The 136714-nt window shown below is 37.9% G+C and overlaps 1 protein-coding gene across 1 annotated transcript; it reads right to left on the reverse strand.

The window, feature by feature from the left end:
• Nucleotides 1-7116: 7116 nt before the first annotated feature.
• On the reverse strand, nt 7117-90280 carry cdh11 (cadherin 11, type 2, OB-cadherin (osteoblast)). Its single transcript, XM_042010796.1, has 16 exons — nt 89731-90280; nt 55773-55838; nt 31864-32280; nt 30912-31051; nt 30108-30402; nt 27521-27640; nt 25178-25345; nt 20275-20462; nt 15414-15527; nt 15188-15327; nt 14803-14936; nt 12941-13062; nt 12699-12816; nt 10583-10834; nt 9942-10093; nt 7117-9646 (listed from the first exon to the last, which is right to left on the reverse strand). Exons 3-16 carry the CDS (start codon nt 32012-32014, stop codon nt 9281-9283), a joined length of 2460 nt encoding a protein of 819 aa, XP_041866730.1. The 5' UTR covers nt 32015-32280; nt 55773-55838; nt 89731-90280; the 3' UTR covers nt 7117-9280.
• Between the last annotated feature and the right edge of the window lie 46434 nt (nt 90281-136714).

Below are 136714 nucleotides of genomic sequence, written 5' to 3' on the forward strand. Positions count from 1 at the left end.
ATAACCTATAAATAATGAAAAATCCACATTTCTTTTTGTTTGAGTGCAAAGAAATACAAGTATAGATGTTTACATTTAATGAACTATCCCATCTTATTATAAACAAGCTGAAATTTCTTGAAAAAAATTAAATGAGTTTTAACAATATTTTGCCTCAGTTAAACATTTACATAATTTTGTTTGTTTACATATTTTTTTATTTATTTTATTTTTTATTATATATATATATGGTATTTACCATATATATATATATATATATATATATATATATATATATATATATATATATATATATATATATATACATATTTGATAAATGTTAGATATTTACACATTCTTGACAACTTTCAGATCTCCATGGATTTATAAAACCAGCAAACATTTAATCCTAGGTCTCTGAAAGTGAAAAATCCAGTATTTTACATCATGATCAGAGTAACTTTTCTAGATCTAGATGTTATTTTATTCATTCATTCATTCTCTGTACCTCTTGGTCCATGTACGGGTCGCGGGTAAGCTGGAGCCTGTCCCAGCATTAACAGGTGAGGGGCAGGGTACACCCTGGACAGGTCACCAGTCCATCGCAGGGCCAACACATAGGGGACAAAAAACCATTCACACTCGCACACACTCCTAGGGAGAATTTAGGGTAATGAATTAACCTAACATGCATGTCTTTGGACGGTGGGAGGAAGCCAGAGTACCCGGAGAGAACCCACGCATACACAGGGAGAACATGCAAACTCCACACAGAAAGGCCACCACCCTCAAGGTTCGAACCTCCCCCCAGCTGAGATTCAATCCAGCGACCTTCTTGCTGTGAGGCTGCAGAGCAAACCACCACACCACCATGCAGCCTAGATATTATTTTAGATGTGCACATTTCCACATGTGTGTAGTAATCCTGACCACCTGAACTGACTCTCCTCATGATAGAAACTAAACTCACTTCTATTTAGTCCGAAAGATAGAAAAAATAGAACAAGTTATCCCCGTTTGTTTACTTTCTCACTTACCACCTGGAGTTTCTCCAAGCACCCCAGGGGTTCATGTACCCCCTTTTGAGAAACAATTTCAGTTTTTTTCCTTCTGCCAATTTTGGCTTTACATCATTAAGTGGTTGTTCTTTGTCATTTATGTTGTTTATGTTTTAGCAACCACCTACCTGCACAGGTTGGATGTTCTTTGATTGTTTAAATGTGTTTAAAATTCTGATTAGGAGCAAGGTTTGCAGACAAGCTACATGTAATTACATTACATTGCATCTTAGTGTTTGCCCTTCTCACCTCCAGCATTACAAATAGCCCTACTTCAGTTTTGTCAATATATCCTGACATCTTCAAGATCCTTACTAGGAATCTTTTGGTGTTGGTGCCCAGACACACCTACTTTGATAACATTAGATGCTGAGAGCAAACACAATCAATATGGAGGGTTTACTGATGAACAAGTAATTAAGTCCTCATAAAGCAGCTGGAGAAGAGGGGAATACAAAGCTACAGGGTTTTGATGACTGACACTTGATTTTAAAACATGTTTTTATACATTTTACAATTTTATGTTCACTAACTTGGGGACTGTACTTAAAACTAGGTTAACATATCGGATGTAACTTTTGGTAATCCTTCTTTACCAGCATGAAGAGTTGAGGATCTTAAACAGTACTGCAGCAGCTGTTACGAACATGGCAGATCATCTCAGTTTTGTCAACTCTGATTACGTGTTTATGTAAAACTAATAAAGCTGGCTTTAGATGACCAATCACAATCTAGCAGGCTGAAAGCCAAACAGCTGCTGCAGACAAAGAAGGAAGGAAGACTGTGTGAATGATGACAACTTGATCAATATCACTGTCATTTTTAGCCTAATCTTTTTTCAAATGCAGCAAATGCTGTTTAAATGTTGCACCAAATAAAGAAGAAATAAAAGCTATTTATACCACTGGGCTTATGGTAAATGTCTTTACTTATTTTTTTGTCACCCAGACTCTAAAATGCTAATTTAGAAGGTTTTTATTTCTTCCACTGGTTTTAATTTATTTAAATTAAACAGCGATTCTGATGCTGCAACATAAAAATCATTAATGTAAGTTTTAATAAGCAAAGTGTAGGATTTAATGAATTGCTTTACTGTACAGACACCAGCCACCTCCCCCACAAAATCTCCAGTTTATTTGATTTCTGCAAAATGACAAAATCATTGGGAAATGCTGGTTTAAATTTCAGGGCTCAGTTACCCCATTTTGGCATGTGTGGAGCCATATGTGACCATATTTGGACAAGAAAGAAGGCTGAACACCGATTCTTGGAAGCTGACAGAAGTAGCTCCCCAAACGAATATCAATAAAATGAAGGCACACTGCTCAAAGGACTGAATCTACCTTATGATACCACAGCGATACATAATGAAATTGTTTTATTTGAATTTGTCTGTTTTCCAAATGGAAAATGCTAATTTTGTATAATAGTAACATTGGTTTTTAAACATGCTTTTTTCATATATTAAACACTAACATTTCATGTAATACCAGAGCATGTATTAGATTATTCTGTTTCCCAGTCAATAGGAAACTCCTCTTTTTTTTTTTTTTTTTTTTCTTTTATTATTATTTTTTTATGCAGAATTGTTTAGGTCATTTTAAAGTAAAATATAAATCCCTTTATGGGTTAGTTTCCTTAAATAAGATGTTTTTTAATACTCTTTTGAAACTTTATTTTTTATTATTTTTTTTTTATTTGGGCTTTTGTTTACACATGACAAGCAACTTTTATATATAATTTAAAGCTTTTAGGTTCTTTGTATTTTTGAACACGTGTTTTCCTAGATTTATCAAGATGAGTAAATAATAATACATCTTCATTCTACAAAAAAATGCTAATCTATCGATTGATCGATCGATCTAGAAATATTATTGCAGTTTTCCTCTACAAAATTATACTAAAATGTAATAGCAGCTCTTAGGGCAGCCTTGCCCAAATAGTGTCCGGATGATATTGGAAAACACTGGGGCATACTTTCTTCTAACATCATGAAGTCCTGCGAAAGCTTCCTCGGCAACAATGATGTCACAGTGATGTCAATGACGCTGAGATTCAACAGCTCATTGACATAAAGCGGCAGACGTTCATCACCTGGCAAAATAACATCTACTGTAAGGTTAAAAGAGCAGCCCATGCCAAAGCAAAGGCAGCCGTCCAAACGCAAGTTAGGAAACAGAAGAATCAGTGGTGGATAAAGAAGGCTCTGAAGATCCAGCAGCTTGCTGATTCTGGAGATATGAGAGGCTTCTTTGATGCCACAAGTCCGGTATATGGCCCTAGCCATAACCCCCCTTCACTCTAAAGATGGGCTCACACGGCTAAAGGACAAGGTGGCAATTGCCAACAGGTGGAAGGAGCACTATGAGAATTTTTTGAACAGGGACACTACTCCTGAGATGGATGCGCTTGTACAACTCCCACAATAGCCCATAATCGAAAGCATGGGAGAGCCACCCAGCTTGAATGAGGTGCAGGATGCCATTGGGAAGATGAGAAACAAGAAGGCTGCTGGACCTGATGGTATCCCAGCAGAAGTCCTGAAGAAAGGCGGTCCTGATCTTCACAAGCACATTCATACCCTGCTTCTCAAAATATGAGAAGAAGAGAAAAATCCCTACACAGCTTAGGGATGCCTTATTTGTCCCCATCTTTAAGAAGAGAGATAAAGCAGATTGTGGGAATTACCGTGGCATTTCTCTCCTGCCCACCATAGGGAAAGCCCTAGCTTGGGTTCTAGCTAACAAACTCACCCCCCCCCTAGCAGAAAGCATTCTTCCCGAGTCTCAGAGTGGATTTCACCCACATAGGGGCACCACAAATATGGTTTCCATTGCTTGTCAACTGCAAGAAAAATGCAGGGAACAAAACCAACCGCTTTACATGGCTTTCATAGACCTCACCAAAGCCTTTGACTTGGAGCAGCGGCATGCCCTCTGGCTGATTTTGGCATGCATCATGCATGATCATATGTCAGCCACAGTACTCAGTAGCAGTGGAGATGAGACTGAACCCTTCAGGATTGACACAGGAGTCAAACAGGAATGTGTCATTGCCCCAACACTACTCTCCATCTTTGCTGCAGTCATCCTACATCTCGTAAGCAAGGACTTACTGCAGGGAGTCAAAATTATGTACAGAACCGATGATCATCTCTTCAATATTAACTGTTTCAAACCACCACCGTGTCCATCATGGAGCTGCAGTGGACAACAATGCCCTTGTAGCCCTCTCAGAAGAGGACCTACAGGGAACTTTGTCTGCTTTTGCAAAAGCATAGACCAGAAAGCTTGGTCAAGCTGTTAACATAAGAAAGACCCAAATCCTTCATCAACCACCACAAAATGGCAGTTCACCTGTTCTACCCCCAAACATATCCATTAACAACACCATGTTGGAAAATGTGGATCACTTCCTATATCTTGGTAGCCTTATGTCATCAAAAGCTGTCATTGTTGATGAAATTGGCCTCAGCTGTGCAAGCAGGGCCTTTTCAAGGCTAAGGAAAAGAATCTTTGAAAACCGAGACCTCCAAGCAAAGACCAAAATCTTGGTCTATAAAGCAGTGGTGCTCCCAAATCTTCTGTATGGGTCAGAAGTCTGGATCACATACAGTAGGCATCTACAGGCACTAGAGACATATCATCAAAGATGCCTTTGTAAAATACTGAGGATTGGCTGAGAGGACCGACGCACTAACACTAGTGTCCTGGAGGAGGCGGATGATTCCACCATCACTGCCACCATTGTTCAACACCAACTCAGATGGACAGGTCATGCTGTTCGTATGCCTGACTCTCGCCTCCCAAAAGCGAAAGTAAAAGACTTGTTTTGGGAGGCCAAAAGAAGCGATACAAAGATAACATAAAAAAAAATAAAAATTAAAAACGTGCCATGTAGACCTGCAAACTTGGTGTTGCACAGTATAACAATGACCTCTGCCAGACTGCACAAGACAAGCACAGACTCAGAAAGCATAGAGAAATGTCCAAACAGGCCAACTTCAAATCCACCACCACTACATTCCCTTGTCCACACTGCACAAAAATAATCGGATCCAGGATCGGCCTCTACGCCCATCTGAAGACCCACAAGGACCAAGAAGGAGGACAGTGATACTTGACCATGAGTGACCACTGATGATGATATATATAACCTTAGCATGGCAGAAATATTATTGCAGTTTTCCTCTACAAAATGATAATAAAATGTAATAGCATTGCAACATAGCCTAAGTATAATTTTGTTGCTCTAGCTCTCTTATTCCCAGCACCCTCTCACTCCCCGAACGCTCTGATCCATTTCCCAGCTTTTCTTCTCATCTGCCTTTGTGTTCTTGCTGTCCTCAGTACATCATCTCTTTTGTTGTTCATCCAAAGTGCAGCCTGACCTTTCCCAGTGTTACTTCCTTCAGAGTTGCTAAATGACACCTGCATGTGGTTCTGTCTGTATGCTTTGTATGCATGATTCAGCACATGTGGTTCACATTTATTTTAAATGTAGGTGCATGAATGCTGCATATTTCTTCCAAATGAATGCTTGGTAAGGCTTCCAGTAACTTGATGGATAAAGTTAAAATGAACATTATCACTTTCATCCATCTGTGCAGAAAATAATAATAAATTAGCTTTGATCACTGTAAAAACAATTTTTTTTTAAAAAATTATGCTTCCATGGTACATTGCTTATGTAGTTATTAGACTATGCCTCAGTCCCAAGCTGGAATATTGGAATGGCAGCCAAATTAAAGGAACATTTTTAGGTTGTTTTTCTGTGGGGATGTTGCATGAACTGAGCCCATAGTTCTGGTCTCATGATGTCATCTTTTGCTTATTTACTCTGGACTTCATGCACAGCTCGCAGGTTAGCGACCATAGTCATTACAAACATAGCTATACTAATAATATAACAAGAGATACAGTAGTTACTGTAATTCTTCTTGTAGTATTTTTATATATGTATATATATATATATATATATATATATATATATATATATATATATATACATATAATATAGTTATTTCCCTTCTTCTGCTGAGAATATGCTCAATTTATCACCTTGCTTTTGCATATTCAATTAGCTTAATTTGAGCACAATTGTTGATGTACTTGCACATGTACCACCCTTGTTACCACTGGATTCCACCAGGAAACTCAGACCAGATATAGGTGCCAATTTGAAAGATGTAAACATGGTGACAATGGAGTAGATTGGTATTTGGTTGAGATGATGGCAGGAAAAATTACTGTATCAGTGTCCTAGACAGTATGTAAGGACCCTAAATCAAGCACACTGTGTTGTTGTAATAGCTTGTCATTTTTACAACATTACTTCTGGTCACATTGGTCCCAACACTGCTCCTAGCAGTTACTTGCTTACTCCAACTTGAGAACACTGCAAGCACGTAATGTTTGCGCTTATACAGGTTACTAAAAACAAGTATATTTATGGTATAAAGATCCAGACTTTCTTGTAATCTGTTTAAGTAGTTCTGAGAAGTAGTTCTTCAGTCTTTCTAAAGATCTTTCAAAGTTTTTTTTAGACTTTTAGATCTTTAGACATCGTTCTCTTATTTACATACAACTCTGGATTTCATTGTGGATTTTATTTTAACACTGGAGTAAATTTATGAATTGCTATGGTGGGAGTCAATGTGTAACACAGTTTTGTTTATTTACAGTTTATTTATGATGTGTAGATCTTTGGAAACCTTTGGAAAGCTCCATTGCTTCCTCTGTTAGCTAATTGTTGTTGTTTATGGTATGTATGTCTGTACTTGTATAGTGCTTTTACCCAAAGCGCTTTACATGCTATACATGTACATTCACCTATTCACACACACATTCACACACTGATGGCGGGAGCTGCCATGCAAGGCGCTCAACCATGACCCATCAGGAGCAATTAGGGGTTCGGTGTCTTGCTCAGGGACACCTCGCCATGAGCTAACCGGGCTGGGATCGAACCGGCAACCCTTGGGCTATAGGACGACCACTCTACCCACTAAGCCATGCTGCCCCATTATGGCAAACTAAGAACGATGCCAAGCTCAAAGTCAACACAAGTCTACTTCCACACACAGTTTAATATCATTTTATAAAAAGAGCATTTATTTCAAAGTTTTTTTTTCTTTTTTTTCTGCTTCGGAGATTGAAGCACATAGTAAAGCAACAGTACAATGTTCAGAAAATATAAGTGTGATGCTGTAACTTTTTTTTCTTTTAAATCTTCTTAACATGTTTTTGTTGTAATACTGGAATATTCTGCATGTATACTAAAATAAGAACTTTTAAAATTGTACAAATTGGTACCATAAAACTTGACAGAGAATAAAAATGAGGCGTTCTCTCACTGCAACAAACACAGATTGCTAGTTTTCCTCTTAATCAGGGAGAAAGAACGAAGAAACGCCAAATAATGATAGAAATAAACCAAAACAAAAGAGAGGAGAAATGTTTTGTGCACACAGAAGGCAAAACCTGATATTTAACTATTAGTAATAAATTTCTTACACCTGCAAACTGTCTGTTTAGATGACTCTAAGTACATCCAGCCTCAGCTGCAGAGTTAAATATCAGTTTTCCTGTGTAGCTGCAGCCAAAAAAAACAAACCAACAAAAAATGAAAAAACAGTTATTGTCATAATAATGATAACAATAATAATAAAAACAACACTAATCATAATAATATAATAACATTAAAAAGAGACTGAACAAAAACTTACACACTTAAAAAGGATGTTCTGGTTTCAGCCTTTCTAAATCATGTTGTATTTTCCTATGTGCACATTTTATTTAAATGGCAACACATGTTGATACAACAGATGTTGCTGCCAACATAACATGGTATTAGGGAAAAAATCACAATGCACATTTTTACCAGTCTACATTTACCATGCTTGCAGAAACAGCACATCCTCTTTTAAGAGTGCATGAGGCGCAGGTTGGATCCTCAGAGTGATATACCACACATCTGCACGTTGCTCTGTACACACCTTACATGGAGAATAGTTTGCTTTCTGAATACATGTTTCAAGTTACAAAAAAGAAATAAAAGGAGAAACAAAAAAGGAGAATGCACTGCGTTGCAAGAGTGTCCGTTAAGTTTAAGGCGATTTTTAGAGCTCACAGGTTTATACTCATTGTCATCATTGGTGGAGGTGATCATTCATGGGTGGACTTGAGATGGGAAATGATTGCTGATGAAAAGATTTTGGACACCAGGGTTGTGGAGAAGGGTGGCTTTTCTTTTTCACGTCTTCTCTGCAGTCAAGAGTAAAAACAAATAATCATCCACAGTTTAAAATTGAATCCATGTTGGGTCTGTCTCTGTTTGGGAGTAGAAAAAAATGTATTTGTGTAGCATTTTCACAGATGCTCCTATAGTCCATGTGTGTTCATTTGTCTGTGTTGCTACTGACACTAGCGGTCTCTATCTTCAGTGTTGTTGTGTTTACCCCTGGAGTTGTTGTTTAATTATTATAAGGCCACCATACTGTGAAGATGCTGTGAGCATCTTCAAAGTATCAACAACCCAGAGTCTGTCACGCCATCTAAACAACAGCACCTGCTGAATTCAGCAGATAAAACAACAAATTTAACTCTACTGACACATCTTTAGATTTCATATCTCTTAGCGGGCAGTTGCTGGATCCAAACAAACTTTGATTTTTGTTTTAAAGTTAACTTTCATCTTGCTTTTCCTCTTCCATTAAGTGATTAAGAAAGGGAAACATACCCTACTCAGGAACCTTTTAAGGGACTAAAATCTCTCAGAAACCATTGAGGATGCATATGAATCCAGTCCATCAATGTTTGTAGAACTTCTAATTCACTCATCGATTTGCTTAAAGTAAATCATTCCGATGATACAGCAACAATGTTTCCATCAAACTGCTCCCAAACAAAGAAAGTGGTGACATAAACCTCCCAGCCCTGCAATGCTCGAGTCTGTAGAAATTAACAGAGGGAAAGAGCCGTAGATCTGGCTTGAGAGATTTGGGAATTTTGGGAGCAATTCAAGTCCAAGCATTCATTATGTGTCCACTTACAAATGGTCTTGAAGGACCAGGGAGGTGCCGCAGGAAGGGAGAGCTGTTAATGTTCATTGACAAATTGGCATGAACTGATCAGTTGGAAGATGGTAACAACTGGAAACTGGGGAATCTTAACCCTCAGTTAACAAATCCTCATGGAATCAGTAAATCAGAAATCTGTGGGATCCACTGAGGAAGACCACCGTTAAGAGTCCTCTCCTTCATCAGCATCATTAATGGAGCAGTCTTTGGTCCCGTACAAATCTGCCAGCTTCTTAAACCTCGGCCCCCAACTCTGCAGATAGTCATAATCCAAGTCAGACTCTGTTGTGACAGACTCGAGTGAACTCAGTGACCCAGCCAGTGATCCTCTGCCTTCGTAGCCATAGATCTGAATAGAGTCGTAGGGAGGTGCAGTCGGGTCACTGTCGGCCTCCGCAATTCGAGTCTTGATGAAGTCATCGACGTCAACGCTGTTGGCTGCAGGACGCCCGATGCCAGGCCTGAGGGGATATTGAAGTTCTGGTTTGATATCCTTCCTTGGCAGGAAACCATTGGCACCATCTGGATTCTGAGCAGAAAGAGAAAGCAAACAAAGCTGTAAGGACTTGTAAAGCTGTAAAAAAAAAAAAAAAAAAAAGCTCAAGTTTTAGTTTTATTTTCTGATAGATAAAATGCATTATATTCAAATATTGACAAAAAACAGGATTGAGATATCCATACTTTAATTACAATTCATTAAATACTATATTCTAAAGTTGCCCAATAGAAACAGTATTATGCTCTTCTCTGTGAAGATAAATTAATTATCCTTTAATCTTTAATAGCAGGACGAGTAAACACGAATCACTGCACTCCTTTCTTACCTGCAGTGTAGCGATGTCAAAAGCCTCAGTGTCCTCCTCGCCACCACCCTCATCATCATAAGTGATAATGTTTTCCCTGATGTCCTCCTCCTCAAACACTATCAAGGGCTCCTTCTTCTGACGCCTCAGTGCAACAAACAGCACCACTATTGCTACAAAAATAAAAAATATAAATATATATTAATGGTCATTTAGTGAATACATCACAATCCCCTCACATCCTTATGAGAAAGCAGTAAAGTGAGTATCTGGTGATAAGCATGCACTTTAGAAAATTTAGGAGAGCGATTGCACCTTGTATACTTTATTTTATGTCATTATTGTATTGTGCTGTAAACATTTGCTAATTTATTGGCGGTTTTCAGCCTACATGGCTTTTTAAAGTTCTCAGAAGCAGGGCTATGTGTATATTGCAAAGTAAACAAAGACTCCACAGCCAGATGTTCTATGTTTATAAAGCAAATTGTATTTATTTTCAATATGGAGTTTCAATCAGATGAAGAGCCTTGAGGTGTTTCCAATATTTGACTAAAAGAATCATCAGGCATATAAACGACTCTTTCTATAAACACACTTTTAAATAATCCTAATCAGGCAGATCAATCAGTAACCCATCATAAGCATGTTTTCTTGCTGCTCACCAAGCAAAATGACAATGCAGGCCAGTATAGCTATCAGAGCTCCAGTGCTGAGACCAGCTGGTAGGACGTATGGCTCCACATTACAGGAGAGGATGGTGTCTTTGCTGTCACAGGAACAAACTCGGATGGTCAGGGTGTTGGTGCTGCTCATAGAGGGGAAGCCATTGTCATTTATCTCGATGGGAAGATAGTAAACATCCTGGGTGAGACGGCTAAATCCTTTGCGGAGAACATAGATACTGGCTGTGCCATCTGTGGAGAGAGCAAGAAAGAGAAATATGATGGTAGGTGGGTAAAATAAATTGTTCCATTATTTTCTAACTGCCATAGGTCGAGGAGCTTGTGGGCATTGCATAAAAGCGTTAGACAAATATGTACAAGGAAAAAAACACTAATTCTGGGTTTGCTTAGCAATTCACACACTTATTTTTATATAAATTTTGTCCATGCTTACCCAGGGTCACATGCACTCATACAGTAATTGTCAATGAAGTATGACTATGGTGACATTAAATTTCTACATCATAGTGGGTCCATTCATCAGTTGAATAGGAAATACAATACGGAAAATGTGGGCTGGCATTGCCTTTGTAGAGCCACTACACTTCCTTCTTCTTATTATATTTGTTCCTCTTAATCTAAAGAGTTAATTTCTAATGTAATATTAGCTATATTGCCAAGAATATTATGAGGTATTTGGCATTTGAGAAGCATCTAAAGCAACATTTACATGTTAAAAGTGAAAAATGCTGAAGCCACTTTACAAAGGATCACATTACAGCTACAGATTATACCTTCACATTTACATGGGATCCTTTGTTTTGTTATGGTATTTTAATATTTGATGAAATATATTAGCACAGATAATAACTATTAAATTACCTACAAATACAGTTAAGGGCCTTGCACAAAGACCCACAGTGGTCTACTATTGTTGACAGTCTGGGGACTTGAACCTTGGTCTTACAGTCTCAAGTATACCTCTTTAACCTTTAGACCAGCACTATACATTTATATGTATATTATATAAAGCATAAATAAATACACAGTTAAATAATAGAGTATTGACAGTATCAAACTTGAATGTGTATTTCTTTTTCTAAAAATGACATTTTAGTGAACTTATGATCAATTTAAAATTTATTATAAGTTTTTTTAATGCAAAATTAAAAATCTCCTTTCAATTGTAATGATTGTATGAATTTTCAGTTAAAGGTTTTTAATGACATTTTATATTAGAAGTGTACATTTGCAGCCTATTTCCATAATATTGATATTTTCTAATATTTAAAAAATACAAGATAAACAGTAAAATATTGCAAAAGAAAACATGTAATGTTCCAGCTTTTTCTTTTACATTGTATTTTGAACAATTGTATGATTAACTATTTAATCTTAATATTTCTAAAATTTGGGGCATGATTTTCCAGAAAGTGTATACCTGTCTAGATTGAGGCAACCTCCAACTGCAGCTGCTCATGTCTCTGTCCTGTTGCTATAAGCCTCTTGACAGTATGTGTGTGGTTGAGTTATAAGCCAAAAGAACAAGCTATTTCCATCCATCTGGATGTCTGTATATTGCATTTCAGTTACATCTTGAGCTGCTCAGCTTGGTTATTCCATCAGTGACTGTGGTGTTTTATAGGGATGCATATTATTGACCCTTGATTCTGTTATGTGTTCAATAAGGGACTTTCTTCCCTGTTGATGAAATGAAACTCACTTTAAAACAATTCCTTTTGTGCCCGCAATATGTATTCTACTTTTCTAGTTCATTTTACCGTCGTTCCTCCCAGCACTCACAAAACTTAATTCAATCACTCGCCCCCCCCCCCTAAGATATATGTACAGACGGACGGAGACCCCACTGCAATTAATACAGCCTGCAGGACGTGTGCATTTGTGAGTGTGTGAGAAAGACTCAGAGCACCTGCTGATTTCTACGAGGTACTGTAAGCCTCCATCTGGCTATGCTTTGATCTAATCTGAGCGAATGGGGGAGGCGAGTAAGAGGCTGCAAAATGAAGAAACAGAGATACTGGCTGCAGAAAAGGATGAATAGAAAAAGAAACAAAAGAAACAGAGGGATAAAGAATACGTTTTAAAGGTCCTCTACCTCTATTGCTTTTAAGGGAGAAGTTGTGGTTGTGGGTAACTTCTGGAGGAAGGCTGTACGTGAAGTATTGTCTGTCAGTCATCTCGTCTTTGTCCACTGCACTGACTGTTTCAATAACCTGAATCACACACATGAAAACACAAGTTAGCAGACCACACGATGATGTAAAGTTCTGGTTCTGGGTGTTTCTGGATTTTAGATGCTGACATGTTGTCAGCGCCGTCTGACGCAGACAGACTTACCTTTCCTGGTGCTACAGTTTCACACATGAGGACTTCGTTGTTGGTAGCAAACTCTGGGGGGTTGTCATTTACGTCTTTTACTTTGATGTTAACGCGGACTTTGGTGTCCTGGTGGTGGCCTCCTGCATGTAAACACAGCATAGGATAAAATTACGAGTTTTCTTGCTGCTGACAGACATTTAAAGAAGTGTCAGTCATTAAAGTCACACTGGCATTTGTTTTTTCAATAGATTTGTAATGGCCTCTGTGTCTGCATTCAAATGTGTATTTGTCTTTGAGTGAACAAAAAGCTACCTATATTTTCAAGCAGAATTGCCTGTCAGTCAGTCTCTAACCCAACTATTTGTTGTTTTCATTGGCAAAAATTACTGACATGTTTCTGAAACATCAAATAATCGAGTCAAGTGGCCTGCCACTCAGTAGATGCCAGCAATTTCTGTACCAACACAATTCTGATATGCAGAAGTAACAAATGTTATGCTGCTGGAGACTGAGATAAGGCCAATATTGTGTGACACAATAATCTAAACAACTAAAAAAAAATAACATTCTTATTTATCTACCCATCGTTTTAAGTTTAAAAAAGGCTACATTTCAATGCTGTAGTGCCTTGCATATTTGCTGCTGTAGTCAGTGTAATTTTTCCACCGCCCTGTCATTAGCAGGCATTTATTTAGCTTCCCAGGGTCTGTAACTGGTTAGCATAGCTTGCAATGGTTCTAGCTTTGTGGGCGGCAATCCCGTTTCCATCTGCCTGTCTGGCGTCTAGCACGCCACAGTGAAACCACGCGGCGCTCTACTAGCTTGAGCCACAACCACAGAATACCAGGGTGGAGCCGCTGTGGATTGTGAGGGGTTTCTAGAGTTAAAACCATGAAGAAAAAGTCCTGGATGGCCTGTGGGTTGACTGCTTTTCCCCCTTTCTGTGCCCACTCTTTTTGTGTAGTTAGCAAAAGTGTTTGTACTTGTATTTTTCCACTTCTATTTTACTGCATTACAGTTGAAACTTATATACAAAACAGAACTAATCTCTATGAAGAGACTTTTACTCAGTACAGCTGAACACAACATAACCAGATTTTGTTTTTGTTTCTGGCCAAAGTTTCACATAAAACCAGTACAGGAAGCTATGTGGAATTGTGTGCATCTACATGGACTAAATATAGACACCATATTGCCAAACAGTAGGTATAGCTGGAATATCACTTGTACAAGTGATGTCTGTTTGACATAATTCCCTTCTTGGCTGATCCTAAAAATTATTTATATATATATATATATATATATATTACCCTTAGTTCTACACTGATATTCATATCAAGAGTGTTGACTTCTTTCCACCCGGAAGGATTACATTACAGCCAGCTGCTTGAATTCACTTAAGGTCTATACAAAAGATGTCATGGAATGTATCCAGCACTGCAGAATGACATTTTAGGCTTTGGATGCCAGCAAACGTTTAGCCTGGTGGCTTTCTGGGATTTGTTTATGTTAGTTTATGTTTGAGTTTATCTTTTTTTTTAACTACATGCTGGAGAATAAATGAGAATTAATGTTTCAGTGAATACAAATCACACAACAGGTAAGACCAAAACGGGGTTGAATTATGCTCATTAACTGACTGCTCACTTGGGAAAGAAGTAAATTCACACTGACAGCCTCATCGTCGCTGCACTGCTTAACTTTCACATGAAATAAGCCTGAGTGTTAATATAAAAGAGTAAAGGTATTCTTTTATGCTTGATAAGCCATCACAATGACATGCTTGTAACTTTTATTTTTAACACATTAGAGAGAAAGCCAAATGCTGGCATATATCAGGGTCGGAGTGTGTACGATTTGTGTAAGACATGCATACATACCAATCTCTATGGCTGACACAGATATGTTATGCCAGGCCTGTGTTTCTCTGTCCAGAGGTCTTGTTGTGGTTATCAAACCATCCTCTGAAATGCTGAAGAACTGTTCTACATCCGTGTACCGAGGGATCATGTACCTTCACAGAGAATTAATACATATACATTATTATTAGATATTAGAATAAACAGGGTTGCATATAGTCTTGTACATGTTGTACCTACTGTAGCTACTGACAGCTTTTTGTATAGCAAGTGTATGTATCATTGTATAAAAGGAAAAGGAAATTACAGACATATTCTAGACTCTTGACTTAAGCTGTGTTGAAAGTCCCTGAAATTATTTAATCTATTTACTGTTTTGTTAATAAACTACACACATCTGCATTACCTCACAGGATTGTTGGCAACATCAGTGTCCTTGGCGTGAACTCGTCCCACCAGAGTGCCTTGAGGTGCGTTCTCCTCCACCTCAAAAGTGTAATATGGAGCTACAAAAACAGGAGGCTCGTCTGCATCCTCCACCGATATCTACGTACAAACATAAACAAGTAATCAAATGCTTACATGAATATTCTTTTTTTCTGCTCATGGTAACAGAAACCCTTTATATGTACCTTAATTGTGGCTTCATCTTTGTACGGTCCCCAAGCAATGAATTGGGAGTCAACATGTGGATTGGATCCCTCTACCTTCAAAGTGTACGATCGCTTTGTCTCAAAGTCCACTTGCTGAAAGACAGAAAGCACAAACAAGCAATGTTTAAGACAAATTGAGTCAATGTTTGCTTTCTGTGTACATACAAATACTATGTTATGTATGTTAATCCTGAAGACAATTCACCATCCACCCACTGCAGAGCCTGTACTGGTTTGATGAAACGCATGAGTGACCTGTGTTGTGTTGTTTTCCTCTGGTAGGGGGAGCTGTTGCAGCATGAATGAATAAAAGCAACTCACCAGTCATGTTACCACCACTACTGTTGCAAACCAGCTGAACCATTAGTAACCCAAATACAGACTTTAATTTTAAGATCTTTTGTATTGCATGATATGGCATGATATGATATGATTATTTTTGGACGTGAAAGAATCATTTGGCTGTTTCTGTTCTTCCTGCTTTCATCATCAGATGAAAACAACTCTTGTCTATTTCTAATGAGCCAGGATGAGGTTTGGGAGTCTGGGACTCCACATAATAATAGGGAATAGAAAGTGTTTTCAGTCACAAGATGAAGACGAAGAGAAGAAGTGAGGCCACAAGCTGTGTGCCAATATAGTTGTACAATATTTCATCTGTTACACCTTGATAATGGGAGCAGGTAGATTAATAATACATTTTTATTTAATATCCAAGGCACGGAACTTCAATATGTCAGTGTAGAATCGATTAAATTCACTCACATTTAACTAAGCATCAGTTCATTTACTTTGTATTAGGAGAAAACATACTCTCTTGTAATAGCCTTGATACTGAATTGATTCAATTGTGTGCTTAAGGGTTTCCAATTCAGTGCCAAATGTACACATTTTCCTCCCACCTCACATTTCCATTTAGTCTAATAAAAAAGTAACAAAGCAATTATAAAGCAATGACCCTCAGCTGAATATTCTACTTGGTGGTGTGCATCTAATGAATCTTCCTCCTTCCATTGACTTCTCCTCTTAGGTGCTGAATCTATACCACTGTAGGGAAAACTTTTAAGTCAACAAATGTTCTGGCAGTTATTGTATGATGCAATACCCAAGAGTTTCTTTCTATGATTACAATGAATCATGTCTTGCCAGGAGCACTTGGCTGCAACTTCATCTGCAGCCCAGTTGTGGCCATAATCATAGTAAATGACTCTCTTTTAGGTATTATTGTTTTGTCATAAACCCAGATAAAAACCATTTTCCTCTGCAGCTATTTTTCCTCGTGGGATGGTGACATTAAAGTGGCAGAGTACCAGAAGCAAGGTTGATCTTTTCATTTCAAGGCTTCCCTCTCAGTCGGAGAGAAGTGGGAGAATCTGAGTGCGGGTTATTGGAGATTTGTGACTTTGGCAACCTGGATAGCCTCCCAAGTCTACCAATATCACACTACTTTGTATTAGAGGCAGGCTATCCTGTTTATCATTGATAAAAGACTGGATCCAATCAAGATAATATCTCTGAACGGGTAGAACTCACAGTGCTGTCTGTGATCCAACATGAAGGCCAGAAGACAACACGTCTCTCCGGTGGATTGTTCCACACTCATTCAGCTGCAGGTAAACATCTTTAATGGGATGATGACGGATAGTTACAGCCGTTGTAGACTATATGTGACCCAGTTCTTTTTTCATTTTCTCTTTTTTGTCACTCTCTTCATCCTACCCGCCCTCTCCATCATCCCCTTACACTTCATTCTCTCACTCTCTGTATAATCAGCATGTGATAATGATAATAAAATTCACAATAATGCCCCTCCTTCTCCCTCTGTTACACACACAAACACAGATGCACACATACAGCTCCTTAATATTCTGTGGACTGCTTTCGTCAGGACACAGTTGAAAGAGAATAGCTGATTAAAGCTCATCCCCGTGTGTGTGTTTGTGAGGAGGAGAGTGAGAGAATAGAGATTAGTGAAGGCTACTCTTGATGCTGATTTGAAAGTGTGTATAAGTGTGAGTTTGTGCGTGAGCTCTTGTGTGTGTGAATGTATGCACTTGGCTTTTAATTTCGCGTGGCACTGCCTTCAGGGTGCAAAAGGTTTTGATTTCCCTCGAGAGGCATCAAGACCCAATAATCTCTCGCACATACACACACTCTTTCACTTGTGCAAACACATACATACAAACACATCCAAGTCAAGATGCTGTCATCAGATCGAGGGGAGCAGAAGTGGGTGTTGCGAAGTGCGAGTATCTCAGTCTGCTCTCTTGCATGTTTAATCAGCAGCAGGTTATTGAGCTGTTATTCCAAAGAACTGATGTGTGACAGCTCTTCATGTCAGTCAGCAGGCCTGTACACATACTTAAGCAGATTATTGTCTTTAAATTGGCATCAGAGAGGTCTCATTGATTAAATTATGATAAAATAACTCCCTAAAGAAGTCTGACTTTGATTCAGTTCTGGTTTAAAGGAAGATCAAATTATTTTCTGTAAAATGATTGAAAGTTTCTAAATTGCTTCAAGTGCTTTTAAATAAATCTACAGAATATGTATTAGTATTCATGTCTTCAGCTGTTTTTGCAAACAAATTTCTTTTTATTAACACAGATTTGTCAAGCTGTTTTGTGAGGTCACTTGTCAAGTGCATGTTTAGATTCAAGATTAATCATTATTAAACTAGGGGCAATGCAGCAGAAACAGCCTTTATGCTTCTTAAAACAAAGATGTATGAAAATTTAGATGTTGTGTCGTGATAACCAGTGTTGAACACTGCAGAGAAATTCAGATGAACATAACATTTCAACACATATTTTGCATTTCTCAAACAAAAACACATAGAACATAGCCTCATTCGAGTGGATTAAGTCACTGCTGTTACTTTGGTTGGACAACCTTTTTTTTGGTGATCAGTACATGCAGACAACATGTTCCAACCACTTCGAGGAGTCCTCCAGAGGTTTACATATTTCAGCTGATGAGATTAGCACTTGTGGCTTCTAGATCTCTGCAGCAGCCACGCTCTTCTACAGCTGGCATATGTGTAATTTCCTAGTTTCTTGTGTTGATTTAAAGCAGAAATAAAAAATAGTAATGGTCTCAATGCCTTTTTCAGTTTTGAGTGCCAAAGAATTGTTCACAAAGAGAATCAAGAGTTGATTTGATTATTTCAGCCAGTGATTATCCCACGGCACTAGGGGGAGCAAACTGTAGGTTAAGGCTGGCTGCTCTTTGGATAAGCTTCATTGATGTCTGGACAGGAAATGTAGCTAAACACAAATTCCATTAAAGATGAAAATTGTCACTGTGAAGTGTTTTGTAGAATGGATTAGGTTCAAGAAGCAAGTCTGTGATTAACTTAAGTTTTCCTTTTAATTTCTAGAATGGCCATTACAAGAAAGATAATTTGATGTAATTTAATTCTAATTTCCTTTACATTGATTGTGTGTCTCTAAATGCTATTACATTTTAACTGGGAGCCCCAGAGGTCAGAAACCCTGGGAGGAAAAAGGCATGGCTATCATTGCTCACTGGAGGATTCAGCTCATAATCCCGACCTGCAGCCACACTTACAACAATGTGTCTGTGTGTGTGTGTGCTTATAAGGCAGAAATAAAAAGCAGTGTGTGCGTTTTAGGCTGTGTGTGAGTGAATGAGTTGATCACTGGTTGTATCTGCATATTAGAATAGTGTGAACTGGTTTGCGTACAGCCACGCTATGTGATTTACAGTCGCCGTGCAGACTTGTGGTTTAGTTACACATACATATACACACACAACCATGAAAGGTGTTTATATAGAATGCTATGAGAAGCTGTAAGGATTGTCACACAGCAAAAATGTAAAAAGAATTTTACATTTTATATCCTTACAGCATGACTTCTTTCTTTTTCTTTTGTGCCCCTTCTTTTTCTTCCATAGCACAATACATGACCACAAACATATGGTTGCAAGTCAGGGTCGATTAAGATCCATACAGCGTTTTCTTTCGGAAAATGCAGTCTCGTCTACATTTCTGAGCTGGCAATATGAGAAAGTGGCTGATGACGTACACATAGTTTCCATAAGAGCTAGTTGTGAAAGCGCAGAGCTTCAGCCCATGTCAGAAACTCCTACAACTCAGTGTTTATAGACTCGACTTGGTCTGACCTAGGTAAAAAAAACTTCTCCAGTTACTTTCCCTCACTGTTGAACTTTCTGTTATTGTTAGAGGTCAACATATGACAATGGAAAATACCTCACCAGCAGCTTAGTTTAAAGCAATCATTTTCTGACAGCAGAAAGCAGTATGAAGTGGGGAAATGAGAAGAACATAATGAAGTAGAAGTGAACAATTAGATAAAGAAAACCCAAGTATGTAATGAAATTGAAATGTTTACTAAAGTTAGCATTTTAACCAACTAGCCCAGATAGAGACTCTGATCTTATTCAGGTTTCTATTATACAAATATGTTGGCACTTAGATGATAATTTATTTATCTTTAAACAGCTTCTGATTATGACCTCTTCAATGGCATCGTTTGAAAGGTTGTCAGTTAAAGAGTGTAAAACGCCTGTCTAAAGGTGTTGATCAATGACTGATGGACACCAGAATGGTCAGTAGATGAACCAAATGTCTTTGGTTTTTACTGTAGCTTGGTATAGCAAATGCAGCATCCTATACTCTTTGTGCTGTTAATTGTTTTAGCGACAGCATGCATTTGTGTGTAGTGAGAAATGGTCTAAAAGCCATCATACTGTGCCTGCTTCAAGTTTCAAAGCCCCAAAGTGGATCATAGTTTTCCATGCATACAGGAATATTTACCCTCCTCCCCGAAACATAACACCTTCCATAATTTCTTACCTTCTTCAGTTTAATAACAGCCTCTCTTGTCTCCGAGTTGGTTGTCAGTTCAAAAACACCCATTCCATCTCCATCTATTAAGCGATAGTTCACCAGTCCGTTGTCTCCTAGATCAGGGTCTTTAGCCTTAAGACGGCCCACCTCCTCTCCTGGCACTTTATCCTCTGACACAGACATGGAATACACACCTGGAGAAAAACAAGAACAATATTTACTTGGATTTGCTTGGCTGGTTGGTGACAGCAGTGTCAACTTCTGGTCTAAGCTTGCTTTAGTATTCAACACTCTTAAAGTCTTTGGAGAATTTCTGGCCGGCTGCCGCTGTGTTTACTCTCTGAGGCAGGGTCAGTTTGGAGGGCAGCAAGGGATTAACATGAACTATACCATCTGTCTCATATGGCCCAAAGGATATTAATATCTCCTATAGTGTCAGGTGTGTGTAAGTGTGTGTGTGAGTGGGTGAAGGTGTAGACACCTGGTTTTGAAAATATGAGCAGTGGGACCATATGTCTACTCATTCTCTCCTCTTTTATCCCTTCTTTTCCATTTCTCATCTATTCTTTTCACCTCTTTCCTTAAACCTCCCCAAGCTATTCCTCCTCATTTATTCCAATTTTTCATCTGCTCCTCCTCCTTTTGTCATAATAAAATTTCCAACTCCTCCAACTCTGTGCATCTTCCCAATTTTGTTGTTTTTTTGTTCATCCTTCTCTGCTATTCCTTGCCTCTTCTCGTTGCAGGATTTCTGCATTGAGCAGAGTGCTAAGTCATAATTTTATGAGCTGCAGACCATTAGCATGCTTATCCAGCTCATCCAGGTGTAGCAATCCCCTGAATCATGAAATTCATTTAGTCACGTGGTGTCTGAGCAAATGCAAGTTGAACTGGAGAGGGATTCACAAGACTGGACCCATCCAGCTGAAACACCCCCCAGCTCTTTACTTTTTCTTCACCGCATCTCCATCGATCCTCACCAAATCCCTCTTATCTTCTTCCATCTCCATCTCTGTACCTGCCTTTAAAAGTCTTCCTCATGCTGTGCGACTCTCTTTCTCCAACCCCTCTCCCGCCCTCTTTGTTTCTCATTTGCTTCTCCCGTCTCCATCCCTGCAAATTTCTTCAGTCATCCTCAACTCTCCGCCCCCTATTGCCCTAGTTCTCTCATGCCTGTCCCCCCTCTTCTCTGTCCCATTCTGGGTGAAAGCTCATTTTATGCCCCCCCTCCCATCCTTTGCCCTTTTCCTCCTGCTCTGCTCCTGTCATATTCTTGCTTTTCCTAAGTAGCTTAACTTCAGTGGCTTCTGGCAGTTGAGTTAAACATTGTATGACAGAACACACGGGCAGCTTGCCGTACCTGGCTGCGGGCAAAAAACAAGAACACCCCATACAGGAAATGTACATTTACATTAAAAAACCACAGAGGAAGATGCTGTTTGTTTCGCCGAGGGGTCATCACAGAAAAAAGTTTATATGAGAAAGTTAACAATATAGAGCCGGAAACTCATTAGGTTCTTTCATAAATGTACCATTTGTAGTATGTAAAGAAAGGGAGCAGGTGGAGGAGAACTAATAAAACTGATTAATATGTGTGTGTGTCGTATATGTGATAAATCTACCTTATGCATCTCCTTTTAAGCCTGGCTTAGTGTCAATGAGTCCTACATTACACTATAGTACATTTATCTGGCTGATACTTTATCCAATGTGAGTGAAAATGTACAAGAGAGGAACACATTTTGGGGCACAGTGGGCTCCAGTATGACTTTGGTCAAGTGAAGTGGGAATGTTGGAGATCGATCGAGCAACCTCTCAGCTGTAGAACAATCACTCCATCTTCCTGAGCAAAACAAAAAACTATTAATGACACAAACCTACTGACTGGTGTGACTTGAACTACCAGTTTTCTGATGCACTGCTACATTTGCATTAAAGTGGTTTTTAAAAGAACATGGCCGAACACCCTGCAGAGTTTATTTTTTGTTGGTTTTGTTGTTGTTAACACAATTTTTATCAGTCCATATTAGTGACATTAACATGGTCCACATTTTTTTTAACATGTTGCTCTCAGATTTTACCCATTTATCAATGTTTTAAATAATACAATGATTGCAATAGCTGTGCTGCACATAAATAATGTTCCTTTTCTTATTGTTTGATTTGTCTTTTGGAAGCTAAACTACTTGGGTTTAGCAGTTTGTGTATTTCTTACAAGCATCCTTGGTAGGGTTGACATGAACTAAGCGAGTTGCAAACTGAGCCAATAAATTATAAACGGTTTTGTTTCTACCGTAATAAAGTTTTATCAAGTGTAAGCCGATACCTCTACACCAAAATGTTCATCACATGATGAAGTTGCTTTTATATAACTTTAAATTAAGATATATTTGCTGCCTTTTTTTCCCTTTTCTGTTCTTTACGCCAAATGACTTATTACTTAAACTTGGGAGAAAATCTAATGAAAAGAAGCAGATGAAGTCATGTCAGGTATTTTTAACTGATTGATTCTGGTGTGTCTTATGAAGACAGATAAATCTGTAATAGCAATCCTCTAAGCCACTGAAGGTAGAAACAAAACGGTTTACGTACATCAACCAGAAGATGATAACCATCTTAAAATGAATTTTATGATCTACTTTGTTCATCACTGTTTGTGTTTAATCAGGAATGAGGAGTTAGCTTTGAAGCACTGTTGCTAACATATATTAACAGTATTTAATGCAAACATCTGTCATGTCAGCCTAATAGAGACTGAAGTCAGAGAGCTATCTTGCTTTCCTTTTATTCTTTCCCACTCTCATTCAGTTCCTAACTCTGGTCTAGACTGTGATGGATTTTCAGGACGGCAAATGAAAGCTGCTTGATAATGAGGTGAAAGGGAGAGAATTTCAGGGACAGAAAGCCAATGAAAGACAAAGCGATGACGCCTCAGAGTGAATGAAAACTGAAAATTTTCTGGAACGCATAATTGAGTCTAGGTGTGGCAGCATATAAATTATTTTTGTGTCTGTTTTGTTTTTTTCTCTTTGTTGGTTTCTTCTTTATTATGCCTTAGTGACAGCAGCAACCATAACTGGAGGCATGAAATGTTTTCAGGTTGTCTGTGAATAAAGTTCCTTGTATCTCTCATTCTGAACGTGACATCGGAGCAACACTTTGGCTATGATATTAGCACCATAACTCCATAGAACCTTGGAGAAAACATGTAAACAAAAATGTGACATGATGATGGATAACCGTAAGTCTAAGTTGTTTGTCTGTTTTTATTTCTTCTCTTGATTATCATTTTCCATCTTTTCCTGTCTCTGCTCTCATATTCTGCCCAGCTACTAAATAAGTAATCACTGTCCTCATTCACACCATCTGGGAGACTTTTCTCGCAGGTGGCTGTGCTGCTTCTACTTATTTTTTTAACAAGGGTGTCCACTTCTACAGCATATTGCTGTGGTGTACTTGCTTGCATCACAGATGTAAAACGCCAGCGATGCACAGCCATTTTTTAGATGTTATGCAGGGAAGAACTTTGTAAACACATTTGCCTGATTATGTTTGGTTTTAAAACTTACTTTTTGGTATCTTATCTTATTTTCAACATGATTTACATCGAATATCATAAAAGTGATAGAGGGTTAAGCTGGTGTTAGAGACCCAACCCCACAAAAACATGTCTGCTTTTAAAAAACTGCATTTCATGTCCGTTTTTAACCAAAGCAACATTTCACACAACAGCGATTTCACCCTTCTTTTTGAGCCTGTGCCTGGTTCTCATCATTTCCACTTGCTGCTAAAGAAGAACTAGGCTCTGATAAGGTCTGATAAGCACAACGTTTCATGGTTGATAAAACACTGTGTTTGCTGCTGGGGAGGTCATAAGAAGCTTAAATGGTCAGAAGGTTATCCAAAGTAATGAAGTAGCATGAAAAACTGCAGACAGCTACCTTTGTTTGGAATTTTGCCACTAAATTCTTCGAAGCCGGCTTTCATCCATCACCCACTCAAAGATCAAGTCTCAAGCTTACTTGGTTTTAGCACATGTTTCAAGTTTGTGCTTTCTGTCATTGTGTTGGAAAACATGGCACCATAAAAAAATGCAGATATGTCAAAATGGAAACTTCAAAGAACTTGCATTCTGAATACAGAAAAAAAAGTAGTCCATTTGTTGTGGCCCACAGGATCAGATTTTAGCTTTGCGATGCAACACAATGAAATACTGTCATCTGGAGTGATGGTTTTGACAGACTCTTTCTCTGCATCTCCCTGTCTTTTGCATTTGCTCCCTCAGTGCTTCTGCTCATGTTTCTTTCTGTTCTCGCCTATTCAGCTTCTCCACAGGCTAAATCCTGATCCCTCATCTCTTCTTTTCTCCCTCTATCGTCTCTCCATCCATTCCTGCAGCTACTCGGCTGAATCTCTGCCAGGAGTCCCTCTGCTCAGACATACAGGAGGGGAGGGAGTACACGGAAAAGGAGAAAAAAAGAGCCAAAGCAGAGCACTCTAGGAGGCAAAGAATGGAAATGGAAAAAGACAGAAAAGTGAAATCAATATTAAATGTACCTTGAAAATTAAAAAAAATATTTATTTTCTAAGTTTTTTTTTTTTAATTTACAGGAATTGGACTACTGTCTACTTCATACTGCAAATTAGTTGCATGTTTTCTGCTTCATTCACACACCTAATATAATCATGAACATGATACGTATTGACATATATCCACAAGACATATGATGCAGAAAAAGGACGGGAAGCTGCAGGCTGGAAGTCCAGACAATCTGTAAAATGGCTGATGTGCTGTTTAGTTAAAGGTCTGACAATTTCACACCTCTGATGAAAATGTCACACCAGAGCCATATGACAGACATACACTAGATGTTATAGAGAGATAAAAACAGTATAGATGTTGACTCACTCTGTGGGAACTTTGGAGGGTTGTCGTTGACGTCTGTGAGGGTGATTTTAACCTCTGTGGTCCCTGACAGTCCACCCATGTGACCACCCATGTCTTTGGCCTGGATGACGACATCATACTCCTGGCGTGCCTCACGGTCCATGTTTGGCAACGCAGTGCGAATTATACCTGAGAAGACACATTACTGTTTTCGCTTGGAATGACTTGGCAGCTTTGCACATTTATAAATACAGTTTGTTGCACTTAAATAATGGTTGATTATTATTATTTGAGATAATCTAAATAATTTCTGCAAAATCATGGTGTTTATTCACCTTTATGAACCCTCTATCCAGCCTTTATTAAAAAAAAACAATTTAAAAAAACCATTTTTGGATTGAGCTGACTGACTTACTGATAGTTGATAACATTTGATGGTGTTTTTCCAGTACAGTAAAGCTCAAAGCAGTTAACAGGCATTTTGCTTTTAACAGCAGGTGGGACATTTTACTGACTGCCAGCAGTTTACATTTTTTGAGATTAGCTGAGATTTACAGCAATCAACTGATTATGTTAAATTGCTGCTTCTTTTTTTTTTTTTTTTTTAATTTTATTTTATTGATCCAGTGTTGTTGAGATTAACATCACAGTTATAAAACCCAAACACCACAGCTCTGCATGGGCCACATTTCAGCTTCTGGCTTTGGCTAAGGAGGAAGCAGCATAACCATAACTCAGACCATCCAGGGATCAATGGCCTCAGCTAATTTGGTGAACTTGAACTAACAGGTGCAGATTCATTGTGATTTCAAACAACCCAATATAGACAAATATGAGTTTAAGCACTTCAACAGACAGATATTTATAACCTTTATTCATTTTGTTGTATTTATTACCAATTAATTGCACACAAGCATAATACTACACACACATGCTGGGCTCTGACTGACAAGTCAGTTCACCATTATTGCTGGCTGATACTTCTCAGTCATAGATGTCTTGCATTCAACATAAATCTACTATATGACAGCACTGAACATGTGCTGTCCAATTCACACTGTTTGCAATGTTTTCTGCAAAATAAAGTGTGCATCAGAACTGAGCAGATATCATATTATATTGTGTGTTTCTTGTAAGTTGTTAAATTTCTTTCTGAAATACATTACTGGAAATTTAATAAACAATATCCTGATCATTTCCTTTTGGTCATATTACTATTACACTTTGCAATGCAGGATTTAATGTACTGTTTACTAAGTCATGATTAGATCTTTTTATTTAAATAATTTCTCCTCATTTATACACTATTTATTTAGTGATATTTCATTTGGAAGAAAAACATAATTTTTAATCTTTCACATAAATACGAACTGTAGTTCAACATTTCTGAAGTCATATTTTCATCTATTTCAAGCCCCAGTAATCTTTTCTGTCTGTTTTAATCATCACCCGCCACTCTTTCCATCTCTCTCTTTCTCTTTTTCTACATGTCTGGCTGCAGTGTCGCGGAGGCTTTCTGCTGTCATATTATTCCAAGTGTGTGTGCATATATGTGTGTGACAGCATGAAAAGCTGATAATCTCCAAACCAATTAGAAATGTGAGCTATGGATTTGAGCCAGTCAAATACCCAACACTGGTTTGATTAGCCAGATTTACTCTGCTCAAATCTCTCTAGCTCTCTGTGCCCTAACCACACTCTTTCCATGAGCTCATTCCTTCTAAACCAATTTTTCTCCCCTAACTTCTTGCTGGAAGTTCTTTCTTGCTCCCTCTGACCTAACATAGCCCCGTGTCTGCCCTAACCTCTCTTCTTGAATCAAATTTATTTTAATGCAAACCCAAATATTAGGCCTTTGCTCTGCAGGGACCCAGCTCAATGTCCTCTAGGGACCTTTTTTACACCCATGGCTTCTTTTCTATCGCAGTTTCATTGAAAAGTATGTGCTATTCATGATCCCTGCAGCAGGGGGTTTGCAGCTTTTTACATTAAAAACTGGTATTAGATGGAAATATTACATCAAGGCACAAGTTTTTAGTTTGTGGTTTGTAAGAAACATTTTAGGTTATTGATGCTGTATACAGTATTATGATACTAAATCATGTTTAAAATGTATTATTTTTTCATTTGGGACTTTGCCATGCGCCTGTCTGTCTATGCTATGTAATCTAAATACATTCACGGCTGCTTAATCTGTTAACATGAATTAGCTAGAGGTGTGAGTTTAATTGTTCACACTTGTCTCATGGTGTTTACCTTTGGTGCAGATGGATGGAGTAGATGTCAGTCTTGAAGAACTATAGGTTTTGTGGTCTGTTGTGTTATAGATGATTTTGTGTTATAGGATTTTGTATTGAGCCTCACCTGTTTGAGGCTCCACTGAGAAGTATGGCTGTCCTTGCAGTATGCTGTACACCAGTCTGGCACTGTTGCCGTAGGTGGGGTCATCTGCATCTGTAGCTGTCACCTGGATCACTGACGTACCTACAGGACAGACAAGACAGGCAAGTCAGGAGGAGACTACCTCAGTGATTCGGTTCAAGAACAGTTTGACAAACAAGATGGTTTCAAAAAGTGTGTCGACTCACCTGCCTGCACTGGCTGGACAGGAATAAGAAACATCCTGTCTTCTCCTAACCAATCCTAGAATACTGAGCTACACTCTTATTTCTCCACATTTCATCATAGTCTGGTGAAAATATCCAGTCTGAAATTTCCCTGGCTTTAATATTTTATTAAAAAACATATTTCATCCATGTTCTGACACTGTTAAACAAGTCAATAAAAACCTTTCAAAACGTAACGAATGAATCTGTTTTAGCTCAAGACCCATGCACTTCACAGAACTTTAGGGTTGGGGTTGTTATTGTCCAAAATATCTGCCATTTTGAGGATTGTTTTCACCTTACAGTATCTTTCTGTTAACTGAGCTTCACCCAGTTAGTTGAATTACACCTACAATAGTGGGAAATAACTGTGTGGAAACAACTGTGTGTATGTATATATATATATATATATATATATATAGTTTCCTAACAAATTGCAGTTTTATATCTGCAAATCTTTAATAAAGAAAGGCAGCGCTGGCAATAAACTAGACATGTATAATCTCTCTCTAAACAAAAGAAAGTAACAGGATTGTTTACTCACAACTAATGGATAAATAGATATTGTTGCTGGAATAAAGTTAAAAGTTAACACATAAATATCAAAGCAAGAAATATAAAATTTGATTTGACTCTGCTCACGTCGGATACCATGATGACCTGGATGAATGAGAACCTTCACATACACCAAATCAACTTTAACTAAAGCTGGCTTGCTGCTAGTTGTAGTATCATTGTAAAGTAATAGAGGGAATTTATTTCTGGTTGGAAAATATGTTACATGAGTATGTATTTGGATTTTAACCAGAATAAGACTGAAGTCACGTTGTTCAGACTCGACAGCACCAGCAGGACCCACTGCATCAACTTTTCATCTTTGGACCATTATGAGAAATCTAGGATTACAAATCTAGGGTTAAAATTGGACCCATGCCTAAAACTTGATACCCATGTCAGTGCAGTTGTGACATCCAGTTTTTGTTTTTTTTTGTTGAGGCAGTTATCTGAGATTAAGCTGGTTTTCTCCAGACATAACAGTGATTCATGCTTCCATAACCTCTCATCATGACCTTGCAACACTCTTCTTTCTGGAATCAGCCAGGCCTCCATTGCTCACTTGCAGCTGGTACAAAATGCTGTGCCTGATTACTCACTAGTACAAGTATACAAAATCACATTACTCCAATTTTAGCTATCCTGCACATATCCCGCACACCCTGGTTTCATTCAGACAAGGTCTTTAGGTTGAAACTGCCTAAAGTATCCGAAGTAAATTAATGAGTAATCCAATTTTAAAATCAGTTGCCATTTCTGTCTCTTCTAGCTCTTAGCTCAATGAGAGAACTTAGTCAATTTAAAGCTTTTCTTTCTGTTTCATGTTAGCGGTTGTGTCTGATGGCAAATCACAGCCCCTTCATTACCAACAAATGTAAACAGAACTCTTTCAAAAAGTCTTCTTTTCCTAAATTCTTTGTTTTTTGAAGTTGTGTTCTTTGAGACAGGGAATGTCTTAGGGTTTTGTGGTTTCAACAAACACCACTGCTAGTGCAGTTCATTTCAGGTGATACCTTCAGGGGTTGAAAACTCTCCAAGGCCACATGATATTCAGAGAGAAAATCTTCTGGATCAGAAGCTGGAAGTAAAGAGACCAAAAGGAGACAGCAGGAGCCCTCGGCCATGACAACCTATTGCTATATTGTTCCTTACATTCCTTTTCTTTAGCAGCATTTTTGTTCCAACTGCAAGTGAACACAGTATTACTGTCCTTATACAATTTATAAAAAGGAAAATAAAACAGTTCTTCAAGAGCTGTATGTGTCAGCTAAGTGCTGTTTCTGATATTATTTGTCACACCTCCTGTTAGGAAATCTCAGTGATTATTAATAATGCATGAAAGGATATTTAACAGACAAACAACACTACAGATGAACTCAGTCAGCGACTTCAGCTACAAATGTCTGTCAGTAGAGAGTGGAGATTTTTTCTCTGTTAAAAAGAGGAACTTTTTTGACTAATATTTTTACTAATTTCTGTGAGAAGAAATTAAATCTGCTGGGTACTTTAATAAAGAGCTAAAACAGAACACATATACAATGCTTGATTCTATTCTTAACTGGGCTCATGCTAATATAGACAGTTTTCTCACTTTAGAATAAACACACAATGCATGTTTATGAATAACATCAGTGTATATAGATAGGAGTAGCATTTCCTTGCTGGCTTAAGATCTAAGTCTCACCTGACTTTAACATCTTAAGCTTTTAACCAATCTCTGACCTAACTTTGCTCTTTCCTTATCACCGAACTCAACCTCCCTCTGGTTCTCTGATCCTTTCCTTACTCACCAACATTGGACATCTCAGGCACTCTGGCGTAGTACGGCCCATGTAGAAACTCTGGCGGATTATCATTGATGTCCTGAACTTTCACTATGAACTCTGATGGAGGCTCCAGAGGCTTATTAGTGTCTCTGGCCACAGCCTGGGCTGTTAATGTGTACTGGGCTTGTTCCTCACGGTCCAGGGTTTTTGTGGCATGGATGTTGCCTGTCTTGTCATCAATAACAAAGATAGTTCCTGCACCTTCACCGGATAGGATGTATTTGATGTTACCATCGCCTGAGTCTACATCAGAGTGGAGCTAAAGAGATGAGAAAACAATTAGACAACACATTGTATGCAGGCAGATGTCTAAGAAAGAAATCCACAAACTAAAGAGCTGAACGAGTTAACCATGGAAGGAATGTTCTATATTACACAGACAAAAACCAATAAAAAGAGATTTAGAATATCATCATGAAAAGGGAAGACAGTAAAACATTCAGTTAAATGCTTCCTTTCCCTTGACTAGGAAATAAGATGCATTGCAAATATCATTTGTTGTTTGCTATGAAAGCCACTGCTCAGTATGAGTAATGATATTGTTACAGAGAAGAACCACCAATCATCTCCACCAGAATGTCACCGTAACCTCTCGCATCTTCTCCTCACTTCTTGATAAATGTGAAAAGCACATTTAAATCTTGTTGACAGTTAGTTGTGCCCACACCATGACTGTAACTGGAGGGTGCTGTGGCCTTTATTTAAACCTCTAACCACAGACTAATTCTTTTTTAAGAAAAAAATAGAGGGGGGGGGGGGGGGACTTACTCTGCCCACTAGAACCGGGTCTGGCCCAGTGTACTCCTCAATGACAAAGAACTGATTCCACACCCATCCACGTTTGGACCTGTGGAGAACCTGCCCTTCCTTCCCTGTCCTCTGCTTGTGTCTGTGCAGCGATAAATGACCTAAAATTTAAAAAAAAAAAGAGAGAGAAAAAAAATGCAGGCCATTAACAGCAACTTCTATATCTAAATACAGATTCTGGAGTTATAAGCACAGTTTTGAGGGCTGTGATCCGAAAACCTGAATAATCAGAGGACCAATGAAAAGCTTGATTTGGTTAACACTTTGTGGAATGAATTAATTAAAACAGCACTTTATTCTCTGACATTATTATTATTATTATTATTACTTCTCAGCAAACCTAAAAAGTAGGTGGGAAGCTTAACTTCATGACACGAGACCTGTTGCAGATGAATGGTTCAAATCCCAGCTGGTAAAATGTGGGTGGTTTTTTATGATCAACACACACTTAAAATTATGTTTCAGGTGGCTTTTAGCAAGGCACTTAACCTCTGTTTGCTGCAGTGCAAATGCTCAGTGGCAGGTGCAGTCTGCGTTTTCACCGAGCAGTCAACATGTTTAAACATCTGTAACTGAAGAGGGCTCAGCAGGAAAATAAACAGCTAAATAAAAAAAAAACAAACAAAAAAAAACACCTGGTTAGCAAACAACTGGAAGATGTTGAGAGCGAGTAATGTACTTTAGGAGAAAATGAGTATGTTGCTTTTTCGAATTTGGAAATGAAAAGGAAAAAACTATTTTTGTTAATATATGGTTTGTATTAATGAACAGCCGGGATTTTTGTCATTCTTAAAATATATAAATATCATAAAAATGGACAGGATGTGCTGGACAAGCACCTCACTCAAAGTTAAGGGTTTTGATTCTGACCTAGAAAGATGTTTGGTGTGTGAAACATGGTGTTTTGTCCTACCTGGATGCCTGTGTCTGTGGCGCCTGTGATCCAAGGAAGTGTTTCCTTTCCTGGTTCCTAATGCAACGCTACAGAGCAGAGAAACTCCCAACATCACCAGGAGGCCCCTCAGTAGCCCAAAGCCCTGCCGCTTCATTGTTAGCATCGCCATCTTGCCCAGCCTGAGTAACCGTGTACTTCTCTCCGCCTTTGACTTTCTTGTTCCTCTCAGTGGAGCTCTGCTCCCACTGAGGCGGTATCCTGTGTTTCCTTAACGAAATGTTGATTGAGACCCTCCTAGTACATTTGTTCAGATGAGGCCTGTAGATGCTCTGCAGATACTCATCAGACTTGCTATGTTACTGCCTTCGTTCTCAACTTTTCTGCCTTCTTGCCTCTTAAATTGTGTTTCCTCCTTCTGTCTTTCAGTCAAGGAGCCTGAAACAGAGCAGACGAAAAAGTAACTTGGTCAGTGACAAGAAAAAAACAAAACGCTTATAGTTAAATAACCTGGTATATTGCACCAACGTTCGTGAAAACATCACAAAATGAGTTAAGAACTGGCTTATCAGCAACACGTCAGGTTAATTAGGACAATGCACTAATCACACAGACGACGTTGTCTGTAAACCCATTAGCTTTAATTCAATTAGATATGGACAAATTCACTGCAGAGGAGGCAGTTCGTGACAGCAGGTCACGGTGTTAGTCTATTTACAGCTCTATCAAATGCATTCAAATAAAATACATAAATATTCTATGCTCCTCAGTCTCCTCGTCAGTTTCTAACTGTGCAGAATTTATTTGAGTTGATTCTACAGCAATTAGAGAAAATTTGATTTGTGCATGCTCAAATTAGAAACTCAATTTGAGTGCAATACATCGAGTTCAGTTTTTATGAAAAGCATTGGCAATTATTGATCCTGTAAAAGTATTTAATCAGAGCGATGAATGAATTAATCAAATATTGCCAAGATGAAGTGGAACGGAGCCTCTGTGGACAGGTAATAGGATTTACTGTTTAGTATAAAAGCTGAAGCGTGTGTGTATGTGTGTGTGTGTGTGTTTGTTTAGTTTTTTTAGGTTTTTGAAAAGTTTCCTCTTTTAGACAGTAACATTATTTGGTTTAAGTTGGTCTAAGTCAAGTCACCACCTCTGGACCGCTTGGGACAATGTCTTGCAGGCCTTAATTGTTTCCTAGCTCCTGATTCAAATTAAATGGTCATCCAACAGCTTGTTGTTAACTTTTGCAGCAGCCTCTTGATGACCCATTAATCTGAGTCAGGCTTGTTACAACAGGGAAACATCTAAAACCTGCAGGACAATAACCAATAGCCAATAGGACAATAGAAGTCTGGAGTTGGTAATGTCTGGTCTATGTGTACTGGTAAACTACAACACCTGTACTTGTGTGTAACAACAGAAAATATGTGTTGCTTGCATTTGAGGCTGATTTCCAGGGAATTTCAAACAAAGGCCATTAAATAGAACCCGACCGATATGGATTTTTTGATGGCGATTCTGATATTTGGCTGAAAAAATTCCAATAACTGATTAATCGGCCAATTACTTTAAAAAAATATGTATGAATAAAATAAGTTCTATTTTCTTTATTGAATTTTACATTTGCATCCATCTAGTGGACAAATGGCACAACATCATTCTGCATGACTCCGACACTTGGCTCCACCATTTAATGCATGCTGACTTTATGACGAGTACATTTGTATTTCTATTAGCCTTACTTTGCTATTACTGGCCGTGCAGCATAATTGGAGTTATGGAAAGAGAATATAGTGGGGAATGTGTGTCAAAAAAGACACCAATACTTTCCTATCTGAGTGGAGGACATACAATTAGTATGTCCTCCAAAATAAATTTCACCATATACTGCATTGCTTTCAGCTCGGCTTTTGTTTCCAGGGCCTTGTCAGTGGATGCAAGCAGATAGACCACAACAAATCAGAGCACTGAAATGTGTAAAGCAGCTCTGAGCTGCGTTTGTTATTGCCTGTTTGGTCTTATGGAATCAGACCCACTCAGTATTAGTTAAATGGTTTTGATTGGTGCAGCCCGCCCAAGAAAGGCTGAGAATCTATTTATAAGTGGGGGAGGCCAAACACATTCTGACAGAGTAAATGAAACATGAGCTCCTAAATTTATTTGGTTCCCAGGCTGGCACTGCATCCTTACTTTGCTACTTGAGCCCAGTTAGACTTTGAAATGATTGCATTAGAATTGTTTATTTTTTGTTACTTCGTTCTTTTGAGTTCATCCTCTACATTGGTTGTTCTTTCTTTGCCAAAACCAAATGAGCAAATGTTGTGTAGACAAATGGGCTTTAATCTTAAGTAGATAAGAATGCTCCCTTGAGGCTCATCGGTTTCTGTTGATCGCAAGACCAGCCAACCCGGGAGTGTTGACAGTTACTCCCTTACCAGCTCATCATCTGTCCAATTATACCCGGGTCCTCTGATTGATGCATATATCCATTTGCAGATGTGTATGTGTGTGTGATTGTGCTGTCATTGATTTATCTTAGCCTTCAAGCTACTTTTTTGGCACTGCTACAGCAAAGTGTCTGCTTGATGCAACTTATTGGGCATAAGACTGGAATTACCTCAAGGAAAAGACTTGGAGGATTTTTTTGGCAAATTAAAGCAGAGAAGCAAATGCATACTGAAAGCTAAAAAGATGTAGATTTAATTTATTGTTCAGGTTGAGAAATTAAGAATTGTTGTAACAACAAAAAAAATAGTAAAACTAAAAAGCTAAATTCAGTATGACCTGTTTTTTGAAAGTTGTCTGACTGTATTTTAATAATTGGACAGAAGATGAGCAAAACCTTCAAAGTAGTTTTAAAAATAACAGCAAAACAGGAAGACAATTACAAACTCTGGTGTGCACTTGTTCACAGAGCTGACACCTGCTATAGACAATCTATTAACAGGCCTTCAAACTGTCATTGGTGTGTCAAATTAAGAGTCAGCTTTACTTAACAAGTAAAAATAAAGTGTCCAAAATAAATAGCTTTCCCCAGCAGACCGATTCTCTGCTACAGGTCATCCGTTATTCCCTTCAGAATCTGTCAAATCTGTCAAGTCCAACAAATAAAAAAACAATAACGGTAAAGTAAAAGATTGATGAGAGTGACAGCTCAGATGAACTCAGCATGACTGTAAGTTTGATAGTGGGCGACTTGCTTGATGACACATAAATGACCCCACTGTAGCATTCAGCCAAAACAGCTTGGAAATGATTTTCTTTACCTCTAGTTCAGAAAATAAAAATAAGATAAATTTTTAATTAATAACTAATTTTTTCTAACTTTTCCTTTTCCCTTAATTTTTTTTAAGATTGTGTAAGATTTTAATGATTTATTAAACCATTTATTATTGATACATTATGACCCTGAATCAACCTTGTTTTTTGTTAGGATTCTCATGCTTGTATATTCATGCATTCTCCTGTTTAACTAACAAATGACATCTTTAACTAATGAAGGTGAAAGACAGGACAGAGAGCATCTGCTGCACTAAAGCAGCGGAAAAATAAAATCTCTGTTGGTTGTGAGGGCATTGCATTAAAGAGAAACTTGCTGCTGCTCTAAAAGGAAATAACCTTTAAAAAAAAAAAAAACATGTTAAACACGCCCACGTTTCAGAATAAAGCTAAGTCCAAGAACAAAAATGTGCCATAGCCTGTATGCAGGGATCCACTCCACAGCCTTTTTAACGCTACTTCATATGCTTAAACGCTTTAACAAGGCAAGGCTCAGTATGTGTTTGTGTTTTCTTGCATTTATAAAGGTTGACAAAGGAACACAGAGCGAGGCAGAGGCAGAAACTGTGGCACTGAAACAGACAGTGATAATGACTCCCCAGGGTGAGAATGCCTTTTGGCCAGACAAATTCCTCCTTCTGCATACATGACTTAAGAGTCACATTTGAATAGTGAACAGTGTGCCCGTGCATGTGTGTGCGCACCCACACTATTTCCTTGGGTTCAAAGCAATGCTGGGAATCCTTGAGTCAAGTGTTCGAGTAGACTGCTGTGATTCACTGGCTAACATTAGATGGTAGCTGAATGCATACTGTGTGAGTGTGTGTATGTGTGTTTTTGAGAGGGTGTTGCAAAGAGATCAGAGCAGTGGGGTTTAAAAAAGTGTGGGATATGCTCCACTGGCTGACATGTCCTCAAGTCAACAGTAAGACAGCCTGTGTGTTTAATTATCAATAATCACAACTCCCCACATGAGTGTGAATATGTGTCCTTAAAAATGTTTGTGATGTTTGCATGTGACTTGTGCAGGGAGAGCATTATAAATTTAGAATTTGACAAGTTGTAATTAACTCTTTAATATTCTTCTTTTTGTTTGGTATTTCTTTACTTTGCACTAAAAATCCATCACATTGTAGAACGTATGATTTCTAACAAGCAATCTGTGTGTGGAGTTGATAAATGTTTAATGGGAAGTATTGCCCTCTTTCTTCTTCTTTTTTTGTCTGACTGTCATGTTCAGAAAGCCAAAACTTTACTCGTCAAATAAATCCACAAAAAGACAATAAAAGCATTAAAAAGCTGATGAGATATTCTTTTTTTTGGTGCATAGAAAGCACCAAATCGAACAAAGCTTATTTCAAGAAATACCTTTAATGTCTTTATTGATTGAATCACAAAGACCCAGAGACAAAATAACAGTGTTAAAAAAAAAGGTAATTTGAACAATTTTGCTTCCTTTAAGCACAGTTTGCCTCCATTTCTTAAATGCTGCAGACTTGCTTGCTTGTTCCGATTAGACAACGAGAAACAAACTACCCTGCTATGTCTTCTTACACCATCTATCCATCCCCTTTCTTTCTTTTTGTGTTCTCTCTGTTGGTATCTTTTTCTCTTTGGACTGGGCTATCATTACTTTTCTTCTCGCTGAGCCAAACCTCCAACAGCAGCCATTAAAATAACTTTGGTAAATGCTTGAAGTATATAGAGAAAGAAAACAGACTTGACCCTCATTTCTTTCTTTCTCTGCTCAAACTTGTTTCTCTGGAGGTCAGTAGTAATGAAGGAGATGGAGTACAGTGTATGAAAGTGATGCATGAAATCTGCCTGTGCGCACTGATTTTGTGCATTCTGCATGTCCACATGTAGACTCAGTGGGGGAGGTGTGACATAATGATAATCTCACTGTATGTTTTGACAACAGGGTTACCAAAAGGAATACACATCATATAGTTTTTATCAGGTTGTCATTTTTGCCTGGTTTTCAGTGCAGTATATTGGATGTTTTATATGACAAAATTTGGGGAAAACACAATTTTCCCAGTGATAATTTATAATTGAACACATCATGGCTGTTTTGCTTGTCATTCCTTCATCTTTACACAACTTGGAGTCCATCAGATTTCACAATTAATCACAGATTTAAAGGCCACAATAAATTAATTATAAAGATCCCCCAATATCATCGTGTTTCATTTAGGATTACATCTGAAACAAACCAGCATATCAGATTTGCATGAAATGAAAACAAATTTATCCAACATCTACGTTACTGACTGTGTTGCTTTGTTTTCCTTCCATGTAAGCAGAGGAGGCATGCACAAGTGGGAAAGTATGACAGAGGAAGAGTTAAGTCAAGACAGGTTAAGTCATCTTTGTCGGATTTCTTATGTCATTATGTGGGATGGCTCACCGCCCTGTAAAGCATGTCATAAAAAAGTTGCAGTGAAAGGAGAAGATGCACCTAACAAGTTTAACCACCTGCAGGAAAGCCAACCAGCTTTGGATCCCAAAGTCAAGGTAAATGCAGAGGAAGTGGATTACATGTTTAGCTGATGTAACATTGATGTTAAATGTTGTCTATGCTATGTTGGGCTTACAGCGCAACGGGACGAGTTAAGTTGTGTTTGTTGAACTTTACAATATACAAATGCAATAAATAAATAAATGAATAAACTTTTTTTTACAGTTTTGCTGTTCAAACATGACTGAGGCATTTTTTTTTTACATCAGTATGTGTATGTTACAGTAATATCTATGTTTATGGAGCTGGAAGTTAAAATCTAGCAGGATGTTTTTTTTCTTATGTTTCAAAGCACTTAGGTTTAAAAAAAATGTTCAAAACCATTTTTATAATGTGGCTTACAGAAAGAATCTCCCTAAATCTAGGGTAGAGGTCCTGTAGCCTTTTCCTCCCAGAGTTAATATGTAGTATTTATTTGTTGATTTCAGAGCAGAGAGGATTGTTTACTTTACTTTGTTGCTATATTATTTAGTTATCTTAGCATAAAAAGATAGAATTAATTAAACTTAGACCCAAAATTAAGTGTCCATGTGGCTTTGCATATTTATAGTGCTGTGAAATTAATTAACATGTGATAATTGTGCCGTTTTTCTTCTCTGACAGTAATTGTTCCAAGACAAACCTATAATCTATAACTCTCTAATCATGCTGCTAAAGGACTAGTAATGAATAAGTTGAAGGTGAGCAACATGAAACTGAAGTAAACTGTAAAATGTGGCTTTTATGTTATATTTTGTTTTCATGTTTATATAGATTTGGAGTTCAGGACTAACTAAAAGTGTTATTATCCAGACTGCTTTACAGTGCGTCTCTTCCTAATTGAGGAGATGGACTCAAGGACACCACAAACAGACAAAAATTAAATGTTAAGACCAAACTGTAACCTCTGGACTCCTTTGTTACTCTATGCACTATTTGAAACAGATGTGCCATATTTTTTTCTAAGTTTATGTAAGGATGGGAAAGAGGGTCATGGGAGGTTTAAAATGAGATTTTCTGTTACTGTAAAAATCCACCCCTACTCTCCGAAACAAATCCCTGAGCTACTCTGCAGCAGACACAAAGCTTTGGACCGTCTCTTTCTTTCTCTCACTCTCTTCTCATGTGTGTTTTATGAAGAGAAGGTTGAGATATGGATGCGATGAAACAAGTGAAGCTATTAGAGACATTAACACCGCTCACATTTTAATCCAACTGTCAAGTTAATTTTATCTGAACCTCTGAGACAGGATTCCCCCCCAAAATATGTAAATATCTCATGCTGGAAGATGAAGTGTTAGGTTGACATGGCAGAAAAACATGACGAAAAATAAGTTTTTATTGAAAGAAGGAGACCACAGAGTGAGAGTGATGGATAAGACTGGGGAGGACACAAAAATCTAAAAGGCATAGAAACAGAGTTGGTGTATTAAAGTTCACTCTGGGTGTCTCATTTCGGTGGCGGGCTCTTTGTGGTCTGTTAAAAGCTGAAAAACACAGCAGTGCTGAAAACAGACACCCAGCGTTTAGCTCACACCACGAAACCTGAGGCTTAATTGCCTTTCAATTAAAGGAACTAATAGAAGCATGTGTGTGAGCGTGCGTGTGTGTGTGGGGTGGGGGTGGGATGTGAAGCAATTACCAGAAAACAACTGCAAAGCTTTCTCAGCATTCATGAAAATAGGTATTAATGAGAGACTAGCAACTCTGATACACTCGGGCAAAGACTGGGATTTCGTGAAAAGTAGGTCTTTTCTCTGTGTGTGTGAATGAGTGAGTGTTTGCATATGTTTATAATGATTGCTGAATCTTAAACCATTAGTAAAATTCAAGTACTACTATCCAATATATATATATATATATATATATATATATTCACACATAGATAGATAGATAGATAGATAGATAGATAGATAGATAAAATCAACATTCGAGACTATGCATGAAATTAGCCCGTTTTTACTGCAAACCAGTGCATACAGTGTTAACTAACCTTCCCTTAGGTAAACATTAGATGTCCAAGGGTCCGTAATTGCAGCATGTAATGTACTTCTAAATGTTATTCTGTATCATCTCTACTATGTTCTAGATCATAATGGAGAATTCATACAGCATCATCTCACCAACCGTCTAAACCTGATCATATTTGTCATAACGCCAACAGATGTTGACAACTGAAGTTAAACCGGTGATATTGATGAAGAAACTCCAATAAAACTGATGATCTGGCTAAAAACACAAAGGCCTCATTTATGTCCCCCTTGTCTTGGCCAATGCCCCTTCCTGCCCCCCCCTTCAAAATTATTTTAGACCCTTCCCTGCACTGCAAATCTAAGTCGTTTCTACCACCTGTCAGCTAGTGTGCTTCAGAAGGGTCCTGACAAAAACAACACTTTGGGGCAAATATGTGCTGGTATGCATCATGAACCGCTAGATTCCTCCTTCTCACCTGAACGATAAACCCCACAAGAGAGACGTACTAGGCCGATCAGCTGATCACCGTCAGCCGACATGATTCATGGAGCAAAAGGAGACGGAGAGGAGGAGCAGACACAGAGAAGACTAAAGGGCCACTAGACCAGTCACATTTGTGCACAACTCAGGAAAAGAAAAAAAAAGTGCCTCTAATAAGCCTCTTAATGTGAAAAGCATGGGTGTTATAACACCATCTTACTCCATGAGGGTGATGCCCATGTGTTGTACCATCAATGTTCTTTTGCTTCTTAAATCCATCCATAGAGCCAGCAGGCTCATCTTGCCTCTAAATGCCTCCATGTCCCACCGTCATAACGGAGAAATGACGGATGTATTGGGGTTGTTATGCCGTGCTAATATGCATTGCAGTAATCATGCAGTTTATAATTTACTTTAAAAACATTTCTAATTCATAAAATATTTATCGTATAAATCAAATAATTAAAAAAAACAGGGAACAAACAAATACCAACATTACAGTAAAACTCCATAATAAAAATATAGTCTTACTTTACTGGGGTCTATTGTTGTACTTTGACTTTTTATTGTTATTGAAAGACATTGGCACATATAATAACAATTTCAGGACCCATGTGGTAGTTTACTTCCACTGGCAGTCTGGGGAAATATGTAATATTTAGATTAGATATGACATAAATAAACATTGTTGATAAATAAATTTGCAGTATTTTCACAATTACAGCTTTATCCTGTTATTTCACATTAAACATGTAAATTTGCAGTGTGTACTGTAATCTTACTGATATTTCCCTGTATTAAAAATATAATAAAGAAATAATAAATAATGTAGAAAAAACTGTTTTCTTTCTTTCTTTCTTTCTTTTTTTTTTAACAGTACAGCCAAAATAGACTGTGATACACGTTTGCACAGATAATTTCATGATATAGGTGCATGGTGAGGTGAAAACCAAGTAGAAGTGCTCTGGAAATAGATTTGGTAAGGCTGAACCAACCAACCAAATCCTGTCACCTGTTATCCATCAACAGAAAGACGAGATGTTAGTGTCCCGGAGCTTCGGTGGGTTTTGATGGAGAGAACAGTTAAAAGAAGGTTCCGTTTGCACAGTGAGGCCAATTTGTTTCCTCCTGGGAAACAGAAGCTTCTTCTGCAAGAAAATTAATGCCATTGTGTAAAAGATGCAGAATCAATGTGAATGGATATGGGGCTGATTAGCTTCAGAGGAGTTATGTGCAGCTCACTCGACACAAATGATCTGGGGAGGTGTTCATACATGTAGTAAAAGAGCTGAGTACATGCTGCCAAGGTAGAGATAACTCTGCAGTCTTGGTCATCTCTTTGATTGTTTGTTATGCGGTAATACTTTTTGGATGCTTAAAATTGCAGACCAGAAAGAAATGGTCTGAATACAAATATAAATGTTACACAATAGCAATGGGATTAAAAGACTAATTTTTTTTAATGGAAACAGTCTGACTGACTAAAAACATGAAATTAAACTAGGAAAAAATGTAATTTTTTGTCAGAGGCAGCAAATGAAGAGAAGATATGTGAATGCTTTTATATTTTTATATTTTTTAATAAAGTAATCCAGTTAGATTTTTTTTATGTTTTTGTAAGATATCTGTTTACAGACCAGATGATGTCTGGTCTGATTTTTATTTGGTTTAAAACTAGATCTGACCATATCAAGTCATCAGAATCACATTACCACAGTAGGTTTACACTTTGACTTAGTTTATTACTCTGCAGGTTTATTTAGTGGAAACCTTTAAAGGAACCAAAAATAAAATTTCATTAATGCATGCACAGAAAAAAAAAAACATCTCTCACATATTCAGCTTTGTTTCTGTCACAACAAATTAGCTGGAGCATGCTCTTCTAATTTGTAGACTGCTAAATGAACAAAACTGCTAATGGAGGTGACAAATAATGCTGAGAAATACACATTTCTGACTGTTGCATGTAACTAGCAACTAATTATGTTGCCCATTGTGTTTCACACAAAGGGCTGCATTATTCTGCCAAAGAACTTTGCTTAATAAAAATAAGGTTTACTTTTGTATTTTGATTACATTTTTGTTTTCATTTTGATTTCATCCCCGACTACTGAAAGTCACACATTTTGTGGTAAATTATGTGCAATCAGAACAATTCTCGTGCTAATGAGACAGAGGTTTCTTTTTGACATTATTGGGGAAACGTGTGCAGTTTAACAGACTGTATTCTTTTCTGCTTTGACTCACTGTGACCGTGGTTCATCTCTATTGTGACAGCTGCATAATTTTATGCATCATGCATTCAACAAAGAACAGATCGGTTCCAACACACAACCAGTATTTTCCTCACAGAACCGTGATTATGGTCTTTGCATGGTTACTTAAGTACCATTCTTATTCATCATCTGTTCAGTGAAACACATTAAATGAAGTGAAAAACTAAAATTGGGAACTTTAGGCCATTTTGCTAGCATCCTCCTTGAATATAAACAGAGTGAATTTTAATACAGCAAAACATATTAAATGCCTTTATATATATATATATATATATATATATATATATACATTAAATGGAAAAACAATCCCAACAGTGGCGTGAATGTTTCAGCCGGGTGCATCGTTGTGCTGTTTCTCATTTAGCCTTTAAGTTCACAAGGAAATCCTCTGAACTGAAAACAAGTTAACGACCAAACCAATCAGCCTTCTGTGCTGTCCTAAATGAGCAGCAGGAATAGACAGTAAAACAACAGGCGAGCTGATGGGACTCTGTTGAGCTTGAGGCAAGACAATGCAGTTCCAATTAGCCTGCTGACCATCGGTTTGCATGGGAATGCCCTCTTTATGGGATTTAGTTTTGTAAATGCTCACATTTGCAAGGATGAGGTGCACATTTGAAAGTTCAGAGTTAATTACAAGGACTTACTAAACATTACAATATGACAATAAGGGTTTAAAAATGGGGCAATGTTGTGTAAAGGCCTTTTTCTAAAACTGCAATCAAATGGGTCTGTTGACCTAAATAGCAACATTATGAATGAGGTTTTGAGCAGCATCCTTAATTCTTTATTTAATTATTTGTCTCGATCTTAGCTTGTCCTTCCATTTTTTTAAAAATCAGTTATCCCCTCTTTTGCCTCTCTGTATTAGTTCCCTCTCTCTCTCCTTTCTGTCACAGTCTAGTAGGATTCATCATTGCAAATTATGGCATTGGAATATGAGGTTAAACCAAAGCTGTAATCACTGCAGAAGACTTTAACAATATACTTAGGAATAGAAAATGAACATGGATAATTATGTGCTGCTTCAGACCATCACATGTTTTATCTCATTATGGCAAAAATGTTTTTGGCTGCGTATGTTTGTCTGTTAGCAACATAACTCAAAAGTAATGGACAGATTTTGATGAGGTTTTCAAGAAATCTCTGAAATGGAATTAGAAGTAGACAAAGCTTCAAAAAATAAATAATAAATTGTTTTGCATGTGGGATTACTGTGTGCTTGTATTTCAAATAGAAAACGTCACATACTTACTAGCTTAGAGCCATAATTTATCACCTAACACAACATTTAACAATTTTTAACATGTATAAATATAGTTTTTATCAATTATAAGAAGGGGAAACAATTAGAGGAAAAAAAGCATCATAAAATGCTAGTGTAACGAAACAGAGCACTGGATGTCAGCTGATATTGATTTATTGGATCGCATGTCGACAGCTCAATGATAAATACATGTTGAGTCATTCTGGGATCCATGCAGCTCCGGTAGACGATCCATGCATTCAGTGCAGCCATATCCAAAACGTTATAAAACACAACAACAGGCTGTCTCTCAGTTGCAGCTAGAGATAAAAACAGCCTCAGCGTCTTGTCAAGGACGTCTACTCCTTACTTGGTACGATTGTAGTATCATCTGAGTCTTGCTTATTCATTTGTTGGAGCAAAGCCAAAGCTTATTCTGCATTCATTGTTCTGCTTCTGTTCATTTCTTTTCTTTTTTTTTAAATTTTTTTTATTTATTTATTTCTTATTATGTTTTGCTATGCAGCGTTGGTTTGTCTGTCTCTATCTGTCTGTCTGTTAGCACCATAACTCAAAATGCTGAGTTGTGGTGGGCTGGGTGGGCTGTTGAGTCTTTTGAAGTTTTTCTCTGTGCCCCGTATGGCTTGGCGGAGGTCTGCACTCTCTGAGTGCTTTTAGTTTTACTTTTTATCGCAAACTTGGAGAAAGTGGCTCATCAAATGCAATCATCTGTAACTTCCACATGTGACTAATGAGAAGTGAAAATGCCTTTATTGAGACATGGCATGGCATGGACACTGTGTCCATGGCTTAAAGCAGGGCTATTCAATTCGGTCCTACGAGGGCCGCAATCCAGCAGGTTTTCCATATATCCCTGTTTCAACACACCTGCATCAAATTTATGGATCTAACAGCCAATCAAGTTCTGCACAATGACTAATTAATTTGAGTCAGGTGTGTTGAAACAGGGATACATGGAAAACTTGCTGGATTGCGGCCCTCGTAGGACCGAATTGAATAGCCCTGGCTTAAAGTATTCCGGCATCTCCTGCATAAGTTTCATGGTAGGAAAAAAAAAAAAAAAATGTAGACAATTCAATAACTTGTTCATGTGTACGTTAATGCGGGCTATCGTCACGTTAGAATCCCTTGAGTACATTTACCAATGGTATGAAAGGAACACAGGTTTTGCTCTTAGCGTAGCACATTACTAACCAATCATAAGTTGGGTGTAACTTTAAAAATGTCTGGTTGAGAGATCCAGCTGGAGTTTAGCTTAGATGTGGACTGCACATACGATAGAGCATGGGCATTGGTGAATAGCTTGTAAACATATGCTCTGGCATGTCGGTTTCTTTGGCAGGATGGAAGGTAAATTCGTAAAGTTTGGACAAGCCTACTAATTGATAAATGACTGAAAAATAAATGCTGCTGGTTTGGGGACCGAGTATTTTTGTATTCACCACGTCGGGAGCATTTAAAAAACACAGCTACTGATGATAACACTATAGGTACTAATATAATGTATATATAAAATGATACTAAATAATGTACCATAGCCACCTACAGGCTTTTCTTTATATTACTGTTTTATAGCTTTGCTAAATCTGTATTTTGTGGCCAATATGGCAAATAAGTTTGTAGGAAAGAGAGTGGCCTGTAATTTTCAGTTTCCAATATGATTTATGTGGAAGTAGTTCTTTTTAGGCTTCCTCTCCAGAAAAAAGTTCAGACCCAGGATAATTTTTTTAACCCGCTGTATAGTGTTTAATCTGAGAGACACAAAGATAAAAAAGACAGATGAGTACAGCAGGAGGTCAGCCAAAAACGATTATATTCGATAATAAATGATCAGAAACATTTATGATTCTTACATTAGAGCTGGAAATGGGAGGAAATCTATGCTATGGAAAAAATAAGTAAAAAAAAAGCAATTCTGGGACTCGATGCCTCTTTCTATGTACATGTGTGGTTTTGGTCTTTAGACCCTGGGAGGGTGGGGGGAGAGACAAGGCAGGAAACGATGGCGTCTGGAATTGATTTGAGGCTGAAGGAAAAATAGAATACTTTGGATTCTTCAAGGCTTGAGGAGCAGGGACAAATGACCACAAAAAGATGAAGAGAAGTAGGAGAGAGAAAGAAAGTGGCCACATAATCACAAGGGGTGAAAACAGAAAAATAGGGTAGTAAAGAAGAGCTATAAAGACGGATCTTTCCCTCTGCGCAAATGTCTGTGAGCTGGTTTCAAGTACACAGGAGGGTATGCCAATTCTTGGTTTTTCAAAATGCAGCAACACAAAGGGAACAGACTTTGAGGACATGCTCTTAACTGTGATTCTTATTTTTCTGATTTTTTTTTGTGCTCATTCCCTCCTGAGGCAACAGTCTGGCAGCAGAGCCAGTCAATAAATGAAGCCAAGTGCAAGAATCTAACTGTAAAGGGGAAAAAAGTGTACTGTCATCATTTTTACAAACAGATTTGCTACAACAAAATGCAGAGTTATAACTTAGATTTGATGCTGCAATATGAGAGTGACCACTCACACACACACACACACACAGAAAAGGAAACAGAAAACAATAATACGAAGGGAAGAGAAGAAGAAATGGGAGGAAATGGGAAGTAGATCTGCGGAGAGCCGGGTGTGAAGGGAAGATGAGGAGAAAAGAGATCAACAGGGTGAATAACAGGAGAGAAGGAGGGTAACTTGAGACACTCCAGTGGCTTGAGACCCTCCTGAAAACCTGTTTCACACTACAGCTGTGAAACTGTTTATTTTTTATCCCTTTTCTGCAGCAGTGTGTAAGCATCCGGCTTTTGATGCTGCCAGTTACTGTGATCCCTACGCATGTAAGGAATGACAAGAAGGCCGAAATCAAGCTGAACAGCCAACACTGCAGAAGGTAGGGGAAAAAATACACACACACACACAAAAAAAACTGTACATGGTGATAGATCTTAGAATTATAAGTCAATGAAATATCTTTATTTCAACAATCTTTTAAGATTAAGTCTTAAAAATGAAAATGTAAAATGAAAACTGCCATAGCATATTTTATTTAACTTTTATTATTTATTGAGTTTAAAAACAGAGTAAAGCAAATTTAAAGATGTCAGCAGTTACTTAAAATATGTTAAATGACCACGGGCTGTACATTAGAGAGTGGAACTGCTTTGCATCAGCTTTCTGCTCAGCATCTCTGGGGAAGGTGTAAAATAACAAATATATGATGGAGGCAGATTATACATAAAAGATTAGCAAAAATATCCCAACCTCTAACACTGGAACATTATAAATTGACCAGCCACTATGGAGAAGCCTTGAAAAAGCAACTAGCTAGCTAAATGTTCTGCATCCATCGTAGTAATATGTCTTTCCTTAATGCTTGAATCCACAGGCACCAGGTTTTCTACTAGAACTGTAGAATAACAATAAGAACAAGAAAATCTTGACTTTTTGACAAGTGAAGCTTCAATATGGCATCATTTCAAATCTGGCAACACAGCACCAGCACCAGCAGTGCATCAAGTTTAACAGGCATTTAAAGAGAACCAAAATGTGCAGAAACTCAGTAGCAGAGATTCAGGATCACTGCCTTCACCCAATTTATTATTCACCTGCACTTCTGCAGCCTCATACTATGTCAGTCTGCTGAATATTTAACAGCTGATCTATAGCCACTGTGAGAATGTAAGTTTTGCCATTTAATGATGCTGATAACTTAGTCCACAGCTTGAAGGTGGCTAAAATATTTACTATCTGCAGTGTGTTAACACGTAGTTTTTTTCTTTTTTTGTCTTTTTGTTTTTTTTTAAGCTGATCTGAGAGCTTTCAATCTGAGCTCGTAAGGATTTCCAGTGTCTTAGGCTACATTTACACTACGGGCGAATAGGGGCCCAGATCTGACTTTCTTTTCCCATATGTGACCCATATATGATTTTTAATGACTTCTGATCCCATCTTTTTTAATCTGATCCAGGTCTCTTCCATACATGGTACTAAATTAGATACATTTCTGATGTTTGTCAAAGCACCCTCAGACTAAAACAGTCATGACACATTTCATCTGACTTTTTCATCATTAAATTGAGTCAGATGTCAAAATTCTGCACTAGAGAAGACAGGAGGCGATAAACAATGGATGAAAAATCATCCAGTCATGAATTCATCTGCTCTGATTGCAACAACTTCACATTAATACACACACATGCTAACATGTGTAGTGTCAGTTTTTACCTCCTTAAACACCCCATTCTGCATCTTCTTCAGTGCACTATAGGGCCATAGACCGTTCATACTGGAGTCTGATGGTGGCAGCATTAAAATTTTTATATGAAGAACCATGCAAAAAAAAAAGAAGAAAAAATAAGATGTCTGCAAAACAATCAGAAATTAGCATTGAGGACTGCGGTGTGAACATAGCCTCAGATAGCACTAGTAATTTTGACACTGAATTTTACTTACTTGATGACTGTTTTAATCAGTCCTTTAGCCGGGTACTTAACAACACATTTGCCTGTGATATGACAGAGTATAGATTTTTTTTCTACCCAGACTTTTAGGAAAGAGAAACAAAAGTGTTCAGAGGTTAAAGAGTGGATGTAGCCAGCCAAAATATGTAAGCTTTCATGTGGAGCTTCCAGTAAATCTTACTAATCTGTTGAAGGTTTCAAACAGCATTACTGTAGTAATCAAATCAACCTTGACCTCAATATTTTCTGTGTACACTGTAAGAACTGTAAGTCAGTACACGGCAGAGGCCCATTGAATGTGCCATTAACTGATCAGCGGGAAGCCCATTCATCTTATTAGCAATGCTCGTTAAAGCGACCACAGCGATGACGAGTGCCGTTGTGTGTTATTGGCCCGGTGCAACAGTTAAACAGCTGCCAAACCGCCACAGATGGAGAACAAAGAGGCTGGCTAAAAAGAATTGATGCTGCTTTCAAGTCCATGACAAACATGTGACATTATGAGGGAGGAGATAATGGATGACTGTAGCGCAGAAATGAAGAGATCAACTGAAATTGCCAAGCAGTGGAGGGAAAAAGAGGGAGAAAGGGAGCAGCGGAGAGGGATTTGTGTCCAGCTATGGTTAGCCATGTGTGTTCATGCTTTAGCAAGCTCAGTGAGTCTGTTCCAGCATGATGAATAGAGACTAGAGATATTAAAATATGAGACAGAAAGAGAGAGAGAGATATCAAAGGGAAGCTGAGAGGATAGGAGGTGGAAATCCTCTTTTTTTTCCCCATTTTTCCCCAAAGAGAAATGAGAGACTTAATCCTTCGGGGCTTACATTTGTTTAGCCCCCTCCCCTCTCTCTGTGTATATCTCTGTGTTTTAGTCATTCAGCTTTCTGATGCTTTCTTTACTTCACCTTTGCTCTTTCCCTCTTTTTCTTTTTCCGCCTCGACTCCTGCCAACTACTGACCATATTTGCCTCTCCTCTTCCTGCCCTCTGTTTCCACTCATTGAATCCCCTCTGTCCTAAAATCCCTGTCTTTTCCTCTCTCCATCTCTCTCCATCCCTCTGATTCCTTCCAGGGTTTATGGGTTTATGATGCATAGTAATCTCACTGCAAACATATTTATCAACTGATTCTTTCTTTCTTTTCCCTATTTTTGCTCAGCAGTTGTCTGAGTAATGTGATGATGCCTATAGGATATTTACATATGATTTGAGAATGAAACAGAGTAGAATCCACTGACAGAACAAATCAGAGCGAGGAAGAGCTGTACAAGTTGAAACATAGCAGTGAATACAAATTCAGGTGACAGCAATACAGATAACAAGTAGAGCAGGGCTGAATTAAAATTAAATTCATCCATCCAAGACCTGTATGTGCCCAGCTAAAATAAAATGTCTGCCTGCTTGTCCCATTTGAATAATAAATATAAAATGGGGTTTTCTATATTTAAAAAGCAATGAAGAAGCAACACATTTGGGTCATAAAGAATTGTTTTTTCCCTACTTTGAGTGGAAATCCAGTGCAGGTGGCTTTGTGGCAGAAGGCTTGGTAGATCAAGCCAAACCTCTAATCTCATATTGGAGGATAACTTCATTTCTTGCATCCTTTGAGCACATAAAACCAATTTCTCTGTTCTGAAATGCCATTTTCGCCCGATAGTACATCACTTAAGCTTTTAAATTAAATATTATTACCTGATCTCATCATTCAGTGTTCCCAAAGCTCGGATTACATCATCACCTGTGCTGCTTTTTCATAAGCAAACATCTAAGTCAGTTATTCTCAGCAAATCAGGCTACAGCAGCAAGGAGCCTCCAGTTATCTGGAAATAAGACTTTGTGGGTTTACCTTGTTTGGCAAATGAACCTTTGACGTATCTTTACTTTTTTGGCCCACAGGAAACTATTATTTTAAAACACTACTGAGCTTTAGAGCTGTAAATGTTTCCTGGCACTTCATTTGATTTTTGTGTGCAGAAAGAGAACTTTTAGTTAAATTTCAGCATATTCCAACTAGAAATTGTGTAGCCAGTGTTTGCTCTGTCAGTGGGAGACTTCCAACATGGTAGATAGTCCGTGTAATGAAATGAGCAATCCTGTCATTTTCTCAGTATGTCAGCCCACACAATGGTTTCATCTTTTCCAAGTTACTCCGCCATCTTCACTTTGTACTTTCACAGCAGTTGAAAATGATTGGAAACTGAGAGCGTCCCTAAAACTTTTGATGCACATTAATCTGATGCTTTTGATCAGAACATATTAATCACAACAGCACGATCATCTCAAGCATGTGATTTCACTTTACTAATGATGGAAGCAGCTAGGATATTGAATATAAATGAATTTGGTAATGTGTAACAAGCAGACAAGACATAAGAGACGTGATTTGTACTGAATTTGTTTGATTTTGCTAGATTTTAACCCTGTTAAATCTTTGAATTTACCACAATGAAATTATTCTCTCCTACACAATTAGCTTATGTTTTGGCTTTGGTCATGAGTAAATCAAGTTGATTACACATATTTAGAGAGGATACTGTATATGTTAGTTTTTATTGTGAGGACTGAAATGTCTGAAAAAGAAAAATGAGTAGTTGAGTTTTTTGCTGCCAAAAGTTACATTACTTCAAAAAGCGCCAGAAAGTCTGACTACTTGGCCATCGACATGGAGATAACACTAGTTATGCACCTGAACGCTGGTTGCAACACGTCATAAGCCACAGAACTCTGGAAAAAGTCTTTGGTTTTAATATTTACATCAGTCTAAGATATAATTTGAAAAAATAATATAACCTTTTCAGGGTGAAAGTGAATAAATCTTGTATGTTTAGAATGAACTTAAACAAATCAACCCCTTAACGGCTGAATTTATTAAAAAAAAAAAGGAAATAAAATAAAAAGACTGGAATAAAATAATTTTTAATTAAATGTTAGATAAAATGGCAACAATATAGAAATAAATAAGAAATCATATAAAGTAACAAAATAAATTATAAATAAGACATTTTTCATTTCATCATAAAAAAACCCAACATGGGTTCAGATATGGGTTAATACTTGTTAAATTCAGTCATGTTGAAATAATATGATTTAATTTAGACAAACTGGCCATGTGCCCTTGAGACAGAAGATTTTGCGATATCACATGATCACGTGAGCTCTCAAATCATCTCCAACAATATAAGACAAAATCTGTTGTCACCTATCTGGATGAAAGTGAAATTAAATGAACAAAATCATCCCCAGTTTTATTTTCAGTGATATTTGTTCACAGTTGCTTGTTGTTTTCATTCCAGTTATTTATGAAATGTTAACTACACGTGCAAGTGGAGGAGTTGTTTATTCTTTTCTTTTAAGAATTAAGCAGTTATGTTGGACTAACTTATTTAACAAAAGTTCTATTAATACATTTTTAAAACATAATTAGATTATTGTAAACTTAGTTAATCTGGTCAACTCTATTTGATTAAGTTTGAACCAAATTAGCTGGAGAAAAACCTGCTAAAGTGAGTTGCCAAAACATTTTAAAGTGGACCAAGTGGCAGTAAACGAGTTAAATCATAGATTAAGGTGGTTCAACCCAAGTGCAATATGCAGGAGCAACAGAATTGTGTAATGAGAAAATAAAACAAATTAACCAAATGGAAATCCTTTCCGTGATTTTTTTTATGTTCATTCTAAGACTTCTTATTTTATTCTGAGTGCTGGGAGCCTTTTTTGGAGGTTGCCTACATACTATTTCCTGACATCACAAACTATCTCAGCAGAGTCTTAAAGTTCATGCTGGCTGTTTGTTATTGTGTGTAGGTGGGAATGGATGTGTCTTTAAACTCTTCCTAGGTTTTCCACAGTATTTTATTGATGTTTGCTTTTCTATATCTAGCTCTCAATCAGTCAGACAGCAGGATAATCAATACTGTTAGAGGGCGTGGAAACTCTGCGTGTGTTTGTGTAAATCCCTATTGGGGGGGGGGGGGGGGGGGGGGTCTTTTCCCTAATTCCTGCTTCTTATCTTTCCTCCCAGACACCCATCAGTGTCACATTTTTTAAGATATATGATCCTGATAGTTAATGAGTTTTAAAAGCGTTTTGCCACTCTACCTTGCAGAGTGAGGCTTATCAACGCTGTGTTGCGACTTCCTCTGGTTTTATGTGTTAAAGCTGTAAAAGGAAACTGCTGCACTTTGCATTTTCTGTTCATTGTCTTTACATTTACTGTCGCATCTATGTTTGGGAGATTTTTAATTTTATCATTCAACAAAGGTTAAATGTGTCTGCTTTAATTTAAAACACGATGTAAAGGCATTCATTTGAGCACATTTTTTGTCTTCTTTGAATTAGTAAATGTCCCTAAATGGATTTATCCTAGCTTTTTGCTTTTTATTAACTATGTAGCCAGGCTTTTGCCTCTCTTCAGTTTGTTGTCGCTCAAAAGTGGCCACACAATCAGTGATAATCAAGTTCCTCCAGAACTCACAGCACTCAGAATAAATGCACATGTAATGAGGAACAAATGCTGAGAAGAGCAATCATGACCCGATTAATTCACTTCTTGAGGCTCAAGTGTATTACACACAGCAGATCAAATCATTAGATCAGAAAACAGTTTTTTAGTCAGCTTTTTGAAACCTCTAGCAGAAGCACAACATAGTTTCAGGGGAATTCTCACTTCAATATCCAATTTTGTAATCATTACTCTGCAGCTATACGCTTCATGTGCAATGATGCAGTTGTAAGCATTATATTTTTCCGAAGTTAATGCATGTAGAATTAGACTCTGAGTTTACGAAATGTACCAAATACGTGATCCGTGTGTAAACAAAGCTTTGACAAAGAGAGCTTTTGGTGTGAAATTGACTCACACTTAAAAAAAAAAAAAAAAAAAATGAGGGCTAGATCTTGAAATATGCCTGGAACTAATGTGTGATTGAGTTCGAATTCAAGTTTGTGGCTCTGTTCCTCGAGTGTATTTCTACGAAGCCTCAAACCTTTGTGCTCTGTGGCTTAACTACCTGAGAGCTGAAATACATCGTAGTTACAAACTATCACGAAAACAAAACGAGTTGATGGAGAGGAAATAGATGTTACTCCTAATGTCTTCCTCCTGCTGTCTCTAAAATTGGTACAGAATGAAACCTTGCCTAGGGCTGCCTATTTAACACGTTCGGGACAATAAAGCTGTTGTTTTCTTTTAGTAGCAATAGGTCCAAAGAGGAAGGCACTAATCTAAAGCAGAGGGAAGCTGAGATACACAGTAATTGCAAGAGAGAGACAGAAGCTTGGGATGACCTGAGAATTGCTCAGATAAGCTCTTTTGTTCCTTTTCTATTTCTCTTCCTATCACAAAGACAGACACACACACAAACGCTGAATCTCTTTGTCAGTTTCCTGCTCCTAAGTTCTCCCAGTGACTAAGGAGGTCATCTGGATGAATGTGTCTTATTATGGGATATCAGCTCTTATCCCCCAGTGGAGGTCAAAAGGTTAAACATCCAATCAGACCACCGCACAGCTAAACCCTTTTGAAACTAACAATCACAATATGTTGCCAGTTGCATCAAGAGATGTCAGGGAAGGCACGCTGCGCCGACAGCCACAAGGCGAAACCACACCAAGTGTGAGCCGTGAGTCTGATGGAGCCACACAGGCCTCTCTGCAGGCCAGGATTGCTTATATACATGAAACAGACGTACATATAGATGAAAAAGAAGACAGAATAACCATTCTGTTCAGTCTCGTGAAGTTAATCCATTTTTGATGTGTACTTTCACATATACGGTTTCACCATGATTGAGTTTTATCAAATCACAACTGGATGCCACCTACTCTTCAACGTCCAGCATGTTCTCACCCCTTCATTATTTATTGATGCCTGGTCAGAAGAACTGAGTGTCACATTTTCAAACACCCATTTAATACCATTTCTGACAGATAACTGATCCACAGCAGCATCATCCTCACTTAAACTGCTGACAGCGACCACCTTTAGAGGTTAGCAGAGTGATGGAGCTAAAAGTCAAGTCAGGTTTTTAACTACTTTAAGTAGAACATGTAAGATTGTACACTCCTCTGAATCTTTGTTGCACAGAGTACCACCTGTGGATGACAACCTGGTGCCAATAGATTCAGAACAACCATGGCTTTGCAATTATAGCCTTGCTTTTATGTACATCTTTGTCTGGTGGCTGCCTTGTAAATCCTGGGTTTGTTTGGAGTGTTGGTTGTGCATGTCCTCATAAATTAAAGCCATGTAAATGCCAAGCATTATGGAGATGACTGGTACAGTGTATGGACAACTATGACAAGTTATTTAACATTTTTTATTTGAGGGCCTTAAATACCACCCAGAATTGCTTGGATGCTGCTTTTTTTTCTGCCATTATTTTTACCCCCTTTAATGTTTGCATTAAGAAAAAAGCAGGTCAGATTTATTTCTTTGCATTTTTTCTTTTCCTTTTGACAATAAGAGGAAGAATTAATAATTATGGTTGAGATTTCAGTTAATAATATAATAACAATAGTAAAATGGTGCAAAATTTGAAACAGTAATGAAATAAGAAACACGTGTTTTTGGCATTAAATACTCAAATCAATTGGCAGAGATGGCTCAGTCAAGTTTACTTCCACAAATATTTGATAAAAGCATTAGTACTCACTGAGAGTGGTTATTTTATTTTTTTTATCTTCAATCCAGATCTGGATGCAGGATTTTTTTTTTATTTATCTTTGGCAGGGCTGTACAGTCCCTGCTGCTGTTAAGATTTCAACAACTGTTGAAACTCTAGACCAGTTCATCGATTTAACTCAGTGTTGACATATTATATGATTACATACTTTACTTAATATTTACTGCCAAGGCAAATTACCTTACAGTATTGCCATCATATTGGGAATGTAGTAGGTTTGTTTACGTTTGCTGAACTGCTGAGTCATGCTTTAGTCTTTTATATCAGTAAGTTTAATTGTTAATCCTAGTGTACATAATCATAATCTTCATTTCTAAATATGGCTATGAATCTGTGTAATGATCTTCTTTCTTGCCATCTTCGATAATGCTACAACCAATCAAATCTTTTGGACTAAAATAGTCAGTGGCTGGTTTATTATTGTGGTCCTTGTCTGATCTACTGTATGCTAGTCTTAACGCAAGTACACATTTGTCTTTTTTCCCGGTTTGCAGCCTGCAGTTGAAGGATTAGACAATGCAGCTCTGAAATCGGCTCGTCAGCCTGCCGGCCACAGATAAGCACCCTCAGGATCGATTAGATCTGCCTTTTAATCTATTCAACTTATTCTAGGCAGATAGAAAAATGCTTGGTGTGGGAGATGTGAGGTGCAAAATTCTGTGACTTTGGAAACATGTGACCAGAGGGCAAATGCATTGTGAGCTATATTTTCAGGCATGACATCACATTAAATCTGCATTTTTACAAGTCCTATTTAACTATCCGCTGTAGGCAAACGCAAGCTAAACATTCCTGAATAATTTAATAATAAAGAAGGACAGAGCTCATTATTAACAGGGACCCAAGCAAAAACAGGAAATGTATTTATGAAAGACAAAGTAGGAATGAAAAAGAATAAATGAATGTGAAGGAGGCTTATTAATAAAAGGCTGAGCAGGTTAGCGAGTGCACTGCATCAATGCCACTTCAAAGGCTTTTGATTCAACAAATGCACACACACGAATGGCAGAACTTACCTTATGGCTCATCACAGTGGTGGATAAGATGGAGATTTTCCTTCCTACACTGTGACACAGGTCAGCCTGGAAGAAACAGGAGATGGAGAGAGAGAGAATATACTTTTATTCACATGTGAGAAACACCATTTATAAACTAGAAAGGAGTTCAGACACATGCACACCAAGTCACAGCTTTACTGATAACCTCGAGTGAATGTAATCCAATGAAAACAGACAATAGGAGTAAATATGGAATAATCCTCTTGAGACAGGATATAAACCAAAATCATCTTTTATGAAAATTTCAATGATTGTATCTTCACATATGACCCTCTTGAAACCATTAAATACGCATAAAACTGTCAGATATTTCCTAGCCTATATCACTACACCAACAAAACAGAAAGCTGAAAGCATCTTAGGAGAGATACTGCAGATATGGTTTGTAATCCATTGGAAATTAATTGGATTTTAATTTCTTTAGACAAAACTTAACCATAGATTTATGCTTGACTGGAGTGAGTAAACTATAAATAAAATAAATTACAATCCATGTATTCACCACACCAGTTCTTTTCTCTTCTCACACTGAAGTGAAGCTGACTGGCCTGTAGCTGGTTTATGCTTTTTAAGACTTTCAGATTAACTAAAATATACAGGCACAATTTATGCAGTGGAAACATTATGCTTATATAAAAGATCTCAGTTTCAGCTCAGATTTAACATTTATTGATTTCTCTTGCAATCCATATAGTGTGCTTCACAGGTTTAAACCATTTATACAAAGATATGCTATGAGCAGAACATTTGAATTTAACCAATTGCATAAGTGTGAGAGACAAATGACAAAATTTAACCCATTTTATGTCTGACCCAAGAAATAATGGGCATGGCACTTTCATTTTGTCTGAAGTCTTTATAATGTTTCAACAAAATTTACAATTTTCACATATCTACTGTTAATTACAATAAAATATATTTCATTATGTTAGGATTTTTGTGGTACAAAACGTGTCCACCAGGGGGCAGAAAACAAGTATGAGATTATTTACAACAGGATTTTGATCAAAGCTCTTACCATACAGTGGCAGTATGTCTTAGTGTGTATCAGGTATGATAAACATAGCAATAAATGTTTATATATTCCATTCTGATCTACCAATTATGAGTTAACGTTTATGTTTATTTTGAATTTGGATTAGCCCCAAACGGGCTCAAGATTGGAACTGGGCTTTTGAGGACATTTTTAATCAAAAGTAAAATTTTCGCCAAGGGGTCGAGCTCAGGATGGGACGGTTTGGTGCATTTTGATTTGGTAAACCTTGATCTCTGTTGCATTTCCACAGCCGGCTGTACCCTTACTCAGTACGCAGGGCATAACCTGGGTAGCGATGTGTCAGCTAAGTAATAGCGCAACACCAACCTTGAGTTAAAACAAAGAACGTGACAGAAAAGGAGGAGAATGGTGGACATCCATCAGTTTGTTTTCTTTCTTCTTGGTATGTGGCTTTAAAAAAAAAAAAAATATTACAGTATAGTTGAACATGGTGCTGTTCCCACTTTGTTCTAAGTCCCACGTCCCACAGGAAGTGATGATTTTTTTCAACCAATCAACAGATTGCAGTGTGTCAAACTCCACCCTTTAGGGTCAGATCAGTAAGATTGGGACCCTAACAGAAGGATACCGAACCTGTTGGTGGAAAAGGGGATAAAGCCGCTGCCCTAAGGCCAGATTCACATGTCTGCGTTTCAAACGTTCTGCTTCTTATTCAGTTTGAATTTAGTGATGTCTTGCATTGCTTAACAGAATTATGCGTCCTTTGCTTCACTTTGCTAGTGTTGTGGTAAAAATTGAAAACAGCTAATCTTTTTCAAGTAGCAGCAGATTCACCAGCCATTAAATTATCTGACTAATCATGTCTGATCTTGTGAGGTAGTTCTAAGCATTAGGCCTGTCCACCATCAAGAATTTAAGTATTGCACCCATATAAATCCTACTTAACTGTTTGTATCAATAACATCTTCAGATTGTTTGAGGCGTTAGCAGGGTGGGAACTGGACAGAACTTGCTCTTGCTTCCTTTGCTAACTACTACTGAGAAGCCCTTGGGCAAGCTACTTAACCCTGCTTGGTCCCTCTGGAGCAGCTCAGGACCAATGACAGTGCTGAAAGGTTGCACAGAGCAGCTTGCCTGCATGAGTGTGGAGCAGTTTACTGCTTAAAATGAAAATGTGTGACTTGAGCAAGCCTTGAGCAGGTGAAAGATGGTTTAAAGCTGCAGAAATCATTCACGTTTTAAGTTTGCTCCTTTCCATCTAGTAATTATGTGGGTGTGATGGCTCATGAGTAGACAAATAAAGTGCTGTGAGGGAGATATTTTATAATGATGTAATGGCTAAATATCAAAAGGCCAAGAGCTGCCTTTATCTTCAGCGCCATATTTCTCATATCCACATATTCATAAATGTGCAACAGAAGATCACACATCTCTGAGGACTAAGGCTCTGCAGTTATTAAACACCCCTTCATCTTTTTATTTTTCCATAAGAGCTAAAGATCAGTACAAATAACACAGGACAAAAAAACAATAGAAAAATCTAGAAATTACTTGTTTCATTTTGTATTCAACACCATTCATTTAAACAAGACCTGCTGCCTTGTTAAGTGCATGCATGAAATCAGTTGACTCTGTTTTCATTTAACCTTAATACAACTTCTTTCATGGGAAATTTTAAACATAGTCCTGTGTTATCTAATCAATTAAAAAGGAGGAGCTGCCTTGTTTGCATGACAGTAAATTGACAGCGGCAGTTTATCAAATTTCAGCATCATCAACATCATCATGGAGCCACAAACACCATCATTTTCAGCAGATCATCATAACAAATCATCATTATTCAGTGCTAGTAATACCCCTCAAGCATAACACCAGTCATTATCATCCTATCATCATTATCATGTTGTGGATGAACCTGCTTTGTATGCAGAGAACAGTGGCTCCTTTCATCTTCTTAAAGAAGAAAAATGGATTTTTTTTATTTTTTATCAGAGTATCTTAAGCAGCATTATGCTGATGCAGCACTTGTCATTAATAAGAAGATGGCGTTGGTCTTAACTACACTTTTAAAATCACACATGCTACAAAATTAAATAGTTATTATTCTGCATCTAAATCTGCCTGCTTTCTATGCATAGACGATTGAACTCACTCCACCCTGTAAACGACAGCTCGTTATGCGAGGGAAAATGGATTTTACCATGCTATGATATTGTCAGGGACCCTGAGACAATACTGTCAATAGGATCACAGTGTGAATTGTTTCTTGTGTGAAAAGTGAAATGCATGAAAGAAAGCCTATTGATCGCGAGGCCACTTCCAACAGTCTGATGTGAACATGTTTCACTGCATGAACACAGACACATCGTGATGATGTTTAGTATTGATTTATTTTGATGAATTGCATTCATTTCTCTAGAAAATTTCTTTTTAAAAAAAAAAAAAAAAACAGCACCTGCGAGGTTATTGTTTTGTCTTAGCAAAATAAAAATAGAGAGAGAGATAGTGGAGAAATACTATCATAAATTAAAACATTTTTGGCTTTAATGAATATCTATGTTCTGCTTTGTGCTTCCTAATAGAACTGTTCAATTCATCAGCTGCTATCATATGGATCCATACCTTGCTGCACTACTTCACTTGCTTATACTGCACAACAAGCACCCAGAGGCAAAACATCAGCTTTTTTGCTCAGTTTTCATTTAATAATGGAAGTCGTTCAATTTTTTTCACTGGAATATGCTGTTGTACAGATTCTGCTGTCCTCGGAAAGTAGGTATGAATGTACTGCAGCTGACAGTAACAAGGTAGTTTAAGGATAGAAACAGGCATCACTTTTCACTGTTGTTGCCCATTACTGCAAAAAGTAATCAGAATTTTTCAACCAGCTTACAAATGGTGTACACATGCCAGCTACACATGCAAACACACACAATATGTGCCCACACATGTCATGTACAGATGCAAAATAGACTGCTTGAAATCTAGCCATTAGTGTTGTGCCTTTCATTAGTTAAAAGGCCTAAAGCTGGAGTGAGACCAGAATAATTATTGTGATTATAGTCCTCCATATCTGAGCTTTATCCAAACACATTACACTCTCTCAGATTAAAATCTGGTGTTTCATATGGTTTCAAAATAAAGATGCTCAGATTTATTCCATGATTGCAGCCAACTGGATTTGCAACACTAAAACTGGAGAGGAGACAATTTTTACATGGTAGTTTAAAGGCAAGCAGCAATTTCTAGCATTTTGCTGGGCCAGGAGATACAGGTAACGCTATCTTTTTACTGTTCAACTCCTCCTTCTTTATGGGGCGGTATAACACATGACCTTTCTTCATTCAAGGAGCCTTAAGACATTCTTGACCTAGCATTTTAGCCTTTGTGCACGATCATGATGATAATAGATGATTACTGAGAAGGACTTATGATTCAGGACTGACCTGGGATATAAATGTTTTCCTTACCGGCGCTATCTTTTCATTGCAAGCAGCTTAAAACACCTGCAATTATTATGGCTCATGTCACCAAGTGAGAGTTTGATACTGTTAGCTTAAGAGAATGTGATAGCAGCTTTGAGGCTGAGAATAGTGGGCACAGCTGGACACACACACACCAACACCCACTGGTTGGCAGGGACTGGTGGCTCCCAGCTGTGTCTGTGTTATTCATCCGCCAGCATGCATTTGCAGTTCTAGGGAAACAGAGACACTTATTTTGCTATATTTTAAGCTCCTGAAGTGATACTTTACACTTGACTATGCACGTGCATGTACACATTGATTAGTTACTTGCATTTCCCTGCATGTTTTACACACCTATACTCCTAGACATATTGGCAAACATATTTTTTGGCACACAGTTGTGGCATGAGCCAGGCATCAGGTCAGGAATTTTTTATGACCCATCTAAATTCGGCACCAGTCTTTTTAAAGAAACCCCTGCTGGACTGAACTATAGTGACTCTTCTTTTATATACAGTCTTTAACTTATTTTTGGTGCACGGTTCCTTTCATATATTTAATCTTCAGGCAAGCATCGTCCTCATACTCGCCTACTCCTCCTCCTCCTCCTCCTCTGCTTCCTTTCGCCTCCTCACTGACTCATTGCTGAGTCTAAAATAAAACGCTGCACAAGAGATGCAGGTGCAAGTGGCGAGCAGTTTTTTTTTTTTTTTTACATGAGATTGGCTGGTTTATTTTTCTCATCCTTAAGCTCAGACGTCCTGCTTCCACAATGGTGCTCCTCCTACAACACTCACTCTAGACATCAATTGCTGTCAGATGATCTGAAATATCTCCATGTGGTTAGATAAGCCAGTAGATGAAAATGCTGTTCTTGTTTCACTGCCTAGCTTCTCTTGAGAAGTCTAATTTTATTTCACTTCATATTATCTTTAGGCAGATAGTTGCTTATCATGCAATGACCTAGATGAATATTTCATGTAACTCACAAGTAAGACCACCAAATATGCAGATGTGCCTGTTTAGGCCTTTTGAGAAGAGCTGTGGTGACTGAGTAGCTCAACTCCATATGACTGCTAAATCTGCAGAAAAGGACAGCAGCAGGCACAGGTGTGGGGTCACCTGCAGACATGCTGACGCCATATGCCTTTTAAAGTAGACAAGGTGGTGGACTCATGTATTTGAAACATATGTTTTTATATCCCCACCATCTTTCTGAGGTGATTATTGGGTTTTTACACATGATAAACCAAAAGATCCTGATAGCATAGTCTAAATTAGAGCTCATTATTCTCAATCTTTACTCAATGATTCCTGACTCAAAATGTGGCTTTTTTTTTTTACCCAAACACAATATCCTTCCAGCTACACCTTTTGCAATTTCCAGACTTTGATTTAAGGTAAGAAGCTTTTATTTGTCCCCTGCGGCTCTTATTAGCACAAGTTACGAGTCATTTGCATTCTGAATATTTATTGTTTCTTCACATTCGATTATTCTGGTAATTCCTCTTTTCGTTTAATACTGTACAAATAAAATAAGGAAGTTAAAATCTCTGCTTCCTTATTATATTACTCTGTAGCAAGACTATAATAACTTAATTTTAGAGGAGTATGTAAAAACCAAAGGGATGAACATGAAACTGGTGGAATAGTAGATTTCCATTTTATTTAATACTCCTGCTTCCAGCTTGTACAATTACTGCCTGATTTTATCTATAACACTCAGCAGATAGAGATATTCCATGTTTAAAGTAAATAATGGAGACAGCCTGCTAGACCTAGACACATTAACACATAAATACATAATGACACGTTTATCTTAAACTTAAATCCAGCTATCTGTCTTCATGGAAAATACAAAGCATAAAACATTTCTGTCTTTCTGCATACAAACCCCACACAAGGAAATGGAAACACAATCAACAGATGATGCTGATGCGCATAAAAAACTTAGATGAAAACAATGTAATGACTGAACATGCTGATCAAATTTGCTCTTTCATTTTACTGTACATTCACATGCAAAGACGGCAGCACACACACACGGCAAGGGCTTTCACAAACTGATCATGGCGATGTGTGTTAGTGAGAGGAGAGATATATCGCAGCTGACATGTTGACTTAGAGAGACAGAGAGAAACGAGCAGCAGTCATTGGAATGACAGGTCGGGGTGGAGGGATGAAAAGGAAGGGAAAAGATGGATGATGGATGATGTCAATGTTAGAGGAGGAGAAGAAGGCAGGAGAGACAATAAATATACTTTTACATATTCAGTTCTGCATGGTTGGCCCGCTTATGTATGTAGGCGCACACCCGGTTATGACTTCCCTCACTTGTCAATGATTTTCATTTAGATAGGTTGTTATTCTATGACACGGTCTCTTACTCACATAGCAGTTCAGCCAGCAGTTCACACAAATATACATGAATATATAATGATATCTTTCAACTGGATCGTAACACAGGTCCAGCCGTGTGATGCTACTCTTTAAAGTATGTTTGGAGTAAATGAAACCACCAACTAACCTAAATCTGACTGGAAAAGAAAAGTATACTATCAGATCTTAATATAGCTGCTACCTGACACAATTTCATGTAAAAAAAAAGTCAAAAACAGCAGTAATATATTTGGGGTAAAATATCATCTTAATGTCTGGTAAATTAACCTAGAAATTCCTCTTTGATCTGTGATTTCCATTATTACGTGCTTTCAGTTGGTAATTAGAAAGCCCTTCAAATGGAGGACAGGCTGAACATTCAAAGAGAATGACAGATTACGTCATAAAAAAAGAAACAGAAACAACATCATAAAGTCTACATTATGATAAATAATACACAGTACAAAGTGTGCTGCTTTATTTGCTGTACATATTTCTGGACTGCAAACAGGTGAAGAATGACAATCATTCAGTTTTGGCCTCCATGTCCCTCATTCCCAGTGCATGATTGTGATTATAGGTTTAACATACAGTATATCTGAGGACTTATTTATGATTTAATTATTATGTAGAGTCAATTAATCTTTTTTACTCTTCCCTGCCAGACGCTGTTTTCTTGCTGTGGTCTCGTTCTCTTCGGTGCAGCAGCAAGAAATTTTGGTATCGTTTTCTTATATTTCTCTAGGAAAACATTTGTTATGGACTATTTTAATTTTTCCCTCACAGTCTGAACCCTTTAAAGCTTTCTTGTAATGCCTATAAAAGTCTTTAGGAATAGTTCTCCAGGCTTCTTGAAAGACTTGTTTTCTGCCTTATGTTCCTGTTCTCTGTCCAGATGATACTGATTCAATAATGTTGATGTTCAGGCTCTGAGGGAAGATTTCTCACTCTGTAAGACTTGTTGATACTGATTTTCAGTCCAGTTTTTGTGTCATTTAGCATGCCTCAACCATTTCTCCCTGTTTCCCTTCCTTAAGAATGGCTTAAGGAAATATGAGTCATTCTTCCATAGACTCTTTCTGATGAAACGTCAGTTAACAGTATGGATTAACTGAAAGGTAAGATGCATTTCTCAGGTCCTTTTAAAGGGCTTTATTTTCTGAGGACAGCACTTCCAGATCCTGCTTAGGCTCATGACTCAAGCCGTTTGCTCGGATACAGGTGTCAACAACAAACAAACAAACAAAAAAAAAAACAAAACAGAAACAACAATATCATAAAGTATACATTATGATAAATAATACACAGTACAAAATGTGCTGGTTTATTTGCTGTATATATTTCTGGACTGTAAACAGGTGAAAAAGCAGCCAATGTCCAAAAAAGAGAGAAACTCTGAAATACCTTCAAGAAGCCCGGAGAACTGCCCTAAGAACACTTAAAAAAAGGCCTTTAGGCACTTCAAGTCTGGCTCTTTAGAAATAAAATATAAAGAAATGAAAGGTGATTCAAGACTATTGTACAGTACTGGAAGTTCTCGTCAGAGATCAGTAACATACTATATATACCATGGTCCTGATTGTGTATTTTTTAAGACAGAAAAAATGTTTTCAGTAACTCAGCTCAGCCAGTATTAAACACTAAACTAGATGCACTTACTTTCTTCCTCTTAAATGATTTATACCAAGTGCCTCGCATAGAACATGTAATTGATTTGTGGTTATGTGGGTTTTTGTTTTCTTAATAAGCACTGTTCTGAGATATCAGGTTTCCCTAGCTTCTTATTTACCTCCTCATCACATGGGTTCCATATAAAAACAGGCTATCATTGTCTTACCCACTAATTAGTGAGTCCGGTCAGAGTGCTGGATGCCTAAACGTTCAGTGTGCCTCCTCAGAGGAGCACACTCAGTCCTGTGAATCACTGCATTCAAAAGGGTCTCAGGAAAAGAGCAAAAAATGATTGAAAACCGAAAGGAGAAATTCATGAAGCTGGATGAGCGATGATAAATGTATTAGCACCAGATGACATTTCCATCACCACCTCATCGATCACCGTGGGGACATTTTAAATGGATTGTGTGTGTTTCATATGCAGAATCTGGCAGATGAAAAGAAGCTTCCTCACCTACCACACACACTATGAAAAATGCATACACAAGGAAACAGTGAAACACAAAAAAAGATGGGCACATGTGAGACTCACAAAAAGAATACAAAGTGTACAAACTTCCTAAATCCTACATTTACACTGTTTATACCTACAGTCAGGTTTGAGATCAATGCTCACACACAAAAAATAGCATTAACTTCAGTAAATCCAGGTGAATGCAGTCACTCTGCTCATAAATATCCTCCTGTTTGCATAATGAACAGCAGAGAAAGGTGAAGCTTCTTTACAAGCTAGATGATCTGCAGATGACAGTCAACCTGAGCTCTGAGCCCCTTCAACCCTTCTAATAAATAACCTGAGCCAGCGTTGCTGAAACAAGGTCCAAATAGCTCAATGAACCTGGCCCTCGCTCCCTGCTCTGCTCCAGCCTCTCTCTTGTTCTATCGGCCGGTCTCTTGGTATTCAGCAGCCGCTCTCTTGCAGCTCAAACTCTCTTATCTAAATCTCCATTCAGACAGAGAAAGAGACAGAGCTGGGGAAAGCGAGTGAGAGATAGATAATGCAGGTCACTCTCCAATGACAAGTCTAAAAGGCAACTGGGGAGAGGAGAGAAAATGAGAGCAATGGAGAGGAAGAGAGGAGGGCTGCTGAAAAACATTATATGGATTTCTGTTCTAAGCTGGGTCTGTGAACGCACGCAGACTTCATAAGTAACTCGCTATGAAAGTTACTGTATATCTGGTGGTTTTTGGACTCACAACGACTTAGCTGTTTATTTTAAGAGCAACTGAAAGCTCATGGAATTGATAAATCAGCAAGAAAGAACTACCATATGCTGTAGTAATAGAAGGCTAAGCTGGGTGACTGTGAGCAGTTATTAATGCTCATCAGTGCTAAAGGGATGTTGTACCTTTTGTACCCAGCAAGGGAAGCAGTCCTTCCTCATTTTTAGTGTACTTGCTATGTTTCGGTAGTGAAGTTTAATCCTAAGGTCTAGATTTAAAGGCTGCCACCAAAGATGCCTGAATGTTTTTTTTACATCATTTGAAAAGTTTTTATGACAGTCTTGAGTCATGTTTAAGAGGCAGATTTTTTTTTCTTTTTTTTTGAGAAATAGCTGTCCTTGGTTCTTGAAGATCTTTTAAAGCTTTTCTTTGGACATCGGCTGCTTTTTTACTCATTTTCAGTACAGTTTGGTGCCAACCAGAAAGTCGCTAGACTGATTCCAGGATTCCTGTGCCGAAGTGTTCTTGGGCAAGACACTGAACCCCACATTGCCTCTATGTGTCATACCCCGATGTGTCTATCGGGGTATGACTGTGAGTGACAGTGAAAGTACTTAGCATGTAACAGCAGAAGTGCTGTGTGAATATGTGTGTGTGTGAATGCGCCATGTAGTGTAAAAGTGCTTTGACTAGTCAACATGCGACTAGAAAAGGGCTATATAAGGACAGTCCATTTACCATTTGTACTTGATGTTTTTTTTTTCTTTTAGAGAAATGTTTGTTTTTTTCTTTTCTTTAAACCAAACAGCATCTTCCTCAAGGGATGAACCAATGATGTGTCACACAGCTTATAAAAGAACAGTTTTAAATGATATCTTGCAGCCCGTAGCAAACAAACTTTGAATTTGAAACTCTACTATACCATAAAACCTAACAAGTTTTTACTTAAACAAGCTATGCAAACTTATCTTAACAAAAGTTAAGTTTTTAAAACTTGATTGACTGAGTACTATTAACTGAAAAAAATCTAATGGCTTAATTAACTTGATAATTTCAATATGTGTAAATAAGAGGTGATTCATAAAATCTTTTTTTTTATTTTAATACATATGATGAGTTCAGGTTCGTCTTTGAACTCAGTATTGTTCTTGCTTTGTAGCATGAAGTTGGTGTGGTCTTTGCTAAGCTAATGCTACACATCATCAAAGGTATAAAGCAGTAACTTCAGAGTAGTCAAATCCAAGTGCTAAAACTGATTGGAAGTCAAGGAATGACTGAAAGCCAGTCTAAGATGTGCTATGTCTACCAAATATTGACTTAAAAGCTTGTTCAAATAATATACTGTTAAAATCTTAATTTTTATTTATGTTTCTGTATGTTTCAATGAGTCAGTGCACCTGTTTAATGTTTAATAAATTGAATAAATCATATTTACATTTCACCTTGGATTATGTTTTTAAACTTCCACTCTAATCTCCTGTCCTTTAATCCACCCATTTGTACATAAAAACAAGCTGATTGAAACTGAAATCTAAAGCTAAATATAAAACTCATACATGCATACATGCCACAACTTTTATGTTCCATCCTAATCTGGGGAAGGAGTAGAAATAAAAATAGTCTATTAAATACGAGGATGTTTGTTTTATCATTCAGCCCCGCCCTGGAGCACAACTGAGTCAAGCGACATTTATAGTGGTTCATTTATCTCTCTCGATTACTCTCAATCTCCTTTCTACCTTTACCTGTCTCTCCCTCTCCATCCCTGTCATTAATTCCCTCCCCACCTCTCTCTGCATCTCCTAGCCTAAGGCAGGCAGTAAACTCCAAGCTAAATTGAATTCGGCATGTTCTCCAGTACAGCGCTGCGAGCATACACCAGCATTTTTCATTGCATTTCCAAATCTATTCATATGATGATGTCTGTGCCACATGAAGCAGCTTGGAAGTTGCAGCAGGAGCTAACGAGATGTGGCAGCTCTTCAAAGACAGAAATAAGCATATTTAAATCACAGTGATTAGATGACAGTAAGCCGAAAAACACATTGCTGAAAAAATTATTTTAAACCTGTTGTAGGTGAGAATGTACAGAGAGATGATACACGAGACTCTGAGAAAAGCTAACCAGCTAGCATTGCTATCAAAGCAACATAGTTTACTATTTTACAGTACAGTTAACCTCTTCGGACTGTTTGTTGTTGTCTTTATTGGCTAAATGGAGCGCATGTTGAATTGATCTTCCTCCACAACAAAACCACCAAGTCCCTTTTTTTTAACCACCTTTTGACACATTTTACCATCCTTCTCTTGTACTCTGACTGCAAACTTCTCAAACTACTCCTCCCTCGAGTTATTTCTCCCCCACAGTGCAATCAGAAGGCCGTAATGTAGAGTCAGTCCTGATTCATCCCTGTTGTGCTATCAGATCTAGTTGGCACAGCTATAGTAAGCGTAAGCCCTGCTGTCTAGGCTAAATGAATGTTAAAAGCCTATTGGGTTTCTTTGCGTCGACTGCAATAGCTTTGTCCTTATGCCGGTAATACGATGTGCTGCGTGTCAGTGTGTGCGTATGGACACTTTGTTTGCAGCTTGTATATGTGTGTGTGAACTGTATGTAATGTGATGCAGTCTTTTTATTTAGGAAAGGAGACACAGTCAGCAGGTAGAGGTTATGACCTCTGCTAGAGGACACACACACACTCTGTAACTTGACATGAAATTGATTTCAAGGTAAAGTAGCAGAACATATGAGGCCTTCTCTGCACCTAACTGTAGTTTTGGTTGAACTACCTCTTGGCTTCTGTACCAACAGGTTTTTCTCAATGGATCGACCCATTTTACTCCTCCGGAGAATCTCCAAGGAGCTGACTGAGGTTTTGCATAAAGTCGTTTTAGAGGGCCACTCAGAAGCAGTCCTTCTCTTGGCAGTAATGACTAGGAGAATCACTTGGAGAGTGCTGAGCAGCAGCAGCAGTAACGGGATCAATGAAGAGACTGCAGTTAGAAAATAGGGGTCGCCGTAATCAATTAGACTCTTAACTGCTGCTGGAATGACAAAATGTCAGCTGGTGGAGAACCTCAGTCGTGGCTTCTGCCTCTTTTCATGTCACTTTAATTCTTTTTAATCCAGCTGGATTTAATGTATCCAACAAATATGTTTTGTGTTGTAAAACCTAAACAACAGCAAGTCGATTCAAAGTTGAAACATTTACTCTGTGTGCAAAGTTGGATCATTTTGTCTTAATCCTGCCCTGCATCTAATTATTCACTCTTACTTGTTAGAATAAAACACTGCAAGCCAGCTCTAAGTGTCAAATGTTTTTCATCTAAATTAGCTGCTTTATGCTGTTTCTTCTAAGCATTTTTCTTCATATGTGTTACTGTTGCCTGTTGATGTGTCACCACATTCATGCATGTGGTGACACAACAGTTCATATTAGAAAAAAAGAAGCTTTAGGTTAAAAACCTGATTTTCAAAATGGAACATTATGTTTATGTTAATGCATTAAACCAAAGTGATTCTGCTGTTGATTATAATTAAAGCAAATAATCCACATGGAGCACATGTTTTCCTTTTTTCCCTCCTCAGATCAAAATACACACAAACATTTCCTCTCCTAAATTTTTCTTCCCGACTCTAATCAGTTTTCTCCCCTCTCTTCTCCTTTATGCCCCTCTTTAAAAAAAAATCCCATCATTTCCTGTGCCCTGCACCAAACTAACCTGAACAGAGGATTTAATGTCAACAGCAATCACACACTCTCACACACACATACACTCAAACGCTAGGGCAGCTCTATAAATGGTTTATGTCACAATCTTTGTCAAGCACCTCACCCCCCATCCCCACTCCACACCCATCACAGTATCACACAATCTCACACATTCAAACATACATGCACTCCCTCAAGCATCAGCCATGGAATTGAAAAGCCACTTCAGAAAAATAATGGAGCGGTGGCAGCCCTGCAGCGTGGCCACGTGTGGGTGTGTGTTTCTTGGTTGTTTTTCTTCTTTTTGTTTTTTATTTTGTTGATTTTCTTTTCTTTCTCCCCATTGGTTTGCAAGACAAACTGTGCATTGCTGTAGTCATGCGTAAATAGATTGCTGAATGGCTGCGGTCAAGGTGATTTGACCTATTTATTCAGTTTTACACATATCTATGTGTGTGTGTGTGTGTGTGTGGTTGATAGACTAATTAACTTAGAGTTTTACAACCAAGTATGATTTTAATCATAAATGTCTTCTAATGAAAGAACTGTTGGGAAACATTGAATTTGATTTAATGCTGTAAACGATGAAAACAAAACTAACAGAAAACATTACATGTGTGCATTAACATGTCAACATGTCTGCGGCTGCAGAGAGTCAAAGCACGGCGGATGAAAACCAAAAGAACATAAAGAGCTTTGGAGTAAAGAAGAGGATTTTCTTTTATCTGTCATTATTCAGATGCATCATTTAGATGGAGATAAATAGATGCAGAGATTAGAAACATAGATGGAGAGAAAGAGAGAGAGAAGGGGGTGCATGCTTTACTCATAGAAACTTGTCTGATGATGAGTAACTCTATCTGCCTATCATTACTACCAGAACTACCAGTGCTACATGCATACACAGCAGAATCTGTCACAGATCCCCTTTAAACAGCCTCAGGGGATCTACAGAGGGAACGGGAGTGAAAGATAAAGAAAGAAGAGGCAGGGCAGAGATGCTGGGTGTGTTCTGGGCTGTAGATAAGCACAATCAGGGCAAAACTCTCTAGGAGGGTAACAACCTGTTCTCTGACTCAGGTTTTAAAAGGAAAAGGGTCTATTTTTAGTGTTCTGTTCAAACAGATCTCAAAGGCATGTTTGTGCTGTTTGTGACACTAGCTGGGTGCATCTGAATAACATTCAAAGCCAGCTGATCGTAACAAGCACCAGTGATTTTATTAGCAAGTTAGCAGTGGCCTCTGATGGCTTGTGTGGCTCCACAACCTTTTGAAAATAAGCCCTCCCAGAATCGACTTTGGGGATTTTTTGGAGGTTGATTAGAGAAATGACTGGAGGTCAAACCAATCTAACTGAGGTTTGGATCTTTTTCTTACTACATGCTCAAACATTTCCAAGGTACAGACTGAAATTAGGGCTTTGATTTATTTGTGATTGTATATCATAATTTAAATCAGAACGGGATACCGAATCCAACTCAGGAGACATTGGACTTCTGTAAAAACTTACACTGGCACAAGTTTTTGACTGTTTGTTGTCTTTTTTTATTTTGTTTTTTCCTCTTTTTGGATCATTTTTGTACGTGCAAAAATTCTCACTAAAAGGAGTTCTCTTCACTGTCTGAAATGTCTAGTCTGCTTAGTCTTTATAGCCCCACTTGCATAAAACACTTTTGTCTAGCGCCTGCATACCTCAAACAAAGGAGGAGCACCTGCCTGCTCTTAACTGTTCTTTGAATTCAGCTGACCAATCAGAACTGACTGGACCTCTAAGGAGGGTAAAAATAAGTGATAGTGTTCTCAAACCAGAGAATACTAAATGTACTAAAGGTGCTTTAAAATGCAGTGTGTAACAAACTCAAAGGTCAAAGACAGAAAAACATGATTTAAAACAGTTTCTATTAGTGATAGCTTAAGTAAAATAATTATTATATTTTTGTTTTGTTAGAATTAATCATCTATGTCCATTTGCAGTAGGTCCACATACATGGCAGCTGCCATATTTGTGCCACCATTTTTACTACGGTGTCTCTGAATGGACAAGCAACTCTGCGTGTGGAGTGAGACCTCTCTAAATTTTAAAACTGCAAACCAGCTTTGTTTTATCGGTGCTACAGCACCGTTTGGGATAAGTAACACCTTAATAAGCATCAAAAGTAGGTAAATGTGGGACAGTCATGACTGCGCCTGAGGCCACTGGATCCACTTGCAGATGAAAACATGTTTATGTCTGGATAAATTTTAGCCTCTGATGGCCACCATCCATTCACAACTGTGCTTGGCATTTAAAGTCATTTTTATGCCAAACAATACCAATAAATATCAGTTATTTTTACACACTGTACCTTTAATGCCCCCAAATACAAGTCTCAAGAAACACATGTTCTTTAAAAAAAAAAAACAGAAGCTGAAGAGACCAGTTTCCTTAAAAAGATCCCAGCCTGCTCGGATTGTTTAATTTCCTCATAAGGATGAGTCATAACTCTAACTATATCATTCACATTTAAAAATGGACAAAGTATTTCCAAAGTTGTAAATTTAGAATGAACCACTGAGTGTTTGATGAATTAACATATGGGCAAATATAGTGCAGAAGAAAGCCTGAACAAGTTTCGTGCAACCTTAAAGTGAAAAATTAGAGCTAAGTAAAGATCAACAGTTCAGTCGCGGTGAGCTAAGTAAAACCTTTACAAACAAAGGGACGAAGACATGTAAGTCTTTAAAAAATGCTGTAAGAATATCAAATGAATGTCTCTAAACATTTTCTGTCATTTTACAGTGTTTTACAGCAAGCAGAGGGAGATTGGACTCATTGTGCCTGTAGCTGGTGACCATTATCCAAAATTCCCTCCATCTTTACCAATGCCACACAATTTCCTTGCGAACCCGCTTTTTCTGAACTGCCGTTCAGAACTGCCTTTTTATGGTTTTAGAAACTTGCAGTAATCTGAATCCCTTGAGCTGTTCCTGCTTTTATACTAAAGTCTGAAAACCTGAGCTGAGGGCAGTCTTTTTCCACTGTAATCAGTCCAGTAAGTGGGCTGCTTGTAGGCTGTAAAATAGCCAACAACTGCAGGTCATGCCCAGCGTTCAGACTTCAGTCTAAGTTGTGTGTATTTGTTAGAGGGGAGCTAGACAAACACATAGCTGAAGTAATATAAAGAAAGCACCTGGAGTAATTTTACCTGCTTTGAAATCCAATTTACCCACTTTCTTTCTTTATTTCCAACATTCAGTACATATTAGAATGATTTCACCAATTCACAAAGGGACCATCAGGTGTTTACAAAACATCACAGCAAAGTATTGGTGGACTATTACTCTAAATGCTGTTTTCTGGCCTTGAAACGATGACAAACTAGAGCTCATACCTTTACATTTTGTTTTCAACAAGGTGTAAAGAGAAATAATTAAAGGGAAGAGAGGTAGAAACATGTCTTCTCCAAGGACAGTGTGATGACAGGCATTGAATTTTTATGTGACAGATCTCCAGCTCTCTTACTGAGGCACCAACAAACACAACCATACGTCTCTAAGTTTTCTCCGGCTGTTCTCCAGTGGGTGTACAGTTTTCTGTGTGTAGAACAAACGTACTGCTGACATATACAGACACTTTTACACAAAATGACAGGGGAGAGATGTCTTGCCTGTAAGGACAAGATGCAATACCATTAAGTTAGTTTTTTTTTCTTTAGTCATAGAAGCATAATAATAGCATAATAGTTAATTAACAGAAATTCTGCTTTCCATTGCCTGTATAATATATATTATATTCGGCCTTAGTGCAGGTCAGCAGGTGTTGTCCTTTTCTCTGTTTGTCTGGTTGAAGTAAAACTAAAAGGAACAGTCCTCCTCCATTCAAATTAGCATCTGAGTGTATTGTAAAACACCAGGAAATGGCCTTTCTGTGATCTGTCACAACACACTTGGTACACAAGACTAAGAATATAAAAAGACAGAAAATGCTATTCCAAACACTGCAATGGATTCTGATGCATCAAAAACGGTGGAGTCTAAATTCTCTGCTGTTGTTCAGGATGTTAAAGTGAAAAGACTGAATTTCAGAGAGAACACAGCAAGCTGCCACTGGCTGTCCAACAGGAACAAACGCACATAAAAAAGACTGAAAAGAAAAATCATTTACATCACAGTCGGCTCATTTGTTAGACGTTTACTGTGTGTGTTTGTGTGTGTGTGTGCGTGTGTGTGTGGTTTATTCTCTGACCTCCTACTGGGTCTTCCTGCAGGTCCGGAGCACACACACCATTAAAATGAGTGTCCCTTTAACTGCATCTGACTGTAGTGTTATGCAAATGAGTGATGTTATAAGGCCTCTCCCTCTTCACTACTTAGCAGCATTGTCTCTAACATCCACCCTCCACTCATATGTAAGGCTAGGAAGTTTTTACCAACCACTGTTTCCATAACAATAGCCCCGTCTCCTCCTGGACCACCCAGACTGTACTGCCTATATTAATTACATTCATTTTCAATGGTCAGAATTCTGTTTTCCTATTTGTAAGCTATTACTAAAAGATTATTATAAGGGACAAATCAACCATGGAGCTACTGTGATCCTTTAAGACATCTGGAAAAGGTAGATGCATTGCTCTGAGAACTCATAAATAAAATCAGCTTTGGCATTTGAAAATCTCTCTTAATGCTTCATCTGTTTCTCTACATCACCACAAAGGTTTTCTGCCTGTGTTTTTGCTGATTGGTCTTACACGTGGTTTGTTTTGCACCACAGTAAACAACAGTGTGACCTTCGTACTGATAATACCATTTGGATGAGAACTCTGCTTAAGGGAGGAACTTCTTTGCATGTGCAGGCATATTGTGTGGCAGCCAGGTGAATCACTGAGAGGGGTGTGTGAATGCAGATATATTTAATTAGCAGTAAGGAGTGAAAAAAGTTACACAACAAAATGTTTGTTAATGATTTTAATAGATTTATTTTTCCCATAGTCTGAAAGCATTCATTTTGATTAGATAAAAACAATAATTTAACAAAAGATTGTCTCTCATTATTAATAGCAGTGTCATCAGAGAGATACATGGAGAAAAAAAAAAAAGAAGTTGGAGTGAGTCAAATGGTTGGAAAGGAAAAAAAACAAAAAAAAAAAACAACATATGGAATATGAGAAACAGTGGTGGGGACTAAACTCAGACTTTGCTTAGCATGTTCAACTAATCAACAGTGCCAAAAATAGCTTGGTCATTTGCCAAAACCACACAGAAGCTCATGCACGCTGAGGAATCCGGGGCCCCAGTCATGGAAAACTCATCAAATTAGAAGTCTGAGGAGGCCAGGTAGGAAGAAAGAGAGGAAAAAAAGGATGAGTGCAAGAAAGAATCTCATCAAAGTAGGTAGTCTGAGTGCGTGATTGATGCCAGACAAGATTTGTTAAAAAGAAAAGAAAACCACTATTGGAAACTAGCTTTCACACACACACACAAACAGATTTCCTTATAAACTCTGTTTCTTTCTGTCCCTTTGCCTAATTGAACCTCTCTATTCTTTGCCTTCTGTCTTTCTTTTTCTGCAGTGCACTGTATCCTTCCTCATTCTGTCCCCATTTTTAGGTTTCTTTCCTCCCACCTCCCTCTACATTAGATTTTTTTCATATTCAGCACCCAAAATGTCTGGAAAATGCTGACTACTGCCAACTATTATAGTTCAAGCATTTGCTTAAGCTGAAATACTCCAAAAAAAAAAAAAAGCTGAAATACTCCTGTATTTTTTTTTTCTAAGTAGATATGCAAATGACTGTAGATATAATTGAAGGCTAATCAGTCTTTGAGCTTCCTTGTGGTGGAAATAGCCTTTCGACCCACAGCTGCAGCCATTAATTTGTCTTTACTCATTTTTGTTGCTGAAAAATCTTCCTCATCAACTAATTAAGCATTCTAGCTCCTTTATCTTTTTTACCTTTATTTGCTCTCATGCTCCTATTTAACAAGCCTTTCTGTTTTGCTGCTCTGCTCTCTCCTCTCTAGTAGATTTGACTTTTACAGTTAATGTCATTTTACCATATTTGCCATATTCTGTTTTTTTAGGTACAAATGACCTTTCACTACTGAAAAACAAATGCAATTACATAAGTTGAACAAATTTTCAGGAAGATGGATGGAACACATCCTCCAATATGATTGAAAAGACATTATATTTTCTGCAAGACAAGGAGTTTTTGAGTATATTGATAGATTTTGTATGTTTAGGCAACGCCAGTGACCTGAATTATCCACCTCTGTTTGTCTGAGTCATGTTTCTGTCTGTCTGCTCATCATCACGCTGTCTGTCGTCTGTCCGATTGTGTGTGCGCCTTCAGGCCTTCATCGTTTATTGTTCTTGACAGATAAAGAGATTGGGTCTCACAGAAAATGAGGACTACACAATCACTCACACACATTCACAGCCACACAAACATACACACATGCACAATCAGATGGTTCTTCGGATGAAAGGGTCATTGTGGTAGCACAGCGACAAATTCTGGCAGCACTCACCACTCGACAGCTAAAACACACACTCGTGCACACACACAAAATTCTTGTCAGACAAAACACTTTTTGTCTTAAAACCTGAGAGTCTGACCCGCCTAAACACACAAAGGCACACACATGCAAACACATAGTTGTGTATCCATGACTTTTGAGCTCCTTATAATAACAGCCTAGACAGTAACTTTCCTTAAATAGAACTTTTGTTTGATTAAATCTATTTTTATCCTAATTTTAAAACATATCCTTACTATGAAATTCAGTAATTTGCACCATGAGGACTTATTTTGTTTCCAGCAGGAGGAGTTGCCCACCCCCTAACACTCTCACACACCACCCTGGACACATGCAAAGGCGCTAATAAAGGTGGATTACCCTCATTTACAAATGTATGGCTTTGTGACTGACCCATCAGCAAAAGCAGTGGCAGCACAACCCAATGAATTATTCATTGTCTCCTTAAGGGTTAAAACAGGCGGAAAATATGCTTGTTAAGACCTGAAAGACCAGACAGAATACACTTTTAAAGAGACATAAGATCAAGACCACAACGGTAAAAAAAAAAGGGGGGAAATAGAAAGAAAGAAACAATGCATATGCTTCTGTTTCTATAGGAAAATAAATGTATTTGTCATAAAGGTTTCAGCAGATGGGCATTTCAAGTAGAAGTAACAGAAGAATGTTTTCTCTTCCAAAATTGAGAACAACATGCTGATGAAACACTATTAATAATTTAAAGCCTCTTTAGGAGTGAAAAGAGGCAGAAAACGATGAGGAAAAACCACATACTAAAGGGCAAAACTGCATCTTTTTGAGTTTAAAGAGGATAATATTTAGGTGCTGAGATATGGAACAAGAGATGAAAGAAAAACACTTAAGAGAAAAGTTAAACGAGTGTTAAGACATGCAGGAACAATGTGTAATATGTGATTTACTAAGGAGGTAAGATTTTTTGTCAGAGTATTTCTATGAATAGCTCTGGGTCATGATGAGCACTGCGTTTCCATGTCTGAGAAGGAAAATATACTCTGTGTCACTTCTGATCAGACACATGAATAAACTGAGGAAATTACGCATCCTTTCCATAAAGAGCGGAGATCTAAAATCCTCCCGACGATTACTTGACTTGGTGGCCTTAAAAATCAAGGTAAATCAATCACAAACAAATCTGTCCTACGAATCCTTGCCTCCCTGAGTTGGTCTCAGTCTCCCACCAACCCTCCTTCCCATCTGTTCTCCTCCTCCCTCTGCCTCTCTCCTCCTTCCATCTCTTTCTATCCAGATTTTTTTTTCTTCTTGTCTCCCAGCTTTCTCCTTCCTCAAACCTTCGATCCTGCCCTCTGTATCCATACAGGCGTATATAAGTGAGTGTGGCAGGCCGTGTCTCTGGATCACTGATTTAGACCACCAAACCCCCACCCGATATCTCCTGCACACACACATTCAAATTCAAAAGGCCCAAGAACTTTCCGAGAGTCATGCCAGATGTTCCACGCTTCGTATTCATACAACAACATCCTCTCCTTCTCATTTTCTGTCCTTGTTTCCTTTATCTGCTATTCTGTCTCACTTCATTTCTTCCTCATCTGGCCTTTTATTCATTTTTCAGAGCCTTTTCTCTATCCTCTCTTCATGTTGCAGTTTCCCCTCTCCTATAGTCACATTCATCATTCATCACTGCCTTTAAAAAACATCTCATGTTTCAGTTGCATTTCTGTTTTTTTTTTGTCTTTGAGTCACTTACATCCTCCTCTTTTCCACCCTTTGCTCACCATCTTCACTTCCTTTCTTTTTTTCCCCCTACTTCCCAATCCATTTTCTCATCAGCTCCTCTCCTCTCTTCCCCTCTTTCTGTCAATAACAGCTCTGTAGCCAAACTCCCCAGTCCATTCACTTTTAGCTCAATCAGCTGAAAACTTGAAAAGAAACAGCTGCTGAAAGCATTCACAATTGTATCCTAATATTCTGGATTTGACAGATGTGCAAGAGGAAGAAGTTTTAATATGCTCAGCCGTCCTCTCTACACCATACTTCCCCTTCATACAATTCTCACTCATTCTTCTTCTTTAGCTCTTTTCTGTATTGATTCATCTATCTCCCCCCTAAACTCTTTTTTCTTACTTGTATGAAACTGTTTCCATATTAAACATCTGCATCCCCATTTCCCTGCCATTACTTTTTATTCTTCACATAATTTCTTGCTTTCCCTTCCTCCACAGCCACCTCCATCCTCTACCTCCTCCTTCCTCTGTCTTTCTTTCTCTGAGGCCTATTGATTCTCGTCTTCCTCCTTTCAGCTGTCAGGAGAAGATAAGATCTCCTGATGTCCTCGAACCATGATAAACAAATTCTGTGTCTCCTGGAAGCCTCTTTGGAATACAGAGCTCACACTCATAAATGCATAGAATCAAAACAGATGGGAAACAGGGAGAGCTGATCAGGAGGGTAGGCAGAAGGAGAGAAGGGGTCCTGATTTGCACACGTTTTCATTTCTACTTCCTTTGCGGTTTCCAGCTGAGGCGAAGCTTCATCAAGGCAGCGGTTTTTATTTGTCTCTTTGGAAGTATGTTTTTCTTTCTTTACCACCAGAAGCACCTTTCCTTCCTCTCAGCAGCATTTTTTAACATCCCTCTACACATCCTTCTGTTCTTATTTTTCTGTCCTCCATTGTCCCTACCATTCTTTACTATTTCCAGCCTTTTATCTCATCATCCTGCCACACTTTACACTGAATTTATCCACGCTCCATCCTTTTGCCTGTCCAGCCCTCTCTCCAAACCTCCTCCCATTCATTCAAGTATTGATCTAGCTGTCCATGATATGTCACAGTGATTGACAGCTACTAATTGGCTTAATCCCACCCCGAGGGGCATGTAGCTCTTTGGCTGATCTGGATACAGCTGTCCCATTGTGCAACAGCTGACACTCTGACCCCCGGGAATCAGTGAGGGGCAGAAACAGACAAGATGTTGAGATAGAAAGGGATGTATATATTTTATTTTCAGTGAAGCTTCCCGCTAACATTTTCTCATATGTAATTGGGTCAAACCTGGGTCGCACACAGAGGCAGACATACACCAGAATAAGAAAGCCCGTTGGATGGAGACCTCGGTGCACTAACAGAAGGCTCTTGCCAAGTGGTTTGACAGACGACACTCTGGCTCAAAGGTCAGCACTTCTTTCGCTGTGTGTGCATCAACAATCATGCGTCCCATCAGAGTGTCCTTGAGCAAGACGCTGAGTCACATAAGCTGAGGTAAAAGAGGGAGGTAGGCAGTCACCCCAAGAGACGAAAGAAGCTGCCATAAGCAGACCCAGATTAGCTTTGCTCTATTGAGGAGGCAAGGGGCAAAATACAAGGTCTTAGTGGATGCCACTAAGCCGTTAAAGACCAGCCCTCAGCCAGGGATATGCTCCCCCAGCCCATTTATCCAGTAACTGACGTACACTGTTTACATTCAAATTAGCCCATGGAGACCTTACAGACTGAACATTTTGGCTTAAAGGCAGGTCATGATCTGCTCATCTGGAGACCATTAGTAGTTTTAAAGCTTTTATATCCATAATGATAAAGTGCCAATGTGGGTTTGATTCTAAAGCCGCATGTGTGTCATTAAACTGGTAAAGGCTCCCAGATGGCTAAAATTTACAGCAGACCTTTATCTTGTGTGAACTGTTCAAGGATCGACATCCTTAACATGAAGAAGGTTGAGGCTGTTTAAATTTGAAAATGTAAAGTTGTAAATATAGAGTGTTGTGACCATTCGTCTACCATTAATAAACCGTTATAGGTTTTTATCTGTGAAGCATCGGTACTCGCATGGTCTGGCTTTGGAAAACTTGATCGGCGATGTTGTAGACCATTACACTTGCTATGCATGTGTAATGTCTCTAATTACCCCTCTAAATCTCATATCACACCCTTTGCCCTCTGACCGCTGACACAAACCCGAGTCAGTGACATGCTAGATGACACAAGGGTCATTGTGCCAAAAACATCCTCCTCCTGGAAAACGATCCCTTCTGCTGGCTCCCTCCCTTTTCTCTGTTTTCCAAACCAGTGCTTAGACACAGTGGGTACTTGATAATACCCCCCCTCTTTCATCCTCACATGGCAAAGCCAAGTCCCCCTCCCATCTTTCTCCAGGTTGACACAGAGAGCCCTTTGTTGTTCTGAGCTGCAATCTCATACTTCAGTAAGCCTGCACTGCTGGTTTTCAATAGTCCCTCAAGCCAAAGGTCTGCTAAATTGATGCATGTTAGTTTGGGGGCAGCCATTCGGATTAAGTAGTTGCCCCCATTATTTTATTTTATTTTTTTCCTTTTGCAATATTTGAACAAATGCCAGGTATGTGCATTAATTCCCATAGTTAAAAATAAAATCATATATCTCTGAGGAAATAGGTCGAAGTCTACTCTTCTTCATGCAATTAGAAGCTCCAGTGAATACGTCCAAAATCAGCAGCTGAAGGTTATAATTTCTTTACGTAGCACTCTATGAGGAGGGCTGCAGAGAAGTCCTTAAGCAAAAGAACCTGATTCTTCACACTCAAAGTAACTTAGTTTGAATTTCTTTGCACAAAGAAAATACTGTATCTGAAATATAAATAGAAACTGGAAATCCTCACGAATGTCAGAGCAATATCTTTTCTTTGATACATTTCCTTTCATCTTGAGAGTTGAACTGGGTGACATTTGACTCTTAGTGCTCTAAACTTCTCCTAAAGATTGGCGCAGTGGCTCATTGAATAAAATATCAGCATGCTCTGTGAATAAAACATCAGCACTGTTTTCCAATCTAAAAAGGTCAAAACAGCTGTCTAGACCAGCAGTGATCTATTTACCCTTGTGCGCTTCCCGTCATGCACACACAGCTGCATTGTACTCTTTATACAGTACACTTGCACGTATTTTCTGGACACTACATCCATCTTACAGTCTCCTAATTCATGCTGCATCCTTCAGCAGAAAATATGCACTCACTATAATTCTTCATTATTTGGGTTTAAATTCGGTTTCTACTCACAAAGGCATCAGGCAAAAGCCGCAAAACCTACAAACACACACAAAGCATGGGTGACCTTGCATATCTCACCTTTAGATGACATGGACTCATGCAGACAGACTGCCTGAAAGGAGTTTATTTGTTGCACCGGTAATGCTCTTGCTCACTTGCATGGGAAGATGCAGACTAACACACAGATTACACACTGACCTTGCTTGGTCAGCTTTATCATTACATGTGAAAACACATGCATGGAGACATCAGTGTGACACACAGTTCCATACACACTCACAGTGACCTCGTTTGTTCAACCTTACCAGCAGAAAATAAACTGTGTGAGGGGAATTTGTTTTTCTAATGTCACATGAAAATTAACAAGACTTTGAGGAATTTGATATCACTGCATAAACACAAATAATGTAGGATTTTTTTTTTTTTTTCCTTATTGAATTAGGAGCGACAACCCCACCGGTTTTAAAAGCCCATAAAAACCAATAATCTGCAGAATGGTAAATATTTTATATATTACATATATTATATATATATATAATATATATATATATATATATATATATATATATATATATATATATATATATATATATATATATATATATTACATAGCCAATGTAAAGCCTGTTAAAAATATAAGTGTAAAAATGAGAACATTTGCAAACCACAGTTCTAAAAAATAGTCCCGTGGCACCACATGTTTGATTAATGTTGAAGCTGAGAGAAACTAAACCCTCACTTACATTCCCATCACGGTTCAAACTTTGTTTTAATTTTTATTTCACACATGGATTAGTGGCAGAGTGAGGAAAAGTGTCAGTGACTGGAGGGTGGTGAATCTGCCTCATATCAGCCCTTGCTCCATTCTCTATATATAACTATAGCAAAATAACAATTAGCCAATCCTAGAGAAGGCTATATCTGTCGCTCACTGCTTCTTCTTTCACTGAAAAAGGTCAACCCAGTCACAGCTGCAGCTGAAACCTAAAGCGACGGCACAGGAGAGAGATAAAGGCGGTGAGAGAATGGGAAATGGAGCCGACTTAAAAGAAAAGCGAGACATAAGAGAGGAAACGAGAAGATGCAGCAACAAAAAACTTGGAGAGATGACAAGTCAGTAAAGAAAAGGGATGTTGCTTCATATAAATGATGCTTTATAAATTTCTCAGTCATGGGAAGGGATTAAAGCATGGGCCGGCAAAGAAGTATACTGCAGTCAAGCTGTTCGCATGGAAAAAAAAAAGTGAAAATAATACTGTTCAATGAAGACGCAACAGTCATATTTGATCATATTACACCAATATAAGCGTTATGGTCGATGAAGCATGGACAGTGAGAGGGAGACAAAATTAGAGAGAAAGTACAGAAAATGGAGAAAGATAAGAAAACATCAGAGGGACAAAAGAAAGATGGAAAAAAAACAGGCAGGATTCAGTTAGTCATACCAGGGAGACTAAGGACAAACGGAAAGAAACAGGGAGGGAAAGTAATGCAGTCTACATGTAGATAAATTGTGTATAGCAATGTGCATAAGAGTCACATGTCCAGTTTTATCCCCTATTCTGTGCATTGGCACGTGAGTCAGCCATATTTTGTCCCTGCAGTATCACAGCACAGCCTGACATACATCAAAACTGTGTGTGAAGGTCCAGAGCAGTCAGAGCCACTGTTGTCTGTTAGGTCACACCTTGATGTCCACACAGCTGACGCACTCACAAGATAGAGTTTTTTAGTAAATAGTTTAATTTAAACCTTGTGTTTAGTCCAGCAGATCAACTGCTATTGCTGATGTAATTCTCAATCAAGACTTTCTAAAATATATGTGTTCTTGCAGTTTTGTTGGGTTTATCCACCCTGTGGTGTCGGCAAAAAAGATAAGAGGCAACAGAGATGGGTATAGAAGATCGAAGTATGCTGGAAACAGTAAACAGGGTTTGGTAACAGGGACACATAAGAGAGAAAGGGAAAGAAAGAAGAAGGAATGAAGGAGAGGGGGGATGAGAGGACAGAAGAGGAAAAGACAGGACTGGATGAAAACCACTAAATAAGTCCCAGTGTGATCAAAGAGTTACCTTGACATCAAGAGGAGGCCTTGCCAGCATCCCCGTTGATGCAAGAAACGCACACAGACACTTTGAAATATTAGAATATGTGAGGCTAAGAAGCTTCATCTTATATTTGGCCCAGTGATAACTGATAGACACAGTGGAGGGAGGCACATTTCTGAAAGAATACATTTCAGTCTTTTAACAGCTTTGTCTAATAGCTTCACTTTGATTTAAAACCAGGAAATTATGGGTTAAAATATTATTACCTAAAACTCAGTCTAACCTTAAAACAATGTAAGCTGAACAATGACTGTTTTATTTGCCAGAAAACACAAACAACTATTATAAAGTGAGAAACTCGATATGACTCAGTTGTTATCTGAATAATTTAACCTATAGAGACTGCTTCTCTCCCAATGGGAAACTAAAGATACTATACATACAGTAATAGTATAAATAAAGAAGGTAGGGAATAAACCAGAGGCATATGCTGGGATGATTATGCTGCTCATTTCTCAGAAAGTTCATACAAACTGGCTTCAGAGCCCCTCATCTGAACATGACATCAGACAGCACACTTTATAACAATTTGCTGGGCATTCTGCCTGCAAGCTCTATGTTCAGTGTTCATTATGCAGCTATTTCTGTCCACAGAGCACTGTGTCATCCAATTTCATGTCTAACTTTCTCGTCGTTGGGATAATCAGCATCCAAACAACAGCAATGTAAGAGGATGATCAAATAACAAAATGCTCTCGGCCACTTCGAGGTCACGGTTCCAAAGTTTTTAGACTCTTTTTAGTCAAACTATTTATCAGTCTGTTTATCTGCATGTCTCTTCATCCAACACCCCAATGCAGAGTCCTCTATCTAACCCTTCTCATAATCAGATAAGTGTAATGCTGAATTAGCTTCTTTTGGTTGGCCACTGAGGCTATGTGTGTGCATTCAGCGTCCGGTTTCAACTAATGTGTCTGTGTCAGCACGTGCTGCAAAATAAATTCTGTTTACAGGAGATTCACACCTGTTAGGAACAGATCAGTCTGCCTACAACATGCACAGAGCCACACAGGTTTTCACACATCAAGAATACATGCATACACACACACACACACACACACACACGCAGACATGCCGTTGCTGCAGGCCTTGGCTGGCTGTCCATCGAGTTCACCTTTACAAATGTATTCCATCAGCAAAATCAGCTTGCCACAATTAACATAACCATGTTAATTATGATAATCATCAACACAGCACAGTGTCTGTAAATACACACTCAGACCTGTGTGTGCTTATGTGTGTGTGTGGAGAGCTAAGTGGAGATAAATTATGAAGGCTAGAGAGTGCAGGAAGGATGAATATGACAGAGACTGATTGCTTCAACTTGACAGCTGATGAATATAAAAAGTTTGTTAATTAAAGTTGTTGATTAACCAAAAGTAGGCCTCAGGATTTGGTGGCTTTTTATTGCTGATTTAGTACATTATGTAACTTCAATGATTTAAACAGAGAAATTAAAGAGATTTAAGTAAAAAAAAAGAAAAAAAAGAAAATGAGGTGTGAAAAATGACAGGGTGAAGCCAGTATGAATGACCACTTCACTGGTGGTTCAACAGAGAAAAAATGAACTTACACACACACACACACACGTGCTCACACCGCACAGAGTTAATTATTATACTGAATAATGAGAAGCAAACGACTCATTAAATCTCTCCTTGACCCGCACATAGAAACTCGCCTCTCTTCCTCCCTGTCTTTGTTTCCTCCTCACTGACTCCACTGTTCTTCACACAAGCTTGTCAAACCAGAAGCCTTTTCAACTGTGAATTATTAATTGGTGTTTAAGAAGACCCCAAAATTCTCGCTGAACCCAATCCGACTAATTGAGAACCAAAATGACGGCAGGATGGTTTAAGAACAAGGGGAAAAAAAGACAAAAGAATCCAAAAATTCATAATTGAGATTAACTTTCTTGTTGACCTTCATCCCTCGTCTCCTTCACTGCCTCCCAGCATCTCTTCTCGATGAAAGTCTACTAAGCAGAATTGCAGTTAAAATTGGCCATAAAAAAAGAAATAAAAGACAGAACCTAACGACCTTGCTTTTCTGTTTTTCATGTGACTGGTGTCATGAGACCGGGAACCACCTGACTGCACCCAACGACTGTCACAGAAAACAAATTACACAGGATTACACAGATCTACACATATACACATTACACACAGCACACCTAACACCTGCAAAATCACATTTGCAATACATGTGCTTCCACACACAGGCTGCATTTTCTGCATGAGGGAACTCAGGTGCACTCACACAGGCACGCGCACACACACACACACACACACACTGAGCCCTGATCAATATCATTTTCTATTTGGAGAAATCAATTTTCATTGTAGTTGAATTGATATCCCTCTCCAAACTGTATTCTGATCATCAATACTGAAATCTATTGAATCACTCATTAATCTTGAATTAACATCGATCCAGGCTCTACTGTTATTGCAATTACACGGCGGCCTCGTCGCCTGGCAGTAAATCTGCCCAGCCGACGCTCTGCGCTCACACGCAGGGCAGAAAAGGTCACCCAAAACCAAGGAGCACGAGTCAGCTGCTTCTACACGGCAAACTGATGGTGCTTTAATACCAACACCTTTCATCTGCAGCAGGCAGCTTTGTGTTCCCACACAGAGCCGTTTGATTGGTCCAAGTGCTGCTCTCATTTTTTGAAGTATTTATTCCATTGCAGCTTCCTGTCTCCAAGACCATATGACTTCAATGTGACTTTGCTTATCACATAAAGCAAGCATTTAATGTTCATGAATCACATTGCAAATTGTTTTTTTTTCCATCCAACTAATTAAATACTTTTGTTTAACAGTTTACTGACTTCAGCTTGGTATGTCATTAATTTATTGTCCTCTATTTGTGGTTACAGAAACTTGAATCATTCCTAACCACAAAAATAGAAAAAAGCAGTGTGTGCACTGCATCTTTTGCACAGTAATTTCAAGATTTCAAGTCCTTGGCATGTGGAACACTGGACGACTAATTGAAACCACATGAGGGGGGGGGGGGGGCTTACAAAAGTGCAAGCTTGAGGCCAAGGAAACTAAAGCCATTACTGACAGGGAGCTATGTCAACAACACTGAACCACCTGTGTCGTCTCAGTCTCTCTCACATGTAAAAAAAAACAGAAAATCATTTCCCCACCCCATGAAATGCAGACAAATCAGCCACTGACTTTTTTTCCTCCGGGGGAGAAGTAAGATTAGAGGTCAAAAACACTAATTAGTGACTGTCATTTAATCTGGTTGAGACTGAGGATTAGAGTTATGATCCCATTGCCCTGCCATAGAAAATTATAAATCAGTGGAACATCTACCTGGCTTCCCATTATACTGTCTTAACAGATGAAGATGGAACTGAAAAAAAGGCCTAAATGGACTGACATTAAGGTTGTGTCACATTTACCCTCCTTTCTATCTGGGCCTGCGGACCCCAAGATGGAAGGAAAACAAAATAAAGAACTAGGAGGGCAGAACTCAGTTCCCCTTTAAAGACCCCCCTCCCCTCCTCTTCCTTCTTTCTGGGAGGTAACGTGAATGTGAAGGTAACAGAAACCAGTCACAGTGGACATACTTATCCAGACACACTATGTGCATGTGTGTGTGTGTGTGTGAGAAAGAGAGAGAGTTTAGGGTGTGCAGATTGAATCCTGTGTCCCTGAGGAGCATAACTACCTCTCCGTCTCTCTGACTGGCCCTCTGAGAGGGAAAGATTGGTAAGAATTAGAAAGAAAATGCAGAAAGAAGGAAAACAAGTAGAGCAGAGCTACAGCACAGCCCAACAGCTCCCTCTGTTGTCACCTAGAAATGGTACTGCTCACGTCCTCCTCTTCTTCTCCCTATTTCATTCCGGCTGCTTTTTCTGTGACATCTCCCTTTCTTTCTCTTTTTATCCTCTCTTCTCTCCTTTAAAATTCAAATGACAATGACTGAACTTATTAGAATGAGCCTAAATTAATAAAAACATATTGATAATAGTGTAATAAAATAGTCCATCTTGTTCCCAGTAGTGGTTTTTAAAACCTTTAGCTAAGGATGCTTGAGATTCAGTCCTATTTCAAAAAGGTGGACAGGTCAACCCTTTTCTTGGCTCTGAAATCTTAAAAAAATTCTATCAATGTCTGGCTTCAGCTGTTAACCTGGGCTTAACTAACCCTAGCAAACAGATCTGGGGAATCTGTGGTATTATGGACATTTTTATTATTAAAAAATGGCCACAACGTGATCCTCAGAGTCCAGATTTACTTTAATAGAACAGCCTTTTTAAATTCTTGAGTTTTTTAAACAATCCTAAAAGAATAAAGATCCATGGTTACTTGCGTTTTTTTGCTTCATAAGCAACTAAATCATGACACATGGGCTGTTGCCAGCTTCTGAAACAGCTCTCACGAAACCCAACAAATCTGATGACATTTTTGTGTCATTTTCTGTGTGATTTCTTGGCTGAACATCAGTGAACAATCTGATACCTCATCCACCCCTTTCATCTGTCATCCAAGCCAGGTTTCTGTGTACAGCTCACCCTAAATAGCTCAAAGATGTACTGGTGCAAGAATACCAGTGTGTCTGTCTTGCCTTGAAAGTACACGATTGCTTTCGCAGACATTAAACCCACACTTTCGCTGGAATCGTTCATTCCTCAGATAGCTAACTGAAGACACTGCAAGTCTCATTTTAGCTTAGACAGCAGTGGCTCTCATAAGAGAAAGAGACCAAACAGTGCTGATAGAAGTCACGCTGCCCTCCTCTCCTCTGCCTCCTTACAGCCTGATAGGAGTCACGCTCTTTTCGTCTTAGCTCTGATCTTCTGATCGTCTGTCCCCGTTGTTTCCCCCTCTCCTCTTTTCACCTCATCTTCTCTGCAGACCACCTCTTCCCCTCATTTCCCATCCTGCTTCTGTTTTCAGGTCCAGGTCTTCCTTCACACACTGACCTGTTGTGACTTAACATTTGGTGGAAGAGGAATTGATCAGGAACTTCAACAGATTGTGTGTGTGTGTGTGTTTTTGTAAATGCTATTTAAATAGAAAATACCCAAATATGGAAAGCTCTGATGTTGAGTTTGTGTGTAGACAGTTAAAACTAGAAAAAACAGGGACATTCTTCTCTTCTGAAGTGGCCACTGAACCACAATGTCAACTCAGACACAAAGAAAAGGGGGAATTCTGCTTTTCTTCTCCACAATTTGTTGGCAAAGTGCAAAATATCCAACCAAGCTCTGTCTGAAAAGCAACCACATAACAAGAAAACGTGGGAGGAAAGCCACAACACTGCTAACTAGAGTTCAAAAAGCTTTTCATCTCTTCGAACATGACACAAGAACTCATAAAGCTTATTTTCCATCTCTCCTAAACTGGAACTACTACTTCTAAAGGCTCCATTTTATGCACCAACTGTTGATTTTGGAAAAGGTATTAGAATGAACAGCTTTGCAAAACCAGCCAGGCCCCAGCTGGTGAGAACACCTCGGTCGAATAAAATACAACAGCAGCAAATGATTTTCTCAATGGCTCCCTCAAGACCCAGAAAGTCAGGGAGAGTCAGGCTGAAGAGGAGGGGGAGAGGAAGAGGTGGTGAAACGCTAAAGGGTGAGTAAAGGTAGAGAGCAGAGACATTTCATAAAGCAACAGTGTGGGAGACAGAAGGACAGAGAGCTGGAGAGTGAGAGGGGAGATTTTAGCCTGCTTGAGAGCAGAAATCTTTAGCTGTGCCATGAATACCAAAGAGTACACAGCACCAACAGTCAGCCTCGCTCCCCCACTGAAAACGCAGCGGAATTGCAGATGTCCAAATTATACAGCGATAGTTCCCTCACTCCCAGCTGCTCCATCCATCCACTATTATTCATATCAGAGCAAAACAGTGCGGACACACTTCCATTGGATTTTGGTATATCTGTGGGATAGTTTTAAAAAGATGATCTAATGTGCTCTACATGGAGGGTCGGAAACCAGACGGACCTAAATGAATGTGGAATGAGCCTGAGTGAAGCTCCGGTCGGCACGACACCGGGCAGGTGATGAGAGCAACGAGTAGCTGAAGGATTCAGGACTGAATTTTGAACCGGATGGACTCTTTGGGGAGTTTTAACATAATTATAATTCCAGACATTAATTATTAATCTTGCATAACCGTGTGAGTAATGAAAATTCCGAAAATAAATCGAAACAGTAATAATAACCTCGTATGGATTAAACAGGGGATGGGAAGTAAAGGTTAAACACTTTTGGGGGTGGTTGGAGATGTATTTGTCGCACTTTTGCCTACACACATCAGGCCTGATAGAAAAGTTGTGCGTCGCTGGAGCCGCCGGGAAGAAACCAGACAGCAAAAGGGTTCAGTGAGTGTGGATAGACGCACACGTATGGATTGCAAACGCGGTCAGTCATACAAAATATGCGCAAATATGTGCCACACACTGCACTAGAAAGCAGACGAAAAATACAGACTGTGTCCAATCAAAACCACAGAAAATCTAACCGTCACCGGAGGACTGAAGAAAGTCTGCACTGTTAGCAGCCAACGGCTCTGCAGGCTGTCACCAGCGTCAATGCGCAAAGGCATCGTGGGGTTCTAGTGATTAATCCATATTAATCAGACACAACGAAGTCCCGAGTCTTTCTCAATGAAAGACATGTATAATGTAATGTTTGTGTGACAACACGGTTTAATCCAGAGTCTAATCTGATCCCCAGCTTCCCGGGAGCCAAAACATTTTACTTGCTTGCCATTTTAATGCGCTCAAAGCCTCAACAGACGTTAAAAACACGAGAAAACGAGGAGGCAGATACAAAACAAGTAAGGAAATAGTTAAACGTGAATGTGTTGATTATAAAAAAAACGAAAAATTTCAGTGCTGAAACTCAAACCTTTTCCTACCTTGGAAGTGAGATTCCGTGCGCAGACCCCTTCTCCAACGAAATGTCCCCAAAACATACAGCCCAGAAGAAAATGGTCACTTTTCTCAGGAAGTATTGCTTCTTTTACCAGATGTCCAACACATCCACTGAATGAAAGCCCAGTGTGGATTTGTTATGTCTTTTTCTGCTTGTGTGCGCTTGGAAAAGAAGGGATTAAAAAGAAATTTAAAGCAGAATCAAGTTGCTTCCCACTGGAGTGCAGAGTCAAAAAGCACCAAACCAACCAGGCAGATTTTAATTTGAATAGCCTACAAAAGAGGTGGAAAAAATAAGAAAAAAAAAAGAAAAAGAAAAGAAAAGAAAAGAAACAAGACTGAGCAGCCGTGTGTCTTAATAAGATCCCGAAACTGGAGAGATGCGGAGGTGGTGTTGGTGAGAGGGAAGTGGGTATTGGAGGAAGAAAAGATGGGAAATCACCGTAGCATCCCTCCCTCCTTCGGGTGTCTAATCCGATACCGTCAGCGCCGTTTATCCGTCCTCCCTCCAAGAGCCTCAGAAGCGTTGTGAGAGAAAGTGAGCGGGTGCGCAACGACAGCAGCCAGAGAGTGAGGGAGGGAGGGAGGAAGAGAGCGTCGTCCCTGCCGATGGAGGGCGTTGGAAACTAGAGTAACCCTCCCTCTCCTCGTAATCTCGCTATATATTTTGGCTTTTTTAGTGATCATATATTCAATCAGGAAACATTAAATCTGCATCTTTAATAAAGATACAGAGATCATCATTTTACATCTAATTACGATGATTTATTATTTTTTATTTTTGTAATTTTTTTACATGAAAAGATTTATTTAGAGTTTTAACAAATGTCTTTGCAAAAAGCCCTTATGATAAGGAAGATATCTAATGGAGGTCGAAGCTTTTTCTTTCTTTCCTTTTGTCGTAACACCCTTTTCAGATTCAGACTGAGGCAGCAGCGCCAGAAGGCCCACAGGAGGGTGAATGAATGCAACAGTTGCTCATCTCTCATTGGCTGAGAGCAGCTTCCAACTGCTGTCCGAGCACAAGTAGAGTCTCATTTACAGCCAATGAGAAGAACGGAGGGGCGTGAATTAAAACTTTTATTCCTGAGTAGATGGTTTAGAAGACCCATTTAAAGTATCTACCAAGAAGTGAACAAAGACAGACACACACACAGAGAGAGAGAGAGAGCATTAACATCATTGTTTCAATCAGGTACTGTCAGTAAATAACTATCAGATGTTGGCTAAAAAGCTTTCTGAGTGATTCTTTAAAACATCCATGTGATATGGATTATGAGTTCCATACCAAGTGCCATCACAGTTTTACTTTTTATAGTAAACTGTTCTTTTGAAGATTTCCCTTTGGGATGAAGGAAGCCTGCATACTTTGGTTCTTGAATAGCTGACTGATATTTGTGAATGGTGTTGTGCAGATGCTCCAGTAACTGCTCTCAAAATCATGACAATATCACCTCTGGGATCATGTATCAGTGCAGTCTACATTTCTTTGTTGTCTCAACTTGCTCTTCAGCTTATCAGTAATTTGTAAAGGTTTTAACACAGCAAACACTCACTAGATACTCCATAACATAGAACTTGCACATGGAAGAAAACCATGTCAAACATTCCAAATGCAAATATAAATGATTAAGAATACATGGCTATGTTATCGTACTATAAAATGATGGGGCTCATATTGTGGGTGGTGCTTTTGTTGGCGCCACCTATGGGCTTAAAGTTAATTAAGGTTAAAAACCATCAGATTTTAATACTAGAACACATGTTTTTGTGCAACTGTCATCTCCATGGGCGCCATTTCACATGCAGTTGATCTCACAACCACAAGAGGTCCCATTTTTTTTTTTTTTTTTTTAAATATATATAATCATAAGCAGTAATTTTCTGCACAAACAAACAACCGATGGGGTTGTTTGTGGAAGGAGGACTGTCTTTAAACTTGGAAAAATAAATCACATTATGTCAAATTATGTCATGCGGCCAAAATTAGAGGATATGCTGAGACTGTGGGAACCAGTGGCTTTTCTCAGCCCCTGAGAAATCCTGAATATGTTGAAGTCTTTGGCATCACTGAGTTTCGTTACAGAGTAAGAGCCACTTTTAAACAGCATTGTTTCTCCCTGTAAAATCCTTGGTGCAACACAAACTGTAACTTATTGAAATATTCCAGGAAACTTCTTTTCTATAGAGGCTATGTCTGGACTGGATTACAAGTGGCTCCAATTTTTGGGTAGTAATGGCAGAAGTCGGAGCGACAATAGGGGCTTTCATTCAGATGGCAACAGTGAATGATAGTGTATATTTTTATTATAGCATTCAGGCTATTATTGCAATGGATGTAAAATTACGTAATTGGATTAAAATAAAGGGTGGGTTGTCAGATGTAATTATGGGGAATTTTTGGCCAGAATGAATGAACCTCTAGACAACTGCAGTCTTTTTGCTCACAGTTTCTATATTGCAGGGTGTCTAGTTCACAGACAGATTTAAATTGGCCTCAATAAATAAGTCAGTCTTTTCATTAAAATACGTAATGCATACTGACTTCTAGTCTTTAAGTCTATTCAATGCAAAAGACGGCAAGTGTAAGGAGTTTAAGGATTTTTCAAAACCTATATGCACACTCACCTTTCTCATTATGACTAAAAAATTGTTTTATCTTTAGCTTTTTTTTTTAAAGTTAAGTTTAAAGCCTTTTCTTTTGCATTTTCCTCTTATTTCTTTTTCTGTAATTAAATATACACAATGTGTTTATGCATTGCAGATATTTTGTATGTTCTAATTCATTTCGACTCCATTGTTAACTAGCAAATTGCACATTTAAGTGCTCGATGCATATTAGAAAGCATCCCAACTTTTCTGGTAGTGGGGTTTGTAGGTCATGAAGAACATCTGAAACAAAGCTGTGCACTGCTTGTAAGTAGAATAATACTGTGTGTGTGGTGGCCACAATGAAAGGCTGCAGTCTCATGCTGTAGTCATTCAGCTGAGCCAGCACTTTAGAGAGGTCTGGAGTCGAAAGATGAGTCTGTTGTTGTACATGCTGACCCACAAACCCTAAACAGTAAGGGAATATTTGAAGTGAGCTTGGACACCCACAGAAAACATGCACACACACACCCATACACACATAAATACATGCATAAAAGGACTTACTGAAAATAACGGACACATGAGCTAAAAATCAATGGAAGCATAAAGAAATATTGCGAGAGGGAGCAAAATAAAAGAGGAAGTGTGACACATTGAGAGAAAGCTATTTTCCTCTTTTCACCTTGATGATGTCACTGCTTAGTGCTAAACACCTCAAAGGGCAGGAACACACACTGCTTCTTCTTGACAGCTGTGTTTGATTGTCAGAGGAAGCATATATCAGTAGAGATGGTGAATGTTTTTATTTGTTTCACTGCAGATGTTCACGTGTTACTCTGCATAATTGTGTGGCAAGAACATACAGAATTAAATTTGATATGTCTGCAGATGAGTATTTCACTACTTTTTCCTTGTATATTTAGGCCACAGTTCATCTCACTGCTTAGACAGGAGAGAAAGCAACACACAGAGCTTGCTTAAAAATGATGCTTCAGTGCGCCATGATAACTGAATAGTATTTGCATTTAGGAGGTGAAAATGGGTTAATTTTTCAAACAAGTTGCCATTAATTCACTGAAATGTGCATATATTTGGTTTAGAAAAGCTATTTTACATAAAATGTTAATGTCTAAAATGGTCTTGTTTGTGCTTTTAAACTGAACTGCCAGCTATTCTGAAGCTACTGAACAGCTTCGTAAGTATTTGTAACCTATTGGGACTGGGGGCAGGGGGATCACTAATTGGAATTTAATTGATGTATTTTTGCCACATTCAATTTAGTAACCGAGCTATGGATTTATTTCATTTATTTATTTCAGTTAGCTTGTTGGTTTTGAAAAAATGGTAAACAGACTCTTGTCGCCTTGTTGGCCATTAGATACACTTTAAGAACAAGCCGTATATAGACAGACAGACACAGATAGATATTTATATAATATCATATTGTACTGCATTATATCATATTGTATAGCATCATATCATATGCTATTTTTCATCCCCAACTTCCTCAACAGCATATTTGCATTACTTCACCATCAGCCTTGCTCACCACCTCTGCAATTTGCACCAAATGAAACCCATCGAGTGAGAAAACGGAGGTGTTATTTTCACAGTTTGTGTTGTTAAGAAGAACTTGGTAGTGCTTCCTCTTGTTAAAGGTGATCTTAAAAGATTCAGATCTTAAAAGATTGAAAAGGCATGTTCCCTGTTTGGAAAGTGAGCTTAAATGATCTCCGTCCTCATTCCTGGATTTTCTTATAAAGTGGAAGCTGTTGTAAAATTCTCCTATATCATCTGAGTTTGAACAATCATTTTCTGATCTGTTCTCCTTTGATTTTATTGTAAACACTTTAGCCAGAAACTAACTTCAGTGTACAGATGACATTTTCAGGATAATATACCACTTTAACCTTTAAGGCTTTGATGTGTAATTCAGCCAATTCATCTTAAACCAAAGCACACACTCATATCTCTGTCTTGATTCTCATGTTTTGGTTATGTATACTAAGGTCGTCTGAGTGATTACACAGGGATTATGGACTGGGCCTTTTAGGCCACAGTTGTTTGTTTTAACTTGAGCCTGAAGGATACCAGGAGCTTTAAGGGGATAGAAGGAGTGAGGCATATGTTTCATTTTATTCATTTAACCTGTGTCTCAGATTTCCTCTTCCCTTCTTCTTATGCCCCATCATACTTCACATTTTACCATTCATTTGTTTTTTCTTTTGTGTGTGTGTGTGTGTGTGTGTGTGTGTTTTATACCTCTGTCTCCTCCTGTCCCTCCCCTGTTGGGTTCACTTAATGGAGGCCTGCAGTGACCAATCAGCAGCCTGGGACTTTCACAGTTTGCAATAATTGAATTTGGCCTGTTGGCACGGTAACTGAGCCGGGAAAATTGAGGAAGCTGGGACCATCTTAAAGGGACAGCGGATGGAGGAGGGATAGTGTTCAGTCCTTAAATAAACAAAGAAATACAAGAAACTGTAGACATTTGAGACGTTTTTGGAGTAAAGAGATTCATCTGTGTCTTTTTTACTAACTTTATTTCTCTTCAGCATCATACTGCAACAACGCTGTGTCTAATTATGAAAAAATAAAAAGATTTGAAGAAACCCAAACTAGCTGGAGATATACTGTAGAAATGAAGCTTTCATCTTAACGGGAGCAAATCTGGGTGACAAAGAATTACTGAGGCAAAGGGTCAAAGATAGTAATTAAATGGAGAGATCTAGAGATGGAAGGATGCAAACAGAGCGAACAGAGAGCAGCCTTGTGTACGAGTTGGCAGTGAGGAGCAGAGCTGCATAGCAATCACTTGTTTGCTATGCTTTAATCAGCCAGACAACGCTAAACATTAGCTCTCCTCCTACACTCTAGACTCATTTAATCAGCGCTCTAACTTGTTGCATCAGTCTCTTTTTTTATGAATATACAGTGTCTGCAGCCAAGAAGGGCATGAAAAATAGAAGCTAAAGAAGTAAAGAGTGAAAAGGCACTTTTGACTTATACACTCCTTTATTAAAACATGTCCACCAATGGAAAAGTCCTGTGGTAGAAATGATCGGAGAGGACTGGGGTCTTGTTTTGTGGCGATGGAGATGCAGTAAACATGGCAGGGGGGGTGGTGGTGGGGAGGGGATTGTGACTTTGAAGCCAAGTAGAGAAAGAAAACAACTAAATCAAATGAGAGGAGATGTCTCAAGGAAGTACCAATTTAATTACCGTTATGCTAATAAAACACTGCTTCTGACTTGAAATATAGTTAACTCATAATGTTAATTAGAAGTGTTAAAGGTGCACTTTAAACAGTTACATTATTGGCATGTTATTAAATAATTGTCTTTATTATTTATTTATTTATTTTTGGCCAAACTTATGACGTTATTGGCTGTTATTACACTATTGGTTGCTACTCACACCAAAGCCCTTCCAACCTAATGCAGCCTTTTCAGCCTTTAAAGCTTTAAAAATGTTTTGTCTGAGTCTCTGTGTGACCTAGTAAAACAGCAAAGGCAATAAAACTCCTCAATAAACACTGTCTGACTAAAACAACATGACTCCTGGTACATTCAGACATAATTAACGCTTTAAAAACATGCAACATTCACAAAATGACAAACACGTGAAAAGGAGCTGCCTGATTAATGAGGCAGAGTGTGTCAGCTCTGTTTACAAAACCCCTCCTATCAAAGATAAGTGTTTATTTGCAAAATTGGGGGAAAACAAAGTAAGATATAAAAACTAGAAATACTTTCTACTGCCCTTCCATCCAGCCCTGAAATTCTCTGGTTTCGATTTTTTTTTGCAGGGTGTGTTCTGCACAGAAAAGAAAGAAAGAATAAAAATTAAATATTAGCTGGATAAGCCTTATATTTGGTTTTGTTTCCTCTGTACCTACTTTCACATTTAAATCTCTTTTCTGTTTTTTCTCTCTCCTCCTTTCTTCTTATCTCCAGCAGCACATCGTGACAGGCTAGACAGTGATGGGAACCAGGTCCATGCCTCAAACAGTGGGAGATATTCTATTCTAAGGCAGATCTAAATATTTTACGGAGAAGAAATTCATCCTAGAGTGTGCTTGTGACGACTAATTATTTAAAATTATGTTGTGTAGAAGCTGCTGACCAGAAGTGACCTTATAAGATTTAGCTGACACCTGAGAGGTATTGAAATATTCAAACTGGACCACACAGCAACACACACAGCAAACAAAGCAGAATAGAAAATTACATTCTCACACTTTCACCACATGGGAGATTAGGCTTCTGACAAAGTATTGATTATTGCCTTTCACAGTTTAAGTATCACAAGAAACACTCCATCTTCTTCATGTCTGCCTTTCTGCTTGCTTTAATTATCACTATTTATCTGTACTTTCCCCTTTACCCCCCCACACAGAAGCATCATGCCCTTCAACATCTTCACCCTTTTTTATTCCAATCACAAAATATTGACCAGAACTGCTGCAGCACGTTGCCGTTAAACAGTAAGTTGGGGACATTTTCATATGTTTCTGCACAAAGATCTCTAACCAAGACCCCCCCCCCCCCCCCCCCCCCCCCCATTTATGAAACATATCTTTCTTCACGATATCCAAGTTGTTTTCATGCTGGTGAGCTTGAGGCATGGGAGCTGAGGCATATTTGCATTTGATTGTCAGTGTCAAGAGGGAATCTAAATGTTTCCTCTTAAAACAGCATGCACATTATTTAGTTTATCTTTATAAGTTTATCCTGAGTTGTTTCAGTTTTATAACAAAAGTAAACTTATTTGAGAGATATCACCTTCCAGCAAGACATCTTTAAAGTAGAAGCCAATGGGGATCCAAAAACAGAGTAGATGCAAATGCTTTTCCAATTCCTGCTGATACTTTTCATGTCACTGGAAAGCAGCTTGGATGGATTTGAACACATGAGAAAACAGATAAAATAAGTAAATCAAAAACAACATTTTCAGTGTGAAGCAGGTACTCGTGTTTCATTAAAATGATGACGCGCCAGTACCTTAAATGGATAAAACAGTTAGAATGATTAGAACTGATTAGAACTAGTGATTAAATATTCCAGAGTGTGTTGCTATACGGTTTGTTTTGAGATTTTGTTTTTGTCCGAGACTTTCTCTCAGCCTGTAGTGAGTTAACTCGTGTGCAACTTTCACACATTGTTTCATTAAATGTGTGTATTGTTTGTGTGTATGTTGCTGATGTGATGCAAAACTAACTTTAGACACGTTTCTTACAATGAAGTCGTATTGTATTGTATCGTATTATATCGTATTGTATCATATTATATCGTATTATATCGTATTATATCTTATTGTATCGTATTGTATCGTATTATATCATATTGTATCATATTATATCGTATTGTATCGTATTATATCGTATTATATCGTATTATATCGTATTGTATCGTATTATATCGTATTGTATCGTATTATATCGTATTGTATCGTATTGTATCGTATTATATCATATTGTATCAAATTGTATCGTACTGTATCTAATCATGTCTTACATATCATATGTATCAGGAGATCTCAACTAGTTCGAGATATGATGTTGCTCATCTGTCAAATGCAATTCAAGTAAATGTTTAAATTAAAATTACAAACATTGAAAATGAACTAGCTTTTATCTTTTATCTGCTCTTGGCAGAGGTGGGCCTAGAAAAAGTTTTGATGGGGCATGACTGGAGAATAGGGTGGCACATGTAAATGAGACTTTAAAATCAAATAAGTAAGTAAATGGAAAATAAAGCAATCACATTCTAGAGGTTGTGATGTCTAAATGACAGTTCTCTTAATTCTCATGAATAGCTTTTCTTTCTCAAAAAAGAAATCAATAACATTTATTAAAAACTAAAAAGTAAATGTATCAAAACTGTTACTGTATCAAATATATGACTGCAAATTTGTTTAGATTAAGACCCCTCTGTCTTTATGGAAGGTTTATTCATTTTTTATCCACTAAATAAAAGCTGCTAAATTCAGATTTTACAGCTTGAATCCCAGCTCTGTGACCTTTCAGCTGTCACTCAACCCCTCTGATCTTTCACTTAGCATGCAGTCTCTCTTTCAGGGAAAGCTGTGCTTCGGTTTTCATTGGAGGCTGCAGTGTTTTGTTTATGTTTGGATTCCAAGGTTATTTCTTTTTAAAACAGCTAAAGTAATTAAAGATTTGATCAATGTTTTGCTGGCTAGTACACAATATGCACCAGCACAATCATTCAGGGGTTTAACTATAATTATTAAACTCAAACTATTGCTTTCTTGTTGGAATAGATGAAATAGAATTGCAGCTAGATTGTTCTGTAATCACAGGGCTTTGTTTAAACGATAGCAAAGACTTTGAAGCATTTTTATCTTGACATCACACTTTTTTCCTTTAACAAAACAATAAAAAAACCAAAAACCTCCAAATATCCCTTTAAACCAGGTTCTCCCGAGGGTGTGTAAACGTGTGAAAGCCCTCTACATTTTCCTTGTGAGTGTGTTATGTTGCTGTCTAATGTGTGAAAACCACTTTTGTTTTCTTTGGATGTGACCCCCTGCTCAGCTCAGGCCAAATAGGACACACACACTTACTCACACAGACACTCCTGTGTTTTTCTTGCATCTCCTCACAGCAAGACTCCTGTCTTCGTCCATCTCCTGTCATTATCTTATCCCTCACCAATGACTGGGTGGTGCGTGACTACATATGTGTGTGAGAGCCTGATAAAGGCAAATTATGAGTAAATACAGTCCCTCTCCCTATTAATGGACTTTTCCTCTTTTTGTTGTCTACTTCTTTATATAGTTTACTTGTAAACACTTGGTTTATATCATTCTACTTTGATGTTTTTTCTTCTCTACAAAAGTTTATTTTACTTGCAGAAGGTGAAGTTGCAGATCACTAACCTTTGAGCTGCCCAGTTCAACCACCACCTACTCTTACTAGCCGCTAAGCCATTACATTGGTGTGTTGCTTTGCTCAGATGTACTTAAATGCTAAATATTGACTTTCCTCAGCCCACATTTTTGCAGACATGGTGTTCTTGTTTCTCTGGCCAAGAATGATTCTTCAAACTGTTTCCTCTGCCACACAAAAACTAATATCTTACAAAGAATCTAACACTACTTACTAGTCCACAGACCACAGAGTCCCAGAAAAAACTTCTGTTATTTAAATAAATCGATTGTCTTTTGTTGTATACATTTACTTTTTCACAGATGCACTGCATGCTTGAAATATTGTTGATATGTTGCAAGAGCTCACATGTCGACAACATTCTCTTCCAACTTCTTGTGAAGATTACCCAACCAGCGCAAACAGCCAAGTAAACAAAACACAGTGACTTAAACACCACATGTTGTCGACAGAGTCCTGCGTCCTCTGTGCTCTGGCCAGATACCACTCTGGATTATTTCTAGCTGTAAAACTGCACCTTCAGTGGAAAATTTTCTGCTGTGAAGTGCTCATGTGGACAGTCAAATAATACTTTACACATGAAACAGCAAATTTTATTTAATGTGGGTTCATCCACCTTACCTGGATTAAAGCCTTATTTCATGTAATTGTGGGTTCATAATCAGTGCTATGAGGTCTAAAAGTTGTCAGTCCAGTATATATTTACCTTTAAGAGGTTATGACAACATGAAAGGATAGCATCACACTAAATCCTGTAGGCAGGTTCTAATTATCACAACAAACTTACAGTATCTGCTGGCTTTAACTGGATTGTGAATGTCAGGTGTGTGGAACGTACACTTCCAGGAAAAAAAGAAAAACAAACCAAAAAAGCAACTTCATTTCTTTTTGTTTGCAAGTTTTGTAAGTTTAAGAAAACCACCACTTGAGGTGTTATGATTGGTAGATGTGTTTCTGTAAAGAAAATGTGAAATATGCATACTTCTGTTGCCTCAACAGCAGTATCAACACTTACAAAATTGGATTGTTAACCAGGTGTTGTGGTCCCATCTGAGGCCTGATTGAGTCAGATGTTAGCAGATGTAGAAGTTTTTATTTGACCGTTGTACAAAGGCCTTTATTCTGGCTTTAAACATGCTACATACTGACAGCATTAAATACAGCTGATGCCTTTTTTGGACTATTTTTTAAATAGAAAACAGTCATTGTGTCACTTGCCCACAGGCTGCTCCAATTTTAAAGGGATGTTTCAATCCTTTTTAAAAGTAAGTTTGTGTGAATTATTTTAAGTAGTTGGTGTCATACAGCAGTCAGAGCAGTCCAAGTTAGAATAATCAGGAAGGAATTCAAACAAGGGAGAAAATATAACACATACTTAGAACATGACCAGCAATCTCAACCAAAACAAACCAAAGATGTTTGATTGTGTTTCAAGCAAAAGTCCTTTTCCCCTCAGTTTTACTAAACATCAAACAGCTATTTACTTTATCAATACATTACCCCAACTGCAGAGGATCTGTGTTACAAAATGGACTGACTTCAATAATGATGTGTTTTATAAAGAAATTTTATTTGAACTTTTCCTAAAAACTGAAAATACTCAATTTGGTTTCGTGCACTAGTGTTTGCATTGCAAACATATCATTAAATGAATTGATGTGGACCCATTTCTGTCTAGTTTAGTCCCCCTGAACGTCCTGCATATCTTCCTGCACTTATGCAGAGATTTCTGTTATTTTGGCTGGCATACAACAGCAGCAGTTTAGGTGAAGATTTAAAAAAAAATGTGATTGTGTCTACACACACAGTTGGCTTTCGAATATCTTTTCATTTTTTTCTTTTCATCATAATTGAACCATTGAATGCCTCTGTGCCAAACTCTTCATAGTACAAAAATGACTTCTTTCAATGCTGCAATGTTGTTTATTATTCGAGAGGATCGCTTTTGTGTCGAGATGGGCTTCTGTGTGGGATACTATTTTGTTACAATCGTCAGCTATGAATCTGAGCGAGTGGCCATGACTTGTGGAGTCCCCCAGGGGTCAGTCCTTGGACCTCTTCTGTTCAACTTGTATATGCTCCCTTTGGGTAAAATATTACAGAACTATAGCATTAATTATCAAAGTTATGCAGATGACACACAACTTTATGTGTCTCTGTCACCAGATGACTGCAGTCCAATAGACTTAATGTGTCAGTGTCTAGAGCAAATAAACACCTGGATGAGGGAGAATTTCCTACAATTAAATGAAGACAAAACTGAGATTATTCTGTTTGGTAGCAAAGAGAAGAGGGTCAGCATTGGTAAACACCTAGAGACTCGGGCTCTTAAAACCACCGACCAAGTTCATAACCTTGGAGTGTTGATAGACTCAGACTTGACTTTCAGCAGCCACATCAAAGCTTCACTAAGAAGCTTTTTACCAGCTCAAAAACATTAACAGAATTAAAACTTTAGTCTCCCAGAAAGACCAAGAGAAACTCATCTATGCATTCATCTCCAGTAGGCTGGATTACTGTAATGGTCTTTTAACAGGACTTCCTAAAAAGAGCATTATACATCTGCAGCTCATCCAGAACGCTGCTGCTAGAGTTTTAACCAGGACTAAGAGATCTGAACACATCACACCAGTTTTGAAATCTTCAGTCAGTCACAGAATACATTTTAAAACCCTTCTGCTTGTTTACAAATCCCAGAATAGTGTAGGCCCAGAATACATCTGTGATATGTTCAGAGAATATAAACCTAGCAGAGCTCTTAGATCCAAAGACTCTGGTCAACTAGTCCAGACCAGAGTCCAGACTAAACATGGAGAAGCAGCATTTAGCTGTTATGCTGCAAACAAATGGAACAAACTGCCAGTGGAGATTAAACTTTCCCCAAATGTAGACATGTTTAAATCCAAGTTAAAAACATTTCTTTTCTCATGCGCCTATGCATGAAATCTGCACAGTAACCTTTTTAACTTATCTTGCTTTAAATCATTTTAATGTAATTTATTATTTTATTGTGATTATGTGTTGATGGCTTTTACTATTCTAAATATCTGTAATGTCTTTGTTTTATGTGAAGCACTTTGAATTGTCCTGTACATTGAAATGTGCTGTACAAATAAACTGCCTTGCCTTGCCTACTAAAGAATAACCAATGGTATGATAAATCAGATGGATCCTCTGAGAATCAAATCAACTAACAGTGAGATACCAGCAAAGAAGGAAAAACAGAGAAGAGTGACAGTCTGAGAAGGACAGAAACTATAGTAAAAAATTGTACTAAATAAATAAAAAAATATTCATATTCTAAACCAGAAGCTCATAGATTTTAAACTGCTGGCATTGGATGTCTGTAGAGGTTTTTATGTGCTTTGATTTGATATGTGTTGTCATTTTGATACATCAGATGTATAATTGAGAGGAAATTCCTTTAAAAACACTCAGAGTGGCATGCAGGAGTTTAAAGTACTAATTAGTAGCATAGTATAATACTTTAATTTGACTGGTAAAATCAAGGATATTAACCCATGTTAACAATTAGTAATCAGTCGATTGTTAAATGATTAGTGTAGATGTTGATAAAACAACACTCATATCTAACACTGATTGCTAAATAAACTTCTTGTCATCAGGATATGAGGACATATAAAGGTAGCAAAACAGATCATTTTTAAAAGGACAACTTTCCCAACCAAACCAAACTTTTTACACAGCAAAGAAACCAGTTTTTCACATTTAATGAACTCTTTAGCTGAACCCCTATTACAATTTAATACCACCTCTAAAATGCTGCTGATCGACTTAATCACTTTAGTCTTTAATGCTGTTGGATGCATTCAATCAGAATCCTGCAACTCCTGACATTAGCGGCATTAGGAGCTACTGCTGCTCTCTGCTGTTGATTCCACTGTTTCCAGTTCATGTTCTCTAAAAACATTGCTAAATGTTACGTGATGACTTCATGTAGTAATAAGCAGATTCATGGCATCGTGAAGCTGCATTTAAATTCTTCTCTGTGCTGGCTGTTTTATTTGCTTGTTGGTCCTCTTCTGGAGAATCTCCCACTTTCAGTATCTTTGCCTGCGTGGTCCTTGGAAAAGAAAGTGTAGCTGTCAGCTGTTGTCTATGTACTGCATTATTAACCATCCTCACAGTTCGAGTTGGCCAAACGTTCATGCTTGAGGTTAAAAAACTGAACCGACAACATGCTAACTGCTAGTTTTTGTTAGCATGCTTCACACATTGCAAGCAAGGTTGTCTTTAAAAAAAAAAAAGTTCTCTAATGGGAATGTTGAGGCTCAGGTCAAGTTTCCACCATTTACTCTTCCTGTCACATGGAGTGCAGCAAGCGATTGCTCCAGTGATGCTTGGTTGAGTCATTTGTTTAGTTTTGGGTCCCACATGAGCAGCAGTTACTACCGGCATACCACCATAGAGGAAAATATAGGTCAGTAAAAACAATAAAACAGGAAATCTTCAAAGGATTTGCTGTGGTGTGGACTCGAACCCACATTTTAAAATAAATATAATATTTTTTGCTTTACACACATGCAAAATGTCTATTTCTGAAGTTAACCAAGACTGGAGAGGCAGAATTATGCATGCATCCAGCATATTGAGTGTTATGTTAAGGACAAGATGTATTTGTTTTTGGTTTTTGTATTTAAGTCAACTGCTTCTTTTTCCCCAAGAGGCGGCTCCCAATGGGTACCACTTAATTGTCACTTTAGATGGCGGGAATGAGTGAAAATTAGATGCAAGTATTCAGTTGACCTCATCTTTAATTAATTTGTGAGGGTGAGTACATCCAAAGCAAATATTATACATCAAGAGCTTTTAACAATCTGAGATCCCTTGTGGATTAAAAATTTTCAGGTGATCTGTTATTTATTATGAAATTGCTTTTAATAACAGGGTTTCAAACGGGTGCATATTGTTCAAACTCACTTCAGTGCATTTGCCCATTCCCTTTGGGTGACAATTAGCTCACAACAAGCACTTGTATGCCAGGCTCAAGGGACAATTAGCGTGCAGCGAGTTGGTGATTTGTCATGTTTGTAACACAATAGCACAACACAACCACCCACTGTGGAATTGGCTGAGTTATGAAGCTGCCATGTAGATCCTCATAAGACGTCACACACGTTCTCGCCCACAGACACTCACATAGGCGCAAATAAGTAAATAAATAAAAATGGCTACATGAGGCTGCTACAGGCCACTGATCAGATGACAGGACAATGTAAAATCATTAAAGCTCTCCTCTGTGTAGAAAAGCACAGACCCTCAAAGTAACATTACCTATAAATAGTGAAAAGCACGCTGCTTGCAGGAAAGAGTCAGCCAATATTGGACATTTTCAACATTAAAATTCATCTTTGTGTCGACATTTTCTGCAAGACACAGACTATCCCAGCACAGCCTAGAAATGATTAGCATTCATTCCTCTCTGCAGCCAGCAACTGTGAGAAAATGTCAGGCAGAAACTGCTACAGGAAAAATGCCAGAACTGAATGAGTGTCAATTGGAAAATCGAATCAGAAGTTGATCATATTTTCGAGCTTCATGAGGCGTGATAGAGGTTGTGAAAACATGATGTGTATGTCTCATATATTTGAGGTCACTTTGAGAAGCTTTGAGTTCATTTTCTGAGCAGTTGTGATCAATCATATAATTCCACTCAAACGTGTGTTTCTGTGTAAACTGACTACAGTGAATTATGTTTTGTTTTGTCCGTGTGTTTTTCAGGGCAGATTGGAGATAAATTGTGTAAAATGTTATTTTTTTTTTAAACTTCAGGCGTTGACCAACTGTCAGTCACCAACTGTTTATTTATTTATATATTTCTATTTCAAACTAAAGTTTTATTTAATAACTTTAAACACACAAAATTAAAGTTTTCCAAGTTAATAAAGGGTTTTATTATTTTCTACTCCTAACCTTTTTGTCCATAATAACTTAGAATGTTGAAACTTGCACAGCATTTCATCAGCATGTTGAACACATCACAAACCAAAATACACAATAACAATAAGCATCAAGCCTGATGTTTATCTTCTGATGTTTATCTCCAGTTGTGCTTTTGTTAACAGTAAAACAACACACAGCTTTTCTTATCTGCATATCATTCTCAACTCTTAACTTTTAAAAAATAACATATTGGCATTGAAACAAACACACAGCAGAAGCTATTTACACATTTGCAATTTTTTCTCCAGATTTTTTTTTTATTATTATTTTTTATCTACCAATCCTCACCAAATCGTTTCCAGCTCAACTTGTTTTTGGGGCTACTGAGCATCAAAAACATCTTTTTTGCTTTATTTTGGTCATAAAGGACCATTATATTAGTTTTTTTCAGCCAGGTATAGAACTTTCTTATCACTTGTCGATCTTTGGCTTCTCCTGATTGGACTCACTGTCATTTTAAGTCTGCTGATTGGTATAGTGTTTGACATTAAGTGGATTTATAATCATTTCTGGGTCAAAATACAGGTTTCTTAGCAATATCTTTTTTTCCTCCTACAAAAATGTGATAAATAACAGTGTTATCATGGATAATGCATTGTGGATTTACCATAAAGAGTCTCAGAATAAACACTACATTTTGTGGCTGGATTGTTAACCTCTTGGGTGGGACATAAATGGCTGGAAAACTTCTGTAGATCACCTGAAGGGTAAGCTATCCATCACGATTTACCCCACAGAGTTACACACTACCGTTCCTGAGAAATTGTTGACAATATAAGTGATAGCGCTGAGGGGCTCAAGGAATGTTGCAAGTTTTAAGGGTTAATCCAAAGTCCCAGTGAGTCCACTTGGATAACACTGGGGAAATGGAAGGTCATATTTTAGTCAACAGAACCCAGTGGCTCCATGGCATGATTGTTTACTGGTCACTCAGTTTCACCTTGGACATGACCATCCTGTCTAACACTAAGTTTTGTGTGAGATCAGGTTGTTTATTACTTGGTTTGTTTTGTTTTGTTTGTATTTTTACATCAGTTTTTGCTCTTAAGAAAAAGCCCAGGTATATACATCCTTGATTTTTGAAAGACTTTAATGTGAATTAACCTTTTATTTACTTTATTTGAATAGTTTTATTCAAATATTTAGACTTTTCCTTTCTACAACATTGTTTTTCTGTAGTCACCAGCTGGAGCAAAGTACTCAAAAGAGAGGAGATTTACTGCAGACCTCGAAAGGAATCTTGTTATTTGACTTCTTTATAATAAAACAGTTGATGCTCAGTTACAACCAGTAAATCATGGGAAGGAATGCATATCCCTTACTGAAGGAGGACAGTATAAACACACAGTTTCTGCCTTTCCCAATCTCCTATTTTTATGCTTTTCCTCTGTTAAACCATTGTGTTACTTCACTCACTGTTTAGCTTTGTGTCTCTTTCTCATACTTTCTCTCCTCTTTTACTGTCTCCCTCTGTCCAAGCATTTAGTAGCCCTTGACTCTCTCTGTCTCTTTATATGTTTGGCCAGATCTCTATCTTTATCTGTCCAGTGATGGATGGCTCAGGGTGAGGGCCAGTGACTTCTGCTGGATGGAAAACAACTGGCTTTTCTCCCTCTCACCCTCTCTCCCTCTCTCTCTCTCTCTCTCTCTCTCACACACACACACACACACACACAGAGATTAGCCCTGGGTGGTCCTGTGTGTGTTTGTGGCCAGGCCAGTTATCTGAATGACTGACAGCTGGCATCCAGCTGCTACAGATAAAAGGCATATACAGACTGAGACAGACAGGCAGACACACACTGGGTGCCAGGCAGTGTAATCAGTTTGATATCTTGGTGATGGATTTTTCAGTAATTAGGACTTTAGCACGAACACCTATGGGTGCACCAAAATGTGTACAGTGGTGCATTTAATTTTTATTTGTGCAATATTTTCCTTTCTAACAGAAATAACATTAACATGTCTGGATGTTATTTCCGTTTTCTGTCATTTACTTTTAATTTTATTTAAAAAAAATAAATAAATAAAAAAAAAAATTCTAAAATGACCCATGTTTACCTTTATTTGCCATGACAGCAGTCTTGATGCATATCTATTCTGGAGTTTTTTGATAATTCCTTTTTTTTAATTTTTTTTTATTGATTTAGAGGGTTCCCTCAAAGCATCAATTTTGGGCATGAAGGGTTTCCAGAGTTTGTCACTTCAAAATATTAATTTTCATGGCAGTACGGGAAGTATGGGGAAGGCTTTCTGAAACTGAATATATTATGCATTTCAACGGCTAACAATGACGTTTCCATAACCTAAATGGATTTACTTTATTGTCAAATTGTAACCAAATACATGTATTACCTTACCTTAAACAAAGATTTTTAATTCAGAGTAGTGTTTGCTCATGGAGAAAGTCGAATAAACAGAGATGTGTTATGATGGAGTTGATGGAGATGAGATTGTTTATCCTATTGTCTAAAAAAATAAAAATAAAATGTGACTACTTTCTTGTGCCAGACACAAGGTATATCTACATGTCCAAACAACCTTGTGGGTGTCCAGCTCCAGTCCTCAAGGGCCAAAATCCTGCAGGTTTTTTATGTATCCCTGCTCCAACACATCTAACTCAAATTATTAAGTCATTGTGCAAAACGTCATAGGCTGTTGGATACTTTAATTTTGAGTCAGGTGTGGTGAAGCAGGAACACATTAAAAACCTGCAGGACAGCAGGAATCAAGGACTGACTTTGAACACCCCTAATCTAGTCATTGAACTGATGAGCAAACTTCCTTGATATGTCAACACCAGATTCATCAGGGTGGCCTAGAAGGTCATCCTTGTGCCTTGGATGAAGATAGACAAGAAGATAAAGAGGAAAAATATCAGGCAAAGGTGTTCTGTATGTCTAACTAGACAAGGTCCAGACCTTGATCTTGTTAAAAGTCTTTGGATGGCACCAAACATCAGAATAATGACAAGGAAGTCTCAATATTAAGTACTCATGTCATATCTGACGACTGGAGGGATGACAAAGACATCCATAGACAGCGCTGTAAAGTTTATGCTCAAGCTAACACGCTGATAAGGAAATTTTCTATGCTCTGATTCTGTGAAGTGCTTCCTGTTCAGAACCTATGTCACATGTATGTATGTGTATGTTATACTGGTCAACTATGGTAAAACGGCAGGAAAATAAGTATGCAGAGGCTCAAGGTCGCCTACAGTGATGCACTGAGGTTGCTACTTGGTGTCCCTAGGTGGCATAGTACCAGTCAGTTGTATGTGGCCACACGGGTGCCAACTATTGAGGCACTCTTAAGGCAACTTATATTTAGTTTTATGTTTTGATTGGATAAGTCAGAAAACCACATTATAGAAGCCCTAGTTAGCCCTCTGAAAAGCTGCTATTGATTCACTTCTAAACTAAAACAGCATTGGTCTGTGTCTGCAAATAAAGTTTATTATTAGTATAGTAATGACGAACATAGCATTTTATAGAAGACATAGAGACATTTTCATTGATCATGATCATAATCTCTAATTTATGATTTTGCTTTTTTGAACTATTATTTATGTATTTATTTAGTTAAATTCAGTTTATTTAGTTTCTAGAGATTACATACTCTCTAGACACAGTGTGACCACTCTAAATATTTTCAACTCTGACCTTTTTCCTGTAAATTATTCTAAAACAATATAATTGCATCTTGCATACCAAGAATCCCTCATCTGGTAAATGTGCTCATGTGTCTGAGAGATGTGTATGCTGTGACAGTGTGAGGTCACATGATTGCAATCAGTATGTATTGTACATTTAATCAGCCACCATTACATCTATCATTATCCTGCTTTATGTAACCTAGACCTTTCTAGCTAAAGATGCCACAAACACACACACACACACACACACACACACACGCAAAGATTCAACCTTTGAAATCAATTCAGTTGGACTTGCCACTTCTTATAACACATCACAGCTTTGAGCTGATTGAATCTACAGCTGGATTCTGATCAGAAATTCCACTCACACACACAGCCTTCATGCTTTCCCTCCACAGATGACTTATGGTATAGCTTGAAAATGCATTTTATATGGGAAGAGTTCTGGATAAAGTTCACATTCTCAATTTTGTATACCAATATTGTATTTGTATTGGCACAGAAAACCAATATTGTCCTCAGCAGAGACATACAAAAATATTTTATGATCTCCAGACAAAGCCAAACCATCAGTGTTGCATCATTCAGTCTGCCTTTCAATAAGAAAAAACATACATAAATAATTGCTGAACACTTTGTATGATCAGAAGGAGTAATTACTTTGATCAGGTGGACTTCTTCTTTTAGTCTGTGAGTTTAGCCGACAGCTGCCATATTTGTGTGAGGCTGAAATCTTCCAGTGCATGTATCTTTTTATGCATCTGGCTTCAGGATTATGCAAAAGCTTAAGAAGTTAACGTTTTCTTTCATATCTAAAACGTATTTTCCTGCAATCTTACCATAATTAACCTAGAAATAATATTTTCTCAAATTCTAACAAGTTCTCATGCACTGGCATCGTGCAAAGCATCATCAGACTTTTCTTTAGGCTGGAAGATGATGGGAGCAGTTTTAGTAAATCCACAGAGAAGCAATTAAAACATCAAATTTATAGAAAGCTATCACTGACAAAAATGTTATTAAAGCTGAATTTAAAAAGGTATATTGCTCTAAAACATAATTCACACTTTCAGATATCAGATGATGTATGCTACTTAAATACGGTCTCTCTTGAAAGCAGATGTGACTGAAGGTGGAATGAGTGCTCTTGAGTTCAATAGATGTCTTACTCCAGTAAAACTGAATAGATGAACAGGTTCAGTCTGACATGTTGCATTGGAACAAGGATATATGTGAGGTTCATAAGTAGTTTTAAACTGTATTGGAAGTGTACAGATTGACTTTAAATACATATATATAGTATATTGCTTAAAATTCCATGTAGATGAGGAGGATAACATACAAATGCACAAGGGAAACGTCATTTTAATAACCCTGTGATTTCATTCATTGTGGTGTATTCACAGCGCTTTAGAAAAGCTTTTCAAACTTTATATTCAGGGGAAAGAAGAAAAAAAGATTTCTGACAGAATTGGCTGACAGTTCTTGGTAGTATCGTTCTACCACTTGCCAATAAAATATTGAAGCATAATTTTGTCTTTGTCCATTCATTTGAGACCTGAGGCTTGATTTATGACTGAAAAAGGTAGGCACCACTTACCAGCCTAAAATGTGACTTATGAAATAAAGTACACAGGAGACATGTGGAAACTCATTATGGGGAGGCTCTAAAAACCCACTTTTAATTTAAAATTAATTTTATTTTTCATAAGGATTCTGATGTTTCTTAACCCTCTGGCATTCCTGCAATCTTGCAGGACCACCCAAAGCGCCATGCCTGCCACTCACTGGAATGCTAGAGGGTTAAATTAAAAGAATAGCATGAATTTGTCAGCTTTGTTTGTTTATTCATTAATACATTAAATGGTTAGAACAGCAAAGATGATCTGTTTCTTTAACTTTATCCCTGTGGACAGCAGCATTACTTGCTGGTTGAGCACTGTGAGTCGTCCAAAGAGCGACCCCCATATTTGCTGCTCTTTGTGGTTGTTAACATAAATTTCCATCACTATATGAGATGTATCTACTGTATCAGCTGCATGTAGTAGCAGAATATTTTTGGCAGTAACCATGCTGCCATGCACTAATGTATATATATATATATATATATATATATATATATATATATGTATATGTGTGTGTGTGTGTGTGTGTGTGTGTGTGCACATGCACTTGACTTGCAAAGTTGCAATGCATTCCCAAAAATAAGGCTTCCCACTAACATGTGAGTAATTTGAGCGTGCAGACCGAAGGTCTTGTTTATGTCAGCAAGGCAATGCTAAACTGAACACAGTAATATTAGAAGGCCGTGACTTGATAGAATCGGGGGATTAAGTTGAATGTAGCTTTACAAAAAGGGGTTTCTCAATACATGAGAATGATGAGTTCAGATGTTGAATCTAAGTGAAAATATTATACACTGAAGTGACAAAATAAAGTTAAGTTTTGGTCAGTGAACTCTGATATTCTGCATTAAACTTCAATGAACATTCCCATCTGGTACACATACTTCCTGCCCCGCTACATAAATTACATACTACTAGAATCTGCAATATAAATGTATTTCAAAGGCACTCTTGGCTTCATGGCAGTAGTGCTCATGTACAAAAATGACTAGCATGTCATTGTCCATAATTTGCTTTCTAACAGTCTTATCTCTATGCAAACCAGAGTTGTTCAAGGTGAATTTCACCACTGGGAAATTGTTGTCCTAGCAAGTTTCAGAAGGGATTTTAAGCCAAGGAGAATTTTCATTTATTCAGTGGTAGCTCTGGATTTGCACAGATCACTGCGCTGGGAGTATGGGGTGTTGGGAAATAAGGGGTGATGAGGAGGAGTGAGGGTGGAAGTTTTCAAATGTCAAGTCCAGGGAGATTAACAAGCTAGCGAGGTAGGACTGAGCTCGGTTTGAGTCTCCTCTCTACCTCTCCCCCCTCTGCCTCCTCATCTCGAGCATCCTGTGTCTCTGGCACATCGTTTCAGACACACACTGTCTCTTTTTCCTCTTCCTTTCACTCTCTAACATCTCCCCTGTCTTTTGCACACACTCATAAACATGGACTCTTGTGTCATCCCTTTTCTGTCTTTCACTCACCCTCTCTCCCTTGCTATCTTCCCTCTCCCTGTTGCTTCGAATATTTTAATGCCCTTACAGTGTGGGGATTTGGTGAATGAGAAGCCAGGAAGAAGAAAAAAAATAGTCTGAATACATTTTAGAAAGGGGTTAGTGGTGGGAAGAGAGAAGTGGTCTCTCATTGTTATGCATGAAAACTCTGGCAGAATGAGAAGAAGGGAATGTGGCAAGAACAGAGGGGTATAGAGCAAGAAGTAACGTTTTTTATGCAGTCAGCTCAAAGAAAGAATCAATTGGACTGTGAAGGAATGTTGGATACAAACCTGGTTCTTCATAAAGACTGGCAAAATACTCTGCTAAAATGTTTGTAATGACATGATAGAACAGTTTAAAGACAAAGCCAAGGGAAACAATTAACAGCAGGTCTACATTAGAGAAGTTCATTCATGTGAAAAATCTCTAGGAATTAGCAACAAGAAGTTGCATCATCTGTACTAAGTATTGTAGAACAACTTGGAAAAAAGTAGAGCAGATATTATGATGCAGGAATAAATTATTAAATGACAGAACAAATATAGATGTAGTCAAACTAACACTTGGCTATTGTTTTAGTGAAGTTTCAATAATGACTTTTATTTCAGACATGCCATTATTTAAATAATGGCATGCAAGACAGCAAGGAAATAAAGCTTGCAGTATAGCGTCTGGAACTGCCTGGAACTGATCCATCAACCTGCCGATTGGAAGATGACTGCCCTTCCTCCTGAAGATAAAAAGTTGCACAAAACACCACCAAGTCTGTAGGTTTGACATTTTCTCTTAACTGTATGTAGTTTTCACCAGAAATCCTTTAAAATTAGGCCGTGGGGATGGTGATCGGGGGTGTGCTCCTTGTGCCTGACCTCTACTTGGTACTCACAAGGTGGCCTAAAATTTTATTGAAAGCACTGTGTAAAATTTAGCATGTCAGCAACCAACATGAGTGGAAAAAAATAAAAAAAGTTAGGCACCTCTAACTGTACCTAAACCACTGCATGACAGAGATTATGACAATAAATTAAGGCAATAAACTCGCTGTTGGCACCACCACCTACAAAATGAAAAAATGGAGCTTCTGAATATTTCGACGCCAGATAAAGTCTTCAGAATAAGTCTTTCAGTCTTCCAAAACCTTTTGTGTGTGAATTAAAGGTAAAAGCTAATAGAAAAGTCTCTGGATTTTTGTGGGGAGCATCTACTTGAATTTTAAATTTACAACTAGAACAGTTGTACAAATGGAGGAAATGAAAGGTTTTGATTAAGGATTCTTACCTTCACCAGGAGTGGTAAATCAACAATGATAATGATTAAACAGCAGCATCTGTTACAGACAAGAGTGTTTCTTGATCTTGCAATTAATAATTGAAGGTTTTATGTTTGAGAATTTTTCCAGTTCTTTGCCTCAGTTGGTTTAACCATTCCAGTCCCACAGAAAACATGAAATGGTCACTGAACAGAACACATTATGCTCATACTGATAAACACATGTTGTTTTTATAGGCACAGTGCCTGAATGTTTAGATTGCTGTTTGTCCTAAAACAGTGTGCGTATATGATAGGATGAGACTAATCACGACCATGCAGCTGTGTAAGACATTTTACTGAGAGAGAAAACGTATTTATTATGGATGAAACAGCACTACAAATTACGTATCCATTTTTAATTCTCCTAAATGTCTAACAATTTTTATTTCATTGAATGGATACATGGATCATGTTTGAGGCTCCAGCCACAGCTGGTTGATCTTAACATAAAAAAATATTTTTCTTTTTACCATAACTGGGCTTTGTTTTGATCATGTCAGCTGACCAGTTACCTTGTGTAAAATAACAATCAAGTCACACCTAGTGGTTCTTGCATTGAGTGAAACAGCTTCTCTATACTTATCTGAGAAACTTTAAGGATCAGGAATGTCCTTGACAAAGGTCTCCATGGGGTCATGTGCTGGAGGAGATAGGACAAGACGAGACATAATTAGCTAAAAATGTACCCCAATGGAAGAGGGTGTTGTGGGATATAAGTAGTGTACAGTCTTTTGGCTTCACACAGTGACTATAGTGGTCAGAGTTCATGTTAAGCTGCTGAAACAGTCAAAAAAAAAAAAAAAAAAAGGCTCCATCATGCATTTGGATAATATAAATGATATCGTAGTTAAGAAGAAGCTCCTAATATATCCATAACATGTTAACATGTTCTGTGCTTGAAGTATTTGAGACAAATTGGTTTTTGAAAAAAACAAAGAAAGAAAACATACCATGTCTTGAATGATCTAAATGTATGCACATCATTTAGTTTGGGCAACAAAGGGTTAAAATGGTAAAGAAAGAAAGGCTGATGGAACATTTCACAACTAGATATATTTATTGGCAAAAGGTCATCACTGTTAAGGAGGCAAATGCTTTAACGGCAATGACTGTACATATAACATTCCAAAGAATTTGGGAAATTCCTAAATTCCTGAAACATAAGATCATGAACTCACTCACACAAATTCACATTTGTATCAAATACTTCAAGCACAGAACATGTTATGGATATATTAGGGGCTTCTTCTTAAGACGCAAAGAGCATTAGCCTGACTGTGGCACCAATAGGGCAGGTTTTTGGTGGAGCAGTGTTATGGTGTGGGACGGTATCTTCCTCACTGGAAAAACAAGGCTTGTCATCACTGGAGGCAATCTCTATGCAGAGAGAGATATGGAGATGAGATTCTGCAAGCAGTTGTGATCTCCACAGTCTGGGGCACACCAGAATGAGAAAGCTTGCCCCCATAGCGTGGTGTGTATCAGAGACATTCTATATAATTTGGGAATGAAGTGAATGGAATAGCCTGCCTGCACACTTGATGGTTTATGGCAGTGTTTCTCAGTCCAGGGACCTCATGTACAAAGACTTGTGTGGATTTCCCACTGAAACGTGACGTATGCTCAAATCCAGAAGATGTCAAAAGCACAAAAAATCCAGATGTATAAATCTGTGCATACATATGAATCTAAGCACATTTCCTTTATACAATCCAATCAAAGTGGAATAGAGTGCATGTGTTGGAGTACCCGACTCCTCCCTGTCCACGCCCCAATTTAAATATCCGAATCATATTTAAATGAGCCTGCACCTTTCTGCATGATCAGAAAACTACAAGAGAATGACTGCACCAGGGAAAAGGTGATGCTGCTTAAGAGATTTTACACTTTATGCACGTGGTTATTAAAAAGAGTACTTTGCACACAGAGACAATCAGGGGCTTAACAAATGAAATCAAATGAACTCAAACATTTTTCGTGTCCAGTTTTACTTAAAAGAAGTATGAATGCAATTATTCCAGCTGATACAGATCCAATATCACAATGTTTTTGTGTCACTTTTTCATTTCATCTTTTGTCCTTTTGCAACTTCCTCCCTTTTTCATCTAATGCAAGCAACCACCATTTAATTTCCTTTTTTTTTTTTTTTTTTTTATAAAAGGCTGTCTTTGTCTACATGAAAGCATGATTTTTAGTAGTCTGGAGATTGATATTACCAAATTGAGAAGCTACAAAGGGATTCTAAGCTCATTATTGAATTTCAAGACCTCTTTGAAGCAGTTACATTAGCCAGACAATAAGCTCAACACATGCTGCATCACATACCACTAATAACCAGGACAATTAGTTAATAATTCATACCACTACAATGACTGAGAGAAGGGGAGCACCAATGTCAGTAAGTGTGTTTCAAAGAGTGTGTGTGGGAGAAAAACACAGAGTGAGAAAAGGCGTCTACCCTCAGGCCATAAGTAAGGCATAGAATATAGGATGTCTAAAAAAATAAATATTTTTCTAATCTTTAATACTGTCTTCTCTTTTTTCCATGCAAGAATGACATTTTGCGCCTAAATCTCTGTTTCTTAGAAAGTCTGTTGACACTTTAAAACTTCAGACATAAGCTCACATAAAGACAACTGTGTTCACTTGTACATCTGCTTTATTCCTTCTTAGGACTAATGGCTTTTCTTTCACTGAGTGTGTCAGTATGTATGTGTCCATCCACACTAAACTGTGTATTCAGCAGTCTTGTAACATCTGCTGCTGTCTTGGTCTGTTTCTTAAACTTTCATTTATGCTTTGCAACAAATACATGCAGACGAAGCTTCCTGTCAGTCTTCTGCATCCTTTACATGCACATTCTGCTCCATTTTCAGAGAGGTTAAAGATGCATAGCCAGAAAGCAAACAGAGCAGTACAACCAGAAACTGCAGAGGCAGTGTTGAGCAGCACAGCTGACAAGCAACAGCGAAAGGATCAAAGAAGAAGAAGAAGGTGCAACATATTTAATGGCCCACAGACCCCGCCGTCTACTGCACTGCTTTTTCTTTTTCTAATGCCTCTTTCTTAGAATGTACATGATCATAATCTCCTCCATCATTACAATGTTTGCTATTGTCTGAAACTGATGTTGAAACTCGGAGATGAAATGTGAAGTCTGTACTGCCCTCTAGCAGATGTATTGCCTAACAACAAGAAGTAAAGGATGCATCGGAGTATATACGCAGTGACGTTCAAGACGGATATACCTATTTATGTATGTAAAGCTAGATTAAATGAGCCCATCCATCCATCCATCCATCCATCCATTGTGCTGATGTGAGGTTTCTCAGAAAAATAAAATTATGGAACAATAAAACTGATAAGCTATCAGCTATCATCTTCTAGGGTTAATGGCAAGTATTTGGGAGATTCCAGTATAACCAGATGATAACTGGATAAATAATATCTAGGAAAAATATCATGTGAAAGCATATAGATGGTACACATTTTATTGAGGTCAAATAAATCTTTTGAGACATGCTCAACCTCCTTTTCTCTCCACATGACAAGAAGAAGAAGAAGAAGAAGAAGAAGAAGAAAAAGAAGAAGAAGAAGAAGAAGAAACCTTCATTAGTCCCTCAGTGGGAAAATTAATGGCACAAGATCGGTTTACACTAGTCAGAAGTTGACACCAGTAAAAAGCTTCTGGTAACACAATCTCATTGCTAGCACTTAGATTCTGCATCTTATTTTCTACAGTTTAAAACAAAGGAGATGAGAAGTCTAGAAGACAGTAATCCTATATATATATATATATATATATATATATATATATATATATATATTCCATTACACAGTACAGCTTTACCACTGTACAGACAGGACCAGCTTCTTATTGCAGCACCATGTGACTGAGAACTCCTCTGTGTTACTACAGGTAAGTCACTGCACCATGTAAGTGTGTGAGCAGCATTTGGTATAAAAGTGTTTTACATCTTTTAAAGGCAAGAACTAAAATTGTAAATTAAAGAATTTGCCTCTACTTTAAAATAAAAAGCCATTTATAAAGTGAAAAAAAAAAACTCTTAAAAAACTCAATCAGGTTTGAAATGGGTCCTTTGATGTTTGCAGCAAGATTATGACATTATCTTTAAATCTGTGGTAGAGATTTTTTTTTCTTTGGACAAACATCTTTGGGGAAACAACTAAGTGACTCAAAAATGGTATACTGTGGTATAATGGTAGACTCTGATATAAAAACTATATTATCTTTTTTTAAAATGTTTTTTAATTTTTTTTTATTATGGATCTCTGTGCCAGGAAAGGGAACTGTTTTAGGATTAAATTCATTCATTCATTCATTCATTCATTCATTCATTCATTCATTCATTCATTTCTGTGTAATAATATAATTTCCTTTGGGATTGTTAAAGTATTTTTCAATTCTTTTCAGTTCTTCCAAGAACTTGTGGTGGAGTTTAAAGGAACATCATTGTTGCTGCAGACATTTTTTCATCTCCTAGAGTTGCTTGACACCACAGTTTAGCATCAGCTTAGCTAGTTTTCATGGTAGTTATTTTTTCCTCCTCTAACGATGTATTTCTCAACATGGAATCCTAATTATTTGAAATCTAACCCTGTATTTTTAACTCCTAACCCTAGTCCGCGTTAGATAATGGGAGCAAAAAGGAAACGTAAGGAACAATGGAAGTAGAACAGGGAACAAAAGGGGCAATACCTGTGTATGAGTGTCCAGTTCGTGATCAAATAGGATATAACACAGATGTGGACATGTGTGTTTGTCTGTGTACAGCGTTGAAGTGAACAGTCATTAACTAGAAAGAGTGCTTTGAAGACCTCAACCACGCACAGATTTTAATGATATGTGCAATGCAAAGAGTTCTCTGGAGGTAAATTGCCTCAAGATGGTTTCAACCACACATCCTCACCACACACCTCACCATCCTCTCAGATATAAATATTTTCTTCTTAATGTACACAGCCCATTTTTCTTGTACTCTTATCTCGTGGAAACATCTACTCCCAGTTTTTCAGGCATGTATATACGTACACAGACATTTTATTCTCTGAGGCCTGCTGTCATGTTAAATAGCTCTTACCTACAAGTTTATTTACAACCACAGTTTGCTACTATGCTGCCTGTTCTACCTGAAAACACAGTAACAGACCGCCTTATGTTTATGTGTTGTGGGAGGTGGTGTCTGCAGATGAATCGGCTGACTAAACAGAGACCTTAAAATCATGTATATAGAATAAATGTTCACTTGCTATATGACTAGAAACATCAGAATTTTATACGTCTTTTAATCAAATAAAGAAAACCAAAAATTGTAAATTCAAAATTCAAGTTGATGCTCCCCCCAAAAATCCACCGACTTTTCTATGAGCTTTTACATTTATTTCACACACAAAAAAGAGTTTTGGAAGACTGAAAGACTTTTTTTGAAGACTTTGACCGGGGTCAAAAATTTCAGAAGCGCCATTATTTCTGTATTGACAGCTTGTAGGTGATGGTGTCAACAGTGAGGAGAATGAGTTCTGTTTGGTCTAGTTTCTCACTAGTCCAGCCCATTTTTTCCCCTAGAAAAATGAACTTATCAAACTTTTGGTCACTAGACACCTCTCAAAGGTCTAAACCTTGGTTGCCCCAAAAGTAGGTGGTTTAGTCTGACATAAAACAAAATGAAAGAGGGTGGTAGATTGTTTGACATGTGCTTGACAGCACTTTATTTGTGTTTTTCATGTGGACTGAGTCTTTTTTTTTATTTATTTAGATCATTTCTATGGCAGTGGAGAATTATCTTCAGAGTAATGGAGAAAACTGCTGTAAAAAATTGACAAAACATTTGGATTCAGCTTTACTGTCCTATTTCCTCTGCTGTCCCTTTTGCCTCTTAGCTGTATATTTTGGTGTAATGGTTCAAGATACTTTTCTCATGATGACATGTGCAAAGAAGAAATGAGTGATTTGATTTATTTGATGATTAACTGGATTGCTGTAACAAAAAGATAAAATTAGCTTTTTTATTATTAAACTAGAGAACCCAGACCAAATTAAAATAAATATTTGACGTTGTGGGATGTTGCAGCCATATCATAAAACATTTTTGGAAAATTCTTTCTGATGTTTAGTCCAAAAACAGTAGTTTACATGTCACGTGGTTTTATGTAGAAATAGCTTTTTAAAGAATTTTGTTCTTTAGATCTCCCAAGCATGTAAAGAATGAAAACTTGAGGAAAGTTAACATTCTTTGCAGTCTAAAATTGATTAGATGTCTCTCAAAAGACAGTTTAGTTCTGCTCCATAACATTTTGACATGCATTTTAATACAGAATCTGTCTCCCCCACACAAGCTCCTGGTATCAGTTTGGCTAAGGGAGATTGTAAGATTCAAACTATAGCCTAAAGACTTTTTTTCCATTGATAGAAATCAAACATTCAACTCAATTACTAAAATTATTCTCTGCACAGGAAGAAATATTCAGCCAGCCACCCAGTGTGAGAGGCAAGATGCATTTAAAGCAGCTTGCAATGCTGTTTTTCCACTAATCAGTGAAATTTTTGTTGCTGTCTGTGCCTTCAAGACTTGATGTGAGTCAGTTTCATGCGAAGTAAAACTCAAGCTTAAAGTGAAAGGTAGAATCCAATCAGTTCAACACACTGAGATCAGTGGTTTGGTCAAGTATTCTCATGTTGTGATGAAACAATCAGTTTTGGGAAAGAGATATTTTGAACTTTTTATTTAGTCTATGAACATTAATAGAATAAAGGACCATGGAAACTTAAGTGAAAGTTAAGTTTTCATCCATTACTCTTGTCAACTCAGAACTAAGTTTGTAATCTATAAAATAACCAAAAGAACAATACAAAATGTAATGGTATTTATATTTCACAACACACGCATTTTATAATATTTACAGACAGAGCCTTAGTTTATCTTTCCGTGATGTAGCATCAACTCACAAATATTCACATGCACAAACACAAATCACCCTTCTCTTAGAAAATAGATCTGTTGTCCTGTTTCCTATTATAGAAATGAGAAAATATGATATAAGGAGATTTTGAATGCGGTATATTCATTAAGATGTATTTGGAGGATATTTCAAATGTGTTGAATATATTCTAAATATTAGAACATAAAAAGCTGTAGCTTAATGACAACATGAAAATGGCACATCTCATGGAGAGAAAATTATTTTAAAATGTCATTAGGTGGTTAATGTCATTTTACAAAACAGCATCACCTTATCACACCACATTTTTGCAAAAGCTGTTTTTACTGTAATGTGTGTTCCCTTGGGGGTTTTGTTGGTAAACAAGAGCAACGTTTGCATGCTATGGAGACATTTGAACCAAAAATTAACACTTCTTAATAGTGATTTTTTATAATGCTTTGCCTACAAGATGAAATATAAAGCTGTAGAAGAGGGATTCAAGTGCTGAGAGTTTTTAAAAAGGTTACAAGAGCTGAGCTGGAGAGAGAGGTTTCCTCTTCCTGTTGATCCATTCTCTTCAGAGTGCACCGCAGAACCAACTTAGAACACAAGCCCAAGATTTAATGAGGAAAAAAAAAGAGTTTTTTGAAATATTAAGACTCTTACACAGTGATTTATCTCCTGGCCTAATAAGTATCAGCGAGTCCCTCAGTTTGTAGCTCTTAATCATCATTCATATGAAATGACAGCCAGTTTGTGGTGTCTAATCACTATTTTTCATATGTTCCAAATATTGTTCAACTCTGAATCAAAACATGAACAAGTTCTGGCCTCCAGCCTGCATCATTATGAATCAGCAGCTCTGACAGCGCAGATGAATACCAATTATATGTCCACACTAGTCCTTAATTTACACTCCCTCTCAGAGGGATAGAATCCAATGTTTTTCTGTCATTTCTTTCCAAAACGTCTGCTTACATTAAACCGTTATTTGTCTGTAATAATGTCTAAGTGGGTCAAACATGGTAAAGAACACAAGGTTTCCAAGAAAAGTAATAAAATGTCTGAAGAACATTCCTGTTTTTCATGTTGCCTTTTATTAGTCCTAATGTTATGTGTGATTGGTAAATAAGAAACTGCATAACATTTTGACAGGATCAAATAAACTCCAGATTTGTTTTTTTTTTCTACAAGCAGCTTTAGAAGCAAAAAAGTAAAAAATGCTACTGTTTGCTGGCCCACAAGAAAAGACAGGAACACAAATAGAAACATTTTGTAGCTTTTAGTGTATTTAATGGGATATTTAATCTGCTGCCGCTGAAATCTGCTGAAACATAAAATGATGAAATAATAGGTGAATATCAAATATGCTGAGAGAGCCCAGACAAACTTTCATTCCCTGAGCTATACACACATCGTGTTACATCATCAGCACATGCGCACATTGGATTGAGTCATGCTCTCTCCAGTCAGCCTGCAGTTGGTCTCTTTCATTCATAATAAATTTAGAATGTAAAAAAAACATGAGATCTGGTTTATTTGAAAAAGCATCAATTCCCAGTTAATTCTCATTAGCTTTTACTTGACATGCTATAGCAGTTTAAAGCAGTTTTTTAATCTAACTAGACCAGGATGAGCTCCACCCATCATCCCTCAGCTGCCATATATTACACCAAATGATTCTGTATTGTTCAATACACTCCTCAGTTGTCTCTTTGTTTCATAATGAGGTAGAACAGCACTTGTACCTGCCCTATCTCTCCCAAACTAGAACCGTACGTGCATGCAGACGAGGCTTCTCTGACTGGAAACACAGCATAAACACCCCCATGCACTAGGTTTGCAGCCCCAGGGCAAAGAGTAGAGTGGACAATGAGGACCAGACACAGTTATCATTTGTGTCTGCATGAAAGTGTGTATCTTTTTGTTAACGTAGGGCACTGTCAGCCTCCCTAAGGGCAACAGTGGAAGAGAGGATAATTTGGCATTCATTAAATCTCTCTCCAGTGACCTCACGACCCTGTTCAAGCTTGCCTGAAAACAGTTCATATCCACCAAGTGATGTATGATTACTGTCACCGGTCATAACCTCGGTCAAAATTTAGCTCAGTTGGGTAGGGGGGAAATCAGGCCAGGGGTATGCAGCTGTGTCTGTCTCATTTGGCAGGAATTTGTCGCTCCTCTCAGTCTGCATGGAAAGTCTGTGGTTTTGTTGAGAGGGCAATCAGAAAAAAGTCTCAGATTGAGTGGTGAGGTTACAGAGCTGGAGGAAAAAAGAAAATTGAGGGCAGATATAGAGGACTGAGATATAGGCTCAGGGGTTGGACTTACTGAAGATTTCCATTCATAAAATGTTAATGCTTAACACTTTAATGTATTGGAAAAGATGAAGATATATTTACATAAGAGCCTGCCAAATGAGTGCAAAAACATATGCATGTTGTTCTTACTTTTTTGACTTGGACCCAGATGTGATGTGTCATGTAGCCATGTAGTGTTCGGCAGTGCATGTATAAAAAAACATTGTTAAGACTAATACCACATATTATTTGTGTGTTTATCAGTAATGAGAATAACGGCGTTAAAACAAACAGAGATAAAATAAGTGCCGTTACTAATGGCGTTACTTTTTTTACTAATGGGTAATCTAACTAATTACTCTTTCCATCGTTTTATTGTTACATTTACTGTTGATAGTAACAACGTTACAATAATTCAGCACACTGAAGCTATCTTCATCTGACCGGGGTTTTACAGAGAGAAATAACCACAAAGCCGAAGTGATGATGACCAGGGGTGCCGCCAGAGATTTTGGGCCCCATGAAAAGAAACTGAAGTGGGCCCCCCTCTGAAAATTTAGATACTGTAATACATAAATTAGCAATTTTAATGATATTTTGACCATCATACCTATATTTGTGAAAAGAAAAACATGACAGTGAGGCTACTTGGTAGGGGAAGCACTTATAATACAATGAAGTTTGTTTAGATTTAGTTATTTGCTGCAAAACAGATACATTATATTTAAAAACACATCTCTCTTTTTTAGAATTGCTAAACAATTAATTATCTCAAGATCAATTACTTAAAATACAAAACTTAAATAAAAAATAACCTCTTTCATGAAAACGAAATGCACTTATAATCTGTGAAGAAACTAATCAAATCTCAGCTAACAGCGTTAACGCATGATTAACGGGTTAACATGCCCTGCCCTAATATATATATATATATTTATATATATATATTATTGCCTTTCCTTCCTTCATGCTTTTATTCTATACATTCCCATCTACAAAGCTTTTGATTTGTCAACATACTCAGCCTAAGGCATGATGGGATTGCTTCATGGTAACTTGTTTTTGTTGAGTTATGTAGCACACACTGAGATTAATGTTTCATTAGTATGTTTTTCAACAACTGCTGCTGTCATTTTCCACAACTCTGCAAGTTTCTTTTTAGATTTAGTGATTTTCCACTTCTAGTAGAATATTTTTGAAAGCACACCTTAACTCTTCTACCCTGACTAGAGGCACCAAAACTTCTTATCAGTTAATATGCTCTCCAACTTATCAGTTAATGTGGTCTTGTGTGACTAACTGTGTTCAGTGAGTGAGAAAAAGTCGTGGCCCAGTCATTCAACCAAATGCTCACTGCTTAAAGCTCAAACCTACATTAGATGCCTTATGTTTAATTCAGGAAAGTGTCCTCATTGTTTTTATTACCATGAAAACATCTTAATGAGTCATTATAAACATTTGAATAAAATGAAAAAAATAAAAAATAAAATAAAAGGGTTGTTTTAACTGTAAATGGTTGGGAAGGTACAAGGACAAGGGACAGGAGATAGCAGTTGTAGAAGATGATATTGATTGATATTTCCTATGCAGCTACCAAACCTAATAGAGGTAAAGGATGACACATATAGAAGTCTTAAATAGTAGCTATAAATGTCAAGTTTAGTCAATTATAGGTAATATAAAGAGTCAAACTCAGCAAGCCAACAAGGCTCACTAAAACAGTTTCCACAAATTTTATTTTTACTTCAATGTGTACTTCAAAATGATCTCAAACTTGTTCTTGATTATTTTTTAGAGTGCAAAGAGTGCAGATCTCCACCAGACCATATCCCTCATCTGAGAAAAGCCCCAACAGCCCACCCAGTTGCCAACGTCATGCCAACACTGTTATGTTTACTTCAAGCTAATATCACCATCATTTCCATCATCAGGATAGATGCCACATCTTATTTTGAATCTTTGACCCAGTAAATATACCCTTAGACACAAGGATGAAGCAAATGACTTTAATAGACTTGAAGTTATTGAAGAATTTCACATTTTCTCTGAATCTTCTGAAAAGAGGGAGTGTTTATTTTTAATTATTGGTTGAAATACTAATTAACATATTTATTGTTAAATTATCACTTTATACTTGCATATAAGGCAGCATCAAAGTTTTTTTTTTCTTTTTATTACATTTTACATGTTTTGTCCACGTGGAACTAGTGTTTTGGGAGGTTGAAAACACAATTTTTTGAAACAAAGTCCCAAAGTAAATAAATCTGAAAATGCCATCCATTCATTTCCAGCAGAAGCTACCGAGTGTGATGTGGCTTTTACAGTAAAATCTGTAAATAATCTAAAATATTTTTACTTTGATTCTCCGACATCTGACGACAAGTTTGTGCTCATGCTTCATATCTTATTCTTTGTTTTTTTTTGTTTTTTTGTGTGTATATTTCTGTGGCAGTGTTACAATGCTACTCACTGGCCTGGCATACATAATACAGCGTTTTCAGAGATTTTTTGTGGACACACATTTCTTGAAACAGAAATCTTAAAAAACAGACTCAGTTCTTTATTTGTGTGGATGTAGCCTCAGAGGTGTACAATTCTGATGCGTGAGAATGATTCTCATCCCTACATAAAACAGAACAGTGTGCATCAATTTAAAAAAAAAAATAAAACAACTTTTCTTTCATTTAGTAGTTTGTTACATTTACTATTTTATTTATCCTTTATGAGGCTAAGAATAATCTCTCATATTTATATTAGAGGAAACTTTCAAAGGATGTTTTATTAAATTATTCACATTGGCATCAACATGGAACTTTAATAAGGGAAATATCTTTTACATGTCTGTAAAATGCTTAAATTCTACTTTATTTACCACCACAGCAACAAACAATATAATAAAAGAGACATAAGTTAATCCACACTTAAGCAGCAGAACGTGGAAACTTTCTAACCTTGCTGACTTCATCTAAAGTATTTTTTACAGTAATGGTCCCTCATTGTTCAGCTCTTCTGCTAATTAGACCTGTAACCTTACTGCTGTCATCACAATCAGAAAGCCTCCCACAGAGAGACACATACTCGACAGTCTAGACACACTTTTTCTGTCAAACACACTCCCTCCACTTGCCTGGTTCCCTTCCTAGCTGTCTCTCTGTTTAACATTCGTACTTAATCACTCTCAGTGCATCTCTCACTCCTCTGTCTCTTTCTCTTCGGGGCCATCTGTCTTGATCCGCCTAAATGTTAATAGAGTCTGATGTACAACCCTTAACATATTGAACTCTCTGACAATAGCTTTCGCTCCTTAATTTGCTGCTCTTCATCCAACCTAAATTGCCAATAAGTCTCTGACGCTGTGCTACTTGACCGTCTCACCTTCTCTGTCACTAAAAAGGAGTTTTACTGCAAAACTATAGAATTTCCTTTCTGTGCTTACCTCTTTAAAATTGTGTCATCCTGACTTCAATTGCTTTTTTGTCCAAGAACTGATGCAAGTACATAAAGGGGGCATTTACACCAAGATAGTACGGGGTCTTGGTTCGATTTGGCAGGAATATCTGAAAAATTTCACACCTTACTTTGTACCTAACTAAAGCAGACCAAATCGCCTGAACAACGTGACATAGTTAAAACAACTGCTCACTGGGAGGCGTACTCCCTAAAACAACCACTGATCAATAATGAAAAAGCAAAAAGAAGGAGAAAAACAGGGTTTCTTGATTCACTAGAACCAAAAAAGGAAATCTTTTCGCGTCCACTGGCCCCTTCACCGGAACTAAACTGTAAACATTGGAGCCAGATAATGCAGTCTTCAACATTTTTTACTGTGGTGTGCAGAACATAAAAAATATTAACGCAATTAATTACATGAATTAGATCCTGCCGTTAATACTTGATGTATAAACTTGATGCGTAATCTATTTGCCTTAGAAAGATGCCTGTGTTCCCAGAAAATTAAAAAATTGTTAATTAAATGCAGTTTGTTGTTAACGCATGCGGATATGAGCCAATCATTCAGTGCCAGTAACCTACTGAATTTTTCCTCTACCGTTCTGACGGGTGGCACAGGTCCGCTGATGAATACAGCTGCTTTCAGAGATCTACAATCTACAAAGTACTTTCTATATAAAATGTACAGTTTACAAGTTCTTCACCCGGTGATCATATAAAAGAGAAAAGAATCCGTTTTTTTTTTTTTTTTTTTATGAGAGAAAACATCAGAGCAAATATGACTTGTGTATAACCAGATTTCAAGCAATCCATGAAGGCATATTTATGGATATAAACAATATGGTACAAGCTAATTATGTAACCAGTTCCAGTCACTGTCCTGGACTAAGTGGCAATGTCTTTAAGAGAGTAACGGATGATTTTTGTAATTTATGCATATGTCACTTGCACATGCTCATAACAGCTTTTGCTGATCAGAAAGTTAAGCTAGTGTCAGTTGAAATATGCAGTGAGTCTTTACCAAGGAAATTAGAGCGATTCCGGACTGTTCAAACTGCTAAGTCAAGAAGGCAAATGAACAGGAAATGTGTTTACCCATCTTTGCGGCCTGGCAAAATTGCCCTGGCAGTGCTGACTTAGTCCCCGTTTATCCATGTCATGTCAATAAAGACGTGGACGGAGAAGCCAAGAGAATGCGGCCTAAGTAGGAAGCAGCATGAGTTCATCGTCAGCGCTGCATAACAGGTTCCTAGGCAATTTTGCCCAAATCTAGGCTGTTCTCTGGTGTTTCTTCACGGGAAATTGGTAGAGATGCATTCCCTTTGTGTGTACCTTCTTGGCAAGACACATATGCATAAATTACGAAAAGGGTCTATTGTATAACCTGATACTTCTTGTTGAGATTGAGGTGTTTTTTTTTTTTTTGTTTTTGTTTTTGTTGACAGCCCTATTATTTAATCTGTTTAGGGCGCCTCCTGAATGCCTCCTTGGTGAGGTGTTCTGGGCACGTCTCACTGGGAGGAGGTCCTAGGGAAAACTCAGGGCACACTGGTGGGACTTTGTCTTGGCTGGCCTGGGAACACCTCAGGATCCCCACAGATGAGCTGAAAGAAGTGGCCAGAGGAAGGGAAGTAATGGCTTCTGTGTTTAAGCTGCTGCTTAGCGACCCAACCTTGGATATTAGGTGGAAAATGGATGAACAAATAGACGATGCAAAAGAATGGAATAAGTCATGCTCAGGTGGAAGTAAGAGACGTGAGCTGCTGCAAGTCTCCTGAAGGGATCTGTAAATGTTGAAAACTATTTGGCAAATACAGGAAATGACTCTTGAGTGGGCTGTCATTTATGAATCTGTTTGGGCTGGCCCTGGGTGGCTTGATAAAATGAATTGTTTAAAGGCCGGGATGGAGCTAGATCAAGAATCTTCAGTCAATTCTGAACACCATAAAAATCCACAGAATCATTGTCAAGTAAAACAAATACTAATTTGTTTGAAAAATACTTAAACATAACACAAATCTTAAAAGTGTTCTTTTTCCCTAATGTTACATCCCCCTTTTTGTCCAGGGGTCTAAAGGACAGTAACACAGAAACGGCCGGACCAAGGGTAAATAAAATACAATAATGTTTATTAACAGAAATGGGTTCCAAAACACGAACAACCCTTAACCGGCAAATATAACAATGAAACAAACAAATCAAACTAAAAGTGTCCCTTTCGGGTTTTTAACAATTACCATTAACACTACTAATTACCAAAAGATGCCAACCAAACCAAAAATGTCCCCAAAACGGGCTACACGCTCACAGGCGGACTATTTAACAAACAAAATAAACACACGCTCTCAGGCGGACTTCTATCAAAACAAAACCAAACTCCTACTAAACTAAACACAAAACATCCTTCTTTCAGGCAGGGACGGTATTTAATCTCAGAACACAAAAGTACTTATCACTAAACCAAATATCTAACTCACACAGAAAAGTCTCTAAACCACACAATCCAAAATCCTTCTCAAAGTGGCAGGCATGTGTCCCACAGACCACAGCTGCCTCGAATGAAGGTGAAGAGTCCGTCTTAAAGGTGGCCTCTTCTCCGGATTGGATAGCTTGTTTGGGGAGTGAGGGGTAAGGCAGCCAATCAGGGATCAGGGGAGGCGGGTGCTGGGCCGTCTTCACAGTCAGCGTCTCCAGCACGTCCTGCAACTCTCACTCCTGGCTGGCTGATAAGCCAGCGGGCGTCACACCTAACTTTTGCAGTTTCTTCTGAAAGCATGACCTGGTATTTAGGGGTTAAAAAGAAATGACACAAGAAGCTAAAAGCTTCACATTGGCTTGAAGTCTGGGACGTCTTTAAGAGATGATATTTTTAAGACGCATTTAGTAAATTTACAACCTGAAAACTCTGTGTTCCGGACTTGTTTGATGGCACAGTGCCATCTATTATGTGCATTGCTGGAGCTGTTGCTGCCCAGCAGTGTCCCGAGGTCGAGAAACCGCACTAAACTTTTTCATCAGATGTTGCATCCAAGTTTTGCTTTATGCAAATTCAGAGATTCAGAAGAGAAACATAAGACGACATATTCAGAGGAAGAGAGGAAAAGACAGAAACAGACAGAACAAGAGATAAGATAAAAGTCAAAAAAGGACTGTCTTTTACTGGATGGAGAGAGATCACAGTACAGGTAGGATGCTAGATGGATGCCATACTAGCCATCGTTAGGGGGCGCATCACTGAGTTCTGTAGTGCATCCTTTACTTGATGATTTCTTGATTTCTTGATTTATTCCAAACAGGTTTTAAGACATTTGTCAGGAAAATTCTCATTACACTGACTCATTTTTTACTACATGATTGAGACTTGTAGTTGAAACATAACAGCTGTTTCAGTTGCACACTGCAACTCTTAGTGGAAGTATATTCAGAACTGTGGGACACAAAAGTGAGCTGACCCCAGTTGAGGTGCATGCAAGTCTATTTGTGTCCTCCATAATGATCTATGTCCCAAGCCTTATTCCAGTGACTAGACACAGGCGATAAATCCTGGTTAAACTTTGTCCTTCCTCTTTTCACTGCAAGACAGCATGCATGATGGACTATGTCTTTCTGCCATACAGTCCTCCACCCTATCACTCTCTCATTTACTTCATCGGCCCTCGCTTCACCCATCCCTCTTTTTCTATCCGTCACTGTTACCTTTTTCAGCACACTCCCCATGCATCACTTGCCCACTCATATCACTCTGTTTTTATATTTCTCCCTTAAATTCAACTTAATCTTATTTTCTCCAATTTTAGCCTCATTTTGCTCCCCAGTAACTTGACAAAAAGAAAGAGCAATGCTTATTGGCTTATTGGCTTATCAACTATATAAAACTCTACTTCTCTCACATTCTTCTTACTCTTCTTCCTCTCACCAAGTTTGTAATAAGATCAGCATTCAAGGCAGTTAGTTCCCTCTTTTCCATATTCTCCACTTCCTTCATCACTTACTTGTCACATCTATCCCACTGCTCATTCATTTTTCAAAAAAAAAAAAAAAAAAAAAAAAAAGAAACAGCAAAAGAAACAACAACAAACCACATAATGAGAGATTAGAAGCAAACAGTTGCTCTGGGAATTAGTGAGAGCTTGCAACATTTTCAGCCCATTATAATCTTTCAACAAGGGGGAAAAATGCTGCTAACAAAATATTTCAAATTCAGTGCTGCTACAAAGGTGCAATGAAAATAAAGCTTTTCTTCTCTCAGACAACATTGAGTGTAACATCTGTGGGACAGTAATGAACTGTTTTTAGGCCAGTGCTTAAAAAGTAAAAATAATTTTTGTAATTTTCTCTTAAATTGACATATCCAATAAAAGTGCTTTCATAGTTGTTACTTTACCTGCTTACCTGCAACTTTTATTTATTTACTTTTTTTTTTACTTTTTTAAAACTTCATTTGGCTAATTCAGGTTGAATTTCCTTTCTTATATACACCTGAACCAGCCCAAATGACACACTGCCATCCCTGTTTGTTTTGGTACTTGAACATGCAGAAATAGATGTTCAAGAATAATGTGTCATCTACAACATCTGTAATAATCATCAAGAGCTTTTATGTAGTCAGTTTAATTAATGCTGGTCCTTCCTGAGCATTATAAACTGGACATGAGATAAGTATAATATGTGTAGTGTTTGTAGTTTTCTGTTGGTTGCAGGCGCCCTAAACTCATCTGGACTCCCTGTGTGTTAAACCTGGCTATGTTTTCTGAGAGATATGAAAGCATGGATGTCTAGGAATTTCCTTCTTCAGAATTCAGACTAAACAGGGATCATAGTTGTGGGTTCTAAACACCCCAGAGACTTATTTTCAACATATTTTGTTGCCTTTAGACCAGGAATAGTCATTTAACTCTTGCATAAAACTATCTGAAATGGCGTTCTTCCATTCATGCAATATTCCCAAAACAAGAAGCATATTTTCTTGTGGTGATGCAGATGGTTCATGCTTTTATATAATCTAGACTGGACCGCAAAGCTATTTTGGCTGGTTGTCCAAATAGCTCCCTCAATATCTTTCAGTTGATTATAAACTTTGTTTAGAGCGGTAGCTGGTACCTTCAGAGTGATCACATTTCCACTGTTTTGGTTTCTCAATCCATTCCCAGATAAGCCCAGAATATAGTTTAAAATGCTCCTCATAATGGCATTGTTACCTCTTTTAGCAAAGATCTTATGGTTCCATACAATCCTGTCCTAGAGGTTTACTTGTTCCAAGAATCTCTAGGTCCAGAAGGCTTTTAGTTTTCAGGTTCCACTCTGAAAACTGCTCTGTGGTGTAAAGTGGCACTGGCACTGTTTGGTCTGCTTTAAAAAACATGGACTGAACAATTTGCTTGTAGTAGTGTGAACGTGCATTCACACTCTGGTGCGGCTCAGAGAAGCAAACTCTGATCCACTTGAAAACTTGGGTTCTTGCTTCACTTACAAATAAACCCTGGTGGTTTTCACTTGCATTGGGAAAGCAAACAGGAAAGATCAGAAGGGAAATGGGAAATCAAAGACGTAGGATGGGTTGTAGATTCTTGAACAGATTCTTGTAAAAACTGGATTAGGTTTAAAGTAAAAACAGAAACTCTAAAACTGAATAAATTTATCATTGCTCCATTGCTTATTTGCAGTAAATGCGTTTTCTGTTTTCTTCTTCTTTTTTCTTTGTGGGTGGTCATTTTGAGAAATATCAAAATATTGCCCCTAGCGAGCAGTTGTTGTCATTGCATGATGTTAAGCGGTTCGGTCCGCTTCAGTCAAATTGCACTGTGAAGGAAATCAAATCAAAGTAGGTGCAAAATTTTTGTAATTACCCACCCAAACAAAATAACTCCACAGGTCTATTCTTGTGTGAATGTCCCTTAAGACCAGGCTTAAAACTTACCACTATAATTTAATTTAGTAAATTCTTTTATTGCCTTTCTTTTACTTGTCTAAATAGGCTTCAATAGTTTTTTAAAATATGTTTTACATTTTGATTTGAAATCTGCTTAAAAATGCTCTATATAAATAAAGATTTAAGATTGATTGATTAAACAAGATTACCTTACATATCTCTTAGTTAAGTCATTTTGTTAAGCAGGACACAGCTGGTTTGTTATTTAATGTGACTAGTTTATTCTAATATAATAGCAAACAGGCATAAATTTAAATACTGTATAGATTTGTGGATTTTTTTTTTTGTCGTGATTACAGATATGTTCATAATGAAACTATATTTTTACCTTGCTAGTGTTCTCTAATCTGCCTCTCTTCACATTTTTACTTTCATATTCACTGCTTTCCTTTTTCCATCCAAGGTGGAGAAGACACGTCTGTGTAAAAAAAAAAAAACAGAGTGTCATCACCAGGAAAAAGCCTAGCTGGAGACACACATGTTTGTGTGTGTGAGGCAGAGAGTTTGAAGAAATAGTCTGGCATGCTTGATTATGCTTCAAGCAGTCAGCCAGCCGCTACAGTCGAGCAAAGTATGACCTTTCAGTGTCGTCAAACATGGAGACAGCGAAAGCGAAGCAGAGGAGATGGAGGACGATTGTGAGTCACAGTGAATAAACGGAAGTCCAGCTGCTGTAATATCCACACGTCATTTGTAACTCCAGTTTTGGATTTAAGCCCGATAGCTGCCCTTTTATTCTCACCTGTACAAAATGCAGCATTTGACCCATAAATACAGCTAAGCCATTAAAGAACATCTCCAAAGAACAGTCATTTCCATCAATCACACTAGTCCATGATGGAAAAAGATGTTTCATAAGAGCAAGAATCTGCTGTTCACTGAAAGTCCTGTTCTCCTAAACCTTAGAACACCATTGGCATTGCATCATTGAACAGATATAGACTAATAATTTCTGCTCATTAGCTCTGAATATATTTTCTATTTAAAGGGCCACAGTTACATTTTTGCAGGAGGCCTGGTTGAATGAGTTTCTCTTTCAAAGTGTTAAATTTGATAGAAAGTATACTTCAGTGAAACAAGAAAAGGGAGTTACAAAAAGTTGCATAAACAATTTACTCTTGGATGTGTCATTTACCACCACAAAGAAGGTCTTAAATTTTAAACTTCGCATGAATGATAGCTGCTGCAAAGTGGAGACACTACGGGGGGCAAAGAGCATGTGGTGGAGAGAAAATTTCCCCTGTCATGTAAATTTATCTGGAATGACAGAATAAGACATTATAATGTCATAGGAATTGCCATGACATCTAACAAAAAAGATGTAAATTCAGCTAAGAGAGCTCAACTGAGAATCAGGACATGAGTTCAGGTTTATGTTTACATCCCTTCATTTTCCAGAGTAGCAGCCTTTAGAGATATTTTTTGTTCGAGAATGGTTTAAAGTCATTACAGTGTACAAGTTTTCTTTAGAAAAGTGAATATAGTATAAAACTGAAAATGACGTGTCAATCTTATGACATCCAACCAACTTAAACTATGAATCTAATGACAATTATGCAACATTAAGTCTTTATTTATTAATTTAGGATCAAGATATAAGAACCAAACAGCCCAGCTTAAGTATTTTCGTCTATCACACCTTTGTCCAGTTGTTTGCACAAGTAAACAGTAACAGCTGTGTGATTAACTAACACATTGCCTGCAACAGATTATGAATGAATGTGCTCGTTTGTGATTTAACACACACTGGTACTGGTCTCATTTTGGTTTCTTCAGTCAGAGGCACGGTGCACCTCAGACTGGTCCATTGCACTGCCAACAACGACAGGCAAACAGTCACTCACGTTCCTAAGAAGAAGTAAAAAGAACCAGTTATCTGACATGCATGTTTTTTAACTGTGAGAGGAAGCTCAGAGTACCCGAAGAAAACCCATGCATACATGGGGAGAACATGCAAGCTACACGCAGAAAGGCCACCAGCAAAGGTTTGACCCAGGACCCTGCTTGCTGTGAGGCAACAGCGCTAACCATCGTACCATGCAGCCCTTATTCGTATGTTAAACATAAATGTTTACACTACACACAAAAAGTTAAGAATATTAAACTCTTGGAAGGAATTTTGAAATAACTACATATAATAAGTAGTTATTACAGCTAAGTAAAAACTACATCAGAGTATCTCATATAACAGACTTAACCAATTCTGATTTATGTGTATAGCACCATTTATGACAGTTATCACAAGACAGTCTTATCCAAGGAAATCACTGCATTGTATTAAATCTTTTGGATTCAACCCTCCATGCAGAACATGCACAGGGTGGTGGGCATCCTTTCAACAGGAAATTAAAAACCTTCAGCAGAACCAGACGCAGAAAGGACAGCCATCTGCCTCGACAGGTTGAGGATGGAGAGGACAAGAAAGAGGGTTCAACAAGCACCATAACTAAGCCGGATATACCTGCCGAGAAAGAAAAGCTATACACAAGTTAATGACAACAGGAGCAATATATGTCTGATGGTTCCTCATTAGAATATTGAACTGATAATATTGTAAGGAAGCTGAAGAAAGAGGGAAAAGTGAAGGCGAGGTTGAAAACAATAGAAAGAAGAGAGAGCGAGTAAGTAAGAGATGGGGCCTCAGCATTAATTGTGTTGAATTATTCAACTGACTCTAAAGTGGAAGGACTGCTAGAGCACTCCTGTCTTGTGTGCTTGTGTGGAAGAGGGAGGTTCGGTGAAAGTGCATGTGCTACCAAGATGTGTGTGTCTCTGTATTCTGTGTGTGAGGTGGTGATCTGGTGAGTGTGTGTTTCTCTTTGAGTTTGTGGTGTCCAGTTAGTGCCCTCCAGAAGCAACTGCTCACTCTTCATTAAATAGAGCTGCATGGATGTGTCAAATTACATTATGGACACACACATACACACATGCATGCACACACTCTTGTGTGGTACGTGCAATCAGAGTCTTTATTAGTCATCTCCCATTGATCATCTGCCTGCTGCATTTGCCCTTCAACGCCAGCTTAACTTAGATTTTCCATCCGTCTCTGTCTCTCCATCTCTCCACCTCTTTATTTCCTTGGTGTAAACATGGTTTTAGTTTCACATCTGTCAACCAAGCTAGCTTATCACCCAGCAAACCTCTTAGTCAGAAATCACCGTCTACACACAGCTTTTACCGTAAGATAAATCGGATAAACAAATGAATAAATAAAAGAAGTAACTATATGAATGTGGCAACGCTTCTCTCCCTCTAGACTCAGTTATGTGAAAAATGAGATCCTGCAAACAACTGTGGTTTTAGTGACAAGAATGCAATCACTTAAATGACATTGCATTTTTAGGTAATAGATTTTGAGATTGTATCTTGGCACATAGCGTTAATGGTTTACGTTTTGAGTATAAATCAAACGCTCTGTTTAAAGGGAGTCAGATCTTAGCCTGAAGCTATATTATGTTTATGGAAACTAGAGGATCAGGAAGTCTGTAATCTGCTAAAAGTACACATGTTACACATTTTAGAAGCAAACAAAGAGATGTGACAAGTGTTTAAGATTTACAATTAAAGTTGTTGCACAGTATTTTGTTAGTTTGGTATTTAGTATTTTAATAAGTTTGGTAACTGAAACACTAAAATCTTTTGCAAAGAAACTGTCTTTACAATCCACACTTTACTACTGGTAGTTTCATGTGACATCCACCTTCTACCTGAACAAGGTACTTCATAGTTCACATACTCTATAACAAAAACTGTATAATGCTGACAGTTGTCATATCCCGGTGAATGCTTGGAAATGGCTTGGGGAACATAATAAAGAGCATAAAATTTAAAAACAGCCTGGATCACAATCTGATCATACATCCTTGAGCTACGAAATTCATACTTATGCATCTGTGCCCTCATAAGTCAGAGCTGTTTTGACAACATAATTTAGTTTTAGGCAGGTAGTTTTCACAAATAACAGTCTGCTAGACTTTGGAAGATTGGGGATTTGATTTAAAATGAGGGTTGCAACATTCAGCCAGTTTGCTTTCACACTGTGCTTAGTCAAAGAAACTGAACATTTCAGGTAGTGCTGCATCAAGAATTACTGAAGGAGAAGAAAAAACAGAGATAAGGAAAACTTGCTCATCTAGTAGTTAGAGCAGGGCAACCTTTGTTTCTGCCACATAAATTGTAGTCCACTTCCTGCATTTAGTTTACTTGAAGTTTATTTGAAGCGAACTGAGACAGTTTGTAGGCAGTGCAAAGTTCACTTTTTTGATGCACATTAGAGTTCGTTCCACAAATGAACCAGACTTTCCTTTTTTTTTTTTTTTTTTTGAGAAAAATGAGCCATTTATTCATCTTTCAAATAACAGCCAAATTAACAAATCATGGAAAAGGGTTCACAACGTATCTGAAAACAGGTCACCTCCCCTTTCTTTTGGCGTTTCTCTTCACGTCGGACCATCCAGAAGCAAGATTCCTCAGATGGAAAAGTTTATATGGCGCAACAACAGAAACATGTTTTCATGGTGAAGCCTGCAACTCAGACTTTTACATGTTCAGAGAAATAAACCACTTAAAAACTAAATGTCTCCGGTTCTGGTTCCCATTCAGTCCAGCAGTGATTCTAACCAACAAACTGAGATCAAGGTCAAAGTAAACAAATAACTGGTCGTCTCCATGAGCCTATTTCTTCTTCTTCTTGCTCTTCTTTCCTCCTTCTCCCTGCTGAGAGCTGGTGTCGCCTCCTCCGCTCTTCTGAGTGCGAGTCTTTAGTTTAGGGATCATCTCTGCGACGTAGAACATCACGTCTTT

The sequence above is a fragment of the Melanotaenia boesemani genome, chromosome 16 (genome assembly GCF_017639745.1).
Source record: "Melanotaenia boesemani isolate fMelBoe1 chromosome 16, fMelBoe1.pri, whole genome shotgun sequence".
Taxonomy (NCBI): Eukaryota; Metazoa; Chordata; class Actinopteri; order Atheriniformes; family Melanotaeniidae; genus Melanotaenia; species Melanotaenia boesemani.

Excerpts from the sequence above, each read along its gene's own strand:
- cdh11 (XM_042010796.1), bottom strand. The coding sequence starts at position 32,014 with ATGGCGATGCTAACAATGAAGCGGCAGGGCTTTGGGCTACTGAGGGGC. Across the intron at positions 25,346-27,520 it reads CTCAGTGGAGCCTCAAACAG|GTATAATTCGCACTGCGTTG; the intron begins GTGAGGCTCAAT and ends GTGTCTTCTCAG. Across the intron at positions 15,328-15,413 it reads AAGATGAAGCCACAATTAAG|ATATCGGTGGAGGATGCAGA; the intron begins GTACATATAAAG and ends GTTTGTACGTAG.